The sequence below is a fragment of the Malaclemys terrapin genome, chromosome 4 (genome assembly GCF_027887155.1).
Source record: "Malaclemys terrapin pileata isolate rMalTer1 chromosome 4, rMalTer1.hap1, whole genome shotgun sequence".
Lineage (NCBI taxonomy): Eukaryota > Metazoa > Chordata > Testudines > Emydidae > Malaclemys > Malaclemys terrapin.
This window is the reverse complement of record NC_071508.1, coordinates 53,950,763-54,076,673: the sequence shown is the minus strand read 5'-3', so window position 1 is coordinate 54,076,673 and position 125,911 is coordinate 53,950,763. Positions and strand designations below refer to the sequence as shown.

The 125,911-nt window shown below is 41.1% G+C and overlaps 1 protein-coding gene across 8 annotated transcripts; it reads left to right on the top strand.

The window, feature by feature from the left end:
• Positions 1-11,605: 11,605 nt before the first annotated feature.
• LMO1 (LIM domain only 1) lies at positions 11,606-87,412 on the top strand. 8 transcript variants are annotated; one of them, XM_054028415.1, is made up of 5 exons: positions 18,511-19,045; positions 52,412-52,472; positions 67,600-67,813; positions 82,112-82,237; positions 86,957-87,412. In XM_054028415.1, the coding sequence occupies exons 3-5, from the start codon at positions 67,608-67,610 to the stop codon at positions 87,060-87,062; spliced, it is 438 nt and encodes a 145-aa protein (XP_053884390.1). In that variant the 5' UTR covers positions 18,511-19,045; positions 52,412-52,472; positions 67,600-67,607; the 3' UTR covers positions 87,063-87,412. The 8 variants fall into 8 exon arrangements, with proteins under 8 accessions (XP_053884389.1, XP_053884390.1, XP_053884388.1 ...); XM_054028411.1 differs by lacking the exon at positions 18,511-19,045 and adding an exon at positions 19,831-19,854; XM_054028414.1 differs by lacking the exons at positions 18,511-19,045; positions 52,412-52,472 and adding an exon at positions 11,606-11,708.
• Positions 87,413-125,911: the final 38,499 nt, after the last annotated feature.

Below are 125,911 nucleotides of genomic sequence, written 5' to 3'. Positions count from 1 at the left end.
AAGAAAGGGCACATAGTTCACTGGATCATGTTATGACATGATACAAATTAACTTGTCACAGATTTTAAAAAATGATGTTTTTTTTCTTTTTTGGAAATGGAACAAACTCTGTTAATGTTCTTGTGAGTTATTTAGCTGAGACACCTTCATGTGATGCCACCTTCATTATTTTGGACCTAATTGCAACACTTTTGTAATTTTTGTGCTTATTTGGTCTTGGGGGGATGTGTGTTTTCTTTCTTCAAGGCTGCTGTAGTGCTCCTGAAGCAAACTTAACAGAGACTATAGTACTGAAAGCTTTCTGAAATCATTCCTGAAATATGGTGTATAATCTCCTGAGATTAACTCAATGACAAAATTTAAATGTAAGTTTAATTTGACACCTTCCACTTAACTGATTCCTAGTATATAAAAAATGCTTCAGTTAAGTATTTAAGATGACATTTAATTGGTCCTGGGTAGGATACCACTCTGTGTAAAATCTTTGTGCTTCTTGAAAACTTTAATCACTGTCTTTCAAGCAGGGCTAAATTTACCGTCACCTGGATTTTGTAGGCATATAAAAGCTTTAAACTGGGACTGACCTAAGAAATTTCCTCCAAATCACACAGCTACCCTTACTGCTTCTTAGGAACTCTTGATTAGTGACTGGATTCTCATTTGGAAAGAGTTCTACAGAACTATCAGGAAGTTCCTCCCCGCTCCCCATCTTTCTATGAAATGGAGGGGGGGGAGGGTTGATCAGTAAATGATCTGTTGGAGGAAACAACAAATTATCCCATTAAAAATATGTGTTGGGTCTATACTGCTTCTTTGGTTCATTGTGCTTAGCTTGCAAAGTTACAGTATTACAGGCTGGAATTGGAGTACCAGACAAAGAGGAGAAAGTTGTCCAAAAATACTGTTTAAAAAATAATATATACATTATTATTAGTCATTCCATGGCAATAGAAGTTATAGCTACATTTCAGTACAGCTCTTTCGCTCTCCTACTGCCTTTTTGGCAGCAACAGTCCTCTTTTAGCAGTGTTTTAGTGCTTAGAGTTGATGGTAAGCTATATTTTATGCATATAATGTTTAATTTAATAAAGCAGAGTGTGATTATTTGAATTAATTAGAGGATGTGTAAGAGCTCTGTGTAATGCACTTATGCTATTCACCTTTTAAATGCACATTTATATTTATTGATCTATATATATTTGAAGTGTATTTATGCAAATTTGATATACTAACAATGTGAGGCATTATAGATAACTTGCAAGGGCGTTGTAGTGTAAATCCACACTTAAAGCATCAAACAACATGAGTTAAAGTTCTGTGTTCTAACTAGTATATGCTTTTTTAAAAAAGGCTCGGCTGTTCACTCTGTTGAAAAATACATCAGAGTTGTAGCTCAACCTTTTAAAGTGATAACTTGACTCCATGCTTGGCATGGTAGCCTTAGCAAAAAAAAAAAAAAAAAAAATCTATTTAAAACAGATGTAGTCATTACCAGGCTATCTAAACTCTGCTCTTCACGCTCTTCTTACAGGTCTGACTACCTCCAAAGCATGTTAGGGGGAAGCTGTGTTTGACAGTAACTTCACAGTTGTCACTTTTTGCCACGGTTGCAATGCTAGGTGCCAAGGGTGTAGCCAAAGGCTTACTTATTTAATGTATTGCTTCGTTTTTTATCTATGATCCTCACTGTGCCCTCTGAATGCTATACAAAAATGTAAATTAAAAAATGATTGGGAACATTCATCTAAGAACCTGACCAAATGAGGCCCCTTACTCTAAGGGATGCCCAGCCTGGGTTCAAGTGGACTACCTGATTCATTGTGTTCTATCTACAATAGTCTTCTTCAGTGAGAGCCCTGCCACTCACTCTGGAGATCGGACTGCTAGAAACTAGTAGTACAAGTGTCTAAATTGATCTTAATTACCACAAAATAATGAGAAAAGGGGATTGACAGAAGTGACCTCATTGATTTAGAAAACAAGTGGAAGGATGAGGTGACAGAAATGAGCCAGAATAATTTTCCAAACTTCCCCATTTTTGAATTTTGGTTGAAGAGTGAAAGAGGGAGAAGGTCTCAGATAAGAGAGCTGGATCTGAACCATTGATCATCTAAAACACAAATACTCTCAGATTTACCAATCTCTAATGCCTTTCACCCTGTCAATAGGGCAGCCATCTCTGCTATGCTATGCTAGAACTTTTTAGCTACCTTTATAATATTTTGAGCCTCTAGATGAGCAAGTTTTTCACCTTCTTGAAGAAACTGTGGCAGGCCCAATAAACTTATTCAAAGCTATTTTCTTGTCTTAGGGCACAAGGTACTTGCATACCTTGACCATTCGCTGATGGACCAGAAGAATATAGCTATTGACTGGCATGGTTTGATTACTGTTCAGTTCAGTCAATGTCTCCATCACTGATTTCCACAGAGATGGAATTAGTGGTCTTCTAAGTCTTTACATCTCTCATGTTTCTACGATCCTAGGAAGACTTTATCGAAACTGTGGAGGAATGGCCTTAGGCATGTTGCCAGCCAGGGTGTGAAATGTTTTTGTCACCCCACCACAGAGCACCCAAGGAAAAATACAAACAAACAAAAAAATAGCCCCAGTGGCATGGCAGTATGGTGCCTGACTGCCCTGCTTATCTACCTCAGTACCCTCACCCCAAACTGGCTCTGAAACGACATTGTCAGCTCTTTTCAATGGATGGTACCAAAAAGGAACAGAAGCAACAGGGATGGCTTTGTGATTGTTCATATAGAAAAGTGGGAACTATTCATGAGAGGAGGGGGAGTTACAATCCACTCTGCTATGGACACAGTGATGACGTGCTTGTTCTCTGAAACCGAGGCTAGATACTAGAGTGGAAATTATCTGGGTGTAGAATAAGTGTGAGTTGAGCCATTTTGCATTTCACTAGCTATTTTTCAGTCTCAGACAATGTTACTGATCTGGTAAAATGTTGCCCCCTGTTAACTGAGTGAAGCATGTGACATGCCTTGATGTCAAAGATACCATTGAGTAGAGTGAGCATGGTTAGTCTCTCTGGGTTGTGTCTATTGAGCTGAAACTGGAGGGATCTGGTAGCACAATTCTGGGTTAAGTGCTGCCCTTGTACACCAGCAGAGTGAGTAGGGATCAAATTGGCCAGCTGGATTTCCAGCTGATTTAGTGGGCTTCCCTGGGTAGTACAAGGCCAGTATGGCATTAAAGATTTAAATTTTTTGTGAGGGGGAAAAAAGTCAAAGAATTCTAACAAAAATTAAAATATTCAGTTTTCAGCTGAAACATTTTCTGTTTTCCTATACATTTAAAAAAAATCTAGGAAGGCCGATACTTTCAATTAAACAAAACTTTTCACAGAAAAATCAATTTTCCGTTGGAAAAAAAAAGTGTTGACCAAAAATTTTTGACCATCCCTCCCATCAGGCTCTCTACAGACATTTATCTGCATGCAGTTTCTCAGTTCACAAGTTTTCTTTCAACCTTAACAGTGAAAGATTGACTTTTAAAAAATGAAAGCTGAGATGCTGGAGAATGAGATAACACCTGTATCGTTGTGTACTGGGCCAGTCTGAGCCACCATTGTGACCATACGATTCTATTGGTGGGTTTGTTTAGTACAAGCCTGCAGTGTTGCTAACTCTTCCAGTTTTATTGTGAGTCTTATGATATTTGGTGTTTTCCTCCAAGCTCCAGTTCTTACAGGCATAGTAATATGGAGATATACCTATCTCATAGAGCTGGAAGGGACCCTGAAAGGTCATTGAGTCCAGCCCCCTGCCTTCACTAGCAGGAACAAGTACTTATTTTTGCCCTAGATCCCTAAGTGGCCCCTTCAAGGATTGAACTCATAACGCTGGGTTTAGCAGGCCAATGCTCAAACCACTGAGCTATCCCTCCCCCAATATTAATGAAGAATCCCAGCTGTCATTAAAAACAAATGTCTAGCTCTCATGATTTCAGAAAAAAGCTTAAAAACATAAACCGTAAAAGTTCAAAAACTAGAACACAAATGAAAAGAATTCAAATGGATTACTTATTAAAATCTCATGATTTTCAAGCCGAGCTCATGATTATCATCTAGATTTGTGACTATTGAATTTTTGAGGCTGGCAGTACTAGGCCTGATCACGCTTGCCTGACATGTTAAAGCAACTTCATAGTTGCCAATTAAGGGTGAAATGTAACTAAAATGTAGCAGCTCCTCACTTTCTTTCATCTGAAGATGCCCCAGTGGTTGGACTTGCTCAGAGAGCTTGGGATGTTTAAAAATACCTAATTAGGTGAATGGCCTGTACTTTTCCTTGACTGAGGACAAATTTTAATTGTGACATGACAATCAAAATAAAAATATACCAGACAGGCAAAGAAGCGAGTGGGGTAATTGACTATCTACAAAGAGGTTTTGAGTGAAGGGGAGGGTAAGGGAGATCTTCACTGGAGAGGAGGCATGTCAACTACGTTCCATGTTTGTAATATAGCAACCTGGCCAGTCCTTGCTTAGCTCCGAATCCCGCTCCTAGCCTGCTCTGAAGCCACTAACTTTAGCCTCAGGCTCTGCGGTCCTAGAACCTCCTTTCTTCCCAACTTTGTTGGGGGGAAGGGGATGTTTGATGAATCTGTGCAGTGTTATATCCAACCCTACTCCCCTTATCCATGCCCGGCCATTGATAGTGTGCAGAGTGGTTTATACGCACCCTGGTGGACATCCTCTTGAATTCCTGTTTCCCCAGCACAGAGAAACCATATGAATTCCAGTGTATCTGGGACCCTAAACACCTGCATGGGAGGCAAAACCTGCCCCATGATAAATTACATGGATATGGTTATAAAGTAGGAAGCAGATTTTGAATTCTAGATCTCTTACTTCATTTTTAACGAAATTATTTTTCCTTGTAACTTTGTGTCTCTGCTACCCAGAGAACAGCAGCCAAGGCATCCTGTTACTAATATAATACCTGTAAATTCCCCTAGAAGGTCACCGTAGATGGTGTAGCCTAATGGCTAAAGTGTCAGCCTTATATTACAAGGGTAGAGAGCTCACATTCTCTAGAGGCTGTCCTTTTATGAGATATCCTTCAGTTTTTATTCTCTCAGTATCAGAGGGAATGCTCTATTTTTAACACAGAAATAATTTTAATTGAAAAAGTCTGCATTCAACAAAAATATTTAATTTTTATTTCACGAATCAAAACCTAGTGATACAGATTTTTTACAACATACAGACATTCAAGTACAGTAGATCTTAGTGTAAGCAAAGGAATCTGGATCTGACTCAGAAAGCATTTCTATTCAGGACATACGCATGTGCTATGCGTCAGTAGGACTTAAGCGTGAGCCTAAGTGCTGTCCTGGATCAGGGTCATACTTTGTATGAACTTGAACAATTATTGTAAGAGCTACAAAAAGTTATCCATGTAGGATCATAGAATTGCAATATTACATCAGCCAAGTCTGACATTAGCCAGATACTTCAGAGGAAGGTGCAAGAAACTCCAAAGTGGGCACTAATATGAAGGGAATTGTCTTGCAGCTAATTTAGTTCTAGAGCTGTGGATGGGAACCAGATTTTCTATTTCATGAGAAATTCTGCAGTTTTGATATTTTTCTCTGTTCCAAATCAATGAAATAAAAAAAAACATGACATTTCTTGCAAAACAAAATAAAAAAAAAACATTTCAAGTCAATTGAAACATTTCGTTCTGATTAAAAATATAAATTCTGATTTCATAATATAAAAATATTTTTAAAGTTCTGATTAAAAATATAATTTTATTAAAAAATGAAATGGAAAGACCTTTGGAAATGGAAACGTCCCATCCTACATGTTCTTTGATCTTACTGGACCATTCCATTCTGATTTTGTCTCAATGAAATTTTGTTAAAAGTGACACATTTCTGCAAAACATTTCTCTTTTGATTAATAGGTATTTTCTAATGGGAAAATGTTCTGTTGGAAAATTTTTGACCAGCCCTACTTAGCACCTTAAATTCTATTATTATTGTATGTTGTAATCAATGCCAGTGCATCTGGGACCCTGTCCCCATCTGGGACAGTGTAGTATCATGGACAAAATGCCTGTTTTATATTGCAAAGAGCTATGGCACTCTGCCTCAACTGAGGGTCTGCCACTTGTGTCCTAATGCTGAATTCAATGTGACTGTTCACGTGCGCAAAGTGACTTACATGCACAAGTGTTCGCAAGATCAGGGCCTAAGTTGGAAATTATATTTCAGCTGCATAAATATATCTACAAACACAGCCTTTTATGTTAAAGTACTAAACAGGGCGCTGGAGCGCAGAGCATCTCCGGAGCAGTGGAGCTGCAGGTTTTTGCCTGGAGCTGGAGTGGAGCCGGAGCACAGCTCCAAAGCCCTGGATTAAACAGTAAAATTAAACTAAAAGAAGCCAGACACTGAAGAAGACAAAACAGCAAAAAACAATTCCCTACCTGACCTCCCCCAAAACCACCATGGTACAGTAGAGGAATGGAGGTAGGAAAGAAATGAAGGCTCTGATTCTGCAATTGGCTCCAAATGGGTGGATTCTTGCACCCTCAAGCAGCCCTCCTGAAGTTAATGGCCTTGGTTAATATTTTTATTTGTGGAATAAAGGATGCAAAAATATTCTATAAAATATTCCTTTAATAGGAGTAGTAGTAGCAACCACCATCCCAGGATTGCCTAGCACTTCCCATATAACCCCCAATTTTTGATAGCTTAGAACTTTGCTAAACTTCAACTATTTGGGTTGATTTTTTTATATTTTTGGTCTCTGCCATGAGTAGGTATTGTCATTATTTTCCAGTTTTGATCTAAAATGATTCAACTATATTTAAGGAAGCAGCTTCTGAAAAATAGCTAATTTTACCAAGATTCAAAACCCTCTTGGCTGTTTTTGTAGCTGTTTGTTTTAGTGCCTCCATGATTTGGAGCAGGAACTTGAAGTTTGACAGGGGAAATAGTCCGAGGGTCAGCAAGGCCCCATGAAAATCCATCTAAATTTTTCTGAGTTAGAATTCCCTGGGAAAGCAACTTTTACACATGTGGAGTAGAAGTAGTGAGGTTTCCTTGTTAATTTTCTGAAGACTTCATTTGCACTTTACATGCATCCAGGTCCTAATGAACCTCCAGACAATCAGACAAAGTGGTTCCCTCCTGTTTACACTCACTAAATATGCTTTGACATAGGGAAAGGTGCAATTTGCTGTGAGTCTCTCTACTACTGATCGGTGTTAATTTTGTGCATTTTGTGGCCCCTATGTTCGAGGAAAGCTTCATACACATACTCCATTTTACAGACATAGTCACTGAAAGGTTGCACAAGGTCATTTCTAAGCCCTCGTCTACATTACAAACTTATGTCGGTATAACTACGTCACTCCTGAGCTGACCGAACTCTTGGTGTAGATAGGGTTATGTCAACAGTAGGGCTTCTCCCATCAACATAGCTACCAGTTCTCAGGGAGGTGGAGGAGTACCTACGCTGATGGGAGAAGCTCTCCCATTGTCACAGGTAGTGTCTTCACTAAGCACTACAGCTGTGCCACTGTAATGCTGTAAGTGTAGACAAGCCCTAAGGTAGCTAGGAATAAAACCTGGGTCTCTAATATGGCAGATGCAAGTCTCATTCACTCAGCAATGCTGCTTCAGAAATAATCTGTTAAATCTAACTCAAAGTAGGAGTCTGTGCTGTGCATCTGAAATTTAGGAAATTAAATTAAAAAAAAAAGTTAAAACACCACCATGTAATGTTGCCAACTCAGGCACTCAAACGTTAGCAAATGCCAAAATGAAGATGGCTAATGAAACCCTAATTCTGCCACTTTGAGTATGCATTATGATATGATGGTTAATTGCATGATTGTATACTTTTTTCCTCCACTGGGTCCCCGCCTCATTCAAGCACAGGATAATTTGTGGAGGTCTTTCAGTCCAATTCACCCCTGGCTGGGATACAACACAGGTTCACTGTCTTTACCCTCCAGGAAATCTTCATCTACTATTCTCCATCATTTTTAAGAGGCATTTCATTTTCTCCTACTTGTGGCCAGACCAAAAAAGAAAAGGCAACGTGTGATCTAATAAACAGGGAATCGATTTGGGACTCAGGAAATCTGGGCTGTACTCCTGGCTTCCCACCCAGCTAGTGCGTGATCCTGGGCAAGTCACTGCTCCTTTCTGTACTTCTCTTTTCCCTGGCACTCTTTCTCTCTCTTGTCTGTTTACACTGCAAGCTCTTCACTGAAGGGACTGTTACATGTGGTTTTTATGTAGCCTGCACCACAATGGAGCCCCAATCCTGCCTGGGGCCTTTAGGTACTACTATAATATTAACAATAGTGCATACTCAAAAGCCTTGAATGGCATTTTAACCATGTCTGGTCCTGTTTTGAGCAAGCAGGCAATACAGTCTAGTGCTACAGCATTGGACTAAGAGTCAGGAGACCTGGTTCCTATTCCCAGCTCTTCCACTGACCTGCAGTGTGCCCTTGGGCAAGTCACTTGCACTTCTCTGGGCCTGTTTCCCCTCCCACTCTTTGTCTGTTCTATCTATTTAGAATGAAAATTCTTTGGATAGGAACTCTCTCTAACTGTGCGTTTATATAGCACCTAGTAAACTGGGGCTACTACAATAATAATAATTAATAATAATAATAATAGTATGGGAAAATTCTTAAGGAAGGCCATTCGCATGACATTTCCAGTCTAATATTTTTAGACTCCAGAGGTTCAGATAAGTATTCAAATGTTTCCTTTTCTGAATGGATTGTCTGAATATATTTAATTGCAAAAGGCACACATAGGACAATGGTCCACTATGTTGTAAAAAGCATTTCCCTAAAGTGGAGACTTTTACATGGGGGTTAATCCTACCATCTTTATTAAACCTGCACACCTCAGAGCCCACATAAATGTAAAGGCAGGGATCAGTGCATAACATTTAAACTGTCAAATGTTTGCATGGAGAATTATTTAATGGTTTATGTTTTATAGTAGTTTGGCTTTGGTTGTGTGACCCCACTTCAATTTGTCTGTTGCCTCTTCTTCTCTTTCTCATCCCCAGTGACCACAATCTTTCTGAATTCAACTGTGAACATCACTTCTAGAGAGGCGATACCAAAATCAATATTCCTTTCACAGTTTAGACCCTTTACTCAGTTTCTCGCTGCTTCTCCCTTTGCATCCTCCATAGTGTCCTTCAGCTTAGCGTATCCAAACAAATGCCTCTTTGTTAAGAGCATCCTTAGACAAAACTCTAGCACCTCCATAACAAGCTCAGAATAAAATGGAATTGCTGCATAGTAAGTTCTTGATTCTTCTGACATTGCAGTTAAAAATCCAATTGATTACAGTGAAAGCACAATTGGGCCCTTAAAATTTAACATATTTTAGACGTGTGGGAATGCTATAGGTTTCTCCAGGTTTGGGATTTCTTGAGCTGTGCTGTGTTCTTTCCAAAAAGATTCATTGAGTTAGACAGGTCAAGTTCCTGTGGGTGCAGTATATGCCATGCACTGGAAATTAAAGACCAGAAAATTAGCAGGGTTTGTTGTGTTACAAAGCTGTAAGCTTTTTTTATCATTATACTCATGGAAAAATGTGCTGCACTAATGGAACACAACATTATGTTCCAAGTTGTATTTATGCTTGCAAGTAATGAGTATACTTCAGTTAAGCTTGGTTGGCAACAAACTTACCAGTTTTTCACCTTGACTTTATTTGATATGTACAAGGTGTGCTGTAAAGATAATGCCCTAGAATTGCCAAATGAGCGACTTTAGTCATGGCAGTCCTAGCATGGGTAAATGTGATGATGTGCAATTGGGAAATGGGAGGAAATCCCAGGAGACAAATCTTTTGGCATTCCAGATATACCAAAAATTGTCTGTGTCCCACTAATAGAAACCAACAAAAGTTTTTAAAAAAGGCAAGACTGGGAAAAAATTCAATAAAACCTAGTATATGAGCAGAACTAATATTAGTTTCCTGATAGGTGTAGATAGGCAAATGGAGTAATGGATCAGCTCAGGCATTGCCTGGGGAAACAAAAAGAAAATCTTCACTATCCCTGTGCAAATTGAGGACACTAACAATAAGTGTCTTTAGAAAGTAAAAGCCGATTTTGGGGGAATCAATTAATACTTTTTTTTTAATGTAAATTCATATGGAATTAAAATTTGGGTAATCTGCAAACCACAACTCCTATGTCTCTAATGGGCAGTGTAATGATTGTTGATTTCAGTTTGTATTAGTCCTGCCTAGTCTCTTTTGGCGTTCCAGTTTCAGCTAATGGAAATCAAGCCCATTATGGAAAACGTAGGAAGCAAGTACATTAATAGTGGCATTGACATTAATTCAGATTGTAAACAATTCAGAACTGTTACCAGTACATGCTATATTGTGCCATCTTATTTGCTGCTTTCATAGGACTGTTCCTTTCAGAGCTTTTTAAAATACAGAACATTGATTGATCCACAGTTTGCTGCGTTGGTAAACAAAACTGTTTGCAAATTCTGTTTTGCTCCCCACATCAACCCTTTACACCTTTTTTATGTGTAGCTGCAAACACGTTTCAAGCCAGCAATGCCACCTACATTCATTGCAATGCAGTTCTGCGCTTTACTTTAAAAAAAGTTTAGCAAGGGGGAGATGTGGGGAAGACTGTAATGTCAGAGGTAGAAAGAAAAATGAGCTTATTTATACAGTAACACGTGTGTTAAATGCCTCCTTTCCTTGGCTATACACTCCCGCATTTTCTCTCTCACACACGTATATACACACACTCTCTTTAACTATGCTTTGTCAGAATTAATGAGAAAAGTTCCCTTGCCCTAGGGGTAATTAGTGTCCTTGGAGTTAAATAAGCTAATACTTAGACACCTCTGGCACAGGCAATTATGTTTGTGTATTGAATAATTGATTCAAAGAGGGGGGGAAGGGGCCGCTAATCAGATCTGAGCATAATGAATTGATTTAATTAACAGGGGAATCTGAGGGTCCCTGGGAAATGTGTGCATTTATTCAGCAGCAAGAGAGAGTGCAAAGCACATAAATTGAGAGAGGAGAGAGGCAGGCAGCAAGTGCTTTTGCGTTCAGTGATAGGTTCGCATTTTTCCTCCCCCCCACCTCCCTGCCTTTGAATGTAATTTTAGATTTAGAGTGAAATAAAGAGAAAAGCACTTTGGAAGCCCGGAAAGCTCTGCAGTAGCGACAGCAAAAGAGGGGGGTTGTGAGCTATCACATGCAATTACATTAAAACAAAATTTTTGACTGTGCTCGTTGGGAAGGCGCTGGAGAACCGGCCCTCGATTTTGCCTCCCTTACCTTTTTAAAATTATTATTTATTTCTCAACTGGCATTTGAGGGGGAGGAGGGGAGATTGCTTTTGCACTAGCAAAGCTCTTCAGTGCGGCTGCTGCATGTAATTCTAGCTCAGTGCAATCTAGGTTAAAAGTCGTGCAACTGTAGCCAGCTAGCTAGCTGGCTGGGGTGGGGGGGAGAAAAACAGGGAGGACGATCCGGGTGCGTTTTTCGCTCGGCAGCGCTTTGCAAACACTCTCCGGTCCTCCGTCCCTTTCCCCTCCCTGGAGCGAAGGAGCAGAGGCGGCGGCTGGAGGGAGAGAGGACGCCAGAGACGGAGCGGCGGACGCAGCTGCTGCCCGCGACCCCCGGGACAATGGTGCTGGACAAGGAGGACGGTAGGTAGGAAGCCGAGATCGTGCCAGAGCGCGCTCGCCCGGCTCCTGTCCTCTCCCTTGGCTGTGGCCGGATAGGCAGCGCGAGCTGCAGGAGGAGGGAGACAGCTGCTCTGTGTGTGTGTGTGTGGAGCAGGGGCATTTCTGCAAGTGCATGTCACTGTTGCTGTACAAATCGGAGCATGCTGGCTCGTGTGTGTGTGTGTGGAGGGGTGTCTAAGGCAGGGCTTGGATGATTGCCTCGCTAAACTCCATCGGATTTGTCGGATATTTACTTCCCCAGCTCTTCTTTAACGAGAACCGATTTCTTCCCCACTCACGTTATTTTTTGCTCTCATTAGCAAGCGGAATGTTCAGTTCACTAGATCTTTCTGGCCTGGATTAGGTTTCCTGCCTCTTTAAATCCATTAGTTTCAGTATTTTCTATTCTCCCAGCATGTCCACTGTCTGTTATCTCCTATTGTCGTGTTTACCCTCTTGCCTATTCCACCCTCACGCACCTCCCTCCCCTCCCCAGCTCCCTCCCCCTTTATGGCTCTAAACCTGCTATTAATGACTAAGAGCTCACAGCTTTGCTAAACTGCTTCACAAAGGGCGCCTTGGCTTATTGTGGGAAAGGATTTACTTTTTAAATGAGGCTGGGAAGAAAAGGGGGTGTGTGTATGTGGAAATGAGAGAGCTGACTGCATGCAAGTTTAGATCAACCATGTGCTTATTGTCAAGACTTGCTAGAAATTCATTTGGACTCACTTGGGAGCGGGGAGGGAGGCAGGGTTGGAGGCAGGATTTAAAGACTATGTAAGCTAATTTAAAGGGAAATTAATTCTGGCGTGTAAAGTATTAAGAAGTGCTGGAGAAAAGAAAGACTGGCGGTAACTCTCCAAAATAGCCTCCTGCATCCTGACGAAGCATAGACAGCGAGAAATAAGGTGCTGTTGGAAGTGGTTTTTGTAATTTGGGGCCCGGGCGAATGGAGAGGATAACTCGGACCTCTGTCATCCACTAGTCTGCAGTCTTAGCTGTCAAATTTGGCAGTCCAGGGTTATTTGCTGCAGAGTGCTGGGGTAATGGTTTTTGTTGAGCTGAAAGCAATCCTTACAGGCTTGATGTAACAACACACTTAAAAACTCTTGCTAGCTTTATCCTAACGAGGCATTTGAATCCCCCACCCCAATCTTTAAAACTTATTTACAAAGCACCAGTGATTACTGAAAGCATGATCACCTGCTGTTATGCATGGCGATTGCGTCTTCCCGTTTTCCCCATAAGAGTTCATCATATTCACTTTTTTTATTCTTTTAAAATCATTCTATTCTAGTGTCATTTTCTCCATAATTGAAAAGACTGTTTCATTGTCAGCATGATTGCCTGTCAGAAATGAACATATATATGCCTGGACACCACTGATTCTGGCAGTATTTTGCTGTCCTTTTTCTGTACAACTGTGTTTTCAAATAGTGGCCTCTGCCTTAGGGATGAGAACATGGGTGGCTACTGGGTCAAGGCAAAGGTAATCTCATACACTCTTCATTGGCATAGGCAACGCCTGGGGAAAGAAGTCCGTGCAGCTCAGAAAATGGTCCTTTCCTCCAAATCCTTATTGGGGAAAATTGCGGTAACACAACACTGATATTTTTAATTGATCTCCTTCATCTGCTGATACCACTTTCCCACCCTTTCATCTCCCGCCAAGCTATGCCAGTCATATTATGTACAGGAATAGGAGCGTTACAGAGGTAACTGTCTTTTGAGGACACAGATGAGGGAATATGCTGTCGGTCATCATGATCAAAGTCCTGTTGCCATTTCAGAACTGCATGACATCTTGGTGCATATAACTGTGTCACTGGCCATGAGGTCAGGTGGCATTAGCTTGTCACCATCATGCCAGCTTCAGTTACATTGCAAACTGAAAAGCCTCACATTGGTAATGTTGCAGTGAATGCTATATGTTATGTGCCTGTATAAATTACCATAAAACTGCTCTCCCTGGTGGATGGGGGGTTTAATTTGGAAAGGTGACTACCAGAATAAAAGAGACAGCGGGAAGTGTCCTTTCCCTCTCAATCTTGGAGTATCTGCCCCTGCAAGGTGAGAGCCTGCTTGACACATACCTTAATGGAATCATTTGGGGAATGAGGGAAAATCCTATGCCTGCTTGTGTGCTCCACCTGTGTGGGAGGGGGTCGAATCTCTAACAGCTAGAAGGTTAAATGCACACTGGGGCTCAGAGGGGTGTGTGGGGAGGGAGCTGAATGCCAAATTCATCTGCGGACTTAGAGGCCTTTATAGTATTCTAGTTTGTCAGAGTCCTCTGAAGTAAACTGATGCAGTGTTAGTAATGGGGTGTATAAAAGTCAAAAGTGTCTGTGTGTGTGTGTGGGGGGGGGTGGCGGGGGGTGGCAGGGGGAGTAAAGGGGAGAGAACTTGATCTAAATGTTAAGTAAAAGGTATGAAATGTTCAGAAAAAAGAAAAATAAACCTCTCACATCTATTGTTCCACACACCATGATACATGGGGCTAAGTAAGAAAGTCAGTACAGTTAAGCAAGATTAATTCTTTTCTGGTAGTGCTCATGTGCGATAGGGTTTGTATTTCCATCTGATTTCATATTTGTGGGTAAGCTACAATGGGCGATCCCTGAAACTTAAATTGTTACAGTGCAAATTTTGTTTGACTAGAAGGAAAAAGGTTGCCTTTTTACTTTCAGCATGAAAGTCCTCCAGTAATAATAATAAACTAGGCAACGTCTTAATCTCCCTTAACTTTTTGCCAAAGGGTGCCTGCCGACCCGTATCTGTTTAAATCTGATTGACGGGTTAACAGCAGGATGCTGCCTCTGCTGCAGAAGTAAGAGAAGCAGGTGAGCTGTGAGGAAAGACTGAGATCTAAAGAGGGTTTGCTAATGGGGGTATTTGGGTTCTTTCAAGTATTGCAGATGGACTCGTTAAACATAAGGAGCTCAGGGCTGGAATGATGGTGGTGTAAGGAAGTGAAACTAGAACCATTGATTATCCAGACAGTTCTCAACAGCCCTCATTCCAGGAGCTCTCGTGAATGACGATATAAAAGGAAATAATAGGGATGGTGGTGAAGGTAAGGAGGAAATTAGAATGAGATGTACTTAAAAAGAAGAATAGTGAGAAACCCCTGATGTGGAGATCAGAGTAACAAACTGTAGTAATGTCTGGGAATCTTCAAAACTGTTGATAGTGTAGTTATGCTAGCGGAGAAATTATGCCTGTTAAAAGTCAGAGGAATTAGGGACAGAAGGCGAGATTAAGAGAGGAAACTATTTTATGAAGAGGTTATTTTATGCTTTCCTTTCTCTTTCTGCCTGACTTGGATGGAGCTCCAGTTGCCTGATCAGGTGTGAATGTTAAAAAGGATGCTGGATCTGCACAGGTTATAAATGGACTAAAATGGAGGCTATCACTAGCTATACCAATTGCTTGTCTTAAAAGACCTTGTTAGTGAAAATGGGTCTGTTCTATTAATGCAAGCAGGTCTCCTTCTGGGGGCAGGTCTGTTTTTGTTTTTGTTTTGTTTTTAGGATTTTTAGAAGGTTAAAAAACAAAGTTGCAGATCAGATACCCAATTGACTTTTTTTTCTTTTTTTGCAGGGTCATTTTTAATCTTAAAAAGCTAGCTCTTCTGCATAAGAAGGCACTGTGATAGTTTAATGAATGCTGCATGCATCCATGAGGGAAACCAGGAATTGTTTAAGTCCCTCATTCCTCCAGCAGTCTTGGGGCATTGCAGAGAGCTCACATCCTCTTAAAAAAACAACCAGGAGTCTGGTGGCACCTTAAAGACTAAAAGATTTATTTGGGCATAAGCTTTCGTGAGTAAAAACCTCACTTCTTCGGATGCATAGAGTGAAAGTTACAGATGCAGGCATTATATACAGACACATGGAGAGCAGACACATTGCTCTCCATGTGTCTGTATATAATGCCTGCATCTGTAACTTTCACTCTATGCATCCGAAGAAGTGAGGTTTTTACTCACGAAAGCTTATGCCCAAATAAATCTGTTAGTCTGTATCTACAAAAACAACAAGGAGTCTGGTGGCACCTTAAAGACTAACACGGCTACCCCCTGATACTTCACATCCTCTTAGGTAGAAGTTGTAATGTGCTCCTTGTTTTTGCATCCCTGAGAGCTAGTTGTCCAGCCGTATTGTTGTTTTGGAGGAGATTGCTCTCCCAGCCTCAGGGTACGGGGTTGCAATGAAGGCTTCAGGGGAGTATGCAAGCCTTAGGGTGACACCGTCACCGTCACACAGGGTCTAATAATCAGTTTGCTGCCTAGTAAGTGGAAAGCTGCCTTGACGCAAACACTTCTTGGTGTCTATATGGGCAGCAGAAAAACAATGCTACATTCCTAAGGGCTCTGCAAATATCATTGTGGGTAAAGGGGGAGAGTACAAAAAAATTGTCAGGTTCCTGACTTGAGGTATTGCGGCACTGTCAAGTTATGTCTGTAAGGTACTATCGGTTCATGTGTCTGAAGTGATACAATATAACCCGACTGATAGAACACAATATAATATTAGAAAATATTTTAAAACGGAAACGTATGCAAGTGTTTTCCCCAAATGAATCTTCAGAGCTGAAGTTAAAGAACATCGCTCTGAGCCAAAATCTGTAGAGACTTGCCCCCATGCAATTCTGGTGTGTTTGCCACCGCCGAATTTGGCCCTGTAGGTCTCTTTCGTTTTGACTTGCACAAACAAACCAGCCCAGTGTCCAGTACGATAATTACATAGCTCAGGATTATTATAGATATTCCTCAAATATATAATTACTGCTAATGCTTTGACAGTGGAGAGCAGAACTTCTGCTAAAAAGAACCCATCAGTAAGCGGATCTCAAATATCATGACCAGTTCAAATGATTGGTTTAATTCTAGCTGATTCTGTTTAAGTGCTAGTAAAGTGTTTTAAGGGATACAGGAGATATATATATATATATATATATATAATTTTTTTTTTACTGGTGTCTGAAATGAGCAAGTGTGTGAGGAATGTTTAATATAAGAATTATTAGTTTGCAAAAGGGAATCCAAGTTATTGGGTATGTAGAAGTAATGCAGGAATGAAATGGATACTGGTACAGCACTCTACATGTTAATGCATAATATTTTTGACAGCTACATAATCAATCTGTAGGTATATTTACCAAAAAAAGGTCAACAGTAATACGCAGCCGCTATTTAATGTAGACAAGAAGCTTAAACGTCATGTAATTTCCAAAGTTGCTACTTTAAATATACTCTTTACAAAGATGAAAAAAGTATTGCCCCAAAGTAGAAGCTGTGGGGTAGAAAAAGAGTGTCAGAAGTAAGGTGTTGTGATCCAAAAAACGTTGGAATATGTTTTCTAATAAAGGTTAGCAATACATTAGAGGAAATATTACAGTATTTACCTATGCTAGATTAGAAATTCCTAATTTTCTATTAGTTAAAATTTTTGAACAAACACAAGCAGGCATTAGTTACCACAACTTTGGCCTGCAGTCCCCTTCCTTTTTATTTTACAGTAGCTAAAATAAATGATCACTTAGCTGTTGCACTCTTACCCTAAAGTACAATTTCAATCCTTGCAAACTATATTAGAAGGAGAAGAATAGAAGTTTTAAGTACTGGATGAAAATGATTCTATGCAAAATGATATATTTAACATCAAATATGTTCAAGGACTGTTAGGATTAAGTATTCAAAATGAAGGGGGAAGGAAAAAGCCATTTGAGCTGAGGATAAGGAATCTAATTAAAAATAGGTATTAAGGATATATAACTTGAGCCTGCTATCATGCTTTAGAAGAGTACTGTTGTATCAGTTGTAAAGGGGAGGGAGAAATATCATTAAAATGAGAATAAAATGTTTTCTGGGATTAAAAAAAAAAAACCCCACGCTTGAAATTGTAGATTGCGCTTTGCATTGAAGGACCTCATCCTGTAATCTTGATTGACACGATTGAAGACAATGGGCTACTTGTGAGAGTAAGGCCTACTCGTTTGAGGAAAGATGGAAGATTGCCCTCCCCCAAGTGTGTCGGTTTATATTCCAGTATTAGTAGAATTAACTGCAACAACGATGTCTCTGAGCAAGTAGAGCAAATGGGCAAGGATTAATATTGCACTCAATTTGTAGAAATTGTTGTACTATCTGAAACGCTGCATGAAGTACTGAAATTCACAAAGTGTATTTTAGAAATTTCTTAAGTGTGCATGGAAAAACAAGGTCAAAATGAGCTTTGAGAAGTGTTACATCAAGTTCTAAACCATGACACATCTGTGAAATAGAGTTAATAATGGAAGAAGGCAGTGTGACAGGGCTATGGTCTTAGAATCTATGCAGGGAATTTTAAGTTTTAGTAGGGAAAGGGAGGGTCCCAAACTCATTAGAAGCTACAGGACAGTTTCAAATGACACTTCAAGTTTTCAATGAGCAAAGCAAGGAAGGGGGGAATGCTTTGGAGACAGCTAGAGAGTGGTGAAAGTAAAACACAGTTGTATAAGATGCAGTACATAAAGATAAATATTGAAAGAGTATGTTGTGTATGAAAATTGACCCGTGATAATGAACAGCATTAAAAAGAGGCAAAGTTAGTAATGTTTGAAACACTAAAGATACTCAGTAGCTATTAAAACTAAATTTACAGATACTGTACTGCAGATGGTGCTGCTGAGCTAGAAAGGCTTAAATTCACCATTAAATCCTGACAGAAGAATAAGAGGGGGTCCCTGGGAAATACGTGCATTTATTCAGGAGCAAGTGGGCAAAGCGCACAAATTGAGAGACAGAGGCAGCAGTAGCCGGGCTTAGATATATTCCCCTCTCTCTGAATATAATTTGAGATTTAGATTCATCTTAAATCCAAGGGAAAACACTTTGTAGGGGTTGAAAGCTGTGTAGTTGCAACAGCCGGGGTTATGAGCTATCAAATGCAATTACATTAAAACAGATTATACTGTGCAAATTGAGCCATTTAGAAGGTGAGAACCAAAGAAACAGCTCTGATCCCCCCCTTTTTTCTAAATTGCAGTTTTAGTTCCTTGCAATTCTGAGGTACAAAAGTAGGTGAGACTGCTTTTGTATCTGCAAAGTGCTTCATTTCTGAATGTAATTCTAACTGAGTGCAATCTAGGTTAAAAGCTGGACAACTGGGTAATTAGAGCTCACTGGCTGCTAAAGGACGATCAGCTGTGCTGTGGCTCATCTGTGCTCCCAGAGACTAGTTCTCTTCTTCCCTGAGTGAAGGCTGCTGGAGACAGAGCATCTGTACCCGGACTCCTCTTGATCCCTGAGATGATGGTGCTGGACAAGGAGGACGGTAGGTGGGCTGAAATTCCTTAAGCTTGTACACAGTGTATGCCTTATGGAGTTACATGTAAGTAAATGGCTCTGACACACATGTACAATGTGCATGTTTGGGTGTTCTGCCTTCACCCTTTGATATTTTTCCCTGTGCCAGTAACAGGGGAAATTCGCTCTTTATCTTAGTTTTCCCCTGGCTTTGCTGAAAAGTCAGCTAGCCCAGAAGGGTTTACTCCAGGCTCTGTTTGCTGGAGGACATGTGGTATAAACAGTTTATTTTTTTTTATTCATTTGGATTTTTCTTCCCAGCAAATGACAATATGACTCTATTTTGCCCATCTTAGCCTGTTTATTTTAGTAGCCTTTATTTTTGCATCTAATTTTGAGGCTTCCTTTCCCACATCTTTTTTAATTTACATGTTTAATATATATATATTACTGCTCTTCTTCATAGCTATAAACCTAATGACAATAAGCTAACAGGCCTGCTAAAATGCTCTGGCAAAGAATCATTGGTTTATTGTGAGAATTTACTCTCTCTAAATGGGAGAGGTAGTGCTACTGTAGGAAGGTAACTTAATGAATGAAGCTGAAGGAGAGAGTGACTGTGTTTAAGTTTGGGTGCTGGCATGTGCTTCCATTATTTTTAAAGCTAGCTGTCCTTACGAAGGAAGGAGCAGTGCAATAATTTAGGGACGAGTCAAGATTACGCTGAGGCACTGTTATATAGTATTAGTGAACCTGTGTCTTCCTCATGTGACTGCCATTTGCCTTTGGGCAAGCAACTTAACTGCTCTGTCACTGGTAGTTTCTAGGATGAATATGGTAAGTTTGACCACAAGTTTTCTGATGAGAAAACAAACATTGCTTTGTGACCTGAGTGACAAACACAGCATTTTGGGGGCGCTACCATAATGTTAATGGCAAAGCTAAATATTGGGGATTGCCATTTCCTTTTAAAAAGGCGATTCTGACCTTTAGATAGGTGTGAGCGCTCGTTATTTTATATTCATTTTCTAAATAGATAACTTAATTGTGTTGTGTCCGCCAATACATGCCGCTGGATAATATGGATTCTGGTAGCTTTTAGCATATCTGTGCATGCGAAAAGGTCTGTAACAGCTGAAAAGTTAGATGTGGGTGTCATTTGGAGGCAGAATGGAGGGACTGAATTTCCATGGGTTTACAGACTGGAGAAAATTTGGAAGGATGTTTAATATGCCTGGAACCCTATGAATTTAAACATGTTGACACCCAGTAATAGCAATATTGCTATGTTAGATGTGTCTCAGTTCTTGACAAAAAGAGGAATTGTTTTCCCCTGTCAAAATTGATGCTAATCACATAACACTAATAGTACTTAAAACTAAGTAATTCAAATATCAGGTTGAAAGGGGAGGATTTCCTCCTATGCTGCTGTTCTAGTATTAAAATGGATTTTGTGTAATGGGAAATATTTGGAATAGGAAGAGCCTGAGTATTAAAAAGTAACCCACATCTGGTGGTTTCTAACCAGTAGGTTTCATAATTGCTACATTGAGGTTTTCCAACATTAAAATAACCATAAGAATTCTGCTCAAATATTATATCAGACCTGTAGCTTTACTTATAGTGGACTTTTTTCAGGTATCTGCAGGACCATCATCAGTAGATATAATGTATTTTACGTGATCAGCGAACTCCAACTTATTTGCAAGTTCAGAGAACCGTAGTCTGGTTTTATGGAGTGGAACACAAGTACTTTGCCTAACCTTGGATTGACCTGCAGGTTGTGGTGAATAAAATTTGGATGGATTTTTTTCCCCACCAAGACTTTTCCTCTTTATTTAAAAAAAAATTACAAAAATCTTATTGCCATTCTCCTCAGTTCTACGAAATTCATAAAGTCTTAACTCTGAATTGACAATCATGGTGTCTTATTTACAAATTTCATGTCTGGAAGGCATAACCAGTCTTACCAATACGGTAGCAGTCAGTTGGGCTCCCTGAAATTTCCAAATAACCTGACCTAGAAGATAGAAATTTTGCTTTCTATTGAGTTGTCTGATTGGTTTCCTTGTCGACATATTAGAGCTTAGAAAATGAAGTAGATAAGAAGCATCTGTTACAAATCTTCTCCAGCAACTTTGCAGATGACTGTACGGTGGCTAAAAAGTATTAAGTGGTTGCATATTGCTTATGCTGGAAAAACAAATGAAGGTCTCTGGATTTCAAAGGCTTTGAGGCAGTTCAGCTCTCAAAGGTGTTCTGTTGCCTTTTTTGGCTGTGTAAGTTGAATCTAGTGAGTTTATTTTATTAGAAGCATAAGGCTTCGCTGTAATCTTCCTCTGAACAAGACATATTTGGCTGGCTGACCTTATTTCCTATTGGGCCACAAGTTGTGTACTGCTTTTTTTTTAAACAAAAACAATTTCTCCCACATTTTAAAATCCTCCTTTGCAGTTCATGCTTGCACTCAGAATTATAATCTGTGATGATGGAACAATATGCACAGAGCCGAACAGCCAAAATTAAATTCTTTTGTTTGAGGAAGTGCTGTTACCTGCGTAAAAGCAAAAATGCATCATGTAGAGATCACATTTTCAAGTGTAATGCGCGAATAACACTCCAAGCAAAACAAAATTCAGTCTTTGTAATAGCAATTAGGAAAATACTGCTGCTTATTCCAGCAGTAATATTTGTTAACAATGAAGCGCAGCCTAGTAAGTAGTATGTATGGCATGAAACACACTAACAGAAATCATAATTCTTTCATTACAAAAAATGCAACATTTTTCACTTGTGCTGTTAACTACTCAGTGTCTTAGACCCAGCTTATTGAAGAGCTTGTTACTGCACTCTTCACATGTACAAAGGCACTGATCAGAATGTGTTTATACCCCAAAGCTGGTACTGCCAACAGGGCATACAAACATGGATCTTGTGTGTTAAAAATAGAACTTGAATCAATTAAATGTGGCAAAAGAATAGGCAATGTGAATACCAGGTGGGAGAGTTCCAGCAAATGTGATGGGCATCTTGGATGAAGACTTGATATTTAGAGGGTGACCCCAAAATATGGGTACCAAGGACGGACGTGGGTGTGAGTTTGCGAAAAGAAGCCGCGCATCAGTATGAAGTATTTAGGGCAATGAATATCGGAGAATCTGAAACAAGATCAGTGGTAAACAATGGAGACGTCTGAAAAAGGAGGTAATATTGCGGCACCAGAAAAAAAACAAGCGGTTTGGAAGATGGTTGGAATAATTTAACTTGGAGAGAACCAGTGTGCGCTCCAGGGCTGCGGTCTTCTATTCAGTTAATCCATGCATTTCTGAAAGGTTGTTTAGCAAATGGATTTGTATTAACTGATTTGATGTGAGTTGAAACAGCAGGTAATAATCAAACACTTGCATGCATCGGTCTGTGGGGGAAGGAATAATACGGGGAGAATTAACCTTAAAATACAGGACTCCATGAAATAGGGCCACAAAACAGCATTTCTCTCATCTATATTTAATAGCAGGAGGTTCTCACTTATCCACTTAAAAGTATCACTTACGCAACATGGTAAATGAAGGCAAAGCCACTTGGAGAAAAAGAAAGAAGGACCAGATCTAGATAAAGATGGATTAAATACCATAGATGTTGATCGCTAGGTGGTTATAAAGTGTGAATAAAAGCAATGGGTCCAAACAGAATCCTGTGTCATGGTAAGTCAGGAGAACAAAGATATTTTTTCTCTTCTTCCAACCACAAACCCAGTGACAAGAATGATCAGTGAGATAGGACTTCAGCCATGAGATCGGGGTCCAGGCATTCGTCTTATAAATGAACATGTTAGATGCCACTGACAAATCCAGCAAGATGAAGATATGACATTTTACTCAATGTATAGAACCATTTACATTCAAGATCATTATAGACCTCTAATAAGGTAGTTATTGAATGAACACAACCTAAACATGAACTAGTGCTACCTTTGGAAGAAAGAATATCCAGTGGCTAGGTTTGTCAGAGATATGTGAGATTTTTATTTTTAAACATTTTTTTTAGTTTTAAATTTTCACAGTTCTACAAAATTATGGGGGGTGTCAGACAGAGTTAGACAGCAATTACTGAATGGCAGCAGACATTGATTTCAAAAAGTTAGAATTTTATAAACATTCAAACACATTGTCAACAGCACATGTCAAAACATACAAATATCTTGAAATCATACTGAGTTCTCAAGCAACGTTTTTCTTACTTTGCCTATCTGTCAACTTAGGTTATTATCAATAGAAATATTTTTCATTGGTTTTTGTGTTTGTATGGTGAAATCAACATTTACCAATAAAAATATAATCTTTCCAAGACCACCTATATGTTGCTGACATTAAAAATAGGGTGACCAGATGTCCCGATTTTATAGGGACAGTCCCGATTTTTGGATCTTTTTCTTATACAGGTTCCTATTACCCCCCATCCCCATCTCGATTTTTCACGCTTGCTGTCTGGTCACCCTACATTAAAAAAGGCAATGGCAAATTGATCAGACACGTGCTGAAGAGCCAAGCGAGGAGTGATGGGGAAAATAGATGATACCTGGCGAGGACAGAGAGTCACTTTCTTCTAACACTGAATATGGAACTTTATTAGAAATCAGGAAAGCTGTTTTATTCTGAAAGCTGTTTCTTTCTTCCTCTGCTTTTGCTGAGAACCTTCTCCAAGACTGTCCCTGTCTGGCTTCCTGTTTCTGTTCTAAAGAAACACTGCACGTCCTCCTAGAAGTCACCTTATTCAAAGAATGAAAAACTTCTGTTGCTGAGAACTGGTTATATAACCCAACCAATTAAGGAAATGTATATAGTTAGGGGCCAATCATGCAACCTGCTGCATAAGAGTAATTGCTGTGGATTCTGTTTTGGAGTCACAAAAGGGAAATGTTTGAGATTGTACCTGGTACAGGAAGTGTGAAATTGGTGGTACAGCTAAAAGTGCAATGGCAGGATGAACAAAAATGAGAGGTGATAGCTTAAAAACATGTATGAAGAGGGAAGTGGAGGGCAGAAAAGCAAGGTTCTAGGTAAAAATAGAATAGGATTTGAGATGGATAAATCATCAGATTAGGTAAACACCCTAAAGCAGCGATTCTCAACCAGGGATCTGGGGCCCCTTGGGGGGGCTGCGAGCAGGTTTCAGGGGAACCGCCAAAATAAACCAGAGAGCAGAGCCAGTGTTAGACTCACTGGGGCCCAGGGCAGGAAGCTGGAGCCCGAGCCCCCTGCTGCCTGGGGCTGAAGCCGAAGCCTGAGCAACTTAACTTGGCAGGGCCCCCTGTGGCATGGTGCCCTGGGTACATGCCCTGCTTGCTCCCCCTAACGCTGGCCCTGGCTTTTAATCTACTGGATATGCAGAAAAAAACGTTGTTGTGGCACAGGTGGGCTATGGAGGTTTTATAGCATGCTGAGGGGTGGGGGCTCAGAAAAAAACTGAGAACCCCTGCCCTAAAGCTTAGCTGCTTCAAATCTTGTGGGATTGCACATATAGGAGAACAGTCATTCTTGGGGCGCTTGGCTGAAAAGATGACTCTAAAATATTATCCTTCAATACTGCAGAAAGGGTCAGGCTGAACATTTAGATGAGTTCTTAGTTGAATGAAATTGGTTTTGCCCATCCCGAAAGGAAATGGAGAAGTTAACATTTCTAATAGCAGTGAGTTGTATTTTCTGGATATATATACTCCTGTGTAGTACAGTCAAGGTCATTTTGTAGTCTGCAGGGATACAGTATTGAGGCTGGACTCCTCTTCCAGGCGTCAATGTTTTTAAGTTCCGAGGTGCTGCCGATACGTTGCAGTTGTCTTCTGGGCATATTATGTGATTTAAACAATTAGGAAACACTTTCAACTTTGGGGGTGGGTTTGGGAGGGAGGGATAAAAGAAGAGACTGAATCATGGAAATTATTTAGGTTTTATTTTGGATTTAAATGCAATAAGAAGACTGCTCAACAGTTAGTAAGATGAAAATCTGTTGCACTGCCTGTGGGTTGGTGTTCCATTTTCATGTGGTATTTGTGAAAGCTGTGTATTTTATCTGTTTGATGTAGCATCTCTTAAGAGCATCATCAAAGTATAGAATCTTCCAAAAAAAAAAAGTCCTTGTACAAGCAGTGCATTATTAATAAAGTAATCCATTAGATCTGGTGATAAAGGGTCACGGCACAGTCTGAAATATCTGTTTTTAAATGGTTAAGAAGTTATCATGGTTGGAGGATTAATTGATTCCACTTGAGAGGCTTTTTTTAGGTTTTTAGAGTTCACCTTTAGAAACACATTTCACTATTTGTAAATGTCTGTTTCCTATTCAAAGTTTTTTGTTTAACCTAGGTCAAATAATGAAGCTTATAACAACATTAGGCTTTCATCAAAAGTAACTGAACAGCTACGAAAGGAAAATATGCTGGCAGCACTAGTGTTAAGTGCATCTTTAAACCATTTTATCTTAGGTTAAGAATATGAAAGTTCATGGCAAATAAAATATTTGAAATCCATCCAAATCATAGTAATGGTATCAAAAAACATTAAGCGTGGTATTCTAAGAATAGAAAATACATTGCAGATATTGCTAACTGCTGAACTCTAAAACTCTAATGGGGCTATGTGTTTTTAAAATTATGCTGAATTGTCATCGTTTAGTGTATTGTGAAGTTTTAAACAGTATAAAAATCACTGCCCCCAACTCCAGTAATGTGGGTGAACTGTCCACAGGGAATGACTTTTTCAGTGATTGTAGCACCTATTCACCAATAATTTGGGGGGCGGCTGGAAGGACTTGTCTATTTTTTTGTTATCTTGTTTACTATTAGATTAGCATATTTCAGCTATAGATGGTTTGTGAACAATCCACTGCAGCTGTTTTGATAGTTCTCCAATTTGTGGGTTATTTTCCTGTTCCCTGACAGGATGACCCCCCCCAAGCCAATAGAGTTTTCAAGACTGTTTGTTGACTACTGCTTCACAAATAGATGGTACGCTCTTTGGGGTAGAGATGGTCTTTTTGTTCTGTTTGTACAGCATCTAGCACAATGAAGTTCTGGGCCATGACCAGGGCTCCAATACACTACGATAATACAATTAATAATAATAATAAATATATTTACACAGGTAGACACACAAATTCCTTCTGCTATAAATGTTCTTGCAAAAAAAAATCATAGTGGGCATCAGAGAGGATCACAGTAGTGGTGAATGAATTTACAATTTTTGTTTAAATGACCATTTGTGTATTTTCTACTGCAGTGTTCAAAATTCTACACTCACTGATCAAATTCCCAGTATGTGTTTACAAAACTAGGGGAATACTTGGTTGATGCAACTACTGGTTTTAACAGTTCTGCTCTTTCTAAAAAAAAAAAAAAAAAAAAAAAACATTTAGGGTTATTCATGAGTTAAGAGAACTTGAACCAAAACTAAACCATAAAAAAAACCCCTCACTAATATAAACATATATTTGGGTCAAGGCCAGAGATGCTCCTTGGTGGTTCATTATGGATATGAGATAGAAATGTATTCCAGAGGACTGTATTTCTAATAAATAAAAAAGCATAATGAGACTGTAACTGGGAAGGAAGACAAAAGCAGCCATGCTTTAAATTGTTAATGATGGTGCCAGTGGCTGCAGCTTTACCACAGCTGTTTAAATTGATCTGCTAGTGAAAATGTTTTGTTTTGGCACTTTCCCTTCATGTGCAACCCTTTCAAAGGGACCCCTGGAAGCTTTTCAAAGGGGAATTGTGATCTCTTCCTAAATGGGGTTTAGAGCACCAGAGTTCCAATATTTTGGATTATTTAAACATACAAGTGTGTGTTCTCTTTTTGTAATACTTTTGACAGGTACACAGTTGTTTTCCCTTCATTCCTCTTCTCCCCCCACCCCATTTACAAATTATTAATGCCTTATTCTAAAGGAAGAACAGGAGTACTTGTGGCACCTTAGAGACTACACGGCTGCTACTCTGAAACCTGTCATTATTCTAAAGGGTATTTCTTTGGCTTCAGCATCACCCTGCTATCTAGTCTCTCCTTTTTCTGACACTGTCATGCGTAATAAGAAAAGCAAAATAGTACTGCTTAAACTTGAGACATAAAGGACTACCAGTAATTTCTGTCAAGTGCCTCGTTAGAGATTGTACTGTAAAATGTGTGCCTTTATATTATTTTATTATGTATTTTTTGCCAAGACCCCCTTGTGCTAGGTGGTGCACCAACAGAGAACAAAAAGAGATGTTTGGGGTTTACCAGTTTATTTCTAGATTTGGGGCTACCTTTTAGCTGATTAATCCACTTCAGCACCTTTTCATATTTAGACCATGCATTCGCATTCAGAAGTAACAAGTACAGTCTCCAGATGATAAAATCCCGCTAACAAGTTGAGACGAATGTGTTGCTTTTATTTATTTTATTTTTACCAATGTGTTGTCTGAAGCAAATCGTGTGTGTTCAAGTAGTTTCGAAAAGGTAGCCCACTCAGGACTGTTTTATCCACTGCCTGCAAAGTTACAGTCCCCACCTCAAGGAACTTGCACTCTGTGCACCAAACTATTTGGAAACGTATAGAAAGACTGCTGTGTGGGCCCATGATGGCACTGTAGATATTGAAGACACTTACTAGATGTCTCCGTAGATAGGCTGGGTCTGGTGTGCTTTAGGTGATCTTGGCAACTCAGTTTCTGTATCATGTTTATACCTGAGGATATTTAACATTGTTCAGAATCCATTATATATTCATATTTATTCTCCTTTGTGGAAAATGATTTCTGTAAGTACCCTGCTATGGATATGAAAGGCTGTACTAGGCATCATCTCAAACCCTTTGACCTGTCTGCATAGACTGGAGCTCTGTTTTTGAAAGGACTCCTTTATATCTGTTTTTACTCCATGCCCTTCCATTCATTTGCCTATACAAAGCAATAAAGGGTAAAACTAAAGTAACATAAATTGGTCTGTCTTCCTGAATCCATGTCTCACTAATGTACCCAGATTAACTCAACTGTAAATTGTCTCCTTTGGATGTCGTGTCTTGCTAAAAGTTTCCTATATGATTCATGATTTGGATTGCTTTTAACAGCTATTGGCTAAGCAATATGGTAAATGTACAAGGTGATGCAATTGGCATTAGTGAGAGGATGCACAGGAGCATGTAATGCAGTCAATACTACATTAACTACTGATGCCCAATTACAGAAACTGGAAGAGTGGCTTTTAGGAGCATTAGGACTTGCAGAAGAGCTGAGATCACCTGCCGCTCCTTGCCTAAAAGCTTCACCCTTTATGCGCTGGGATCAAAGCAAACATTCAGTTGCTGCTTTATCATGTATAGTAACGAAGGTGGGTTTTTTTCAAAGAAGTGTCACACTGATGCTTTTAACACATGTAAATTCAAATTTCCATATTTCAAGATTCTCTTTCCATCTCCTGAGGCAAGACTTTATTTGAATAAAAACTCTCTAACCACCTCTGTACTTACTGGTTCTGTTTTTCTACATCCTACTACTTTAGCCATTTTCGTTTAAAGAAACACTTTAAGTGCAGTTTAGAGTGTCCTATTTCAGTGAGTCAGACAGAACACGACTCTATTTTTCCCCCCCAGTCTCCTGTCCTTTCTCTAATCTGTACATGATTGAGACCTCAGCTGGCTTACACTCTCGAAAAATGTTCTAAAATACAGCCAGACACTCTATAAAACAGGATATTTGAGTGTGACCTCTTAGCAGTCCATGTTCAAATTAAGCATATATTGTTTCCACCACTGCTTTTGAAACCCAATTGCAATAGTTTGATTATAGGGTCACATAATGCTTTAAATGCAGCGTGCGCTTCTCCTATACTAAGTTTTTAGTATTGCTGCAGTTTCTATTTTAAAATGAGCAATCTTACTGCTGTATCACAGTATTAGCAAGCCACAGAGTTCTTCTTAACTTTGAGACAGGATTGTGGGAGGGAAAGCTGTAAGGACACTTAAATATTTTAATATAAAAGAAAGCTACTAGGTGGCTTAACACTTTTTTCATTGATTCTCATCTTCCAGTTAGGATACTTCGCATATCCCTAGTGCTTTTCTTCCTCAAAACACTTTAAGAATATTAAATAATTCCTCCCAACATGCTATGTGTTAGACCCTTTTACAGTTGTAAAACCAGGGCATACCGAGGTTTGGTGACTTGCCGAAGCCCCGAGAGGGGGAGTTGGTTTTACAAATGCTACTAGAGTGCCTGTGCTAATTTGTTCCTAACTTGGTTGGCCTGATCTCTCCTTGCACAGCCCTTGTCTCCCATACTCAGTTGAGTGAGGGCTGCTCAGACAGTATCTCCAGCCTTGGTTGGGGAGAGTAGAGGCTGTTGACCTGATACTCTTGTGAGCAAAAATGGTTGAGCTGAACAGAGGTGGGAAGTGGGAGCAGTGCTGGCTGCACCCTCCCACTCACTGGCTCGATTCACTGGGGGGGGGGGAGGGAGGCACCACTCCAGGAAAGAGTGGAAGAACCTTGCTAGCCCAGGCAGGAGAGGAATAACTATTGTCACAACAATCGTGGGCATCTGGTGAGGGCCATGCAGCTTCATGCTGACTGCCCCTTTCTCTGGGCTGACTGCAGAGTAGCATCTGAACCCTGTGTGCTTAAGCAGGTGCTCCTCAGTTTGCTTTCTGTGGCCTAATGGGATATGTCAACACTGTATTCTAAATGTGAGCTTACAGTTGCTGGACCTAGGTCTCACTGCCATAGTAACGAGGCCATACTGCACTATGCAGACCTTTTGACTTGGCTTTGCAGCCTGAGTTGTGTCCACACTGCAAAATGACAGTGCTGGGCCCTGAATTGCAGAGGAACTCTGGCTCTGACCCACTCCCTAGCAGGGTCCTAGGACCCGGTCCTATCGGCTTGCTGACCTGAGTCAGGCTGATTTGTGTATAGACGGAAGGGGAGGTTGGGCTCAAACCTGAGTCAGTGCCTCAGCTTAATGTGCAGTGTAGACATACCTATAGAAGTTAGATCCAACTGATGATGAAAGCACTCCTTTCAGCAAAGAGAAAAAAATCTCTGCCAGCACATTGTTCTCTGGCACAGTTGGGGTGCAACGCTCTAACATGTTGATTCTTGCTTTTGCAGACAGAAAAACTGTTATGACCATCTTAGAAAGCCATGTGGAATCCTAAGGCAGCTCCCCCAACACCATTTTGTTTGTAGATGGAGCCTGAAACTTCTTGAGCATTAGTGCCTTAGTTATCAAAGTAAAACTATTACAAGGTCACAACCAACATAGCCCCTGCCTTGTTTAATGCCTCTGCATATTCAGCTAGCTGGAAGAGTTTGTTCTGCTGTAAGAGCAAGGGGAAAAAGCATTGCTGTTTTTAAGAGGATTGTCGCTTTCAGTTCCTGATCGATGCTCTTTTGAACAGCTGAGGGGGAGGGAGCAGAAGGTAACCTGCTGGCTTGCCACCTTTTAAGTACATTAGTACAAGGAGTACAAGCATTGGAGACGTGAAGGAACGTAACTGAGCTTTGCATTTAGCCTGGCCTCAATGTGTAGTACAGACTAGTATCCTACCCTTGATGCATTTTCCTGTATTGGTACAAACTGTGGTTTAAGTCTCTATGTATCCAGTAGGGCAAGTCAAAACATCCTTGAGTGACTTTTTCTTGAGTTGGTGTTTTCTCTTATTTGTTTTTCATAAGAGAACAGATGTGTAACCTTCCCTATACAAAATTAAAATAAATAGTGGTGGTATTGTCCTTGAGATTACTAGAACACTTAGGGTATGTTGCTGTACTCCTCAGAGCTTTGGAGTCCTGGGAATCAAAGGGCTGGAATTTACAGAGGTTAAGTTAAACAAGCACTAACTTCCTTTTTTTATTTTGTTCCCTTATCTCTCTCTCATTCGGATTAAGCGAAAATGTAACAACCGCCTTTAAAAATTGGTAAAAACGATTCATTGGCTAGCCTGTTCAGTTTTTTAAACTTGCACTGTTTAAGTGGGCTGCTCAGTGAAACTTGTACATTCATGAAATAGCTGATTGAAAAGCAATATTTCAGATAAATACAAGCCAGCGATCTATCAGCAGTTGTAATAAAAGCTGGGCTTCAGGCTGTGATTTTATTTTGAAATAATAAGAATTGCTTTATTCTTTTTACTTGAGTTACCATGGTAATTCTGTCGTGTAGCAGTGTTATATTGATTTAGAAAGTGGACAGTAATATTTCTTTTGTGTTATTCTGTTTCTAGGGGTTGATTTCTAATTTCCACTTGGAGATTACTTTTCTTAAGTCCCTTCCCCTTTTTTTTTTCTCTAGCAGTGTAATTTTCCTCTCACACATTGCTATTTTCTGAGCTTATTGGTTTGCTCTTATTTTAAATTAAACTTGCTGGTTTCAAATATTGAAATGACATCTTTGTCTGTGTCTGTACTTTGGTTTAGCAAAATATTACAGTCTGCTGTTTTATGCTTAATAATTTAAGGGAGGCTTTATGTCTGCCATCAATGGTTGTTGGTAACTAATGCCTAAACCAACACAAAGCTTAAACCTCTGACATTTTAATATTGTATAATGGTGCTTCCACCTTGCATATGATTTTTTTTTAAAAGAAAAATCTGCAGTGTACATCTGAGTATTCTTACCAATTAAATTCTAAGGAGATTTGTATACACTTACAACTGGAACTAGCTGTGGTTACATTGGGGTTCCATAGTAGCTAAGACACCCATCTGCTTTGTGTTTTGAAAACTCATTTATCATTTCTCAACCATCCCCCTTTAATCAAATACCTAAACGCTTTTTGAAAGCTAAACTTTATTTTTAATAGTAGTCTGCAATTATGTATAATATAGTAAATGGCAAGCTCTGAAAAATCACTAATAGAGACAGGTGCAGCCCTATAAGTATATGTTAATAGTAAATATTGTATCTATCAAGAGCTGAGTATGAGTGTTTCTTCTTTAAGAGATGACCTCTTAAAGCTGAGCTGCTTCTCCTTTTGGAGTTTCAGGTTGTCATCTCTTGCACGAGGAGTAGACCCTCAGCTTGGGAATGAGGGGGATGAGGAAATGAACATCTACTATCTCATTTTAAGATACATGTGTTTAAAACTTAAGTCTAGCTGTGTAGTCTGTTTTACTGTTGAACTTATTAACCGTTTCACTCTGTGCTTAAAAAGCAGTTTTCCCACCCCCACTACTGAAAGGTAAAGTTTTTCCTTATGCCTGAAAAGTTTCCATTAAAGGGTTTTGAGGGGCAAATAACTGGGCAGACCAGGACATAATTTGCTTTGTGGCTCTTAATTTTCATCCTTCTCACAAGACTGAGAAACAGTCCTAAGAGTGCTGACTGGTCTAGCTGTTCTAATGGGGGAATTTATGCCACAACGTATGAGGCTCTGTCAGTGTTTCCATATAAAACTCCTCCCTTCATGAAAATTCACTTTGGGTAGAAAGTCTGCACATAAGCTCCTTGCTTGAGGATACCTTTTTCTTTCATATTTAATTTTGATAATCCCTCCATTTGAGCTCTCTGAAAAATAAAAAGGGAGGCGGGACAGGAGAAAAAAGAACTTCTTGATGGTCTTTCTAAATGACATTTACTAAAATTACTTGGCAACTGAATTACACTACAGTAGTATTGCAAACTATTTTTGTAGGCCTGAACTCCTATTTATTTTAGTCCAAGTGTTACAATGCATAAGCAGCAGTCTTTCCACAGAAAACTTCACAGCCTTTTTGCATGCAACTTGCTGTGCAAGTGTTGCCTGCAGTGGTCTCTTTAGGGTCAGTGATCCACAACCTCTAAAACCTTCAAGTAGGTCTTGACCCTTGAGGTTATAATGGCCCTTGGAGCCATTATGAACCATCCAGTGATGTCTGTTACACATTAGTCTATAATAGCTCCAGACAAAATAACAGATTTTTTTTTAAGTTTGTAATTCTAGCTCTCCACAGCAGATTGCAATGGCTTTGAATGCTAAAATGAATTTTTAAAGTAATGCAGCAAGTGACTGTTAGGCTAAGATTTGGGATTCAACTCGCTAACATTCTTCTTCTTTCCTTCCCTGCTTTGTCCCCTGTCCCTTAACATTTTTTCTTCTGTTTCTCCCCTCCCCTCCCCCAAGGCCAGTTCATAATGCATCTGTTAACAGAATTGGTCTACTCTGCCCTCTCCTGCTGAATTTGCAGTGATGTGATAAAATGGTATCTGACATCACAGGTCGCTACAAGGAGTAAGGTTCTCTTGATCTTTAAGTATCCCATGTGCTTTTCACAAATGTGCTTGAACTGATTTTAGGCACCATTTTTAACATGCACACAATTTTGCATGACACATTATTACATGTTAGAGTGAGCCATCCAGGAGAAGGGTCTAGATGACATCAAAGGCATTTTCCAATGTACATTTCTATAAGCCTGATCTATTTTAGGGGATATAATCCTGCCTGCAAATATCTGAGTCAAGGTTTGAGGTTGCCATCACCTGCTTTAAAATGTAATTTCCTTCCACAGTTCATTCCATTATGACTGTATGATGCATCTTCAGGGATTGAGTAATTGGCTAGCTCAGAAGTAATTTTTGTTTCCACTAGAGAGATGTTTACAAACTGATGTTGTAGTATCGCTTTAAGACCCACTGAGAATCTGATTAAAGGCCTGAGGATCTTCCGCAAAGATTGCATGCTCCCGGTTGACATGAAAGGGTCAGCACGCTGTCAGTTTCAGCTATTAAGAATTAAGTTAACACTGATTCAAATGCTACTGTGTATGTACAGCGTTCATTGGACTGCTGTCGGATGGCAGTAAGTAACTTTATACCATAGCGTGTCTGAACTCCATTTAGTTACATTGTAAAGCCGAATGAATATGGTCACTTATGACCGGTATCAGAGGTATGCATTAAATAGTTCAGGTAGGGTGGAAGAGAAACATAATCAATATGACCTCATATACACATAGACTGCAGAAAACGTTACCATTGATTGGTGCAGCTTCTCTTCAGCAGGTGTGGGTCAAAAGTTTACCTAACATGGGTGGTTTTTACTTGTAGGTTTGAATATGAGTGATATTGTATTGCTGGTTTCCTGGTGCTGATAGTACTAAAACACTAGCTCCATGGAAGAATTAGTTCAGGTGAAGTGGGTACTACCCAAAATAACCATTGTCCTTTTAGGGGATGATGAGGGTAAAAGCCCTAAACTTTTAGCCTAGGCAAACCTGCTGCCTTGAATATTACTCAAACTTCAAACTCCAGTAGTCATCCACTTACAATTAGCACATGAGTTACGGTAGATTATGATGTTGTTATCCTGCCTGAGGCTTTGGGGCTTGCTGTGCCATGTTTCCATTTACTGGTGTTTAAATAACCTTAAAACAAGCACTGCCATATGGAGCACTCTGGTCTCCTGACTGCATTCACACTTCCATTGTGGTCAGCAGCGCTGCTGTCGGACCTGAAGAATTCTCATGCTGCCAGTGCTTGCATCAAAGCTTCAGCTACATGGCAGGAAAAGTTGAAGTTCCACAAGAACCTCGTGGAAAGAAAAAAATTGGCTGAGCTAAGATTAAATATGCTCCTGAGGGAACACTTCTTCCTATATTTCCTTTTACATTCCTGCTGAGCCCAGAGTCTTGTGCTTTAACTGTTTGAAGAAAGCAGGAAAAATGCACTAGCACCAAAATACTGGTGGTGACTCTGAGGGTCTTGCTACTAGGCCAGTTCAGCTTTATTGTAAGTGTGGTTGCACCAAGGGTAAATCTGGACCAGAATTTCAAAGCAAAGCTGAGATTTCAAATTCTTTTTTTACGCCTAGATCTTACAGGGGTCTTTAACAGTGTATTGCCATAACACCTAGGCACGATCTGCCTTGGGGGTTTACAGGTGTCTGTCCTCTTGGTATCCAAGTGCTGCCCAACAGAGAGCAGTGGACGAAGCAGTCTCTGCGTGTTTTATGCATTTAAGTTAACTTAGCGTTTGGGTTCCCTCCTCCACCTCAACAGGAAGATCCCCAAAGGGAATGAGGGGAGGAGAGGAAGGAAAAAATTTTGGGCTGAGACCCTAGGCCAGACTAAAGCCTGAGGCAGTTTTTTTTTTTTTTTTTTTTTTTATGACCATTATAACAACCCCTGCTTTGGAGTAGGAGGTGTTGGAAATGCTGACAAACTCAGAATTAGAGCAACCAGAGAGGCAATGCTATAACATACTACACAGCTTAAATTGTGCCCAGTATGATTTCTGTGTTCCCTTTGAACAGCGTTACCGTGCAGCACGCAAAAGATTCTTGTGCCAAGGCAATGGCAATGCACGTGGGTCCACCACATCCAGAGCTACAAACCATGTGTGGCCACGCTAAGGAGCATAACTGGCTCATGCAGCATTCTGAGCAACTTCGAGAGCACAAAACTGTGTGTGGAATTAGGCAGAGAGGAGAGAATGGCGAATGAGTCTAAAAATCTACTGATGGCAATGAATGCTGAGTCAGACTGAGCAGTTCATTCTGAAGTTCACTTCCCCTCTACCTGCGGAGCTTGAAAAATATAGTTTACACTTACTAGTCCTCAGAGTAGTAGTTCTCTCCCTCCCCCCCCCCCCCAGGAAGAAAAATACCTGTCTTGCCATGCTCATAGGAATTTAAAGGAATAAAACAATTTTATGTTTTTATTGTAACATGCTGACAATCCATTTTCTATGTAATAAATAGAACCCCAATTCTGCCCCTTGTGCCTGACATGTGGTCTGTTTTTATCTAGTGATACAATGTAAAATAAACTGCAATGTCATGAACAGTTTACACCAACTCTGATGTCACTCTTGTCTTAGTCTCACTTTCAATTTTGTGCTTCCTTTCATCCTCTCTCTTGCTTGGAATTCCCTGCCCCCATGCCAGATTTCCAAGCCAGCTCCATAGGCTCATTCAGGTCCCTAGCAATGACTTCGTTGTTTGCTCATGAGGAACAAGCTCAACATTTTGACTTAAATAATAATAATTATTAATAATAAAAACTTAAAGTAAATCTGTCTTCAAGGTTTCTCAGTGCATCCTGTGTGTTGGTCCCCTTCTCCTCCATTCTCTCTCTCTCTAGCTCTCTCTCTCCCCCTTCCCCCCCCCCCCCCCCCCCAAGATTGGAAACTCCAGGCAAGGCCTTCCTCAGTGTGAGTCATTTACAGGTGCCTAATAAATGAAAATGCACAGTTCTCAGACTTTGCTTGTTTTAAGTTTCTATCAGATCTTCAGAAGCTGGCTTGCTTAATAGATAATGTTGCTCTGATATTTGTTCTTATATTAGTTCACAGCTAGAGTGGCTTAGAATAACATTTAATTTTTTCCATTTAAATGTACGTGTTCGTACACTTAAAATGTAATCTAACTTTTGTTCAAACTGGGCTTGTTTTATAGATCTCATTGTGACTTAAACAAACCAAGACAGTACGTAAACTTACTGTATGGGTTTGTATTGGAACTGATAAACTTAGATACCATAGTAAGTCATAAGCACAAAGGGGAGAGTTAAGGTTGAGTTAACTTTGCATTTTGTGACTTTGAGCAGTCTTGATAGTGTCTGTACTCATTTCACCCTCTCAATGCTCAATTCACTGTTTTTTGTTCTGTATTTTGAGGAGCATTCTTCCCTGTGTAGCAATATGTCTTAAAATGTTTGTAGCTATTGGAAAAACAAATGTTTTGATGAAATGAAAATCCAGGATATTATGTGTGCCCGGAAAGACATTATTGGGACTTTATATGGAAAAAGCAGGTTCTATGGTAATTTCGTTATTTTGTATTTCTTTAGCACCTAGAGGCCCGAACTAAGATTGGGGCCTAGTGTGTTAGGTGCTGTACATACACATAACAGTCCCTTGCCCAAAAACTTAAAATTTAAACAGATAAGATTTACAAAGGGTTGGAAGAGAAACAGAACTGAACATAGAACCTTAGTTTCCTGAGTCCCAGTCCAGTGCCCTGTTCACTGGATGACAGTACTTCTGAACTATTAAGTTCAAGTGATTCTCACATTAATACTAGTACCAATCCACGTGGATGTTCATGTCCAATCGCTTTTGAATTGGTTTTGAGAGCCCATGATAAATTGTATGACTCTGACCAGGCTTTCATTTAAAAAAAAAAAAAGTTACATGTTTTCTAAACACCAGTGTCTTGTCTTGGTTACTGAGTTTGGCATGCTCTACCATGTGTTCCATTGTACATTTTCCTAGAGCACAGATGATTATGATTATTTGTATTGCCATGGAGCCAAGGAGCTCTAATCATGGACCAGGATCCCATTGGGCTAGGCATTTTACAAACACAGGGGGAAAAAATGCTCCCTGCCCCAATGACTGTGGCTTTAAAGACACCATGAGAGCCAAATGAAATCCACATTGTGCTGGATGATGTTAACAATGATACTTTAAAATGTAACTCAGAGATGTGTAATGGAGTCGATGAGTATCCTTGAAAATGAGAATGTAATGTAAACCTGACTCTAATTGGGATGGTGCTTATAAAGGTGGTTCTGCTATACCCTCTTTTCCTACAGTTAGCAGCTGAAAAAAGGGAAGCGAATTGGAGGGGAAGGGAAGATGTACCACCAGTTTCCTCTCTATCACTGGGTATAAATAACTGAGCTAGATGTAAGTAGAAGATTCTGGCTCTGGAGTCGGTTTTAAACCTACTTAAAAAAGTAATTTCAACTAAGCAAAGTTCAGAAAAGTTTTAAATAGTTTGTGTAATGAGCTTTTTTAAAATCAGATTCATAATCATTTAACTTTCCTGAGTCTCCTAAACATAAACACTAAATACAAGTTAGACTTGAGGGATAGAAAATGAAGAGTTGTAATGGTCATGCATCTATCCTCAGTTCCTGTTTTACTTGGTGTGAAGTACAACTTTCCTAAGGAAAGTACTTCGTCTCAGAATGGAATAGGCTTCCTATGTCTAAACTACAAGTTGTTGGAGTGTGTGATTCCAGAGACTTGTGCTCTCATCAAGCTAGTGAGTATAAACAGCAGTGTAGCTACAGGAGCACAGTTTGCCACAGTGGAGGCATGACCTAGTTGTGCCAAATACAAACCTGCCTCAGACCGGTGGGTCCATGCTTGGCACAGCCAAGCCATCTGCTGCCACTACCATGGCTACACTGCTGTTTATACTCTCACTACCTCAATGAGAGCTAGTGCGTATCTGGGCAAAGGAATCACACCCCTGAGCTCACAGCATAGACGTCGCCTAAAACAACTTTGGTCGGCTCTGTGGCGCTTTCATCCAAGGATTAGAATTCATGCCAGATGCTTAACCCCTGGATTGACATGGACTAGGAGCACTTTAGAGGCAAAAGACTCTGCTTTGGGAGGGGGAGGGGGGGAAGGAGTCCCGGAGATCAACAGTTAAAAATCCACTCAAAGGTTGTGTCTTAGCTTAACACAATTGGAAAGCCCATTAAAGGCACAGACCAACATGCTTGAAGCTGACTGGTTCTCCCTAGTGCTTGCTGGCTGGCAAGGGGGCCATGACTAGCCTCTTCTGGAGGGAGCACTGCTAAAAGAAAGGGTTTGATGGGTGGGAAGGGAAGGTATGAATGGAAGGACTAATGGAGAGCTCCATGTGCACCCCAACAAAACTCTTTTAAGCTTTCCCTATGGCCGTCCTAGGCAGCAAATTACATTAAACTGTACTTAAAAAGAACCAACCAGTTCTGTAGTGCTGTGCTGGCTTCCCCATGTTCCTGCAGCTGATGACCACATGCTGCTTTGTAGCATCTATCCTCCCTATTCTTTTCTAAATTCTGTGTGGCTCACTGGTGATCCTGGCCTTTCGAAGAATACAAACCTTTGTCTCCCACTCTTTCTGAATAACTACGGTTCTTGAGTTCTTGTATCATTTGACTTGCCCTCTGCCATGCTTTCTTAGCCATATTCTTTTTGTGTGATCAGAACTGCTCCGAATATTCAATACATTGCCTTAGGAATCCCAGTAAAAATAAGTTGCTATAATACTTGAGTTGCATCCCCAAATTTTCAAAACTATGGCAAAGGCGTTAATGCTCTTCACATTTAAGGGGAACAGATGGATTTCCCCCCCCCCCATTTTAGGAAAGTTCACTCCTGCTTTCTCACCCCTCAATTTCATTTTCTCTCTAATATTCCTAGGTAGTAGTAATAATAAAAAAAAATGTGAGCTTTCAGGCACCTGAGCATAAACTGGGACCTAAACCGGATTTGAACCTAGATCTCCACCTAACCTATGGTAGCTGGTAGCATCAATAGAAGATCTAGAGAATAGTTCATTTTTAGTTATAGTTCAAAACAGTAGAGAGTCTATTCTTTCCCACCGTGCTCTTTCAAAGTTGCTCTAAGGAAGCTCACAAAGAGCCATTTTGAGATTGAAGTGGGAACAAAGTGTTAATTGTTAGATTTTTGAGGGCAAAAAAAAAATTTAAGGGAAATCCATCTGAAAGATGTTAGTTGCATACAGAGTATTTCTGTCTCTATCCAGTGTTAAGTAATCTGTTTTAGAAATCCTTTATATGCTGTCCTTGGCAGTTCTCAATAGGCTTTTACACTCAAACAATATGGACTCTAGCAGGTGGTATTTTTGGCAAATGACCTCCTCTCAATACAAAGATATTCAGAAGTTGGCCTTTCTCGTCCTTTTTTTTTTTTTAAGTAGTATTAAAATAGGAGGTTGAGGGCAAATGTACTAATACGGCAGAGATGCACTGACAAGCTAGACTAGAGGAAAATCAAAATATCGGTTACCAAAGAATTCAAATCCCAGTTAAAGAATTTAGTGGAATAGCTGAAGATGTTAACTATCAGCAGATCTCACTGTGGAAACAAAAGCTGCAGACTTGCAACTGCAGGCCTGTTTCTGTGGCAGAGTTTAGTTACACCGATGATTCTGCAACTTGCAGGCTTTATCTTCTGTGTTCTAGTCACATTGCTTTTCTGACATGAACTGCAAGTAACATGCCCAATTTATGTGTCTCTCTCTTATTTTGGTTAATTGTAGTAGTAATTACTAATTTCCAACTCCTGACCTGTTTTTAATCACATTTTTTAAAATGGGCTTTTTGTGCCATTTTAAAATTTGGTGCTTGTTTTTAATTTAGATAGATTATGCTAAAGTGTTCAAGAGGGCTGCAAAGCAAGGTCAAAAGCTTTATCTGTGCAGTGCCCATTTTCTTTAACACATTTTAATAATTGTAGATGCTTTCTCTAATAGAGGCTTTTGTTTGAGCTATGTTAAATCTGCCCTTTGTAGGCCACGCTGCTGCACCATTAGCACAGTGTGCTGTCAAATGGGTGATTGGGGTCCAAGACCAACCTCTGCGCTAGTGGAGATATGGGGCCAGATTATTTTTTTCCAAATACTCCAAACCCCCCAGACTTTCAAAAGAACTTTGCTCTCACATAGGAATTTAAACAAGGATCAGATGCTCAAGAATGCTCCGTTTCCGTGATACCTATAGCCAGCTTTTTCAAGAGCTCAGCCCTCAACCTGTTGAGAATCTGGCCACTTACTTTAGTGCCACAGTGAGAGCTGAGCTCTTCTGAAAACCTGTCCTGCCTTCCCCATTGTGGGCACTGAGCCTCTTTTGAAAATATTGGCCAAAGAGTATGTTGTATAGAGCTCCAAATGTGGTTGGCTTCTACCAGGTATCCCAAGCTTATAGCCACTGCCTGTCCTGGTGCCTATACCCCAAATGTACATGGACTATGTATGACCCTTTCAGGGAGGTCAGTGGAATCAGCAGCCAAAAAGCCGCCTTGCATTATAAAATGTGGTGCTCTTTCAGTTGAGAAGTTCTTAAGATGTCATGGTACTTAGTTTTTCAAAAGAGCATTTTCCAGATGTCTTTGCATTTTAAATTGACTCATGGCCAGCCGCCTTACATTAGAGCTCTAAAACACTTTTTAAAAAAAAATAATTCAGAATTGGATATAAAAGCCACTCTTTCTTGTGCATTTCTACAGTAAGTTACAATAAGCTTCCACAAAGTGTCTTTTCTCCTCCTCCCCCCCCCCCCCCCCGAAGTGGAAAAGTTTTTAACAGAGTTTGATGCTTTCAGACTTGGAAACAGTATTAAACAACAATTAGCTGACCAGCTTCTCTGGGTACAATTGAAAATGCTTGCCAAAAAACTTGTGGTATTTAAACCTTTTGTACAGTCTCTTGTCAAATATAGAAATGATTGCCTTTTTTTTTCTTTCCCCAACCATTTTCAGTCCTGCATCTGGTTTAATATAATGGGTGTTTGCATGAATGGCTTAGTTAGCCAGAGTGGTAATAAAACACTTTAAATTTATTGTGACATTTGGATTTAATTAAAAAGTACACACTTAGAAAAGTAAAACATAATGTGGAGAGAGAGTCAGGAAGGTTTTTCTCCGTTTCTTCCAAAAAACTAATTAGAGTTGTATTTTAAATTGTTTATGTGCTGCTAATCATTGTAATAAATCATTTATACTGAAAAAGACACACTCTAAGAGCTTGTGTAACTGTTTATGCTCTCAAGTTTCTATCATGAACAAATTGATCTGGAAGTGAATTTATTAACCACTAGGGAAGAAATCATTAGTGCTTTCTCTAAATATTCCCCAGGTACATTTTTATTATAGTAGTTTACTGCTTTAACTAAAAGCAACGTTACACAGCCCTGGTTGTAATTATGATGCAAATTGACTTTCCATCACTTACAAGAGAGAGAGAGCTGCCTTTTCCCTGCTTATATTTCCATTTTATTTTCATCAGAGAAAGGCATGTCTTCCAAAATTCTTATATAAATTGAAGCCTATGTTCTCAGTAGAATGACTGGGAAGACTTGAAAAAAAAAATACAAGGTCGCTTGAGTTCTCTGTAATCTATCGGTTCTCATTAAACACATTTAAAACCAGGTTAGCTCATCATATGATTTAAGCCTCTCACGTTCTGTAATAACAGTTAGTGCTTTGTAATCTTCAAAGCACTGCGCAACACCTCTGGTAGGGAGCCAAATATCCAAACACTTCAGCAGGGGTTTTTTAAGGTGACTGAAGAGTCTGACACCTCTGGAAGACTTGCTTGTCTTGCAAACTTGTTGCACTGTATGTGAAGGCGCAAGGAATACTCCAGTCAATAAAGACTCATCCTTCCCTCTATAACCCAAAGAAAAGAATAATGGCATAAGTGTTCAAATCTGGGTGCTTTGAATTAGTCTGCCAAATCTATATTTAGGTACCTAAATAAATGGGCCTGATTTTCAAAGTACTGAGCACCTGCAGCTCCAGTCAATGTCAATGGGATTTGTGGGTGTTTGAAAGCATGTCACTTTTATTTGGCTGCCTAAATATGGCACCCAATAAAGGCTTAGCTTGAGGCACCCAGGATGGAACAGTTTGGCCCAGCGTGAATCGCTGAAAAGAAATTAGCTGCAGTAGTAGTTCATTTCTAGAACTGGGCAGGTGGTCTGGAGTGTCTTGGTTTTTGTATGTTTTTTCATTTGGACACTGCAAATCCATAAATTGTGTGAAACACAAGGTAATTGATAGGAAGGCTTAATTTGCAATGAAAAATCTTAATTCAAAAACCATGGTCAAGGTTCTGTTTAAAGCAAACAATACTGTAAAAAGAACAGGAGTACTTGTGGCACCTTAGAGACTAACAAATTTATTAGAGCATAAGCTTTCGTGGACTACAGCCCACTTCTTCGGGTGCATATAGAATGGAACATATATTGAGGAGATATATATACACACATACAGAGAGCATAAACAGGTGGGAGTTGTCTTACCAACTCTGAGAGGCCAATTAATTAAGAGAAAAAAAAACTTTTGAAGTGATAATCAAGCTAGCCCAGTACAGACAGTTTGATAATAAGTGTGAGAGTACTTACAAGGGGAGATAGAGTCAATGTTTGTAATGGCTCAGCCATTCCCAGTCCTTATGCAAACCGGAGTTGATTGTGTCTAGTTTGCATATCCATTCTAGCTCAGCAGTCTCTCGTTGGAGTCTGTTTTTGAAGTTTTTGATACAGACTAACACGGCTGTTACTCTGAAACCTGTCATTAAACAATACTGTGTCCTTTCTAGATGGGCTATCATAAGAGAATATGAATGAAAGTGCTGCTTTTTCTATATCCATGATCAGATCGCTAACTTAGAGAGAGATTATGCTGTATGTATAATAAGAGGGGAGAGGTGGGAGGGTGCATATGGCATGCTTGAGGGCAGGCACAAGAGTGCAACGGGATGTTAAGAAAAATAGAGGGGAGACATAAATTCTGAGTGGAAGCAAGGATCACTTGAGTATCAACCTTGTATATACTTGAAACCGTTCACTGCACTTTGTAACCTGCCATTCATAACACAGAGTGGCATCTAGATGTCAGCTAGTCCTGTCCACCATGGCCTAGACACCACTGTCATTTCCCCACTGTGCATTTAAACTTCTAAAATCCCTCTCCCTTCTGCCTTCGGTGGGCTCTGTAGAAGTGTGTTGACTATTAGCAATTCATTTCAGCCGTTCTGAAACTTTGAGTATTTGAAGAATTTGTGTGGGAGGTGAGAACTAGAACAAGCCATTAACTCAATAAAGTGTCAAGATTAAAAGGTTGCTGGTTTTGCCACTTTTGTGTGTGTGTGTTTCCCTAATGATCACAAATACTGTACCTTTGGAGGATAGTTTGCCTGTATCTTTCTTTTCTTTATACTATCAGGTGAGTTCTGGAACCTCCAAGAATTAAGGGGCAGGAGGAGAGGGTATGCTAACATTTTTCTTAACCTGTTCAAACTTTTCTCATTGTTCTTGTGGTTTTAAACTCTTGATGTAAATCAGAGTTGTTCATGCTTGAGTCTGTTTACATTCTTTCCCTCTGCCCTTATGGGTGGTTCAAGAGTGACAAAATCTGAAATTATCAGAGGGGTAGCCGTGTTAGTCTGAATCTGTAAAAAGCAACAGGGGGTCCTCATTTCTTCAGCTGCAAGTAAGATTCATGGGTAAGAAGTGAGGTTCTTACCCACGAAAGCTTATGCTCCCAATGCTTCTGTTAGTCTTAAAGGTGCCATAGGACCCTCTGTTGCTTTTTACAAAATCTGAAATGTTCATTTTTGCCTCGTATACCAAGTTGGTAATAAGTAGACTTACTCACACTATAGGCCTTTAAGCTACATAAATATGTTTGCCACACTTAGGTTCTGTTCAAAGGAAATAGTTCTCATTAGGACAAAGGATATAAATTCTTATTTTGTCACTCCTTTTTTATAATATGCCAAAAAATCTAAAATCCATTATGCTTGTCACATTATGCTTGTAAAGTAAGTGTGTTTTTAAGACTTGTAGCTATTCGTTTTTCCAGACACCTACTGTATTATGTTCTGCCACATTAAGTTTGCCTAATAATCTATGGGAGGACGTGATCAAGGCCTGATATGATAGACTGTGAACATCACTGAATTTTGTAAAAAAGCTATCATGGAGACTGACTCTGCAGACGTTTTAATCTGCACTTTCAGAGACGCACTACATTTTCCTTACCATTGTGAAACAAGATACAAAAGGTTGTCTGATGTTAGGTGTGTACCTTCTACAAATGTGGCTTACTTTGAACCATACTGTCAAATATTACGCTTGTAATTCTTGTATAGTTTCTTTGTAGCCAAAAAGGGAGGCCTTCAGCCATTACATACTTTGCTAAATCTGATACTCAGGAATTATTTAAACGTATCTACAAAGATGCCATTAATTGAGAATAATAAATGCCCTTTACGTGCAATGTCTTTTTATAGGGACGTGACTCTTTATGCTGTTTCTGAAGGCTTTTATTCCTTTAAAGCATAAAAATTTCAGCACTTACAGCAGCATTTGATATACTGTTGCAACTCCCTCAGTCTGAGTTCTGTATTGCCACAGCCTATTTCTTTTCTTACAACATTGTACAGAGTGTGGTATCTAAATAGGGACCTTCTCTGCCAAAGTGTGATGTCCATGAACTAATGGGAGTTGAAAAGGAGCTAAGTGGCAGTTTAACAGAGAGCATTAGAATCCAAGACCAGCATGTGTGTTGAGTAAGGAAAAGGGGAGTGTGACTCAGTTGCTTAGAAGGCACAAGTGGAATCTAAGTTGTTGATACAGACTAACACAGCTACCACTCTGGAATTTGGAACTTAGTGGAGCAGACACCCTCTAGACTAGAGAAAGTGTTTCTCTGAAGGCAGAAGAGAGATCTGGTTTATGGACAAGAAATCTAATGACATGTTTGCAGAGCTGGAGGACGAGAGGAGAAAAAACATACTAAACTAAGCAAACCAAATCTGTTCGCTGCTTGGATGACAAATGGGGAATCCCACAATGCTACTTTCTTAAGCACTTTTAAAAAAAAAAAAAAAAGTTGAACTGTATTTTAATATTCAGACTCAATACGTCCTTGACAATTAGGGTGATCTTATTTTGTGTTAAGCCTTATATATTATTAAACCTGCATTTGTGTGTTCTCACTGGAATTTCAATGCTGGGCAGGAAATGGTTATCCCGTCCTGGGAAAAGTTTTTGAAATTTTAAAGCAGTTTTACCAGCCCAAACTGGGATGAAAAGTCTAAATCTCAGACATACACAAACAATCCAAAAGTTTTATTTTGTTTTGGGTCAATAAAAATATATTGGTTTGATTATTTGCAGAATGTGTTTTATTTTCGACCTCTTTTATTTTTAAGTTGTTTACTGTAATTTAGCTTGGTTAGTTATATTGAACTGAAAAAATGAAATTTCCATTTTGAAAAGGTCAAAAGGGGACACTTTGACAATTTCAAAACTTTTTCCAAAAAATGTGGTGAAACTGAGTCTTTGCCACAGAGTTTCAGCTTCAAAGACTTTGCTTTTTCTGATGAAAAGTTAGTTGCAATGTTGTTGTCCAGCTGTAGAACTCATCAGTGCACTGAAGGCTCAGACTATCTCAATGACCTTTGGGACAGTTTCTCTGAGTCACAAACGTTCTACGACAAAAAGACCGACGTTGTGTGCTGCGACGTCCTCTAAGCCTCTAAGATCTGTTCATGGCTAGTCCTCCTATAAGCTTTGGAAGGCATAAGGTCAAAGCACGCTTCCTGCAAGACCGTTGTATGTTGTGCATTTTTTATTTTTATTGCCTCACACAACTGCGGGATAACCTCTTAATGGATTTTTTTTCCCCATGCTTCTTTCCCCCCCATTATCCTTGTTTGAGTGGAAGTGGAAGGAGTGGTATGTGTATGTGTGAGAGGAGGAAGAGCATCTAGCAGTGGCACTGCTGTTTCAGTGGGCAAGCATAGCACGTGAGAAGCAACTTGAAAAGTAGCTTTGATTTTTTTTTTATTTTTTTTTTTTGTGTGGCTATATGAGCAGAGAAAGAGGATAGATGAACAGCCTGGATCAGGAAATATGGAGTTAGAACCCTGCAAGAAAGTGAGAGACAGTCAAATTAGCTGTAGAAGTGAGCAAAAGAAGGCAGTAGTAAGAGGCAAAGGGGAAGTAGTACAAGAGCAGGCACTATAGGAAAGTCTCCTTGAAGATGTGACTGGAGGAGAATGATCTGATTTCTTTCTTTCAATGCGGCCAGGATTTCACCCTGTGTTGTGTGTACTCTTTTGCACCAGTGCAATTCCCCAGGGTATATGCCTACATAGGTGTAAAATGGATTTGCATCACTTTTATCCCAGTAACTTACTTCCCCCTGTTGCACCATGAACTAGATGTTCATGCCCTAGTTTAGAAGAGACTTAAAACCACTCAATACACACAGCCTTTAATTGCGAATGTGTTGTCCGGTATGTCTGAAACTATCTCTATTGTAGCTACTACTTTACATGTGGTATTTGGTAAGGTTGTAAGAATACCTGAACCTAGGTCGCTGTTATGGTGATGTGAGAGAAGTGTGCCCTGTGAACAAAAGGAGAAGATCTCCTTGCCAATACAAATACTTACCACTAAGTCAGTCTTAGCTCAGGATCCAAAAGGAGAATACTGCTAGACACTGGTGCCTGAGGATATTGGTAGGAGTTAAGACTTCAGAATAGCCTATAGGAGTGAAAATATAGAGTGGTGCCTTTTACTGAACAGGAGGAATGAATTTATACTAACTGCGGATTAGTCTAAGGCTCTGGAAGAGGTGGAAGTTTGGTGATCACTTCATGGACTGGGACAAAAAGGGTTTAATAAAAAAAAAGTTGTGTATTCTTGTCTATGTCTATACACCCATTACCACAATCATTAATGGACTTATCCTCACAACATTCCTCCAGGGAAGGGCAGTGTTGTTTCCCCCACTTCACAGATGGAGAACTGAGACCCAGAAGACTAATCTGCCCAAAATTACCCAGAAAGTCTGTGATGGAGCAAGGAATTGAACCCAGGCCTCCCAGGCTAGCAGCTTAACCACTGGACCCTCCTTCCTCTCAGAAAAACATGTTTTGTTCTAATTGCCAGTCTCTGTGAAAGATGTACTTTTTTAATGATTCGGGTGGGCACAACTCTATATAGGAATCTGTTACTACATAGTTTCCATACAGTGTATGGATAAAGACTTGCTTATAAGATCTCTTCCTGACGTTCCAGAATTTCTTCATTTGACTTTTAGGAACTAACTTTCAAAAATGCTTCTGTGTACTCATGTTGATGTAATATTAACAATTAGGCTGAGATTCGCCATATTCTTATGCTATATGATAAGACTAGGAGCTCCAGAGATGCTTTAACATGATTATATTTTAATATGAAAATATTTTTCTCCATGAAGATCAGTTGGTCTCTCTCTCCCTCCCTCCCCATAGAGAAGTTGGTATTGGGATGTCTGTGCAAATTGTGTTATAGTCCAAATGCATTTTGATACTGGAAAATAAAGAAAATTGAAAACTAGATATTGGGACGGGGGCATGTTTGATATTCACAGGCTGTGGAACCAATAGTTAAAATCCTGTTGACTGAAATCTTCCATTTCTTTTTGCAGTAGATAAATTGTCTTTGTGTGTGTGTGTGTGTGTGTATATATATATTTATTTATTTATTTATTTGGAGATCTTAATGTTCTGCATGGTTACTGGAGATCCTGTGGCTCTCTTCAGAGACGGAGACAGGGTTTTCCTGATATCCCTTGGATATCAGTGCTATGTGCCACCTGTCCGCATTTCAGTCCTGCTATCTGCATAAAGCTTCTGAAGTGTTTTGGGATTCTTCAGCCTGAAAGAAATGTAAAATGTTTTCATAGTGGAGGCAAGCATATTAAAAATGAAGTTGTTTTTAGTTTCAGATTGGCCAGCATCTAGAAATAGTGCCGACCCAAGTAACCTCACTGAAGCAAATGAGTATTTTCTGTGGTACTACACTCATTTCCTTGGCACCATCATATGAAATTGCCAGTTTTTCATTTTCAGGAGATCAGTCTGTCAGTTTTAAAATAGCTATGGGCTGTAACCTTTGAACACGATGAAAGTTGCTTCCACCTACAAACGCTTGTGTAGCCTGTGTGTGTTTATATTACAGTAGCTCCCAGAGGCTTCAGCTGAGGTTGGGATGCTAGGCACCCTGCAAATGCTTTATAAGAGACCGTGCCTGCTCAGAGTCCTTGCAATCTAAGTAGACAAGAGACGGGGAGAGAAGGGAAACCGACATTGGAGGTGAAGTGACTCGCCCAAGGTCCTACTGCAGGGCTCTGGCAGAGCTGGGTATAGCGCCTAGTTCTCCTGACTCCAAGTTCTAGGCTCTATGTGCTGGGCCATGCTGATTTGCCATGTGGAGACATTGTTTGCTAGACGCGGACTCAAGCTTGTGCTTGAGATCCAGGTTAGACTCAAACTCTGGTTTGGGTTTGAGACTGGATCTGGGATGAGGTTCAGGCTGGGGTAGAGTTTGCATTTAAAGGTGGAAAAATATTCTCCTGAGAGGTTCTTGTGATATTTTACCCCCAAAGAGGGCAGAAATCACCCAATTAGCAGTTCTTGCGAGTTTTCCTCCATCTTTGGTCAAAAGTGGGATGGTTTTCTGCTGGTGATTTGACTCCTGCTCCCTTGAAATTCAAATGGGTTACAGAATTCAAGGTCCTTATTTGTACCTGTCTCTGCTGGTCACTAACAGGGAGTGGTGAGGCCCCAGAGTACCAAAATAGAAGTTGTTAGCCTTTCAATCAACAAGGGATCCTTAAATTGGGAAATATTTGGCTTAATGTATTGATCAGCTCTTGGATCTTGAGCAAATGTCCTTTTCCTTTCTGAATACTCCTAATACAAACTGAGATTAGGTGCAATAGTGGCAGATAAAGAGGAAGTTAAATACATTAAGATTTCCATACGCTCATTAGCACCTAAAATATGGTTGGTAGTTTAAAAAACACTACAGCACTAAAAGTAACAAACTGCTTATCATAAGCTTTGCTGTAGTAGCTCCAGGCTTGCTCTAGAGTAACATTTTATTCCAGTGCTGCAGGTAATTTAAACACTCCTCTGAAACGAGGGACCGCACAGAGTACTGCTGAGTTGAGGTGGATTGGCAAAGGGCATTATGTTTTGCAGGTGGAAGCATTGAATGTTGGCTATAGATGAATGGGGTAGGTTTGGAGAGATGACTGGACCGCAGCTTGAGTTTCAGAGACAGGTTGTCTTCTCTTTCAAAGATCTGCTGCACTCCTGACTGACTGTACAGCATTTGCCCATGGGACTTGTGCCTTCTTCCCTCTAGCCCAGTGGTTCCCAAACTTTAACAACCCGTGAACCCCTTTCACTAAAATGTCAAGTCTAGCGAAACCGCTCGTAATAATGAATATTTCTAGGGATTTTCTCCTTTACTGGAGTATAAATTATAAAAGCAGTGATCTTGGAAATATAAAATTTGTTATGACATGCTTATTACACACTATTTATCATTACAGCATTTTTATTACATTATGAAAATGGCAACACACTTCCAAGATCTCACTTTCATAGCATGTAACACTTTGAATAAGCCTGTTTATAAGACAAGGGTCCTATGTTTCATCAAGGAGTATCAGATGTGAAACAGCATGAATGTATTTAAGAAGCCAACTCAGAGTTCCTCCTACACAAGCATTCAGGTCTTGAGCAGTCCAGGCAAACAATGCACGTTACAACAAAGCTTAAACTTGTTCTTCATAATTTTAAAAACAATACTAGCTGCCTATTTAATTTTAAAAACAGCAAAAAAATCTCCACCTCCCTTTCCATTTCTTATAAGGAATTTTGAAGTTTAAATCTCCTCAGTGTGATAGATATGCTTGCTTTGATCTGCTTAGCACTTGGAAGTCCAGGGGGTCCGGGCTGCTGGCCCCATGCTGCCCGGGGTTCCCAGAGACAGCTCTGTCCACCATTAGGGAATTTTTTCCTGTGAACCCCGGTTTGGGAACAACTGCTCTAGCAGTTTGTCACCCCATTCCCATTCAAACATGATTCTAGGATCACCTATTTTTCTTGATGAATGCATCCAGCAGTGGTAACGGAACTGAAAGACAGAATGCTACTTTCATTTCCAGTACTGAAATCCTGTGGTGGATTTGCCATATACATATGAACATTTGTTTCATAGCTTTTAAAACCTAGAATTGCAATAAGGTTAACAGTCTTAGGCAGTTCTGAACCTCTTAATTTAATACGCAAATGTATGTTTGTGGTTTAGAAAAGTTGTGCTTACTTGCCAAAAGATGAATTGCTTTCTCACCCTGCAAAATAAGTTTGGGGCGGGTGTTACGCTGTTGGGAGTGAGTCTGGGAAACCAAGATTGCTGTTGTAATGTTTCCAATAGGAGCACATTCCCAAGCACCAAATGCACTTTATTAAAGGTGGGGAGGGAACATCTAATGTGATTTGTAAGTAATAAACCTTGTCCTTGAGACTATTTCTGTGTTCTCAAACCTGGTTTCCCGATTATATAATCCATTAACTTTTCTTGAAATCTCAAAATATCTGTGGCTGATCTTTTCTATGGGTTAACAAATTGCCTGATTAGTTCAGGGAGCCATTCAACATTTGGTGGATAAATTCCTTTTTATAGAGTAAAGAGCCAGGTTGCTTTTTTTTTTTTTTTTTTTTTTTTTTTTTTTTTTTATTCTTATGGGCCCTTTAATTCATGGGAGGAGTATGTGTGACAGGAAAGCGTTGGAATTAATCTGAATAGCTGGCATAGGGTAAGCACTATATACCCTACTCTAATCAGCCTGGGATTCTAAAAGCTTGCTAGCTGCCTGTTAGAGTAACTGTCCGGCTTCTAGTGGCAGATAGGGGGAATTATGTCAATCTCTAGGGAGCATAGTAGAGTACTCCCTGATGTACTCATAATTCTGAAGGGAAATTGGGCCTTTTTATAGGCTTTCTGAAGTGCTCAAGTTCATACAAAGAATTGTGGGTTGTTTAATGTTTTTAAAAGGTTTTTCTAATTGCCATACTTCTCCACCTCCCCTCCCTCCACCCCTTAAGTGGCTTCAGACTTCCATAGAACTTTTTGATTTTTAAACCAGTCTAATCTCTCAAACTATCTAGTTAGGAAAAAACTATTGTAACTGAAAATGTCTCTGATACTACTTCCATTTTAAGAGAGACATTTAGTCTGGTTTAAAAGCTTTCTGGGGCACTTGTTATAAATGACTGATTTAAGCTTGACAGGTTTTAATTATAATGTCTTTATACGCAAGTTAAGATGCTTAATGCTAGTGAAAAGTTCTGAATACAAAGGAAACCTGTGTCAAGTTGTGGAGCCCTCTTACCCATCTTAATTGCTTTTGGTTTGAACTTTGACATTAACTTTCCCATATGTGTCTTGCTAATTGTTTTGCCTCCTCACAAGAACTTTTTTAGGTGGACTTCATAGAACTCTTGTAATTTTTAAAAAGTTTTTTAGTCTTCCAGGTGATCTTCCAAAGGCCAAAATTTACCCATTTTGCTCACCCTCTAACACTACAACATGATTACTTTCCTTGGGGTCACATTACACCACCTTTGACCACGCTGAATAGTACCTTGCTCCATGAGTAAAAATGGAACTACTTGTGCAGTAAAGTACTATTGTACAAGTGTAAAGATGGCTGGGTCTGGACCTAAGTGTCTTGGCAGCTTAAAAGTTCAGTTAAAACAGTGATTTTTCAAACTTTTGTACTGGTGACCCCTTTCACATAGCAAGTCTCTGAGTACAACCCCCCCCCCAACTAAAAACACTTTTTTAATATATTTAACACCGTTATAAATGTGGAGGCAAAGCGGGGTTTGGGGTGGAGGCTGACAGCTCACAACCCCCCATGTAATAACCTCACGACCCCCTGAGGGGTCCCGACCTCCAGTTTGAAAACCCCGGAGTTAAACAAGCTTCCAGTGAATCTCTGCGGTACATTTTTGTATGTAACTTTTATAAGTAATGCCTTAAGTATATTGTTCCTTTTTAGGATTGTTGGTGTCTGCATAATTTTCCCCATGTGATCCAGCTTCGGTACTTCAGTAACAAAGGTTAGTTGTATCCTTTTCCTTAGAGAAGTGTGAGTTGCACCCAAGCAGTAGAAAATTAGCCATGAAAATATCCACTGAGAGCAAATTCTTTCACTGTGTTCTGGAGAGTGCATTTAAAAGTTTGAATCCAAAATTGATTTGGAAAAACTCTAATCTAAAATAACCCTGATGTTAGCAATGTGTATCTAACTCCTGCTAGACACTACTGTTCTGGTTCAATGCATTGGCACACAATTCCCTGATGCTGTGAAATTGAAACTCATCTGAAGATTCAAACTTTTCTAAAGAGATTGCAGGGCACTTAAGGCTTTCTATTTCATTAGTAAGGTGAGAGTAGTTCTTTTCAGCGGTCAGGAATTTTACGATGAGGTGTCCACTCAAAACACAGACTACATCAAGCAGTTGGGACTTGACTGTCGAAATGGAAGGAAGGTAAAGTACACTAATTGGAATTTCTTGTCCTGCGTTGTCAAAAGTTTGGAGGTGAAGCTCGACGTTTACTACCCATTTGAAGCATGTTTGGGAATCCACTGAACCACTGCAATAAACAGAAGAGCCATTAAGCACAAATTGATGTGGACTCAATCCAGGTTCCAGAACATCCCAAATTTCAGAGGCTTTCAGATCTGGGTTTTTGGTTTGTGATCAACTCTTTTAATAATAATAATAATAATAATAATTAAAAAAAAAAAAAGAAAAAAAAAACCTGCTAGTTTTACACTTAATTTTTTTTATTGTGTCAGTGAGAATTAAATGGAGCATAAGTAACTGGTCTTCAGAGCAGACTTCCTCTTAAAGAGGATCTGTTGCTGTATAGAGCATTTGTAATGGTGAACTATATCCAGTGTGTAGGCAGCAAGTTGTATGTTTTTGTGCTGGTGGTGGTCTGAGGTCCAAGGAATAGGATTAGAAAGGTATTATCGGTTAATGAAAATGGTTCCCTTGGGATCAGCTTGAATGCAGCCCAGTGGTCAGCCGTAAAATGAGGAGAGTCTCATGTGATCCTGTCTCCCCATATTCTGAGTACCGTGGTACTAGTAAATGCTGTATATAGTAGAATAGACTGTATTTGCACTCTATTTTCGTGCTTTCGTGGGTGCAGTAAACTAAATGTCAGAATAGTTTGTCCCAGACCCTGAGTGTTCGTTCCACTCTGGAATATTGAGCACATTGCCACATAAGTATTTTCAAACTTTCTGTGCAATGCACAAAAAATGTCTTGCAGTTCCCCCCCGCCACTTTGTTGCCCTTTGTCTGTGTAGCACTCGAGTTAAAGCCACGCATGATTTACCCTAAAAAAAAAAAAAAAGGTGGTATTGAAGGAATGTAAAGAAAGTTGGTACCAACTAATTACTCTGATAGTTACTAATTTTTGTCGCTCCTTTTCAAGGTGTTTACATGTTAGACTTATAGCATAAGGGGCCAATTGTGTATTGCTAAGCCCTGATTTAGCAATATAAATAAAAATGGATTAAAAAAAACCACTCTGATCTATGCTATATGACTAGTTACTGGCTAATTCCAGGTCTAACAGATATTAACAAGCTTTTCCTGTGCATTAAAGGGGAAGGGTAGTGGCCCATGCTAATGTCAGTTTTCTCAGCCACCATCCTCAGAGAAGACTTCAACTGGTTAAGGCTGCATGGAAATGAAGTTGTGGGTTGGGTCATGGGCCTGCCTAAGTAAAGACAGGACCAGATCAGGAGAGTAAACAGGTGAGTGGAAGCAGTGCTGCGACCTGGCACATGTTTTTTCTGCCCATCCTCCGCTACGTTCAGATACTAATAGATTTTGAAGGCATCAGGGAGCATTACGATCATCCAGTCTGACCTCCTGCATAATGCTGGATGTAGAATTTCACCAAACACTTCCTGCATCAAACCCATAACTCTGAGCTAGTACATTTGAAAAAATACATTCTGCCTTCTAATTAATATCAGAAGGTTACAGTAAAGGAAACCATGCTAAACTTTCCACAGGGCAGGAGCATTGGGGAACTTTCTTGGGAATTGGGGTGCTATTTCAAGGTTGTGGTGGTAAGGAGTGGTAAGGAGGCCTTTTCAGTATAATCCTTTACTTTGGGTCTGGTATGTGTTTCGCAGGTCCAGTGTTGCTTCAGGATTGTTGATTGTAGCTCAAGGCTCATTACAGCAAAATGTTCTCACTGCTTACTAAACTTCCCCCCCCCTCCCCAAATATAGAATTCTTTCCTTCTTTACTCTGACCTACACACTAACAAATTGGTTTCTTAAGCATGTGTGTACACAAACAAGTAGTTTTATCTTCTCGGTTGCCCGTAGGTTTCCTCAGGAGTGTCTACGCTATGAGCTCTACAGAGGCACAGCTGCAACGTGTGGCTATGCCACTGCAGTGCTGTAGTGTAGACTTTTCCTATGTTGATAAAGGGGTTTTCCATTGATGTAGGTGGTCTGCTACCTCTGCTTCTCCCTGAACAGTGGTAGCTAGGTCTATGGAAGAGTTCTTCTCTGTTTAAGCTTGAAAGCTTGCTATTCTCACCAGTAGAAGTTGGTCCAATAAAAGATGGTACCTCACCCATCTTGTCAGTTTAAAAATGTAGCACTTGCGAACAGTGAAAGCATAGTTCTATCGGAGATACCACAGTTTCCCCTATTAAACTGAGGAAAAATTGGTAACTGTTATCTGTTGGTAATTCTTTACATTTTTTTAATGGTGACCACTGTACATACAGCTGTCTCCTGACTATCTTCAACTGGAGACTTGAAACAAATTTGAGGGAGTCCCGGGGACACAAACTTCTATACACACTAGAGCAATGTGTCATTCTGGAATATTGGCTAGGCAGAAATTTTTTTACCTTTGGTAACCTTGGTTTTCTGCCACTACTTTCATGAGACAGAATTCCAGCCTGCTTTATTTTTAAGTCAGCAAACTGATTATGTATTGTAAAAGATCAGTGTTTTCATGGGTGAATAGTAATTACTGAGTAATGGCTTAAAACATTTCCTGAAGGAACATAAAGCTGTTTTTAAAAGTCAAGAGTACATTAAAAGGATTACCATGTAGATTTGATTTTTAGATAACGCTAAAATGGATCCCAAATGGACTTATGAAAGGGGATGCTATCTCTTTAATGGAAAGTGCATGGTCTGACAGTTAAGCATGCAAATGGTTTGTACTTATTGCTGCAAAGAAGTGGGTTGGGTTTTTTTTTTCTTCTTTCAACAAAGGAGGAGGAAATGGCTCCCCCCAGCCCCCTTCCAACTTTTGATAGCAAATAGGCTTGTCTGGTAGTTGCTTGGGAAGGTAAAAAGACTAGGTTTTTCAGGATAACTGCATCTTTATGAATCATTAGAGAGGTATGTTTCATGACACTAGAAGGTCAATAGCAATTGTATCTGTTACATGGATTGAATTAAGTGGAAAGACTCTGTCTGCACTCTTTAAAAGTGGATTCTTGCTCATCTTTTGAAAAACCCAGGGGAAGTGCAATTAGATCCTTGGAGGTAAAGGTGAAGAGTTGACTGTGAAATACACTAATTCTGTGCAGGGGGTGTATTTCAGAGTGTGAATCTGTTGTAAGCTTTTTGGGGGTCTTCCTGCTTACATATTGTGATGACCTGTGATGGCTGTAGCTTTTGATGTGGCTTTTTTTCAATGACTTTCTAGCTATTGATGGCTTCAAATATTGCCTCTGGCTTCAATATTATTCCCTTTAAAAACATTTGAAAAGCATATATCCATATTTCATTAGGCTTTGGTTGGTTTCAGATTATTTTGTGGTAGTGCACAAATTTGTATTGTCTCCAAAATTCTTGAGAAACTTCTGTAGGCCTGTGAAAGCTTTGGATTAGAGAGTTATTATTGCCTGAATTAGGGTTTGTGACAGATTGGTTCATCTGTGTACACAGAGCAGAACATCAAATGGCCATTTGGCAGTGGGCACTGAAATTCTATTAAGGTTGCCGAAAGCTTAAGCTGACAATGTGTATGTCTGCAAAAAGGAAAAAGAAATGATGATCTTACAATGATACAGCTCTGTTCACCTGAAAGTACTCACTAATTTAAAATAAATAAATAAAAGAGCCTACATTAAAGCAGTGGTATAGACTCACTGTTAAAACTGAGTTCAGACCTGTTCTGTATCCTTTTTTAATATATGTGTACTTCTTGCAATCTAAACAGTAATATATTCAGCCAGACACTTAACAGAAAATTAGGATATTAATAATAATAATAATAACAAAATATTACTTGTGCATTTAGAGTTGACTTCAACTTTTATTCCCCCAGTTTTGGGGGGGATTTTAATCCTATAGACTTAATTTAAGGTTTTTACATTTAATTTCTTTTCTTTTTAAAAATAAAGAGAAAAGATGTTGGCTTTGTTGCAATATTGGTATTTTAGTTACCCTAAGTGAAGGGTGAGTTCTCACCTTTGTTGCTATTTGTCCTGGAGACGGATCTGTTTTTCTATTTGCTTTGGTAGTTAAATGTTCTGCATAGGAGAACCAAAGAACTTAATTTTTGTTTTAATGGTAACTTAAAAATGTGTAGAATATGGAAAGAATTCCAGCCAAATGTGAAATGACTGAATCTGCAATATTTTCCCACCAGCGAGTTTCTCATGTCTCTACTAAGGTGCTTTAGGTTGTTCTTTCACTTGTAACTTTTTATTTATTTCTACTTTCCCTGTCCCCAAACAACTAAACAAAGTACTAATAATCCTCTTAAAATGGCAGCCCATGCCAAATTTCAACTCAACTGATTTTGCTTTAGCAGTGTCTTTAAGAGATTCGAATATTCTGACACTGGGGAGACCGGAGGTGAGAAATGTGGTTTTAGTTAATTCTCCCAGAACTCAGAACTGTTGCATGGATTTTGTGAACATGCTCAAACCCCGTCCCCCCCCCAAAACCCCAACAAAATCTGTAGATACTCTGTGTCGATATATCTTTGGAAAGATGCAAAACCTGGAAAACTTAAGTCCACAACTAGAATATTTTTATGAGCATATAAAAATGTTACGTATGGAAGCTGTTTTGCAACCTCCACCATTGTGGATTCCATCTAGTGCCTGGCGTGTTTTTATTTTACACCCACACCCAACCAACCAACCACAAGTTGTTCACTTGTATGCACTAGTACGTAATGGAGATTGGCCTAAACTAGGCATCTGAACACCCCAAAGGAAGGGAGTTTGGATTCTGAGCCTTAATCCAAATTTTGTGGTTTAGGTCCATCTGTATGCAGTTCTTGGATAAGAAATGAAGAGGAGTGACTTTGGATATCTGTGTCTGGGTGGCTCAGTCGGGGATCCGGGGGGGGGAGGGGGCGGGGATCTGGATGCACAGGGGCTTGTTGGGGGGTTCTGAGTGCAACACACACAGAGCAAACCTTGGGATATCTAACTATGAATTGTTCTGAACCTCAGTTTTACATCTCTTCTTAGAAACTGTCCCCTGCAACAACAGTGTTCCTTATTATGCTTGAGGAATTTGTTCAATAATGACTCAGAGGAAAGAATGCCACCATATGAATTCCCAAAGCCATACTGAAATCACCCACTGCATATCACAGCACAACACTAGAATTGTGAAATGATCATGGGTTTTCTGTAATACATTCATTTTTGAAATTATTCATTGAATAATTTTGATGAATATGACTTGGTCTATAGCTCGTTCATAAGCAATTTGGTGCATATATTGAATATTTTGGTTGTACATGCATCACATGGTAATGTTCAGCTCATTCATTGGATGCCCTAACTCATTAAATCAGGTTCTGAAGCAAATATTCAAGGTTGCAAATACTGAAAATGTCCTGTTTGGCTTGATAGTTTCTTGTTTAGCAAACAAGTTTGCTAGAATATTCACAGAAGAAAAACACAGTAGTAGTACGAGCACAGTCAAAGTGTTTTTGTTTTAAAAATAAGACTGAAAATTCTCTAAATCCTCTTCTTGCCCAGCTCTGCTTATGTTGATGTTGAGACTATAAAGCTTAGAAATGTCAGATCCTCTGATGAAAGACACCAGAAGAGTGCTGCTTATTTACTGTGTTGACAAAAGTTAATAAGATTACTTTACTCTTCAGTTGCCATTTTGTCTTTTGCAGCCAAATGCTAGTTTGTTACTGGAAGGTCAGTTTTTTAAATTAAGCTATTAGATGTTGGAAATAAGATTTCTTTAAGTACTCTGAAATACCAGGTTAAATTGCCTGTGTATCTCCCAACTTCCCAAAGTGCGATCTCTAAGCACAAATTGCTTTAAGCCCTTATTACTTTAGGAATTCAATGTTCCATCTACCCCCTTCTTATATTTGTTTTTGCAATTAATGTAGCATATGCACTGAGAAGAATTGTAGCCTCTGGTTTCCAACCTGAAACATGTTGGTTAATTATGTTTGGAAGCACCGAGCAGCCATTTAAGCAATAGTTCATGGCTGAACAAAACATTATCTCAGTGGTCCCCAGATGCCTGTGTGCTAGGTGTTGTACAAACCTATATGGAGATGTAGTCCTTGCCCTGCAGAGTGGCAGTCTGCTAGTATGTTTTGGGGGAGGGGAGGGAGGTTACCCAGTCTGTTGTTGTGAGAAGTTATTATGATGGTAAAAGCGCTAATCTGTGGAAAAGTTTAAAAAGAAGTTGCTGAAGGAAAGAGTTAAAGCCATCTGCCTGAAAGCATTGTGTAAAACATACACACAATGTTGGGGAAATAAGCCAATTATGTGTGCTTCACAGGAGGTGGGGGAGTGACCTTTGTGTATAATTAGTTCTTTTATTTAAAGCAAAGATTTTGAATAGAATAACTAATTAGCTGTCATAAATGGCAAATTGAAGATTTTGGCCAGATTCCTTAGGGAATGTGGGAGGACTTCCCTCCTCCCAGCCCATACTGTACGCTCACACACTTTCCTCATTAGGGTTGTTTTTAGTTCTTTGCAGTGGTAATGAGAAGTGCAGTTGCTGCTCTTAACTGAGCCCCCTCTAACAAGGCATGAAATGCAGGTGGAACAGAACTGCCTTCAGCTACTGCTGCTTTAATATGAAGCATTTTAGATGTATTGGTAGGTTTGAGGGCTGTTGGGGGAAGGAGGGGAGGGCTCGAAAAGTCACGGTGATCTCAGCTGCGTATTATGCTCTGGACTTGATTGTATAAAACACAAGAAAGCCAGGAAGCCTTGAGGCATATATCATTAGCCAGCAGTCCACATTACTCTTTCAGACCAATTAACCTTTAGAGTTGCATTAAAGAAATTAGGTGGTGAACTTCCATGCTTTCAGACAGGACCAGGAGCCCTCTTGCAGAACAGAGCACTGTAGAGATGTACATCACAGCACCCTTTCAGGTAACTATTTATTTAAATGTGTGGCCCACCTTTTATAAAAGTTTTCCAGTCTCTTGAAAATGAAGATATACAAGCGGTGCCCATAGAGGTATAGTTACAAATTGCCACATGAATAAAATATCTGGAAAATGATTTAGAAATGTTTGGGGTGTATTTAGTTGATACTTGTGGTATAACCCCACTGAATAATTTTCTTGAAAGACCCTTGACAGAGAAGATATAGGCTGATTAAAGCCCATTTGTCAGCCCTGGAGTAGAGGTAAAGTTTAGCTTACCCAGTACAATAACATCCTCTTTAGACACAGTCGTAAATTTCAGTATGACCAGAGGGTGGTGTCTATAATTTTTTTTTAATGTGTGTTGGAGCTGTGAGCGCTAAGTATAGCTTTTATTTTGTATTTACCAGCAGCAAGTCTATTAAGTTGTAAAGGGCAAGGAAGGGAATATAGGTTGCCAAAAATAGAAAGTCTTCATCTACTGTTTCTAAGAAAAGGTACCATGGATGGTGAGCAATGGGAGTGCAGTGGGGGGGGGGGAGAGAATGGAATTTGATATCATTTGCAAAATTTCCCATTTAGTACTCTATCAAAATTCCTTTGTAATACATCTTGATTATGTATTTAAACAGGTAAGCATCGGCATGTTACTTTTCCCAGCTCCACAGATTTATGCTACTTTATAACGTTAGCTTGACTAGTGCGCGTGGGACTGTGCCTGAGGTGGTCTGTTAACTCTTGGGGGAATTCTGCGCCACTGCACATGTGCAGAATTTCTATCCCCTGCAGATTTCTTTGCTTCCCCTCAGAAAAATGACTTTCTGACAGGGAAGCAAAGGGAAGCCACAAGAGCAGTCATGCGACCCTCCCCAGCAGTATGTTTTGGGTGCCCAGGGCAGCCGGAAGAGAGGTAAATCACTGTGGGGTGGGGAACAGGACTTGGGAAGACCTGGTTGGTGGTTCAGCTGTTAGTGAACCACCCCGATGAGCCACCCACATCCAGATCCCCACCCCACAAGCCCCGAACATCTGCACCTGGATCCCCACCCCACTGAGCCCCATTTCCCTCAGCATCTGGACCTCCCACTGAGCCCCCTACCCACACACCCCCTGCTTAGCACCAACCACCTTCACCTGGACCCTCCCTGCAGAATCCCATTACAGTTGCACCCAGAACCCCCCAACAAGCCCCTGTGCATCCAGATTCCCCCCTCCTCCCTGGATCCCCCACTGAGTCACCCGCACCCAGATTGCCCCACACAGAACCCTCTCAACCCACACCTGGATCCCCTACACTAAGCCCCTCCACACTTGGATCCTTCCTTGCTGAGCCTGCCTGGTGTACGTGGGGTGTTTCTGGGGCAGACCCAGTACTTGCGCTGTGTCAGGGTTTCGTGTAGCCTCACTGGGGGGATATGACTGCACAGTGATCTCCCACTTCTGGGCAGCCAGTGGCGTGTGCTCCCCAATGTCATGCTGGAGCCTCCACATTTAGTTGACAAATAACATTTGCAGAATTTTAAAATATTGTATGCAGAATTTTAAATTTTTTAGTACTGAATTTTTAAATTTTTGGCGCAGAATGCCCTCAGGAGTATCTGTTTGGGTTTTTTCGTTAGCACCCATTTCAACACCACATTTCACCAGTCCAAATGAACTGTATTTCTTGCTTTAGAGCCTTAGGTTGTGTTGACACTGCCACTTTCAGTGCTAAAACTTCTGTCGTTCCGGGGTGTGAAAAAACACCCCCCAGAGCGACAAAAGTTTTAGCACTGAAAAGCACCAGTATAGACAGCGCTTTATTGCTGGGAGCCACGCTCCCGGTGATAAAAGCTACCACCGCTCATTAGGGGTGGGTTTTTTTTATCGCCGGGAGAGCTCTCCCCGCGGCGATAAAGTATGTCTATGCTGCCCACGTTCCAGTGTTGCCAGGGCCGTGCTCTGATGTGGGTAGTGTAGACATACCTCTAGGTAAGTACTAGAAAATAAATAATACCCCAGTGGTGTTTCATGATGTTAAGGTAAGGAAGTGACTTGCTAATAAAAATTTGAGGCTCTGAATACTGGCTGGCTGGCATTATTCAGCCATGGTTGTTTGTTTTTCGGGGAGGGAGGAGAGTGGGGTTTGGTGTTATACCGGCCCTGTCTTCTGAGATTTCCCTGCAGGGCTCAGGCTGTAAAGTTACAATGCTTTGGAGACTCTGCTCACTCGTTGTTTGGAATGAAATGACAAGTACCCTGTGAATCCAGGCTGATAAACTTTGGCAGTTTTGAAATTTGTTTCACACCTCACCTGCCATGTCAATGTGCCAGCTAATTGCAGTCAAAACTTTGTATAGTTCCATTTGTGCTCCATCCAGATTGGTTAGGGTGTTGGGGGTGGGGAGCCTTCTAGACCAAAATGTAATTTCAAAACGCTGAACCTGACCAGCACAGGTTGACCTTGCTCGTTATTATCTGAGTGGGAATAGCAGCTTTGAACATCATATGATCTCTGAAATGCTGGCTTTTTTCATTAGAAAACCCCCTGCTGAAAACTGACCAAGTGTGTGGCATTTCTTTCCTTCTAAAAAAGATCTTCACTGCTTTTCTGCTAGTTATTAGCAGAAAATTGGAAAGTGTTGCTCTCCTCCTGTTCACATGAGTCTGCCTCTCCTAAGACCATTGTGTGCACAGAATGGAGACTGTAGAGATTTGAGAGAGTCCTCTGCCTACAGGCCACATATGGGACAAGAAACGGTACTGTGGTTCACTAATTATCCTTAACACAGACTACTAGTGACCCCCTTACAATTTAGTTCAAGCCCTGCTTAACTTTTATTAAGCGAAGTTTCCCTCCTGTATTGATTAAACTAACTTTCTGAAATGTTTTAAGAAAGGAAACCGGATTTTCCCTCCATCCCTCACAGCCTCAGCAGATGTCCTGAGCTTACCGCAGTTATTAGGAGCCCAACTTTTTGAGTGAAGGCAAATGTCATTTTTTTTTTTCCCAAAAGGAAACACAAGTCCCATTGAAAGTCTTGTACTCCTAAGTCACTGAGGTGCTTTAGAAAACCCCACCTATATAACTGTTTTCTGTTTGGAGAAATAGAGTCAATTAAACTTAATGTTTAAACCTTGAAACCAGAGGCATCTACTGTTCCTGGGATGGGTCTGATGCAGGATCTCCAGACTTGTTTAAGATCTCACGAATGACATGTGGTTCCATGTAGGGGTGGGGAAGGAGATCTGTAAGTTGCTGAGCTGTTTCAACAGCATATTTATGAATGAAAGTGTGTGTGTTGATAAAGCAAACCACCAGAGGAACATAACCTGGGGTTTGGTATTTTTCGATGCCTGCTAGATTTCCACTGATGTTTTAAACTTGGGTGGATATGCATAGATTTCTTGTAGTATAAAGTTAATAACTACAAGAACAATAACGTTTTGTAGGGGAGTAGAGGCTACTACAGATGAGGCAGACTACTCCAAATTGAGTTGATTTTGTTCTACGATGTACAGAGTTTCTTTCTTGCACTTTCTGTATGAGCTTGGGTAAGTTAAACTCCTCCTTTATTCATGTTGTATTGAAAAATTGAAAACCGAGCCTTACCCATGAAATTTGTCCAAATATGAAACAGTCTTGTATAGATTGTCTGACTGTGTGGCTCAGGAAGCAAACTGAGGCGGGGGGGGGGAGTGGTAGTGAGTTCTTGTCCACAAAACAAGCTCCACCCCTGTGAATATCCAGAATGAGAAGCTGCTCACAGTAGATTGTGGAAATATTCAAAATATGATTGTGTTTTTTGGCTTCCCCCTCTAGGTCTACACTACAGCCTATGTCAGCAAAACTTAAGACGCTCGTGACTATTCCTTCACAGTCCTACCCCTGAGCGACAAAAATTACACTGGCATAAGCACTTGTGTGCACAGCTTCTCCCGCCAACATAGGTTCCGTTGCTCGTGAAGGCAGGGTTTTCTGCCGATGGGAGAGCTCTCTCCCATCGAAGAGCATCTTCACCAAACGTGCTGCAGATGTGCCTCTGTAGCACCATATCTATAGACCTGGCCTTACGTGAAGAGTGAAATAGTAGACACTTAACTCAGATGGCCAGGGATGATGATTTTAACCCTCTGTTGAGATGAATGGGGCAGTTCACGCCTCTCAGAGCTGCTGTTCCAGGCGTTCAGCTTAGGTTTCAGAGCCCATACTGTGAAGTCCAAGTCACAACTTCAAAGTGCTGTTGGTCCTGCTATTTTTAGAGCTCTAATGCAAACCCCATTTGGTGACCCAGTCTGAGAGGTTTGCTCCAAAATAGTATGCAGACATACCCTTAGAGATGGTAGCTTCAGAGAAGTGCCAGTACAACATGTAGGCACCTACTAGCTATTTTTGAGCCCTGATATATGTACAGTAAATGCATATGCGGCTGGCAGAGAATGAAAAAATTAGATACTGACACACAAAGAGCTCCTGTTTAAAATCTTGTTAACATGGCAGCAGCAACTTTATATATAATGTTAGCAGTATATTTTAAGTATCTTGAAGAACTATAAAGGTTTGAACTCAAATTGCTAATGTTTGTCACAGCCGAGCATACCCAGGACCGAAGGGGATAAAGAACTGCTGTCAAGCAGGGGTTTTTCCTACAGCATCCCAGAGTATTGATCGAAACACATGTTGTGAGTTCAGTTTTTCTGGATCCCTTTCACGACTTGGCAGCTGAACAGCTGGCACATGATTTGTGATCACCTGCATCAGAATTGCAATCTCTTGTGATCACCCGAAACTTGATTTTTCTAATGTCAACAACTAGCAACTTGTATTGTGTCTTCTCCCTTGCTTTCCATCCACCGGTGATCGGCAGCATTGACATCGGAGGTTTTTAAGGCAGCCATTTGAAGAGTATCTAGATGAGGTATTGGAAACACAGTTTTGCTATGCAAAAATCAATGTTTCTGTCCACTTTTGAATGACAAATAAGATTATGGTTATTTTTAACAGGCAAGGCTGAAGTTATATAATTTGTGGCCAGACTAACCGCGCTAATACAAAGGAGTGGAAAGCCCTTTGCCCACCCCGGAACCCAAGTACATGATTAGTCAACAAATCCCATCCAGTACTATGTGGTGTTGCACCTCTTTAAGGACCTTGGAGAGTCTTGGATTACATATATCAAGCCAGTTTAGTCCTGTAATCCAAAATGTTGTATTACTGGATAGAGAGCTGTTTTCTCTTCCCTTCTCCAGTGTCTAGAGATACGGTCTTTCAATATGATTCTTACATTTGGGGAAGCCTGGTGCTTGGTTTCAGTAAGCTCAGAAAGTTGTAAAAAAATGTTTACTGTTGCTACTGAAACCTACTTCTACATCCAGTTATTGTTTCCATGCAAAGGTCTCCATTCTGGCAAGGTATTGCAATCCTTTGCCTGTAGAGTTAGTCTGCTGGTGTGGGGTTTGAGCTGGCATGTGATTATCTCTTGATGGGAAATATTCTGAGGGGGAGATCAGCTGGAAAAGTGGAACTCCTTCTCTTTGCTCCCTAAATGCCCAAGTAAAAAGCACAGTGTGTAGAACCCATGAGTCCCAAGTGAGGTTTTTACTCACGAAAGCTTATGCCTGAATAAATCTGTTAGTCTTTAAGGTGCCACCAGACTCCTTGTTGTTTTTGTAGATACAGACTAACACGGCTACCCCCTGATACTTGTCTCTTGTGAGCGTGTCTTGCAATATCATGGCTGCTCAAATTTTACCCCTGTGTTCTAAGATAGGTTCCACTTCTGAATTTTTTCCGGTTCGCGGGGGGTTGTTCCTGGGTTTTCTTTAGAAAACACTTCTGTGCTTGCTCAAAAATCTTTTTCCTTCTTTTGGGCAGCCTGATGGCACCATGTGTTTCGGAGTAGCATTGTTGATTTGTGTGTGGTGTTGGAGCTGAGGCTTAAATTTTCACTTACTATTACATAGTTGTCACCACTGTCTCAAGTTGGAAGATATTTCTCAGCAAGTGGATTTTGAGCCTCTGACAGCCTAGAGCAGGAGGGCTCTTTTAGCCTTAAGAATTTTTGAATGTTACTTGACCTGTCTCCACAGTACCGAGACCACTTTGATAACAAATGGATCAATAGCGCACTGTTTGTGCAGAAGTGTCTTAAGTGCTGTTGTCCTCCACTTGCAGCTCTGACAGAGCAATTATTACTGTAAGAGTGGTGGGTTCTACATGTGCCAAGCGTTAGTCACCCTCAAGCCCCCCTGGCTTTTAAGGAAAGCAGCAAATGTCACTTATTACAGCAGCGCTAAGTAGTGCCACTCAGGTTAAGGGGCTGTTAATAATTCCAATATCAAGCTGCTGCTTCCTAGGATCTATAACTTGCTATAAAAACTGTGTTCTAAAATGTTGCACCAGAGCAGATCCTGTCCCACCCCCCACTGTTGCCAGCACCACCACCTTCTCATCTCCCCAACTTTGTCTAAGCCAATTCAGCCATGTTCTGGAGGCCCAGCTCTCTCATTTCAATGTGGGTGTGATATGGGGTGGGGCCAGCAATAAACACTTTGAAGCTCTAGGTAAAATGGCATTCTGACTCCTTATATAGTCACTTCCCCCATCTAGTTCACTTACAGAGTGCACTTTTTTTGCCCACTCAGCCCCATGAAACCATGTCTGTTTCCTTTGCCCTTGTGCTCCAGAGCAAATCTCTCCCCTTTCCCTGTGAGGAACCTGAGGGGTGGTAGGATACAGGCTCACTCCTTCCAAAGCAACAGGCGAGCAGCTTCTCTCCAAGACATCTGGGCACAGAGCTCAGAGAACAGGAGTCCTGTGGTGAGTGGGTACCCAGAAGGGGTAGGGTCTGTAGGGAAGTTGGAGGCAGGGAGGAGCAGCTTATTGGAAAGTTGGAAGAGGAGCCCATGAGAGTCAGTGTACTAACAGACCTGGGGGCTTTGGTGCCCTGGGGGCTCAGATAGGCTCTTGGTGTCCTATCACCATCCAGGGATTTGGTGGCCAAAGAACTGCTTTCTCCCCAGACTCCCTGATTGAGAACCTAGCCCCTGCTCTGTGCCAACTATTTCCCTGACATGCGTGCACGCATCTCTGCTGTCTGGCAGGGATGTCCGGAATCTGAATGAGGCCCAGAGTTTTTGGTACCTGCTCTAATGGCACAAAGCAAAGGGAAAGCCCAGGTTAGCCAGTTACCTGGAAATACCTCCTAGGTGCTAGTGCAGAGCCCTTGACGTAAGCAGCACTGTTAAAGAATCCTTGTGCTCTGGTTATTCTCAGTTGCCCTCAGAGGCCTGGGGCAGCATAGGTTAGAGCAGCCTGATGCTAGTTTTCATCAGGGTCTTTGTGAGGGAGGAGGGTGCAAAGAGTTACAAGGGTGGAATTTAGTTTTCTTTGCCCCCACTTTCCTCCCCTTCTACCAATCTCAACTCAACACCAGACTAGCATTAAGGCCTTGGTATATGTGCCATTAAAATCTTCATGATTGCCTTTACCTGTCTCATTAATTGTCTGTTAATGCTAATTAAGAAAAAGAAAAATGTTGAAATTGCAACCAATTTATTTGCTGAAGGATTTTAAACTGACAGCTTGGTGCTCAGGTCAGTTTATCATTTGGGAAACAACTATCACATCCTTGCAGGTGAACATCCCTCCCAAGATAAAACCTGTTCCTTTGATCACTGCTGCCGAAAGCTGTTTAGAACATGATCTCCTCCAAACCTGCAGCACTGAAAGTCACCAACAGTGCGGGAAAGCAATTCTGCTTAAAATATTTGTCTGTCTGTAAACGTCTCATGAATTGTAATGGTTTGTTTTTGTTTGTAGGTGTGCCGATGTTATCTGTACAACCAAAAGGGAAACAGAAAGGCTGTGCTGGCTGCAACCGAAAGATCAAGGACCGCTACCTTCTGAAGGCCTTGGATAAATATTGGCATGAAGATTGTCTAAAATGTGCCTGCTGTGACTGCCGCCTTGGAGAGGTTGGATCAACTCTTTACACAAAAGCAAATCTCATTCTCTGCCGCAGAGATTACCTGAGGTAAATACAGGTATATTCTATGGGTTCTTCCTATAAGCTCCCAGTTCACTGCCAGCTGTTTATTTTTTCTAAACTTGTACTGTGTAAATATCCACACGCACAGTTTTTAGCATTGACTAGAAGTTAAATGGAGTACAAGATCCATAGCTTTCTCCTTTTTAAGGATGCCTTTGTTTGCTGTATTATACTTGATGGAACTGTTTGTGTAAGATTTGGTAGTGAGGGGAGGGCATGCTTTATGGTATTTTTTTTTCAATTACGAGCTTACAAAAGAAAGGAATGTTTATTTTTAAAATGTAGGGCCAGATCATGAGCTGGTATAAACTGGCATAGTTCCTCTGACTTCAGTGCTATGTGGATACACAACTGCTGAGGGTCTGTCCCACTTGCCTTTCAATGGCAGCTTTTAAATAGACATTTAACTGTTTTCTGTCAGCCCCCCCCGCCCCTCCCCCCACCACCACAGCAAATGAGGCTCCTTGGTGATACACTGTTTTGTTTTGTTGTATCAAAATAAGAGATCAGTTTTTTTTTTTAAATAGTTTTTCCTCAGGAAATTTTATAGTAACCAGCAGTGACTCTTCCTCCAGGTAGAGCTATCCTCACCCATGTGCATTTGTAGTGAATAAAACCTGTTACTCAAGGACAATTGTGACTTTTTTTTGGATGGATATATGTAAATACGTATATATGGAAGCTTAAATGAGTCTTAATAAGAGGATAGCTATAGTGTACTTTCCCTAATAATGGGGCTTAGTGCAAAAGTGAGGAGAAGTGAAGTCCACTATATAGAATATATAAAATAAATAAAAAAAAGGGGACATTGATAGTAATGACTATCAATCAGAAGTTAGGAATCATAGAAAACTGATAAGGGAAGCAAAGGGACACAAGGAGATATCTATGGCCAGCAGAGTTAAGGACAATAAGGAGTTTTTAAAATATATTTGGAACAACAAGAATCCTGACAATGGTATTGGTCAATAATAATGCAGAAAAGGCAGAAATGTTCAATAAACATTTCTGATCTGTATTCAGGGGTGAAAAAAACAGATGATATACTCTCCTCATGTGGTGGTGGAGACACTTTCCATTCCACTGGTATCTCTGGAGGATGTTAAACAAAAGCTACTACAGTTAGACAGGCTGTCCAGCTAAAGTGCATCTAAGACTTTTAGATTTTTAAAAGAGCTGGCTGAGGAGGCCAGTGGACCATTAATGCTGATTTTCAATAAGTCTTAGAGAATTGGGGAAGTTTAAGAAGATTGGGAGAAAGCTAGACTCATGCCAGTTTTTTTATAAAAGAGTAAACTGGATGACCCAGTTATAAGCCTGTCAGCCTGATGTCGATCCCGGGCAAGATAATGGAGTGGCTGATATGAGAATCGATAAAGAATTAAAGGAGGGTAATGTAATTGATGCAAATCAACGTGGGTTTATGGAAAATAGATCCTGTCAAACTAACTTCATATCTTTTTTGATGACATTACAAGTTTGGTTAATAAAGATAATACTGTTGACATCATATACTTAGATTGCTGTAAGGTGTTTGACTTGATACCATGTGACATTTTTGATTAAAAAGCTAGAGCAATATAGAATTAACCTGGCACACATTAAATGAATTAAAAACTGGCTAACTAATAGGTCTCGGAATGTAGCTAAACAGGGAATCGAGGTCACTGATTCAGAGCGATCTGGGTCACTTGGTAAAGTTGGTGCAAGCAAACAATGTGTTTTAATACAGTTAAATATAAATGTATACATCTAGGAACAAAGAATGTAGGCCATACTTACAGGATGGGGAACTCTGTCCTGGAAGCAGTGACTGAAAAAGAGTTGGGGATCATGGTAGGTAATCAGCTGCAGATGAACCCCCAGTGTGATGCTGTCATCCATCATCCCCTGAATAGATTTTCAGCAATAAACAATAGACTGTTGTTAAGCCATTCAACATTTGTTAACCCTGTGGCTCCCAGAAACCAGCCATATTTGTGACAATAGTTAAAACCTTTCAACTATCTGGAATCAAAGTATTAATGGATTCAGGGTAATATTTTAAGGAATCTATAGTGTTTACATTTTAAAAATCAAATTTTCCTTAAAGTTTTCCTTTAAAAATAAGAAGAAATGGAGTTGAGAAATATTTGATTTTAATTAACTGTTACGGTGTTTAGAACTGGAACCTCACCTTGTAGCCCATCAGTGGAATCAGAGCATCTTTCCTCTAGTTATGAGTTTTGCACTCAAATCTCTCAAGGGCATATATGCAGTGCCTGTGCTATCAAAAGGGTCCATAAAATTTCAGCTGTCTCAGACCCAAGTATAATTGTATAGGTAGGCCACCCCCGAAGTGTAGGTGAGGAGAGGACTGTTTGAAGAGGGAGAAGAGACTGGGGTATGGAGCAGAGTGTTGTGGGATTTGCTTGGGAGGGAAGGACTGAGTACAAGGGTTTTGAAGAAGGCAGAGAGTAGAATAACAGAGGGAGGCTGGACTTTGGGGAAGAGACACCAGGGACAGCAAGGAGCTCTGAGTGCGAGAGATGAGGGAGAGACTGGGGAATTTGGCAGACGGTGACTTGGAAGGACAGATGATTTTAGAAGATAGGAAGAGAGAGGACTTTGAAGATTTGTAACACCGGTCAAAGACTGCTCCTGGCAGAGCATGGACAGTGAATACAGGGCAGCTAGCTGATGCTGTTGGGAGCATGAGGGAGTCCAAAGGAGGATGAAGCTCCGAAGTGCTGGGATACTCATAGGAAGTAGAAGGGAGCGTGTGCTGCTGGGATTTCCTGGTAGGCTGGGGCTTTGTTCTCTCTAACTTCGTTCACAAAACTGAAGGGGAAAAAAGTGTGTACGCCCCTAGGCCGGGTCATAAGGGTAAGAAGTGCCATATAGCCTCCAGGTCAGTCTAGATACTCACATGATCCTCATCACTGTAATATCAGAGTGTCTCTCAATCATCCAGGAGTTTATCCTCACAACACCCCTGTGAGGCAAGAAAGTCTCATCCACATTCTACAGATTCTTGAAACTTGCCCAAGGTCACACAAGAAATCTGTGGCTGAAACAGGAATTGAACACAAGTCTCTCCAGCACCACTCTGAGGAATGTACAGGTAATCCATGCTGTGGGTATTCTTGCAGGCAGTGGTCTGAGCCAGATTTCGAATTCTATTTGTCTTAACCTGGCACCCATCTCAGTGATTACCAAAGCTTTGGCTCTGCCATGGACTAACTCTATAACTTGGGTGCGTCGCATCACTTATCTGCCTCCGTCTATAAGCCAAATATAACTACAGCACTTCTCTCTCCCTCTTTAGGATGTGTGTGGGGTCAGTTAGAATTTGTACATAACTGTGAAAGTGTAAAGCAATGTGTTGGTGGTGAGAATAATGAATAGCTTACTTCACAACAGTTCAGTGGAGGCTTTCTCTGTGCCAAGGAATTTTAGCTACTGCAGGTAGAAGGGACTTTGGATCATCACTATCGGATACAAAATATGAGAGATCCATCTAATCTTTCATTGACTGACTCAAATAATGGCAGTTGCATATGCAGATACATGCAGTCTGTAACTGACTTCACTGATAAATTGTTTCCTCGGTTATCCTAAATTCTTCCTTTCTTAATTTCAGCTTGTGCTCGCTTTGACTACTGGAAAAAACCTCCTAGCTTTTCTTTCTTGTTATTATAAATCTGCTTTCCAAAGCTCCCTTTCCAGAGTGTGCTACTTTAGTTCTCTTAACCTTTAAGTCATTTTCTAATAATCTGATAATTTATGCTAGCCTTTAAATTCGCTAAGAATAATTCAGTTCCACATATTCTACTTCCATTTATACATCCCTGTGTTTCTCTTCTGTTACTGCATGATTTCCATGTTCATGTTCAACTGACTGCGTTTTACTCTGTATAGCCACTCGTCCCTGTGTAAGGGTGTGCAGAAGTCTGATTTGGTAGCATTGTATTGCTATTGCGCACAGATGTAAAATGACTACTATGTACAGGGCAGGAAAAAGTTGGGCCCATTTTCTCATCAAAGATCTCTAGGTAGAACTAGTTCCCAACCAACATTCACCCATTTTGCTACCTTCCTACCATACCACTTTGCATTTATCCTGATTAAACCTAGTTTTGTTTATTATTTTTCCTGTCTAACTCTCCTAGATCCCACCATTTTAATTTTGCCTCCCTTGCTGCTAGGCAGCCTCCTAACTTCATACAATGGGAAAACTTGGTGAACATGCTCTTCATTTGTTCTAGGTCACTTACGAAGACGTTGAGCACATGATCTAAATCCGACTCTTGCTGAGGGGAGGGAAAGGTATCCATTGCGGGGGTTGGCTATTTAATACACTAGCAGCATTACTTTGTTCCCGGTCATCCATCAGTTAGGCATCCATCACATGATATACGTAGCCATGCCTTTGTTCAGACTTCTCTGAGAGCACTGTGTGGCGCAGCATTGAATGCCTTACTGAAGTGCCTAACGCTAACCAAATTCTCTGTTACTGAAATCATTGGGAGCTGCTTGGGTGCTCAGTGCATCTGAAAATCAGTCCACTTACTTAGGTTCCTAAATATGGACTTAGCTTTAGACAACCTTTTTTGAAAATCTTGTCCCTTGTCCACTACTAGTTTTATATGTAACACAGTGCCAGCTTTCCTGCGTAAATTGATATTCCAATTGTCTTGTTCTGTGGCTCTCTCATAGATAACCAAATAAGATTTTTTTCTTGTGATAATGCTGCATTATTCTTGTTAATGTTAATGTCTTTAGCATTTGATTACCTCTGTTCATTTCTATTCGTCCTTGCAGCCATTTCTGGTTTGTTTTCAGCATTGTCCTGCCGGCCATATATTTTGTGTATTCTGCCACCTTTATGTTGTAATGTGTATCCATCATCTCCCTCTTCCCTGTTTAAACCCTTTCCCGTCAACCAGGCCAGCTTTCTACTTAGAAGGTCACTTGCCACATCTGTTCAACTAGAAGCTCTCCACTCCAAATAGTCACTTCTGCCCACAGGATCTCTGAATCCATAACTTTTTTTTTTTCTCTACATCATCTCCTCAATCCTTAATTCACTTCCACTGTTTTTCTGCTTCACTCACAGAGAATTATCTAAGCCCTTCTTATTTGACTCCTTTCTTTAATGGCTTTGGAGCTAATATCCAAACTCTAGTAGGTAAGACAAAAAAGTAACATTTTCTACAGCAATTGGAAATGAATTCATGCTAAACTACAGTGGAATTATACATGTTACAGATATATGTATACTAAATAAGTTCATTGCAGTGACTTAAAGTACAGTATTACAATGACTATCAAAAGAATTAATCACTGGCCGCTTACTGTGATTATGTGGTTCCCAAGAAGAGCAGGGTCAAATAATGGAATTTGGTACACTAAATATGTTACAAAGTCTTTACAAAGCTAAGAAGCAAGCCAGTTTTGAATCTATAAATGTGGACAGAGAAAAGGTAAATGAAACCTGATGGGAATAGTGCATATAATAGTAGGAGCACATAATCTATTGGTGTCCCATAGGCTTTACATAAAGGATAGAGGGCCTTTTTGAATGGATATTGGCCCATGTGGTATGGTAACTGGTGAGATCCACTGAGGAGCTCGAGCTGTTTGAGAATGCGCTGCCTCGTGATTAGTAAACAACTCCCAGCAGTGGACTTAGCTTCCCCCTTCACTTTGTTGGAGCACAAATCTATTCCCTTCCAATGGGGATTGTTGCTGTAGGTGGCACTTAGCATTCTGGCCAACTAGTGTGAAACAAACGGTGTATTTTCTGTGGTCATTGGCCGTGGTGCTTATTTGTGCATACATTTAAAGAAATACTAGATGACATGCTGTAAGTTGCTTCAGTTGCATTTTTGCTCGTTCATGAATGGAAACTTTTGAAGGTGCACCTCAGAACTCACCTGTGGCTTCTGGGCTGTTCAGTGCTGTTCTTCTTTGGAGCCCCAGACAGGAATAGACATAATGCATAGATCTTTCCTGGAAGAAATGCTATCCTGTTAACTGGACAGCTGTGACCGGTGCATGGAACTGGCATGAGAACTAGCTCTTTTTAGTGTGAATGTTTTCTCCTCTTCTGAGTGGGGTAGAGCCCAGTGGCAGGAGCCCTACTGGTTCTGTACATTCTTGGCCTGCCTGCATTGCTTTGCAGGCTGCCATCCAATGCGTCAAATAAGGCAGTGGGCTTTCTGCACTGAATACATTTTGTCTGAGTCACTGAGGACATCTTTCAAATGTGCTTCAGAAACTCTTAGCAGACCATATCCTCATCATTTGTTTCAGAAAATAAACTGTCGTCATTGCCTGCGAAGGAACATTTGTTAACCTTCATGTTTCCTAAAGCACTTTCTTCTTCATTTTTAATTCTGAAAGATGAAATCCGATCTTGAGTTGTTTAAATTTGTTATCTTTGCAATCCCACCTCAATCTCCAGCTACATACAGATGTATTTCCAGATACATTATTGTCTAAGTCAATGTATTTACCATTTGGTTAACAGTCGTGATGGCTAGCTTTTTCATCTTTAATTTATCTGTCTCTGTTGAATAGGCAAATTCTGTTGGAAGCTATTATTCCTGGTATAGAAATCCTTACAGTGTGCTTCTTTGTAAATTGCTTGTTTAATACAAAAACCAGTTGTTTTATTGATCCACAGACATACTTGAAGATCCACCAACTTGGAACACACCAGCAGTCTCTGTGAGCCCTGCTCAGAGTTTCTTGGCGGAACTGCCATCTTAATTCAGAATTTTCAGTGGGGTGCTTTTTAAAGATGCATTTGATTCTCTCCTATCTTACACCAGTGCAACTCCATTGTCTTAAATGGAGCTCTTCCTGAGTTACACCCATGTAAATCAGAGGAAAATGAAATTCAGTACGACAGAAACAGACCAAATGACTTCTGCATATTTCATATGTACCAGCACTTGTTAGGTATTTGTCACAATTTGATAAACAAAACAGTTGGTCCTGGTCAGGACTTAAATGAGGGAATCTCCAAAGGAAGCTCAAATATTGCATGAAGAAATGTATGGTAAATCAGAAGAGGGCATGTTTCTCTCTAAGGGTCTGATCCAGCTCCTAGTGGAGTTAATGGGAATCTTTTCACTGGCTTCAGTGTGCTTTTGATTAGGCCCTAAATTGGTATGGAACCAATGCCTCAGCATAGACTAGGGGCGTGTTCTGCTTATCGCGACTTTTTGAATGGGAGCTCAAACTGGGGTTTTCAGCTTATCTGGTTGTTAATGATCCCAAAACCATATTTGCGAGAGAGAGAGAGGTGTTTTTTACTTTGTCTTACCCAAATTCCAATTTAGGTAGCTATAGTGCCTTCTTCCCGCCTAAAAGTTCCTACTTCCAGCTGGATTCAACCTTCACCTTTTCCTGTCTCCAGCTTTTTGGACAGCATTGCTTTGTTCTGCCTCAGTAATAACCACCTACAGTTTATATTTCAGTTTTGTGAGTAAAGAGCTTAGGGATGCCTTTGGATGCAAGTTATTGCTTCCAGTAAATGTACAGTATTTTTATTCGTGATTAAGAAAAGTGAGTCTTTGATTTTCAAAAATATGTGATAGTTTTGTCTGGCTAGAGAGCATGCACAGCAATGCCTCACTTTCAATAGACTTCCATGTGTAAGTAATGATGGTGGCACCAAATCAAATGGCCAAACCACAGTTCCACATTTCAAGCACAAACTTTGAAAGTTCCAGTGTGTGCGCCAAAACTAGCAAAACTTGAGCTAATCTGTCAACGGTGTCATTGAAACTACATTCAGGAGCATTAATCAGCAGAAAGAACTTGATAACTTGGGAAGTCTTCCAAGGAGGGTGCTATTTATTTTTTTCAATAAATATACAGCATATATGGGCATCAGCAGCAGATATATTAGGCAATGATCTGTTATTAAAGGGACACAATCAACCTGCTTATATCCAGAAATGTATTTTCTGTGAAAAAGATGATAGATGCAGCATGGCCAGAAAGGACTGTGTTTTAAAGTTGGGTTTTACTGAAGATCCTAATAATGGTGTAGAGTTTGTTAAACTGACTTTTATTATTCTTAACCACTTTGAGGCATTCTGCATGGGATTTCCCTGCCTCTAAACTGTTTTGTACCTAGACAGATTGACAATGAAAAAGTAAATGTGCACTTTATGTGCAAAAGATGGTGCATTTCAACCACATTGTTACACTTCATATTGTCACAGCAAAGATTATTTCCTATGTGGTTACTGAGATGAGGGCCTTTCACGTATACAAACCAGAACTTTCCAGGATAACAAATTGCAGTTGGGTTTGTTAGTTGATTTTAATTTTATTTTTCAAAACTTTTTTAAGGGGTGGACTAATTCTTGTAGGCTTTGATGTACTGACCTGCCTCTAACACTTTCAAACTTGCAACTTTCCTATTAATATTTCTAAACTCTCCTAAGAAAACTTGTCTCCATATGTGTGTGTTTACACAGCATCTGTGAAAGCCAAGATTGGTTTTAATGTCAATTGGAGCAGTTATACTGTAAGAAGATTGGAGCTTTTGAGGGATATGGTACTTGTATTCTGGCACCGGGTGGGACAGCTTCATACCAAGTGTAAATCTCTTGCTCTCTAAAATGTGGAGGGAGGGACCAAAAGATCCAAAATAAATACCTTCCATATGGATTGTTCAACTGAAGATGTGTGCCTTGAGGAATCCTGAAATTTATGCCCCGTAGTCTCCATGCTAGTTGGCCACCCAAGCAGAGAGCTTTTTATACTATGCTGGTTCAGTTCCTTCTATTTAGCTATCCATGAGTAATAAACTCTCTGGCATAAAATGTACGTTCTCTGGAACTGAACTAGAAATCATCATGAAAGAACAACTTAACCGACTTCATTAATGTCAAAATATGTCTACTTTCTTTCAATTGGCACAACTTTCCACTGTAGCATTGACTCTGCTATATTCAGAAGTGTGCACTCACTGACAGGTATTTACCACATGGCAATCTGATTTTTGCCTTGTCGTTTTTGTGGGAGCCAAGAGAAACCAAACACAGGAGTAGGTTACATCTGTATCCCACACAAAGACCGATTAGAGATGTCCTTCAGCCTTGACTCTACATTTTAGAATTGGTTTTACATTTTTATCATATTAAGTGGCTGTTAAGCTTTTTCTACAGCTATTTGCATACTCAGTATTTTGTCAGCTCACAATAAACACGTGTATTGTTCGAACTGCGTCAGCCGCATGCAGCTGACAAACACTGATGTAAGTTGTTTGAGTCCAACTTGCTGGAAGGTTTTGAACTGGTAGGAACAGGGCTCTTTCTCATGACTATGAATTCAAGGTACGAGAAATGGACATAGGAACTTTCACGCTGGATCAGACCCAGGGTGTATCTAAACCAGTATCCAGTCTCAGACAGCAGCAGCATGAGATACTTTGGAGGAAGGTGCAAGAATTTTATTATAACGATTATCACCACTTGTATTGTAGAAGTGCCAAGGCGCCCTCATCATAGACCCTGTTGTGCTAGGCGCTGTACAAGCAAGAACAAAGACGGTCTCTGCCCCAAAGAGATGACAATCTAAATATAACATAATAGCAGATGGTTACAGAGCAGCTAGAGGAGTACAAGTTAAAAATGAGACCATATTGGTTAGCATGGTAGGCAATGGTCTCCTCATACTGAAACCACTTAATCCCTAGTAATTAGTGATTGGTTTAAGTATGAGGTTTACTCTCTTCTAAAATCTGCTTGTGTTAACTATTATAACTTTCTGGATATTCTTGGTATCCATATAAATGTCCAGTCCCTTCTTGAATGTTGCTAAATTTGTGGCCTCAACAGTCCTGTGACAATAATTATCACCATCTGATTATGTTTTGTGTGGAAAAAGTGTCCTTGAACTTGCTGCCTCTTTAACTTCACTGAATGTCCTCCTTGTTTCTCATATTATACAGCAGGGAGAATGAAAGCTCCCAATGTACCTTCTCTATCCCATTCTGTGCTTTATATATACTTATATCCCCTCTTAACCATCTCTTTTCTAAAGTGAGCTGCCCCCAATCTTTTCAGTCCCTTTTCATAGGAGAATTTTCTGGCCCCCGACTGACTTGCTGCCGGTTTGCAGATACCAGGATGGAGGGCAATCTTGGTATTGCTAGGTATTTAGAAATCCATTTGTAGATATTGTTTGTAGGTTTAGAGATAATGAAACAGATGTGCAGATTATCATATAGCTTAGACCATAAATGAATGTGAGTGGGGCGAGAAGGAAGATTCATGGAAAGGGTACAAATCTAATGTTCATTCATGAGTGATGAATGTAAGTTGGAAATATAGAATGTGTTTAAAATGATGGGGAAGATGGTCACTTTTAGACAAGTCCCTCCCTTTCACATACTCGCCAGTATAAGCCCCTCACTCATACCCTAAAGAAAAGGTAAACTCTGGGTAATTATGCCCCTACTGTACATTTAGTCAGTTTAAAGTACCTTCACAGCATTGCTGAATTCCAAAATGTTGTACAGAAGATTACTGTTACAAGCAGCTAAGTCTTTAAATAAAAAGAAGCCTCCCAACAGTTACATAGCACTTCCACAGAGTGCTACCCGCTTGCCCCTCAATTCATTCGTATTCACTGCTGCTCCTATGTGCCAATTAGCTTTAATTTTTACTATACACAATGACATCAACAGCTAATCGGAATATAGAATAGCTGGATTTTAGTGTGCCTATAAACTACAGAAAATTGTCCTTGGCTAAATTCCTGCTTTCAGATTGGCTGACGACAATAGACATGGTTAAGTTCAGAGTAAGAGCCATTAAGCATAATTACTACCACAGGGTAAAAGTTTAATTGTGTTAAATTTTAAATCTGCATAGTCTAAGCTTATTTACAAGCTGGTGAGGTCCTTCTGTTACATGAGAGAATAAATCTGTACATAAAAATTGCTGTCTTCTAACTTTTAAGAGAGTTTTAAAAAGAGGTTAAAAACCTTCCTTGTCTCATTTCCTCCCCTCCCCACCCCACCCCACCCCCACTGGCGTCATGCCAGTGAGAATATTGAGGATCTTATGGTATATTTCCCTGGTATGCTTGAGCTTTGGGGGGGGGGGGGGGGGGAGGGTGACAGACAAGATGGGATTTGCTATGGAGAATGCATCCAGAGGATGGAGTATGTGTTTCCTTTTTTTTTTGTGTGTGGCTTCTTTTTAAACTAAACCATGGGATGTATTGATGATGAAAGGGAGTTCTCCCCCAAAATTAAAAAAACAAAAACCCAAACTGCTCCTCGTGTGATCTCCAAGTGAGGAGGTATGGAGCATGACAGCTGGACATGCCAAAAAACAAAGACCAAATTCTTAATTGAAGAATGTCTCTTCTTTGCCTCAATCTGCACTTCCTCCAACAGCAAAAAGCCTGTGAACTTTGAGCTACAAGTCAGGCATACTCGAGAATTTTAGTGACTATATAGAGCTTTAAATCGTTCCCTGAGAAGTGATTAAAATTAGAAAGTGCTATAATGTGTGTGAAATGTTCATATGTTAGGGAAGGGAGGTGGGGGCTGTCTGAAACTTAATGGAAGAAAACAAGATTAGCACAGTGAAAAACTGGGAGCTACATTTATGTAGACATTAAAAGGCAACATAATTTCAGCTGGACAAAACATAAACTGCAGCTCTTATGCAAACATTCAAAGCTATTTAACACTTGGTTTACCCCCCCCCCCCCCAACCCCTGAAAAGACAGGTGAATCCAGTGCCAAATACAATCTTCATGTTTCTTTAACTGTTTAAATAGTTAAGTGAACATCTGTCCAAACTTCCCCATCATTTCCATGTAGAGAAGTATCCTATTTGAAGGGTGAAGAAAACTGCCTGTTTAACAATGCAAATAACTCTGTCTGGGGCCGCTTTATTTTATTTAATCTAGATTGAGCTCCACACAACTGTGATGCTAATGAATAATGGATATTTTACGCTCACAAGAATAGTGGCATCGTGCACAGAACAAATTTACGATTAACTTCCACTGTTCTCCTTACCTAATGTATTGGGCTGCTTTGCTTGGGTTTTATTTGTATTTTTTATTTTTAAGTGATTTTTTTTAATGTTCGCTGTGATTTGGATATTCTAAAAATGCAGACATCATTGTTCTCCTAATCTGCTAGTTCTCTATCAAATAGAGAAATTGAAACTAATGACGGCTGCTACTGTACTAAGGGTGTTCTAGTTATATGATGGAAGACGGTTACACCAAGGAGTGATAGAGACACTTCTGTTTTGCCAAGTAAAATGACTATGAATCAGAAAATACAAATTTGGGGCTATATTATAAATTGGCACCCCATCCAGAACGAGGGGCATTGTAGCTTTGCTGGCCCAGGAGCATTCCAGGGAGGGAACTGTGAGCTTCTGCCGCCACTGCTGGCACCACCACCCTTGCTCCGGTCTGCTACTGGTCCATAATAAGACATGCCCTTTCTTGCAGTGTCCCTTACCACCTGTGTAGGACTGGGAGCAGCAGTCCTCTGAAGGCTACTCTCTCTCCTGCACTAATCCATGATGCAGGGAGCCCGTGAAGGGCTGGCTCGCCTGCTATCATAAGAGTAGGCCACCATCCTGCCCTTGCTGAATATGTTGCCGTTTGTTTATAAGACTCTTTGCCATTTTGCTCGGTCTATTGCGGTACAGGCTTTCCAGCCCTAATGTGGTGAAGTCTGAGGGCAAGAGTATTTAGATCTTACATTGCTGTGTCTCTGGTACTATTTTTATCTGGCCCATTGTACCGTAGACTTATTTTTTTTTGTAAAGTGTCATACACAAATGTCTAGTCTCCTCCCACCGAAAACAGTCCAGTGGCCTTCAAGCCAAGAATAACAGAAAAGTAAAGGGTGTCTCTTGTAACATCTGACACAAGAAGTAAGACTTTTTATATGCCCCAAACAAGCTAACATGATAGCTCAGGAGCCTGAGAGCGGAAGGGTTATCTTGAGGATCTTATCACACTTCAGTGATTACTGTCCAGTGATCAGTAGCATTGATTTGTTCAGCAAATTGTAGGCTGAGAAATCAGACATAGGTGTTCCTCTGCCAGGCTGCAAGTGGTTCTCTCTATTCTTTTTTCCTTTTTGTATTGGTGGAACCAGTAAGTACTGGCATTAGCAAGATCCAACTCCAAAGAATTGAAACAGACTTTAGGCCCCATATATGTTTAGGGGGATGTACACACGTGTGCATGTTTACATGCACGCCAAACTAACAATCAGCAGGAAGAAGGTGCCTTCCACATAGCTCTGAGAACAATTAAATCACATGCATTCTCTTAAACAGAAAGTAACTAAGTGTATATTGACTATTTGCAGCTTAAGATTGAAATCTTTGGTTCGTTGCATGCATCCCCAACTGGTTCCTATAGCTCTAATTTAGAAGTGCTGTGATGCGTGTCCCCAGGGAGTGGCACTGGCTCATGGGTCTTCAGGGACTTGTCCAAGGGCTGGGGGGGTGATGCCGTAGCTCTTGGTTAGTCTCCCTGTGGGAGCTGTAAGAGCAGCAGACATCTGGGAAGAGAGATAGCAAAAGCCATGACAAAAGTGGCAAAGCTTCCAGTGCAGAAGGGCTGTCCTCAAGGACTGGGGAGCTGAAGTGAACTGTTGAATGTACTGTTTGTGCCTTGGTGTAAAAAGCCTCCCAGGAAGGTCGAGGAGGGTGGAGGTCTTAGCAAAATTTATAAAGTGGCTTTGTAAAACATTATTGCCAAGTGTCTTTAGATAAGTGTGTGTTCCTTTAAAACAGGAGGTAAGTTAGACTTTTCTCCAGTGGCAGCTTTGCCTGCCGGAATTGGCAAAGTTAGTGAGTCGTCTGCATTTCACTCATTGTCATCAGCTTGGATTCCTCCATTAGGCAACAATGAAGAGCAAATGGGTGCTGAGTGGGGTGGGGAAGGAAGCAAGATGTTCAGAGAAAAAACCCTGCAAATAGTTTTGTTTTGACTGAAATTGTGTGAGCCCCAAAATAGCACTGAAAGTATCTTTAATGCTTTTCTCCATTAGATAGTAAATTAGCCCAAGGCTCACAAGCCAAGTGAAGTTTCATCTCGACAATCGGCATTTGCTCACCAGGCAGTTTTATCCCAAGTTCCTGCACACTGGTTGGTCAGCGAAATGGATACTGCAACTCCTATTTATTGGTGCAATACAGTATTTGATACTGCTAATTACACTTAATTAGTGCTTCCACCATTTAATTAAAATGGCTTCTAATGATTGTGCTTCTTTGGCAGGCTCTTTGGTACCACCGGGAATTGCGCTGCCTGCAGTAAACTGATCCCTGCCTTTGAGATGGTGATGAGGGCCAGAGATAATGTTTACCATTTGGACTGCTTTGCCTGCCAACTCTGCAACCAGAGGTGAGGACACAGTTATTACAGGAGAAAAAAAAAAAAAAAAAAACACAAACTATTTTTTATTTTTGCCCACGAACCAAGGAAATCCGCTTGATCTTTGCCACCTCTCTGGGGCCGAGAAACTGCTAGCACTGGCTGGATTGTCTTATTTGTAGTTGCCTACATAGACTGGGTCTGTCCTGCAACCTTTTCGAGGATGTGGGCCTGGTGGAGCCAAGGGGAGTTGGAGGGGTGTGTGCAAGGACTGCAGATCCAGGCACAGTAGGCACCAGACAGCTGTTCTGAAATAGTTGTAATGCAACTGAATGAACAGCTTCTGAGATCTTTCAGCATCTAGCCTGTTTGCTGAACACCCATAGATGGAGATAGGACCCTCTCTTGCACAAATACTTCTAACTCAGAGTGACTTAAATCAGACTTCTGACAGGCTCAGAAGTGAGGAGGGTACGAAGGAGAAATATATTCTAGGTAAGCCCTTTTGGAGAGTACGAAGTGCTCTCTTCAGTTTGCTGCATAAGCAATAGGGCCTGCTTGTGGGGTAGTTTTAAATGGGGCTGTACCACACCTGACTGGAAGATGCAGAGAGAAATACATATCAACGTATACAATGAAAGGACATATGGGTTCAGCCTGACTCATTTGGTATCTATAAAAGACTAAATGCGGGGGGGAGGGTGCGCGCGTGCAAAGACTTTAGGACATGCTTTTCTCTTGATTTTGGTGCACTTGTCAGAAGATAGAGTTCTCCTCTTGGAAGCTGAGTGCATTAAATGGAGCATAGTCTCCCTTTTTGAAGCATGCATTCTTAAAACTTCCCCCTCCTTGCTTAGGCTGCCCGTTGAACCACAAATTATTATTTATGAAGGGACATGTGGTAAAAGAGGAGGAAAAGAGTGAGTAAGCTCAATGGGAGAAAAGCACGTTACTTCAAAGCCAAGTTAACATACCTGATATTTCACTTAAAAATAAGATGCATCACATTCAATTACTCTGGAATTTCAGTCAATATGGAGTTGTGTGTGTGATATTTACACACACACACATATGCTCACACCTTTCTAGCTTTCATGTTAGATTTGTGAGAACATATCAAAATACAGGGACGGACTTTCCTCTCACACTTGTTTTATATCCGTATAACTTGGTTGAAGTCTGAGGAGTTGCACCTGACTCCCAGCAGTTCATGTATGAGGAGAATCAGACACACGGTATGTAGTTTGGGTGGCTTTAATTGAAGGCACTGTATCAAACACAAAGCTGGTATTATTTGTTTGGGGGAAGAATGCCTTCCTATTAATACTGACAGCTGCAATAAATCAAGCTGTCCCCAGTTTAATAGGGTTATTCCACTGAGGTTATAGTGACATCTAGTGGTTGGTGTGCTGGACAGGGAGCGTACTTTCTTGCAGACAAACTGTATTTCCCAGGGTTTTGGTGCATAGTCCTATTTTTAATTCTGTCTTTGATATTCTTCTGATATACCTTACTGCTATCCAGAAAGCATTGGCAGACCTATCCATTTTGTGACTGCGCTGGCAGGAATTCAGCACCTCCCTCCCCAGAGATGAAACTCAATAGTGAGCAGCCTCTCACAAGCAAAGTCCTCAGTTAGGTTTTTTGGGATCCATTGGTATTACCGTTTTTTTTCAGTCCCAAGCTCCAGTCTTAGCATAGTGGGTTTTTTTTAAAAAGGCAAAATAATACTTTATTTAATAGTGTTAGGTACGAAATATTTCCATCAGCCATCGTCTCCAACGCACATCAAAAACACTGATTCCTAAAATGTATCTTGGGCCTAACTCATGTTGCATTTTTTAAGGGTAAGTAGCTGTTGTCTATCTACTAAATCTTCTTTTTACCACAGTAATCTGCTGACACATCAGTATCCTAAGATGTTTCAAGCAGTTCACCTGCCTTTTTCTCGTGTTGAGTTCTATTCTGAAAGTCACTTTATAAAAATGGCATCCTGGGTTCAATGTTCATGTCTCACTGATTCCTGATGAAACTCGCTCAGTAAGATAAATTTTTCTAACAGTTCGGCACTCACGGTGTGTATGAAGGCTGGGTTCCCTTTTCCTCACACATCAACCTCCAGAAAACTGCTGGGTTTGCACAGGCGTAAAACGCTTTGGGTGTGACACCAGCATGCTAAATCTTGATTGGTAGTTGTGCATGAGAAAGAAAGAACTCCACTTCCTGCTGGGTCCATGCTGAGTTTTCAGAGCTGGCAGCTGGAAAAAAACATCTTTGTTTTGTAAATTGAGCACATTGTGAGAGATAAACATGGGACCCCACGATGCCTGGTTTTCACCTGATTTTAAAAGAACTACACTCAACCACACCCTACGAATCACTTTTCAGCTCTCCCATGGCTGCTCTAGACCCCAGCTAGATTTGGCAAGAGGCGGCTGTTGACTGTGCTGATTTGTGCTTGTGGCGTGACATTGTTTTGTACTCCTGCTCCTTGGGTTTTATGGTCACAGTTTAAGTAACATTAAGTAGCAGAAAGTCAGCAGCTGTCTTAAGTTGCAGTCTGGAAAATGTTGGCTAATAGACTTCGTATATTCAGCAAATCCATTGGTGAGGCTGTAACTTTCAGGAGAATATGTGCAATGTTGCTTTAACTGGAGTCTCCTCTTAAAGAAGCAGCTTTTGTTTCTTTTCTGGAATACAACGTTAAAAGTTAGCTAGCTGAATTTCAGACTATTATAAAGAGGGTTTCAGGTGCAGGCTAGGAGAGGAGACTCTGGGTGCTGAGCTAAATCACACAATGAACCATACTAATTAAGCGCACTGTGGAAGCCACAGGTTTTCGCTATACCCACTTGCCAAATTAAGCAAGGCATCAGCTGACTTATAGGCATCCATTAGGGGAAAACTTGTATGAGGTGCTGGAGAGGCTTGGATGTGGTAGGTCCCATACAAATGAACACTCCTCGTATAATTCAGACTGTCCAGTCTGATAGCAGGCTTTCAGTCTCTAGCTACCCACTGACTATCACAGGCCGAGAACATATTCCAGATCAGGACTAGAGAATTTCCCTTGTACAACCATGCATAGTAGTATGGTGACCAGACAGCAAATGTGAAAAATCAGAATCGCAGGGGAGGGGGTTAATAGGAGAAATATATATAAGAAAAAGACCAAAAAATCGGGACTGTCCCTATAAAATTGGGACATCTGGTCACCCTACATAGTAGGGGCACATTTTCAAGGCTTCATGACTCTGCTGAGGAAAAAGTTGTCCTCTTTCCCTGGGCTTCATGTTGTGTAGGGCCTATATTTCTCCTCCGAACTCCTAGCTAATGTTTTTGCCTCTTTAAAGTTCATATCTGCCAGTTCCTAGCTGGCTGGACATGTGTGCACCAGCTATATCTGTCTTTCAGAACTGGCCGTCTGCATCACTATCAGCTGTACCTGCCCTGAAGTAGTGGGACTGGCTTAGGACACTGAGGCTGTCTTGCCTATATCCTGCCTTGTTGTCAAGCACTTAGCATGTGCTAAGTCAGACTCTGCCCTTGAGTGGGAGATCAGTGAAGAGCACTGTGTGTATTATCCTAAAATTCTAGATTAACTTTTACATCTATAGCAAACAGGAGGTGTGAGGAGCCAAGTGGCAGTCAAACTGCACCTTGCAGGTATTGTGTGCAACCTTTTTGACCTTAATGATCAAATAAAATTGTTAAATATCACAAGTCTCTCTCTGTCAACTTTAATACAAACAGAACAATTTACATGGTAGACAGAGAACTTCACGCTCCATTCCAAGAAGATAAAGGTTAACCGAGTCTAGCCATCCATCAAGAAACTTCTATTTATTGTTCAGCACTGTACATAAGGGGGTGAGGAAGGACTTAATAGCCATTTAGTGCCTGTAAATTAGTGTAAACACTGCCTCACCTGGAAATTTGAATACCATAGAACATTTCAAACATTTTGTGTAACATAACCGGTTTGCTTCCCGGTTTCAGTGAATTCTGAAAGCTCATGTCTATTTGGGGAATCTATTCCATCACTTTTCATGTTGGATTATTACAGTAGTATCTATAGCAGGGGTAGGCAACCTATGGCACACGTGCCGAAGGCGGCACGCAAGCTGATTTTCAGTGGCACTCACAGTGCCCGGGTCCTGGCCATCAGTCTTGGGGGGCTCTGCAATTTAATTTAATTTTAAATGAAGCTTCTTAAACATTTTAAAAACCTTATTTACTTTATATACAACAATAGTTTAGTTATATATTATAGACTTACAGAAAGAGACCTTCTAAAAACGTTAAAATGTATTACTGGCACGCGGAACCTTAGAGTGAATAAATGAAGACTTGGCAAACCACTTCTGAAAGGTTGCTGACCCCTGATCTATAGGCTTCAACAGAGATCAGGGCCCCTTGTGCTAGGCACTGTTCAAATGCATAGTATGAGAGGGCCTCTGTGCCAGAGAGCTTACAGTCTAAATAGACAACACAAACAAAAGGTCGGAGAGGGAAACAAGGTGGTGAAGTGACTTGAGTCTCTTAGAGATCAGTGGCAGGGCCAGAAATAGAACTCAGGTCGCCTGGTTCCTAGTCGAGTGCCCTATCCACTGTATCCTGCCTCCCTAAATTCCAATCCAGTAAGTATAGTTCATAATGTACTGCCACCTGGTTAATGCCAACTAACATTTGGACATGCCTGACTTTATTTATTTATTTATTTATTTGTTTATTTATTTTACATTTCAGATTTTGTGTGGGAGACAAATTTTTCCTGAAGAACAACATGATCTTGTGTCAGATGGACTATGAGGAAGGGCAGCTGAACGGAAGTTTTGAGTCCCAAGTTCAATAACGATCCCTGCTTTGCTGAAGCACTGTGGGATGGACGTTCAGCCACACAAGCAGTGAGGGGCGTCTGTCAGCTTGCCTGCAATATTTTTTTAATTCTTGGTCCAGAAAGGACTATATACATTGTAGTACTTTTTTCCCGCCCCCAACACAAAGCAGTTACAAATTTAGATGTACAGTTGTGCCTGCTTAGCTGAGCACTGCATTGCCTGTATGTTTGTGAGTTTTTTGGGGTCTGGGGGAGGGCTCTGTACAGTCTGATTTCTGTATATAAACTGGAACATTTATTTTATGAAAAATGTAATGCAATTTTATTACTGGTGTGAATTAAAAATTATGAATGTTTCCTGGTCATTTTAAGTTGTGGTTTATTCGTAATACAGTTGGGGCTTGTGTTTCCTGCATTTGATGCTGACCAGATATTTTTTTTAAAAAACAATACACAGATCCCTGGAACGCTCATGAAATAAAATAACGGGCAAGAGTTTAAACTACTACACAAACAGACGAGTTGGGGGAGGAAGTGCTGCTCTGAAATTCAACCTCTCAGTTTCACACACATCACGTTTCGTCTCCACAATTGCTGTCGTGTAGAAAAGGCATAAATGAGCTCTGTGTGGGTGATAGCTGGGGAATCTTTACTGCATCACTAGTCAATTCCCATGAGGACTGTGGTAAACAACTTCAATTGTTCACCATGAATGGTATCTGTGGCCACAGGCCTCTTTTAAGTGAAAGCACCTCAGTCCAGACAGAGCAATGTTATGACCAAGAACCCTATTGACCAGCTAATACAATATCTCTTCAGTATGAACCCTAATGAATAGAATCTATCTAGCCTTGTCAACAGGTGGCCAGTTACTGATCAGAATATTCATTTCAGGGCTTTGGTATGGCTTACTTCTCTTATACAGGGCATCAGTTTTCCAAATGTCAGGCACCAAAACAGCTGATGCCAGAGACTTCAAACGAAGCCTGCTATTGAACCCACATCACCTGTTTTACAGATCTTTTTGCTTGTCATTTGCCAGTTGTTGTGACCTCCCACACAACAAGCTGTCAGATTCCAGTTAATCTAGGTCATTTAAAAAGACTCCGCTAAAAAAAAACTCCAAATTCTATTCAGGCTACTCTTTGTGGCAATTATCAGAGGGGTAGCCCTGTTAGTCTGAATCTGTAAAAAGCAACAGAGGGTCCTGTGGCACCTTTAAGACTAACAGAAGTATTGGGAGCATAAGCTTTCGTGGGTAAGAACCTCACTTCTTCAGATGCAAGACAATTTGGGGCAATTGTCAGTGTTACACAATTCACGTGCAGGGTATGGGATCACACCAAACAATTTTACGTACAACCAACACCATTTTTATACATTGCAGCCAGCACTGGTAAACAATTACTTCAGTTCTATGTACTATATCTCCCTGCTTTTCTTTTCTTTGTTTCAGTTTTTTCTCAGCATGAATTAATAACCGGCTACTGATCTTGAATCTCGTATTGCTCGTTTCCTCTGCATTACAAATACTATGTACAGTTTTATCTTGGTCTCTCATATCTATTTTCTTTAACTGTGTTTCACAGTACATCCAGAACTCTAGCTGAGCAAACTAAAAAAAATAACAGAACACCAGAGATGTAAGAGAAGCACTGAGATATGACTAATAAGCTAACATACCTCATAGTGTATCTTGAGCATTCCTTCTCTTGAACACAGAGGTAGATATTTCAGGATCAGGATAGCCATGTGAAACAAGTTGTTTGGTCTCCATTCTGTTTCTGGTTGTCAGGAGTCTTTTCAATAGGTCACTCCTCCAGTTAATACCAATTGGTTCCTTTTAGCAATTTCATTGGGCTGGGGTGGGGGGAGCATGGATTAAATAGCCTTCTTAGCACTAGAGGCTATCAAATAAGCTCATGGTTGAGGCTGCTTGTGACAGTATAGGAAAGTCTTCATTTTTCACTACTCAAACTGTGTTTGTTCTCTTGATTTAAATCGGTTACCATACCCAGTACTGTCGTTTTGCCACCTTTCGTGCTCTAAATTCAAGGAAAAAATTGGCATGTGCATATCCATGATTTCCTTCCATAGTTTAAAATGATTACATTTGTGATGGTAGGGGTATTATCCCATAGTGATGCTAGGAAACCAGCTTTGTTAGCTCCCCTGTCAGGCTTATTTAAAGTTTGAAAGAAGTGTTTTGGTGCCAGTTAAAGAATCTCTTTAGAGAACTGATACTTACTTTTTGATGTCTGAGAAATGCTCTTTCAAGATCATATAACTTAATTTTTATCCTTCTTTTCACTGGAAAAAATTATCTTTAAAAGATTTGCCTAGACACGTTGGCCACCAATCAGTTCTATTATTACTCAGTCATATGCCGTACTGACAATGAAGTTGAAGTATTAGGGCAAAGTATAGAAGGGAGAAATCTATCCAGTAGCTTGTAGAGAAGTGGCTTTTAAGAACCTTGGATTATAAAATGGCTATGTGGTCTGTGTAGGCAGGTTTCTTTTGTGTGATTGAACCACCTGTCTGCTTCCTTTAGGCTGAGAATATCTGAGTCCTCTTTTCTGTAAAGCGCATCTGGGATGGCTCTTGTTTTCATGTAGCCTCAACAATAGGCACACAAACAGAAAGAAGAAAGTTCTCTCTGGAAACACGAGAACATTTTTCTACTGAATCACATGTTCTGACAGAGTGCTCACACAGCCTTAAAATATAGAAGAAACATTACAATTTGCCGTTGCTACTATTCAAAACTGTCTAGGCACAGATTAAATTTTCCTGAAGTTCTTTCCTTAATGTAAAGAAAAAATGGGGTTTCACTTTTATTTTTAAAGTGACTTAGTAAGAGATGTCAGAGGGTAGAAGGAGATGGAGAATGAAGTTGGCATATGTAATATCTCTGATGGATTTTTGGCGTAATCTTGTTCAGTGGCACTGTGTGCGGGGCACAACCAATGGAAATCGGCAGGAATCATGAGAATGGCAGACAGGTTAATGTCAGATAAAGATGAAATCCAAAAGGACCTGGAAAAAATAGGCCACAGACTGATGAATGGTTTAGGGTTGATGTATATTGTAAACCAAAAAACACAGTGAGAGACTTGAACTGCAATATGGACTGGCCTAAATGGTTACAAATTGAAAGATGCTGGCCAGGAGAGTGATCTGGGATAGAAGTAAAGTGGACAGAAACATAAAAACATTTGCCACAATGGTACGTAAAAAAGCTAATAGTCATAAGTAGGATATTTAGGACTAAAAAGAAAAGATTAGACCATCTGTACTTGGGGACTGTCAACAAGTTCTAATAAAAGAATTGAGTTTTCTTGAAGCTTTGAAGCTAAGCATGCAATCTTTTTTGAGTACCTCTTCGCTTCCTGGTTTAAGGGGAAGTGCTGAAATGAGATTGTTTCTCTGCCTTGGTAGGGCACAAAAAATACACCGAATGGGTAAAAACGCATTAGCAGTTTCTCATCTTGCCCGGTTCCTGTAAGCTTTCCAGGTTGGCCAAAAGCAAGAACCAAAGACAATAAGTAGCAGTAGACCTTAGTGGCTCTGATCTTAGTTGTTCTGAAGCAGATTTCTTGAGTCTAGACAATTTGGTGCTGTACAAAAGGTGAGTGCAAATTCATCTGGAGCAGTGTTCAGAATTCCAAGTATCCTATTATGAAAAAATAGTACATAAAGGCGTTTGGAAGGCTTGATTGAAGATAACTGTGTAGCTTTCCTAATGAGGCACTCTTTAATGTGGACATGACTGGGCTGTCTGAAACCAGCTCTACTTGCTAACAAAGCTTAATGCCTTTTTTTTTTTTTTTTTTTTTCAGAAATCACTCAAGGTTAATGAAAGAAAACTATTGTCATCATGGATCCACAGCACCCTTCTCTGTTTCTTCTGGCCTCCTTTCTGTTCCCTTCCCTACTTCTAGTCTCCTTGGCACTATCTTCTCCAGTCCCAGTGAGGGAGGAAAATAACTATGGAAACAGAGAAAACCATCTCTGGCAGTCTTGAATAGCATGTTCCATGATGTCCTTGTACCAACAACCCTCCAAAAGAGTGAAGTAGGCTTAGGGAGCAAGAAGTTTCAACCGCTCCTTTTCAGCCTGCCTCTTTTTTTGGACTGTTGGAGAGAGGATACCTCAGTAGAAAGGATCATCTCCAATTACATGAACTGTTATGTGCTGTTGCAAACACTTCTGCAAACATTAGAAAACTTCCACCCAGCGTGGAAATGGCAAAAAAATAAATTCTGGTGGCTTGCTTTCTGCATAGCTTACATTATTTTATTTACTTGTGCAATGGTAGCACCTAGGGTTCCTTTGGAGACCCATTGTAAGCGCTATACAAACACAGGACAGTCCCTGCACAGAGGTGTTTATGATCAAAGTCTAAGACGAGACAACAGGTGGAACAACAATCAGTCAATACCGGGTCTGTCTGTTTAAATAGAGCCCACCAGCTGCTGAACCATTGTCAGGATTTTTGTAGGCATCATTGTAGATAGATGCCTGCCAAAAAATCCCCAAGTAGTTAGTGTTCAATTGGTGGAGAAGGGGGAAACGCTTGTGACCTCATCAAGCCAGCTCCTGGTAGAAGTATGTCAGTTCAGTTTTGGCATGTTGTCTTCAGCCAAGCTTCGCATCTCACCAGGGTATTTTTCCAGGTATCGTATACACCAAAAACACAGGGCTGAACTCTGCTCTATTACACTCTTGATTGCTTTTCCTTGATGGGGTGCTCTTACATCTTCTAATTTTTTTCACAAATCCTTGACCGTGATAGGTCCTAAACTTCAACATTAGTGATGAGGCAAAATACATTTGTGTGTGCATGCCAGATTCTGAAATCCTATCACCTAGTGAAGGAAAGATGTTCTTGTGGTAAAAGCCAGGACTGTGATTCATGAGAGCCAGGTCCTATTCCCAGTGCTGCCTCTGACTTCCTTTAAGAACTTAGGCAAGTCCCCTGTGTCTCACTTTCCGTAGGCCCATCTTAAAACGCAGATAATGGCTACGTCATTAGGGCGCAATGTGGATTAATGCAACAGTGCTAGTGAGGCACTTTGAGATCCTTGGATGGAAGGTGTTATAGTTTGCAAAGTGGTATTAATGTCATTATTAGAAGGCTGGATGCAATTGCATTTAAAAGAGACAATGGGGTTGCAGGAATGGAATTGTAGGTTAAAACATTTCTGATCATCAAGATTTCCAATGACTTACCATACCCTACCATGGGCATAACATTGTATATGTTATCGGGTGTTAGTTGCATTAAAAATTGTGGTTAACCACTCCAGCAAATGTAGGGATAGTTGATTTAATGCTTGATAGTCAGGATTAGTATTGTGCCCCTGCAAAGTGACTGACTGTAAATTTGATTCCGGATGCCTAATGAGACGCTTCCTGGACTGAATGATTTCTATTTTTTTTTTCCTGTATTGCATGCAGAAATTCAGCCTGTGAGTTGCTGGGCAAATGAGAAAGAAGCGCTGCATGCATTGTGGTTTCTCCTTTTGAATACAGTGCAGCAAATGTCCAGCAGTTTCATATAAAATACAGGAGAGAAATTGCTCAGTGCCTGTATAACCACTTTCATATATATGTATTGGATAAGGCCCACCTGCCGTGACCCACATTCTTATGATGGAATAGAATGTGATTTCATAAAAAAAATCCCAGAAGGAAAATGCAATCATGAATTTTTGTCTGAACACTGCAAATTTGCTTAATAGAAACAAGTGCTGAAGCACAGACCTGCTGTTGAATAATCACTGACACTCTGATGAACAGAACATGAAATTCTTTTGATGGTGTGTTAGTCATCACTTGGTATAAATATTCATTTGAGGAATCACACCAGAGTAAATGGCATTTTAGACTCTAATCATTTAGTATTAGCAGCTCGCCTTTTTTACTGCTCAAGATAACCGCTGCTTAATCTGTTTAGTGACCACTGGCATGAAGTTTGACATTTCAGCTTTTGCCTCAATCCCTGCATTCCGAATGCTACTGTCAATGACCCCTCTGCTTGAGTCTTAATGATTCTTACTCAAAGTCTAGCAGAATTACTGCAGCACGGTGCTGCTGAAAAACACATGCAACTTGCTTTAACTTCTGAACTATTTGCCATTTGCCTACTTATTCTTAGATCAATGTGGCATTTAGGCTCTAGATTCCTAATGTAAAAAATCTTGGATGTTTTGTTTTGTTTTTTTTATGGTCTAATGGCTGGTAGTGAAATAAAAACAAGTCAGTGTTGAAAACAAGCAAACTTGAGCGTTCTTTAAATTTATCTTTAACGCTGGTATAATTGTGCTGGTTCTGGCTCTCCCTCCAATCTATTTTTTTTACCTTTGTATTTCAGATGGATGCTCTACTTTCCTGAGCTACATTAGCTTTATTGAACACTTGGCTACCGACAATCCAGCTCTCCTGATTTCATATCTTTCCAAACAAGTTAATCTAATATTAACAGCAATTTGTTACCTTGTTGTTAGCTTAATTTACTTTACAAGAAATGCTGTATTTGCATCTCAACCCTGTTCCATTCAGTTATAAGATGTATCCCCCTCCCTTGTGCCATAACGATCATTAACTTTGCTGAGAACAGTGCATAGAATGCATCTTCTCCCGGGCGGTAGCAAGTTCCATATAGACAGAGTGATCCTAATGAGGCATATTCACTAATTGGCTGGGAGGTGAAACACAGATTGGAGGAGTCTTTCAAAGATAAGAGCTATAAAATGCGGATCTGTACATATCCTGGAAATGTAAGATTCAGACACATACAAATACAGTACTGCACTTCCAGTAATATAGCTGAATTGTAGACAGTAGTTTTCCCTTGTGGCAAACATATACAGTAAATGTCTTTAGTATGGAAATAAGTAGACATATGGGCACAACAGCAGACATTTCTAATATCAACAGATTCCTGAAGCATTTATATAGTGCTTTCATGCTATTCAACTTGTGCATCAGGATTTTCTGAGGTTTATCTACGGGCAAAGGAAGTGTCTCTGTCTTTTCACTGCAAATTCTTGTAAGAGAAAAGGGCAAGCAAAGAGCTCAGTCAAACCACATGTTAAAACGCAATTTTCATGGTGACCCAGATTCTGACCATTATAAGAGGCTCAGATGTGAAAATTATTCTCAAACTTTAATGCCATACCACCTTGGGCAGTGATCTCATGAGATCTCATACTAAGCAAGTCAGGTCTGAGGAGTACTTGGATGGGAGACCTCCAAGGGAAAAAAGTGCTGAAGGAAATGTTGTGATTCACTATGTGGCAAGCATCCCCATGAGTTAGTAATAATAATAAACCTGTGCCCCAGCATATTTTAGGAGTAATTGTGTTGCCATCTTTCAGAAGATGTCCTTACTGTGTTGGCTCACGTGAGTATTGGCCTGGGACTAAATTCTGGATTATATACTTAGCTCAGTGGTTTGAGCATTGGCCTGCTAAACCCAGGGTTGTGAGTTCAATCCTTGAGGGGGCCACTTAGGGATCTGGGGCAAAAAATCAGTACTTGGTCCTGCTAGTGAAGGCAGGGGGCTGGACTCGATGACCTTTCAAGGTCCCTTCCAGTTCTAGGAGATAGGATATCTCCATTCTGCAGAACTAAATTTTGGCCCGTCATTTTCCATCTAGACACCATTTTTCTTCCTGTCCTGCACAACAGGGTAGTGTGGCTGTGTGCTGCTAAAGAACTATGGATTTCTATACCATCAGGGGAGAAAATTTGTAGTCATAGGAGAAGAGAGAGATACTGATTTTGTAACACTTCCTTTTGGAAGGAAGTGGATAATTAGTATATAACATAGAATTGCGAAAATATTTTAAAAAATTTCACAGCACGTGAATAAACTGATTCCAGTGTAGCAATGAAAAACACCACCACAACAAATTATGCTCTTAGGTATATTTGTGCAGTTTCTCATTTACTTCTGTCCATGTTGTGCACATGTGCAGTATCTGGGACCAAAATTTAGCCCATTGTCTTTTTACTTAAGTCTCACTGGCACAGTATAGCCTATATTCTAACTAATGTGTAATGTAATATCCTAAAGTCTGTTTAGACAGAACAGTATGACATTGCTACCAGAAACACATACCCAAGATTACAGAGTGTGGGCTGAAAATAATGGAACTCTAGTAGATTGGAGAGGCATGATTTTCATTTACAAGAAGCTGTGCTGGTTTGTCCTTATCATATCTGAGTGTTTGAGAACTCTGTCCTTAATTATAATTTAACCACTCTATTTAGTACAGAAAAAGCTTTTAAAGTAACTACCTCTAAAACCTTTTTTTTAAAGATAGATATAACATTTGCAGTCCTCCAATCTAGTAGGCTATTTTAATGAGGGATTGGATATGTTTTTCAAGTCTACCACAAGGTTCTTAAATTTTTTCAGAACTTCTGGCTATACAATACCTGGTCCGGGTGATGGATTATGCCTTAATTTTCAATTTGTCCCAGTTCTCTCTCTTTTGACATTTCAGTCTCTGGTTGCCTTATCTTTACTGACTTAAAGAGCAAAGGTCTGGAAGCAGGTATCTCCCTAATATCCTTTATGGCAAAGAAATTACTTAGCTTCTATTGTAATCCTCGCTGCTCCAGCAGATCTACTGATTCTCTTGCAGGCTTCCAGTTTCTGCTATATAAAAATAATTTCATTTTCATTCTCACATCTTGGCTCTTGGAAATAAGGTCTTTGATCTTAGCTTTTACCTTCAGTGGCTGTTTCTTTTTCTTGGCATAAATTGGGGTGGATTTCCATTTCTGAAGGACTGTTCTTTGGCTCACATTACCTTTTGCACCTGGCCATAAACCATGTTGTGTTTTTCTTGCATTCCTGCTTCCTTTTTGGTTTGGGATATGTATTTTTCACAGAGATTAGGGCAACTGCACCTCTAGTTCACCACCAGGGACACTGCATCTAGACTTTCAGTTACTCCGCTATCCTCTTTCTTAGGAAGAGACCTGCATCTCTCTCCCTTCTGATCAGAGTTTTTTCAGGCTGCACAGTTTACTGCCTATACTGCGATATCTCCAGCAAGCAAGTCTGCCTAACCAGGCCAGCTTCTGTGCTTTGCTTTCTCTCAGAAAGCTATGAACAGCTATAATTGCCAGCAGTTACAGCTTAACACACGGGTCTTTATAGGAAGCACATTTATTCTTAAAATGAAAGCATTACAGAGAAAATATATTTTAAAAAAACCATACACACATGCTGACAAATTTACCAGAGATCACCCCACAACTCCAACAAAGGCTCTGGGGGGGTGGGGGGAGATCAGTCCTTCAGCTCCACAAAGGGGTTTTTTGTGTGGTTACAAGTTCGGAACAGCCTTAGTTCAGAACTAGCCCACCCATGAATAGATCAGTCAGCTTGGGCCTTTCTTCTTGAGATTCTGAGAACATGTGATCAGCAGACAGTGGTCCCTTCCTCAGGGCATAGCTTCAAAAGCTGGATTTTTGCATAACCACAAGTGGGAATTTGCATTCAGCTCCCCCAATTCCTCAGACAAACCACTTGACATTTTGTTTGTCCCAAAAGTCCATTCTTGTCTGGCACATTGTTCAATACAGTCCTTTGAAGTTCATCGCACTTCCCAAGGTTCACATCACATCTCCTCCTTAGAGAAGTTGCATACAATCCTGGCCCTCAATAATATAAATAACAAACCTTTGCATTTAATACAGTGGACTCCAAAGATACTAAAATTTAAGGTTTTTTTAAGGATTATTGCAGGAAATTGCATATCTGTCACAGTATGCCTTCTGTTTACATAATTTAAATGGTGATTCTAAGGATTTTAATTTCCTCACATTTGACTTTACGTTTTTTACCTGCTTCCTAATTTTTTTTAAGTATCCTTTTTAAGTTAGGAAAAAGAACGAGGAGTACTTGTGGCATCTTAGGCCTGGTCCCCACTAAGCTCCCACTTCGGACTAAGGTACGCAAATTCAGCTACGTTATTAACGTAGCTGAATTCCAAGTACCTTAGTCCGAACTTACCGCGGGTCCAGACGCGGCAGGGAGGCTCCCCCGTCGATGCCGCGTACTCCTCTCGGCGAGCTGGAGTACCGGCGTCGACGGCGAGCACTTAACCAGATGCGATAAATCGATCCCAGAACATCGATTGCCTGCCGCCGGACCCTCCGGTAAGTGAAGACGTACCCTTAGAGACTAACAAATTTATTTCGGTATAAGCTTTCATGGGTTAAAACCCACTTCATCGGATGTATGCAGTGAAAAAATATATACACAGAGAACATGAAAAAATGGGTGTTGCCATACCAACTATAATGGGACTAATCAATTAAGGTGGGCTATTATCAGCAGGAGAAAAAAAAACTTTTGTAGTGATAATCAGGATGGCCCATTTCCAACAGTTGACAAGAAGGTGTGAGTAACAGCAGGGAAAAAATTAGCATGGGGAAATAGTTTTTACTTTGTGTAATGACCCATCCACTCCCAGTCTTTATTCAAGCCTAATATAATAGTGTCCAGTTCGCAAATTAATTCCAATTCTGCGGTTTCTGGTTGAAGTCTGTTTTTTTTGTTGTTGGAGAATTGTGACTTTTTGGTCTGTAATTGAGTGACCAGTGAAGTTGAAGTGTTCTCCGATTGGTTTTTGAATGTTATGATTCTTGATGTCTGATTTGTGTCCATTTATTCTTTTGTGTAGAGACTGTCCGGTTTGGCCAATGTACATGGCAGAGGGGTATTGCTGGCATGTGATGGCATATATCACATTAGTAGATGTGCAGGTGAATGAGCCTCTGATGGTATGGCTGATGTGATTGGGTCCTATGATGGTGTCCCTTGAATAGATATGTGGACAGAGTTGGCAACGGGCTTTGTTGCAAGGATAGGTTCTTGGGTTAGTTTTTTTGTTGTGTGGTTGTTGGTGAGTATTTGCTTCAGGTTGGGGGGCTGTCTGTAAGCAAGGACAGGTCTGTCTCCCAAGATCTGTGAGAGTGAGGGATCATCCTTCAGGATAGGTTATAGATCCTTGATGATGCACTGGAGAGGTTTTAGATCACTTCTCTCAGGATGTTCAACTTAATTACAAAGTGATCACAATAAATTAGTGGCTAAACTATGGTCACTTTTTAGATCAACTTCTTTGGGTTACTTAGGACTGAATGGAGCATAGCCTTTCTGTGTGGTCAAGAACTAGTTGTTTCAAGAAGCAATCATTTGAGGTGTCAAGAAATTGCTTCTATAAAACTTGTCCCGATGTGACATATGACAAGTTTATATGTGGGTAGGTGAATTCACCCGTTATTACTTCTTTATTAAATTCAGTTGCCTCTTTGATTTCACTCAATATATTTTTCTTGACATGGAGGCCAGTGGTGTAACTCTTAGTATCACAGTGACTTGAGATTTGTATCCATGTGGATACAAATACAGACGTGTGGTCCTCTTCACTCTGCAATCTTATCCCATTAGTTTCTATGGAACCTTTTCAGGGCTAATGCTTCTCTCCCACCTTTATGACCTACTCTGTCCTCCCTGTAGAGTGTATACCCAGATAATGCAGTGTTCTATTGACTGTCTTTGTCATTCTACCATGTTTCAGAAATGCCTTTTATGTCGAGGTCCTCTTCTAGTACTAGGGATGTTAGTTTACCTACTTTTGCTTTTAAATTTCTGACAATTGTCTGAGATTTATAGCTTCTATTTTTGATTGTGGGCCTATTTACATTTAATTAATTTGTCCAATACCATATTATTTCTGGAAAGTATCTCTGTGATCTCAGCTTATCACTCCTCCCAATTCAGCTGTAATTTCTATCCTGTTCTTTACTACTGGAAACAGCAATACTTATGTATTAATGACATCCCTGGCAGATGTCTTAGTCTGACCAGAGTGCTTCACGGCATCTGTCAGGCTTTCTTAAAAAGAACACACACACCCCCACATATAAACTAAACTACTGTCTTTTGATCTTATCAGTGCTCTGTACTGTGTTGATTAATTTGTAGTGCCAGATGTGAAAGAACAATAACACCAATTTATTGCAATTATGAAGAAATCAGGCATTGAACAGCTGACTTCAGTCATCCATAGAAGGCTTGACACCTGCTGACAGGTTAAAAAAAAAATAATAATTCAAGTTAGTCAATACAGTAGAACCTCAGAGTTACGAACATGTCAGGAATAGAGATTGTTTGTAACTCCTGAACAAAATATTCTGTTTCAAAAGTTTACAACTGAACATTGATTTAATACAGTTTTGAAACTTTACTATGCAGAAGAAAAATACTGCTTTCCCTTTATTTTTTTAGTAGTTTACATTTAACACAATATTGTACTGTATTGATTTCTCCCCCCCCCCCCCCATTTTTTTGGGTCTCTGCTGCTGCCTGATTGCATACTTCCATTTCCAAATGAAGTGTGTGGTTGACTGGCCAGTTTGTAACTGTGGTGTTGGTAATTCTAAGGTTTACTGTACTTTATATGTTTAACTTTTCTTGCGTATCAGTTTCTATGGTTTGTATGTACAGGTACCTGTTGACTTGGATTTGTAAAGACACCAACAATTTATTTCATTCAAGTTGCCAAATAGCATACACAGACGGTCATCAACCACAGCTCTGGGCTGGGCTTCTACTGGCAATGTACAGGTGAAAGGATCAACATCCCATTATCAGTCTCTTGAAAATGGATGTTCTCTCCCTCTAACGGTTTGAACACTTTCTTGTAATTTCTTTGCTAAGTTTGGTAAGTGTTATTTTTCCTGATAGAGGAAATGTGTTCCGCCTAAAAAGCTGAAGAATTAGAAAAGAATTGCAGTAAATCTGGTATAATAGTAAAAGATTGGGGGGGAGGGTGCATGGAATTTACAATGATAAGCTTTAGAGTGGGATTTTCAAAGCTGCCTAAAGGAGTTAGGTACCCAGCTCCCATTGGAATTAAAGTTGCAGATGACAGAAAAATTGGGGGACTGGAAAATAATGAAGAGGACAGGTCACTGATTCAGAGAGATCTAGATCAGGGGTCGGCAACCTTTCAGAAGTGGTGTGCCGAGTCTTCATTTATTCACTCTAATTTAAGGTTTCGCGTGCCAGTAATACCTTTTAAAGTTTTAGAAGGTCTCTTTATATAAGAGATAACTAAGCTATTGTTGTATGTAAAGTAAATAAGGTTTTTAAAATGTTTAGGAAGATTCATTTAAAATTAAATTAAAATGCAGAGCCCCCCGGACCGGTGGCCAGGACCAGGGCAGTGTGCGTGCCACTGAAAATGAGCTCACGTGCCGCCTTGGGCACGTGTGTCATAGGTTGCCTACCCCTGATCTAGATCATTTGGTAAACTGGACACAACCAAACAAAATGGGTGTTTTAATATGGTTAAGTGTAAATGTATCCAACAAAGAACGTAGGCCATACTTAGAGGATAGGGGACTCTATTCTGGGAAGCAGTGACTCAGAAAAAAGATTTGGGGATCATAATAGATAATCAGCTGCACATGAGTTCCTAGTGTGATGCTGTGGCCAAAAGGAGCTAATGTAATCCTGGGATTCATAAATGGGAATCTCTAGAAGGAGTAGAGGGGTTATTTTACATCTGTATTTGACACTGGTGTGATGACTGCCAAAATACTGTGTCCAGTTCTGGTGCCCACAATTCAAGAAGGATGTTGATAAATTGAAGTGTGTTTGGAAAAGAGCCACAAGAATGATTAAAGGATTAGAAAACATGCCTTAGAGTGATAGACTCAAGGAACTCAATCTATTTTGTTTAACAAAGATAAGGTTAAAGGGTGTGCCTTGATCACTGTCTATAATTTCTGACATGGGGAATATCTAGCAGAGAAAGATATAACACAGTCCAATGGCTGGAAGTTGAAACTGCGCAATTTCAGGCTGGACTTAAGGTGTAAGTTTTTAAAGGTGAGAATAATAACCTAATGGAACAATTTACCAAGGATCATGGTGATTTCTCCATCACTGACTATTTTAAAATCAAGACTGGATATTTTTGAAAATAGTTATTTTGGGAAGTTCTATGGCCTGTGTTAGACAGGAGGTCAGATTGGATGATCACAATGGTCTCTTCTGGCATTAGAATTTATGAATCTGGACTACTCAAGTGTGGACAACTCCCAACAAACAAACATCCAAACTGTACCTTTTGGTTCACCAATAATTTCAGGTGGTGTTAATGTCCAGAACCAATGAAGCTTCATTTCCAAGTCCCACTCAACATATTACAGGCTACAAAAAGAAAAGGGGCCCAAATTCCAGGGCAATATTGTTCAGTCTTTTAATGTATCTAGAATAAATCTATGCTGTGCCATCAGCAACACATGTGTGAGTAATGGGAAAGGGAATCTAGAGACTTGGGGCAACATTTTTAAAGGTATGTAGGAGCCTAGGTGCTTCTGAGAATCCTAGTAGGCACCTATCTGCATCTTTAGGCATTTAGATGCCTTTAGATCCCTTTACAAATCTGGCCCTTGGCATTTTCTGTGCTGAAACATCACTTAGAGAAATCACCAGCCACGGTGGCTAAAGCTCATGAAATGAAAGAGACTGCAAAGAACCATCCTCAGTGTCATCAGAAAGAAAACCTGACATAGCTGATCCTATTCTGGCATTGCAGTGACAATCATTCCCTTCTTTCCATACATCAACTAAGGTACCTGAGTGAGCAAGGTGAAGTGGGAGCAGTGACTTCTTAAGTTGGGAGTTTTGCCAAGGTATAGATTTAAAGTAAGAAACAAGGGATGTGATAGGATCTCCCCTCAGGAACCAGCTAACCCGTTTTTAAACACACTTGCCCTTGTCCACAGTAAGGGCAAAACCATGTTTCACATTGTGCTAAGTTAAAACGTGCTAATTAAGCTGCTTTCTCACATGCTGCATTTTCCAGTATAGATAAGGCTTGCAATACGACAGGTTCTAATTTGCACGTTTGTGGAATATTAAAGGTTGAGAATACTGAAATTAGCTTCCAAATTTCCATGAGCATGTGTGTGCTCCTTTGAGCTCATCACATATACACAGTGCAATAATACCTTTACACAATTATTCTTTCCTTGCCAAACCCTTATGTCTGACTCTTACAGTATCAAAGCCAGCTATCTGTACGTTTGTGCTATGACTTGATGAGCAGACCTCTATAGGGATATAGGTGCATCGAGACAGTACAGTGAAGCCCCTTGTTTCTCTATAGATAGTGTGACAAAGTTCCTCCTCTATCTTGGTGGGTCCTACGCTTATTGGCGGATTTTCTTGCCTTAGAGATTCAACATGTGGGTTGGGGAACAGCCCAGAGACCTTCCCCTCTGGAAGAACCCACAGTCCAGGTCAAGTGGGAGGTTTGGGGGGAACCTGGGCCCACCCACTACTCCGGGTTCCAGCCCAGGGCCCTGTGGATTGCAGCTGTCTATAATGTCTCCTGTAACAGCTGCATGACAGCTACAACTCCCTGGGCTACTTCCCCATGGCCTCCTCCAAACACCTTCCTTATTCTCACCACAGGACCTTCCTCCTGGTGTCTGATAACACTTGTTCTTCTCAATCCTCCAGCAGTACTCCCTCTCCCTCTCAGCTCCTTGCGTCTCTTGCTCCCAGCTCCTCACACTCACACCACAAACTGAAGTGAGCTCCTTTTAAAACCCAAGTGCCCTGATTAGTCTGCCTTAATTGATTCTAGCAGCTTCTTAATTGGCTCCAGGTGTCCTAATTAGCCTACCTGCCTTAACTGGTTCTAGCAGGTTCCTGATTACTCTAGTGCAGCCTCTGCTCTGGTCAAACCGGCAGCTCCTTTGTCTCCATCCGAGAGGTCTTCCGTGAGGCCTCTCCGAGCTGCCGGTCTTCTACCAGGACCTCCTCCGGACCTGGAGACTGTTCTCAGTGACCAGGTCCATGGCGGCCACCGTGGGGGCAGATCTCGCGGAGCCCCTGCTACACAACCCCCAGCTTCGTGTGCAGGTGGCGGAGTCCCCTACGGTGCGCCAGAGGTTGGTCCTAGCAGAAGTCACCAAAGTCGGAGACCTCCTGGACTACGACTGGGGAGACTGGCTGGATCCCCTGACGCTCGCTCAGCGCATGGGGCTTTCCAGACCTCGTACTCCCCGGCGCGTACTTCAGGAGGTGAGGGCTGCTTTGCCGCCCAGTGCTTGGGACTATCTTGACCGGGTCCTGCGAGAGGGCACGCTCCGCCCACCCTCCACTCCGAGCCCTCCAGACTTTTTCATCGGACCCCTGCCCCGTGGACCCAACCAGCCCCCTCCCCATTCATTCGCCATGAGCCGGCTGCACCATTTGCAGCCGGTTCTGTTCCGGACCGCGCCAAGGAAACAGCTATACACGCTCGTGCTCCATGTTCTTCATGTCCTCACCCTCGCGTCCCGCCCTGATACGAAGGGGCGGGACCTTCTGCCACCTCTGGAGGGTGAGGAGCCCCGGTGGGCCAGCCTTTATTCTCCTCTGATCCCGAAGCCCACTGGGGACATCAGTTGGCGGCTCCTTCACGGAGCCGTGAGCACGGGCGTGTACTTGGCGCGGTTTACCCCTATTCCAGACACCTGTCCCTTTTGCGGCGTGAGGGAGACCCTGGCGCATGTTTACCTGGAGTGCGCCAGGCTGCAGCCCCTATTCCGGCTCCTCACAGATATTTTGTTAAGATTTTGGTTGCACTTTTCTCCTCACCTTTTTATTTATGCACTCCCTATCCGTCGTCCCACAAAGTCGCGGGACCTCCTGGTCAACCTCCTTCTGGCCCTAGCGAAACTGGCCATCTATAAAACCAGAGTGAGGAGGTTGGCCGATGGAGTTTCCTGTGACTGTGGGGTGTATTTCAGGTCCTCCATTCTTTCACGTATCCGGGCAGAGTTCCTCTGGGCGGCGTCCACTGGCTCCCTCGACACCTTCGAGGAGCAGTAGGCGCTGTCCGAGGTTCTCTGCTCGGTGTCCCCGTCTGGTTCGCTTCGTTTGACCCTTTGACCTCACTCCTGTCCCTGTTCTTTTATTAGTTGTCCCCTGTAATTTTTTGGTCTCCAGGTCCTGTGGACCCTTCCTTAGGCTGGGGGGGATCCTTTAGCAGTGGGCGGGCTTTGCCCGCCCACTTCCTGGATCCCAATAGGTCTGGTCACTCAGGGAACAGAAAACTACTCATCCAGTGACCAGTATATTTGCCCTCTACCAGACTCCTGTACCCCACGGATCTGGGTCTGTCACAATAGCCAATAAGGTGCAATCCTTGGCCCCCTTTCACCTCTGCATTATGGTAATGGACAATCAGTGCAACGGTGTACTGGGGAAATTCCCCCTAGAAGGTGCATTTTGTTTCATTGCGTGAGCAACATAAAGTTTTTTGAAGCCCTAATGTGACTGGGCAAGCTTAGTCCAAGGCAAACAAAACAGCATGGAATTTTGGCCATGGAAATGAAGCCCACAGTGAATGAACCATCTGTACATTTGCAGTAAGAACGTTAAAGAGGAAATCTGTGGACTGATGTTGCCATTCGATATGTTGTCCAGCAAACCATTCAAAAAACTGATGGCTGCAGCTGGCTCTGTTACCATGTTCCTTCTTGGATTTTCTTCTTTTTAAAAAAATGACGTTCCACAGACTTACATTGCTGTGCACAGAGTCTAATGCATCAGTAAAAATGAGCTGAGAAGAGGATTAGGTTCATCTCATCATGAGTATGTGGCCCAGTGGTCTCCTATTTGAGTTATGTAAGTACATTGGGGAATGTTTCAGTGTAACGTGTTTGTCCAGACCCTCCCATTCAAATGCCATCAGGTTACAAAGAAGTATTTTGGAGAAGACCATAGACATCGACATGCACCAGGAGATGCAGTACAAACTTGAAGTGGGGCTCATGCACAAGTTTCTGTATACTGGATTCGTTATACCTAACAGGATTGCAGGTTCTAGGACTTGGCATAATGGTTGGCTCTTCTACTGTCACCAGGGCCGTCTCTAGGTTTTTTGCCACCCCAAGCAAAAAAATTTTTAGCTGCCCCCCACTCCAGCCCTGGACTCTCGCCTCCCACCCGCACCCCCTGTTGCCCCAGCACTGGGCTCTCTCCCCCACCCCACCCACACCCCCTGCCGCCCCAACCCTGGGCTCTCCCCCGCACCCTCTGCCGCCCCAACTCTGGGCTCTCCCCCCCACCCCACACCACCCGCACTGTCTGCCGCCCCAGCGCTGGGCTTCCCCCCATCAGCGCTGACTCCTCCCGCTCCCCCCTCACCTCCAGCCGGTCCAGCATTGGCAGGGGCAGGGTAAGCAGTAGGGCTCCCAGGCTGCGCCTCAGCCTAGGGTCCCTCCAGCCAGAGCTCCCGCCTCCAAGACTGGCTGGGACTGGGGAGGACAGAGCCAGGGGACTGCCCTGGCAGGGGGCTGAGGGGCAGGGCAGCCCCAGTGGGAGCAGAGCCTCGGAGAGCGGGACATGGGCCCCGCATGGCAGCGCCCTGCACTCTATGGCCCTGCTCCTGGCCACGCTGCCGCAGTCCCTGGACGGCTCTGGCTGCTTCGCCCAGCCCCGGCTGTGGCACTGGGGGGCAGCTGCCCTGCAGCACCTGCAGGTGGCTCTATGTGCCCCGAGGGGTGGCCCGCAGCCCGAGTGGCCCACTCACGGAGCCCGCCTGGCCATAAGCCTCCCCGACGTGAACCGCAGCAGCCCCAGGGCGTCCCCGGTGCAGGACGCGCTGCTGCTGCCTGGGCTGGCTCTAGGTTTTTGCCGCCCAAGCACTCAAAAAAAAAAAAAAAAAAAAAAAAAAGAGGCTGGCTGGAATGCTGCCCCTGAAAATGTGCCGCCGCAAGCACCTGCTTGGTTTGCTGGTGCCTGGAGCCGGCCCTGACTGTCGCACTAAGATCAAGTGCTAGAATCCTGTATCAAGGCACATAATAATTTCTTCAGACTCATACTGATGGATGGATCTTGTTAGAGCTAGCCAAGCTAAAATAGAGTCTGGAGCATCTAACTGTGGCAGAGGGTAATAAGGACTGGGACAGAGGAGGTCCTAGAGAGAAAACCCAAGCTGGTCCATTCTCAGGGATAAAGCTTTGGCTGAATTTTGTGGTGGTGTCTTTTAAGTTTCCTATGAAGGAAATAAGTTTAAGTAATATACAATATTGATTTGTTTAGAGTAGGGTGGGAACTTCACCTGCTTACAGAAACCCATGCAGATTGTACATCAAAGAATAGTCTACTGCATATAATTTGTGTGAAAATTCTGGTACAGAAAACATAAGTCCAGTGTGTACAATTAGCAGTTTCTACAGCTTTAGGCATACTCCATAGAAGCTAGAAAAATCTTGAGCCCTCGCTAGCAAGAGTGCCCCTTCCTGCATCTGCAACACCTGGACAAATCATAGGAACATTATGTATTTAAGAGGGTTCTGGAAGAACAAAAAAGGTCTATGCTTGTACTGGCAGCATAAGACCGATGTTATCCTCACTACCACTGGTGGGAATTTGGGTGCCTTTAGCTTAGACAGCTAGTTAGCGCATTAGCTTCTTCGCCCATTTGAGCTGGCTACATGGGAGGTCAGCAGTGGTTATGAGCCTGAGCTATTCCATTATTCTTGTGTAGTGTTTTTACCAAAACTGAATGTGAAACAATATTCCATTTACACTAGCAGAAAAACTTGCAGCCTAATTTTGAATTATTTACTCAGGTGGAGACATTTGGGGCCTACTCCTCAGTTTGTGTAAATCCGTGTAATTCCACTGAAATCAATAGAGCTATGCTGATTTACATCAGCTGAGAATCTGGTCCCTTATGCTTGCTTATCAAAAATGCTGAGGAGCACTGAGTTGTGGGTGCTCTGGACCCAGCCAATCAGGCACAAAGTGTCTTAAATTGGTCATCCAAAAACTGAGAGGCACAAAACTAGGGAGTACACTGAAAACTTTGGCCCTAGATTCTGATCTGCCCTTGGGCTCCAGAATCAGTGATCTGCTGGCAAGAGAAGAATGATGGTCACATGGACTGATCTATGTCCCAAAGACCAAAACTGAAGTCATACCTCCAGCTCATTTATACAGTATAACAACATACTTATAGGCTGCAGCGTAGATAATTTCACTAATAAATCATGAGACCTTATGCACGAGATTAAAATACATAAATCACCAGCCATCATCATCCAGTTCTCTAGCTCACAGGCCACCTGATGCAGAATACCTTCCTGGAACATCAGGGAATGAAAATTACACTAATTGAAATAAATTCATTTTGACAAGAACAAAAAGTTGTTGCTTTTCCTTGTCTAATTTTCAGTGCTGGAAAATATACATAATTTGGGCCTTTTGTCATCATCACCGTAGATGAAAGCCGACTACCCATGCAAATTCATTCATCTCGTCTATCAGAGACAGAACAGCTCTATGATGAAAGGCTTACAGATGCCAGAGAGGCCCCTTTGGCATATTAAGCACTGACATGGGCTTTGAATAGGTAAGTCCAACTACACTTGAGTTGCCAACCATCCAGTATATATTCAGAGAATATTTTTCACTATGGCTGGTGGCATTGTTACAAACAGAAGGACCCTGTTTAGTGCCACCAGTGTTGAGCGCCTCACTTTGAGAGATGAATCTGGAAAAGATCCTAAATTATACATCTGTGCCTCCCATACACAAAAGAGGATGGGGCTGGTTAGGAGGACAATTACATCTAGACATAGTTGTGGGGGGAAGCTACTAGCAAACATTTTTCCTGAAACAAGTGGGAATGCCTCACCCCCCATCACTACCCCTCTGTCTGTTGGCTGCTTACCTGTGTAATACAATAACCATGTGTCAGATTCTGTATGTGCAGATGTATGTAGGTTGATGCTTTTTTAAAAATCTTTTAACTCGCCTGCAAATAAACCTTGATAAGGCAATTCCAGCCTTTGTAAGTGAGTAATTTTTACCAAGCAGGTATGCTCTCTGAACACTTGAATTCCTTTAGATAGCATTTCTTGTTGTGTTTTTATGCAGGTGTCCATCTATCTCAATAGAAACCATATAAAAGTACAAGTTTTGATAAATTAACACCTACGCATTTAGAGACTGAATTTCATTCTGCAGTTTATCCTACATAATGTGTAACATGCCAGTCCATTGCTTGAGTCATTGATCAGAAAATCCAGTGAACTCTGAAGCAGTTAAAGAATTTATTCCAAGCAGCGTGCTCCTGTTAGATCACTTCCTTATTTTTTTCTATGCACATTTTGTCACAAGGGTCTAATTCTCTCTTTTCTTCAGGCAGCAGTCACACAAGGAAAGGACCCTCCCCCCAAATAGAGAACCAGAGAAAGCAGTTACCATATCCTGAGCAGAGCCTAAAAGTCTGTGCAGGTGTAACGAACACTAAGCATTGTGGGTCTCTGTTGCCCTCTAGCAGCTGGTTCACATCAGCTGGTTATGAATCGGATACTGCTTTCAGCTAATGGGCTTAGGCCTTTATCTCAAGCAATAGCTGTTCACAGTTTTAGCACTGAAGGCCCCAGCTTCAAACCCTGCTTGGCCCAAGCAGGACTGGTTATACTGAAATGTCATTTTCCCTTTTCTTCCTTCCAGCAGCAACAGCACAAAAGGAAGGATGAAGCTATTGCAAATAAAGCCCCTCTTTAAAAATGAGTGTGTGTGTTTATGTATATAATTCTCCCTGAACTAGGAGAAAGCACTCAGCAGATAAAGGAATGTAGTTTTCTCATTCCAGCAGGAAGTAGAGTCCAAATATCAATGGCATCTAAAAACCAATAACATCTTCCCTTTGCACCTTGCCAGGAAATTACACCCCATTGCATCAGGTACCAACCCAGCCATGGTGATACATGCATTTGTGAGCTCCAGGCTTGATTATTTTAACTCATTCTATGTAGGAATAAAACTACATACCCTGACAAAGCTCCAACTGGTATAAAACACAGCAGGCCATAAGCTCAGCATGCTACTGTGAACAGGTCACCCTCGTACTCTGTGTTGGCTCCCCATTGCAGAGTGACAATAGACAGTTCAAAATCTTTGGCCTAAAATTCAAAGCTCTGAATGGGACCTGCCCTGGCTACCCAAGAGTTTGCTTCTCCCTCCATGACCACTAACAGCAATGATAGTCCTCTGAGACAAAAACAAAGCTGCCAATTAGCAGCAGATAGAACTTTCACAAGGGCTGGACCTATCCTATGGAACTCATTGTTGCAGGAGGTAAGATGATCATATTCACTCTCAGAAGTCAATGCAAAACTAATTTATTTGTTAGCTTTGCCTCTATATACACACACAGATACAGACCCAGATGTACAACACTCCCACTCACATGCCAAACAAACAGAGAGAAAAAATACATTAATCCAGCTATTTTCCCTACATGCCAGAAAGGAAACAAGAAAAGAGACTGTTATTTTTCTCTCTCTTTTTATTTACTTGGCAGGTGCTCAGTTCCTATGGTGATGGGCACATATAAGCAGCTAGATAGCCAGGGATAGACCTGTCCTGTAGGCTAATCACCATAAATGTTGGGAAAAAGTTGTGGGATCAGCATAACAATTATAAGCTACGCACATATTTTGCCATGTCTAAGGAACTAACCCAATGAATTCATTTTTGGGAGACATCTCACAACCTCTTGGGGAATTAATTGCTGCCCTAGTTTCCAGAACTACTGCCTTAAAGTTGCAAGGCCTGATTTGGCAATAGGAGCAATACAGATAGATCCTTGCAGCTGTTGGGAGCCTCACTGATGCTAACGGCTGTGGGTGTAAGTGTCATGAATGTGAATCCCTTTCCAATACTGATGCCCTTTGAAGGTGTCTGGCCCTCACCTCTTTTCCTTTACCAGTTTGGCTTCTGTGCTCTGATGGTCCAACAACCAGGTTTCATGGATGCATAAAGCAATGTCATGGTTTCCCATGCTTGTTTTATAGCATCTTATTCCCATAAAGGGCTGGCTACGCTGGCCCAATCCAGCAAAAGGCTTAAGTACGGTCTTAACTTTAAATATGTGAATAGGTCCCTTTAGTACACTGAGACCGCTCATGTGCTTAAATGCTTTGCTGAATGGGAGCCAGAATGCTCAGTATCTTGGAGGTTCAAGCCCTAAGATTTTAGAATCTGTTCCAATGCCTATTGAAGCCAATAGAAAAACTCCCATTGACTTCAGTGGAGTTTGGATCAGGCCCTGCTAACATCCTTCCCATTCCCAAGGACAGTGCTACTAAAGCCACCTTGTCTATTCTTTCACTGTCCACTCTGAACTGTACAGCACATGCCTACACAGGGCCTTTCCCCTGTCAAGGCTATAAGCCACTCACTCACACGAGCACCACAATTCTTTCCATTTTGCTTTATTTAAAGAAAAGAAATCTGATAGCTGGGGGAAAAAAAGCCAGACTTGTTAGTACATAACTGTACATAACAACTCTCTGGTTGTTTCCTGCTTGTTCCTTTGTGTTCCCCTAGCGCCTGTTTTGAAACAGTAATCCTTCCTGGAAAAAGTCTGCCCATTGACAGAGCTTGTCCATAGATTACTATTGTCCACGGGTACAAATAAATATTGTACGAGGAGAATATTATATCAGTTTTTAACATTTCTTTTCAACATCTATTAGTTAACATAAAGAATCCCTTCAAATTAACATTCAAATCTGACTTTAAGTCATGAAAATTGGACTGATGTTGAAGGAGGATTTGTATTTAATTTCTTTGTTGATGTTGTTCAACAGCAGTATAGCTTCATTTGTTATAAAGTGGTTTGGTTTTTGACTAGTCTGGATGTGTTGAAATGATTTGCCTCTGTAACACATACCATAATGTAACGGGAACACACATTAGTGCCACTGGTAATTTTACACCATAATATATTTTATTATCCAATTCCATCATAAAATCACAGTGGGAATTAATAATTTTAAAATACCGTAATTGGATTAGAGTTCTGTTCTTACATTAACTCATCAATATGGGATTTTCTTTGTTACTGTTACATTTTGTGTGTGGTTTCCCTGCCTTTGACATAAATAAATGTTGCTGAAAAGTTTGGACCAGATTGCAATCAAGCTGCGAACCCAGGCTAGATCTTCCAAAGAGCTTAGGGCCCAGCAGCTCCTGAGTGATGACTTTCAACAGGCCGTGTGCTCGTAAATAGAGGTGGGAAATGGTTTTTTTGGCTGAAACTGTTTTTTGGAGAAAAGGCTAGATTTGATAACATAGAAAAGTTTCACAAGTTTGTGTTGGTTTTGCTGAATCATTTCAGCTGGAAAAAAATCAAAGCATTTCATTTTGTTCTGACATTTTTGAAACAAGATGTTTTGATTCAAAACTACTTCTTGTTTCAAAATTTCCATTGTTTATTAGACAGCAATGTTTAAAAATATTCAAAAATCTAAACAAAATGTTTTAGTTTGATCAAACAAAGTTTCGTTCAACCTCAAATTATTTTTTTTTTTGAGTCACAGATTTTTTTTTTTAAATCAGTTTGAGTTTGAACCAAAACTATTGTTTTTTCCTCATTTTGTGGCATTGCCAGTAAACCAAAAAGCTGTTATTCACAGAGCTCTACTCCTAAATCATGTAGGGACTTTGGAAAAAATCCCACCTATTTAGGAGACAGCAGTTACCAATGAACTGCTTCAGCTCTGATGAGCTTATGGGCTGTTTCTGGTCATACACAACTATGTAATTTTATCCTGACATAAAACACTAAGCTTCATAAATAATTCTTCAGTGCAATGGCAATGTTGTAAAACATGAATATTTAGTGCATTCATAATAGTTGTTTATTCATACTTAAATGTCAGCTGATAAAAACATATTTAGAAGGCTTCTGTCTGTCAGAAGAACAAGCCATCTGAAAAGATAGGCTGCAAATGTGATTTTGAAAAATAAAACTGTTTCTTGGAATTAGTGAAAAAAGATATGTTGTAACATAATGCTACGTTTTACTGTCCTAACTGTAGGTGCTGTTGCCACATTAACTGGAGAATGGATCATTGGTGGACTAATTGACCCAGGTATTAGCAGATGCATCTCCCACTGAAGTCCATCAGTGTTTCTCCCATTTACATCAGGGCTAACTTTGGCCCTAATGTCTTTAGTTTGTCTTTTGCATTTACATTGATTAACCTTCAAACAAAAATTTGTGGGGGACCTGCTTCCAGGAATATTTGATGGAGGCTTAGATTCAAATCTGCTTTGGGAACTCAGGTCTAGGTGCTCCTCTTTGCTGCCAGGCACACAGGAGAAAGTACAGGAATAATTTGCAGTGGAGGTGACAGGCGCTGCTGAAGATGGAGAGAGCTGGTTGTGCAGCACATTTCCTTTGCCACCAGAGACTGCCTAAGCACCTTGCTCCACACAACGAGGCTCTGAAGGATTTCAGGGATGGAGCTGTAGTGTGATGAGTGAAACTGGAGAAAGAGGGAGAGGTCCCTTCTGGGACCTAGTTCGATGCGTTGCCAGTTGCTCAAGAGTTAAGCTGGGCTAGGCACGTAACTCTGGCCTCTGTGCATGCTCAGTGCATGTTCAGTTTCCTACAGTTGAACCACAGCACAAACATTCTCCATTTCATGCTCCCCTCAAGCCTCCACAGATTTTGCACTGGAAATGCTTGACAAGTGAATGTGACTCAATCAATATCAGCTTCCATTCTATCTGCACAACCTTCAGGAGTGTTTTATCCACAAATGGGTGAGGAGCCCCACAGGAGCATGGCTCCTTTAAGCAGTTGTTCTTATTACTTATTACAGAGGCAGGCCAGATAGCACGCATGAAGGGGACCTACAGATCCTCGTGTTCTTTAAAGGCCTTGCCCCCGTCCTATCAACAAGGCTACAAAGCACTCAAACTATAGGGACTCGTTCAGCAGGAAACTCCTATGGGCTGACTTTGCAGAGTTTTCCATTGGCATTTCCCCCTTGTGTGATGTATTTTTTTTTTCTGTTTGCTGGAGGGGAGTGTTGTGCAATCAGTGAAGGGAATTTAGTGAGCTATACCCTTACCCCCACCACAAAACTATGCCATAATCTGGCATGCTAAGCACTTTCTCTACAGGATCGGCTTAGTACTATGATTAATATGGATGCTACAGATTAGGGTTTAGTTGCATTGGCAGAGCTATGTGGAAAAGCCTGTTTACCACCTGCCTGCTCTATGCCTTATTCTAGCCACTCGGCCAGTCTCATCAGCATAAATGTTCACCAAATTAAAAAAAAAAGAGAAATAAGTTAATGGCACCAAATTAAAGGAACATTAAACTTATGAAGGACAATTTTTTGCTGTCAAAACAGACAAAGCAGCAGAATTTGGAAGCTTTTGAGGAAAAAAATTGCGTCTGAACTTCTGAGAAAATGAGAAACTATTGAAAAGCCCTATATTTCTGAGCTCCTCTGAGGTAACTTCTGTGCTCTGAGAGAATATTTCAGAAGACATTTTATTCTTTAGAAGATGCCAAAAATGCAAGACTTGGCACTTTAACAAAACAGAAAAACACATAATCTTCTTAACTAGTAAGTCTTTGAGCCCAGCATCACATTGTTGCCATATAATAAAAAGGAATGTTATGCAGTAATTTGGGCAGTTAAGAATTCTGTGCATACTCAAAATCATGACATTTCAAGGACAATAAAGTTGGCTGGCGATTGGCCATTGGCCATACAAAGAGAAAACAGAAAACTGGGTTGTCAGCTGGTTATTCATACTGCATTACAAAACAAGCCTCCCATTAGGCTAACGTTCTTTTATTGCTGGTGCTTTGCTGCAGAACTATATTTTTAATTTAAAAAATTGTTCTTACACATGTTAACCCCCCCTACAAGACAATTCTGACATCCTTTACTAGTGGCTTTTCTTCTTTATATATGGTCAACAGACCATTGGAAACCAGGGATAAAAAATATCTAGTCCACTGGGCAAAATTATATCTGTTTATTTCTTTTAACAGTACAAAACATTTTAAAACCATGGTCTATATCAGGGATAGGCAACCTATGGCACGCGTGCCAAAGGCAGCATGCAAGCTGATTTTCAGTGGCACTCACACTGCCCGGTCCTGGGTCCTGGCCACCAGTCCAGGGGGCTCTGCATTTTAATTTAATTTTAAAGGAAGCTTCTTAAACATTTTAAAAACCTTGTTTACTTTACATACAACAATAGTTTAGTTATATATTATAGACTTATAGAAAGAGCCCTTCTAAAAATGTTAACATGTATTACTGACACACGAAACCTTAAATTAGAGTGAATAAATGAAGACTCGGCACACCACTTCTGAAAGATTGACGACCCCTGGCCTACATTTTCAAATGACTAATGATTTAGGGCACTTTGTGTTTTGGGTACCCAACTTGAGCCCCCATAAAGGGCCCTGATTTTCTGAAAGTGCTGAGCACCCACCCTCTGAAAATCAGGCCCCTTTTCTGTGTCTCCAGTCAGGCAGCCAAGCCAGTCACTTTTGAAAATGTAGGCCCGTGTTCTGCTCCTTTTTGGATCCATTTACTAATGCCTCCTAACTATCTCGACCTCAGTCCCACACAAATGTGCTGTTATCTAACTGATAATGGGCTCAGTCCTGAAGTCGTTAGGCCCTGCTCAGGCAAAGCTCTCATTCAGTTCAGGGACAATGAGGATTGTGTTCCAATGACAGTAAATTGTTGACACTGGAAATGTGAAACCTTGAAACTGATGTTATAGAAAGATTTACATACATTAATGAAAAGCATCCCACGTTGTTTTCTCTCTCCTCATTACAAAACATGGTCCAGTGGCTAGGAAATCAGAAGACCTGATATTCCCAACACTGCCGCTGACCTGTTGTGTGATCTAGGGTAAATCACTTCACCTGTCGTTTTGTCTGTCCTATCTATTTAGATTGCAGACTCTTCAGCACAGAGACTGTCTTTACTGTGGCTATACAGTGCCTCACACATGGGACCCCTGTTTTGGTCGGGGCTTCTAAATGCTACCATAATACAAATAAATTATTATTATTCATTTATTATTGTTTGTTACATTATATAACTTTAATATTATGTCATTCACCTCAATAATATAGTCTCCTCTGCTTTGTATTCTTTTGTCAGTTTGGGTCTTTGTAAGCTGTAATATGTGTAATACGTAAGACTGACTTTTTCCCAGATGATTTACGCAACTCCAGGGCAGCGTAACTTGCTTGCTGTGGTGCTTTTGCTTTTTGGAAGCTCTACTCTGACTTTAACGCTGAGAAGGTAAGGAGTGGTTTTTGGCTCACACACTTTTTAAGTCCATATTTCAGCCTCTCAGGAGTCTTGACTTCCAGAATTTTAATTCCCCCTAAAAGCACTCTATTCTAGCTTTTGAATAGAGAATGAGCTTGCTAATAGTGTGTTTTCCTGCAGTAGCATTGTCCATCTTGCAAACAGAATTACACTCAAAATAATCAATAAGCAGCTGAAACTCCATAGTCATAATTGCTAATACTAAAAAAAAAAGAATTAGGTGGAAAATATTTGGAATTAATGAACAACTTTGGAAAAAGGAAAAATCTTGTCCACAATTTGCCATTGAGTATTATTCTATCCCGAATGCAGTGCAAAACGTAGAAGATGCTGTGCCTGCTCTGAGAAACTTACAAGTTAGTTGTACAAAATTTAGCACAACTATCATCCCATAGTATCTTTGGGTTTTGTACTGCAGCTCTTAACTGCAGTGCCAGTGCTAAGCTTAGGTGGAGGGTCAAAACTTCATACAATGCAAATAACTAGATTAAGTTCTGTTTGATTGTGCCTTTCGGTCCAGGCGCGTGTCAGATGCTGCACCTGGTTCTTCCAGCCCAGCAGGAGTCCCAGGAAGGAAGACTAACTCCGTTCTTCCTCTCCTGCTCACTCCTTGTTTCTGATGGGGAAATATATTTGCTCCGGCTCCTTATCAGCTATTGCACATAAACTGGTTCAGCACTATGGCCGCTGCATTGGAAAGGCGGGCAAGGCTCTGCCCACTTTTGTCCGTCTCCTTCCCACTCACTTGCTATGGGGAAGACATACAGAGTGTGCTCTCACGTTGCACCTAGAACAGAGCCATACAGAAGCTGAATACTGAAGGAGAGCTTTACTCCCTCTTATTACCCTTCATGACTGCATAGAACCAGGACACGGTTTTGCCCTTAATCAAATCTCTAACTGTATGACTGAAATCAATGAGTCTGGATTAAATGGAAGCTACTAAGGATAACATGCCCCATACAGTAAGCTGTTAAATATGGATCCAGGCTCAGTACCATACTATTGTTAATTGCAATCTCTCTCTCTCATGTTGACATTTTCATGTATTGCCAGGTAATAAGCAGGGCGGGGAGGCCAATAAATGCAGGTGAGTGAATTTGGCCAAAAAGTACTTGGCCTTTCTCTAGCGTGAAGGTTAATAGTTTAGAAAAGTCTGCTGCAAGAAATGAAGCCTGTTGGGAGACTTGTTTTGTCTTTCACTGCAAATAGTCAACTGACAGTCATTTCCTCTGTTTTCATTTCAAATAGCCGACCGACCTCATTGACTTGATTTTCCACATACTGTTGATCCCTTATGGTTCTTGTTGACTAGGTTTTATAAAAATGAAAGTTATCAGCAGTAAACTTGACCCTGATGATCCTTGAAATTTATTTATTTATTTATTTGTGGAGGGGCAGACAGTCAAGGGAAATTAAATTGAAGCAGCTGATGTTTTGTCTAATAATATGGCACCAATAAAAAAAAAAAGAATCTGAAGGGCACACTAACAGCTAAGTTCCAATCCTCGGTAAGGCCACATACTTTATTAGGAAAGACCTTCAAGATGCCAGGGAAAAAGAAGATGTTCAGCCATTCAAGAAAAAAAAAGTAACTTTACACAAGTCGGTTTTATTTCCTTGTCTTATTCAGATACTGTGTGGGAGAATTTGGTTCCTGTTATGCATTTCTTTTTTATATTATCTTACTAATTATGGCCATGTTTTTAACTTGGTGTCTTGAATAAGGATTTAATTTTGCAATAATAAGATAACTAACTATCTCAAGTATTTTGAAGGTGCCTGTCATTGTGGGATCTAGCAAGATAACTTGCCTATTTGTCAACATACTTATAATTTCTCTCTTACATATTTTGCAGCAACTTAGTTTCCTCTCCAGTATTTTCACTTTACGTCCCGTTCATGCTAAGTGATTGCAGTGTGCTTTCATTAACACCACTTTGATGCTGTACAGTTTAAAAAATTGTAAATAGTGGTGTTGTCCAGATAAGCAAATTAGCATGTTAGGCATTCAAAATCGCACTCTGATTCAATGAAACATGAGAACTAAAAATTTGCCCTTTCTAGTCCACTTAGTTACAAGCAGGTGTAGCTCCACAGAAGGTGGATTTTTGGCCCTTGGTCTTTAGCCTTGAGCTCTAAGTCTGAGTCTCCATGGCCCTGCACCTTATGTAGATTTTACACTTGTGCAAAGTTGAATTCTAAGCAGGTGAAAGTGTGGCCATTTTGATTTAGTAGCGTTCGACAGCTACTTTGCTCTCACTTTGCAAAGCTGTATTAAATGACTACACAGATAAAGAGCAGTGGAAAATCAACCCCCTAAATGGTAACAGTATGTGCAATTTTTAGTTACTTGGCATTCACTGTGAATTGTGAAGCAGTGGTGACTTACATGCTGAGAAGACAGAAGTGGGTGCAGCAGCTAACAGAAAAGGTTGGACAAAGCAGGTCAGCTCTCTAATTAGCACAATTATGTTTTCATTTGGATTGAAGAAAGTGGCATTCTGTACAAAAAGCATGTGTGTGTTCCCAAATACTCCCACCATGGCTCTCGGTGTGATTTAAAGGCTTCTAAGGACCCTACACGTGTGACTGAGCCAATCAGAAGGTGGGAATATCACACACACACCTCGAGAACGACCGAAAAATCTCTTATGAAACTAGAATTCTGAGGGATGTGCAGTACGTGAAAAAAAGAAAGAGCTGAACAGCAGTGAAGTCTTCTTGGATCTGAGGCAAGTCTTTTTATTATTATATTTCTGCTGTCCTGAGAGACAAGATGGCTCATCATTTTCATCACTCCTCCTGACCAAGTTCCCTGGCAGAGTTCACTGGAGTATTGGGCACTGTTGCAATCCTAGTTGGGTCTGACCTGTCAAGCTGCTCCTTTGTTTTTGTGACTAACAAGGGACATTCTTCTACAACTTACATTTTTTCCATTGTGGCACAGTGGGGATGGGGGGAACAACTGCATAGGAGAGGAGAGTGAGGCAGTGATATGATGCCAATATTTTAACAAGGGGTTCCCACAAAAATTCCCCCATTTGTCTGTATCCCAAGGGTGCGTGTGCTGCAGAAAGACTGAGGAATGTATTCATCTGTTTTCCTATTTCAACAGAAATACTTTCTCATAACCACAGCCCAGGGGAGAGACAGCACCATTTGGCAAACAAACTTGTATTAAGTCCTTTTGCTGGGATTGTTTACAGTTCATTCTGGAAAAAATATATCTGGACAGATCCTAAGCTGGTGTAAATCATCATAGCTCCATTGAAGTCATTGCATTATTCTCGGCCTCCACATTCGTGACTGGCTCCCTGTTAACTCCGGGATTCAGTAGAAAATTCTCCTCCACTTCTGATGTCCTTTCTTCCTCTTCTCCAGGGCATTTCTGACACATCCCAGATGTCACATTTTTCTCTGTCACCCCATTCTCTTCACAGCACGCAGTAGAAACTTGTTCCACATTTTCCTAACCATCTTGATTAGCCCCACTTGATCTAACTGCCTAGTTCCCTTAAAATCCCATATGAAGAACCATCTCTTCCCCTGGATCTATAATTCCTGACCTTCTCTAATAAATCAATTAAATTGTAGGACTGGTTTCTCAGCTGATGTAAATCAACATAGCTACATTGATTTCAACGCTGATTTACACCAGCTGAGGATATGGCCTGTGCTCCCTATGCCTTCCAACTTCCACATGCTCCATTGTTCTCTCTAAACTGTTCTTTGCATTTCTCCCTCCCTGCCAAAACAAAGCTCTCACTCTTCACTCACAACAGAATTTGATGCCCATTCCTTTTATTTGTTGTAACCCAGGCCTCTGCTGTGACCTGTTATCATTTCCCAGTGTGGTGGGAAGACTAAAGGAATAATGAAGCAGTAATGGGCCAAAAAGGCCCTACCCCTCAGCAGCAGCAAACCAAACGGAGGGCCTGCCTAAAAGGAGACGCTGACAGACAAGCAGGGGGAGAGTGAAGGAGAGACTGGCTGCTATGGGATAGTGGGCTCTGTAGGGGAAGAGTCTTGATTGTGGGTAAGACCTAACCCGGCCGGAGGCCAAGGGCCTGAGCGCCTTTTTATTTGCCCCTCCTTCTCACTGACAAGGGGGAGAAAGTGGATGCTGGAAAGTGAGTTGGGAACACCCAGCTGACTGTCTGAATTATTGAGATTGTGGGATCGATCCTCACTGAGAGGGAAGCTGAGCACCATGACCGTGCCCCAAACTGAAGAGAGAATAGGGGGAGATAGGAAGTGGCCCAGGGGAGGACGGTCTGTTGTACCAGCTAGAGGGGACCGAGAATCTCCTCACTCTCCCCCCCCCACCTCCCCGCAGGCCAGGATCTGGTAGAGAGGGAGGGTCTAGGTCTCCCTCCCCTTTTTCTCCCTTCTCTGCCCTACTGGGGGAACCTGGGGAGCACCCAGGGACAGTAGACTGTAAATCAGCTGCCAGGCCTTCAGACTGCATGGCAAAGCCAACTCAAGACTCTAAGAGGCTGTTGAACCATGGCCTGCCCACTAGGCCTGCTGGCCCCAAGTGAGCCCTGCTAGATCCATGTTTGCCTCATTTTGTTTGTAAACTCTTTGGGGCAAGGGCCATGTTTTATTTCTTTAAATCACTATTATGGCACTTTATAAATATTAAATAATTTCACCCCACTGCACCTTAACAAAGGGGGACAGCACAGCTCTGTGTTATCTACTGAATGCACACTACTTGGATTTGTATGTAGAGACTGTAATTGGTTGTGAATCATTTTGTCGTCATTTACATGAAAGATGCTGTTTAAAAATAACTTGTATTGTATTAGACAAATGGAAGACAATAAATTCAGTTGACCCTTTTAATTTAGAATTCATCAATGTCTGGAACTGGTGCACAGGAAGGAATTGGAGAACACTGAGCAAAGGACCAATTAATGGTTAAACTCTTACCAATTGCCAAGATTGCCAAAATGGCTTTGGTGAGGTCCGTGTTGGCTCTACTATGAAGGTAGAATGAGCATTAAAGCTCTACAGCAACTATTAATAACATTGTTACTTAACCTCTCTTGAAATGCTGATAGCTGCTCTAAGTTACACTGTGTGCCAACAACCCCAAGGGGCCAATACAACCGCCAGGAATCTTTAGGCAATCAGCCATCCTAGCCACACGGCTTTTCCTCTGGCTATGTCTTATTTCCTTGGCTGTGGCCCTACACAACTACAGGAAGGAGAATGGTGCAGTACCCACATTTCTGGCTTTATGCCACCAGAGGATCCCCCTAAACTGGGGTGATCCATCCAGGGCTGGATACATTGGCTCTATGCCTAGATTTGGCCAGCAATGGCAGCTACACCATCCATCAAGATCTGGCCCAAAGTTCAAGCACATTTTAATTATATAGTTCTCAAAAGGTAACCTGAGTTTCTACTATTGTTTCCAGCGGAGTTACCATACCGTATTCCATGAAATAACATGTCATTTTGCAGGAATCATGTAATTAACTTGTCTCATCACCGTAGGAATCACAACAATTAATTCATTTACAATGAGAGCAACTCAGTCAGATTTCCAGACTTTGAAACCCCCGAATAAATAGCACAGGCTTTAAAGTTAGCTTTATCTTTATTTACGTGTTTAGAAATTCAGCCACCTACTCTTGGCAGAATTTTCCAAAGCAATAATAATATTCTCACTTATTCTATAGCTATAGCCCACATATGTTCTTTTTTTGGTTTTAAACTATCAAAGGTACTATCATGTCTGAGCTACAGATCACAGCACCAGGTGGTTCACATTTTACTCTTTGAGGACATTTGATTTACAGCTCACACAAGCCTGATTGCATGCTGCTTCTTTAATAATGTGTGAGATCTTCAAAGTAACCATCTGAATGACACTGGGTCCCTGGTCACGATCAAATCTTTTCTGGTCCCTTCTTAGCCTTTATTTGGTCTTGCACAGTCAGGGTGATTTTCAACTTGAACTCTCTCTGAAAGGCTTTGTAAAATTCAGTAGGTCCTGGGAAATGAATGAATGGGGCCAGAGTCTCCATGAGTATGTGGCACTTAGTGAACAATTGCATGTTGCGAGGCACTTTTAAAAAATAGTTCATGTCAACCTTACAAATCTAAGCTGCTTCTGTGAGTATTTATTTGCAAGAACCTTTTACATAAACAATGTGCAAAATAGACAAAATGATTGGATATTACTGTATAATAGTCTCTTGTCATCATATTTTTCCAGCCCTAAAACAAGGGAGCTGATTTCTCCTCTCACTTACAGTGGTGTAAAATTGCAGCGACTCCATTAACTTCAATGGAGTGAGTCCTGATTTATACCCTTGAAAGTGAGAGGAGAGACAGGCCCAGGATGCATAATCACATTATCTATCTTGGTATATAAGGGAAGCAGCTTATTAGCAGAGCAAATAATTCAGAGTGAATAATTTCCTTGACAAATATAACCTTTTTTCCTCCTAGCAAAATGTCCACAAAAAGATCATGATTCCTTGAATTTGTTCAGTATTCAAATTTACTGGACAGTTTTTTTCTTCTTCTGCATCTTGGACAGCTCATAGTGAGTATTTGAAATTTGAGCTGTGTTGGTTACTTGTGTTTGGCCACATAAGTTACGTGATACTATTTCTACCACTGATTATAAGAATTACATTCATTCAATTAGGGAGAGGATTTGTGGGAGCCACTCAGGCAGAGTTACCAGATGAGCAGGATTAGGGTGGTTTAGAAAATGCCATATCTTTTCCTTTCAGGGTCACACAGGCTTTCCCAAGGCATTATTCCTAGGGAAATTAGCCCATGATGAAATTCAAATTTATCATGTCACCTTTACACAAAATAATTGCATGCTTGTGTGAAAGGCCCAAGTTGTGAAAGTTGCACTCAGATCCCTGTCTAGATCACATTAATTGTCCCTATGCAAGGACACTGGCAACACTGTCCCATTGCTGTGTCAAATGGCATCCTGTGCCACGTAAAATATACCTATTGTTGTGCATTTACAGGTCTATAATGTTCTGTCACCACTGCAATCTTTGACACAAAGTAATTGTGTAGGCATGCTTAATCGTATTTGCAAACATGCTGTCACATTGGAGTCTGACTCATTTAATTGTCTCTGTGCCAAGACTCGGACAAAGGTGTCACAAAGTGTCATATTCCACTGAAAATACAGCAAGTGAAAATACTCGTGTGTGCAAGCTTAAAATTCATGTTCCACAAGCATTTGTGCAAGTAAAACTTGATTGCACAAATGTTCATGGAAGGTGAACACAAAGTAGATGTAAGCAGGGCTACAGCAACTTTTTAAAATGAATAAGTGGCGGTATTTACCCAATAATCAGGGTGAATGATTCATCTAATAATATGTTAGATCTATCAGATTTTACAGCAATGGTCATGTTTTCATTTGCATTTCTATCTATGGTTAATGGGGAGAGTCAAAAAAGTAATTTACTAAAAGAAAAGTTACAAAAAGACATCTTGTCCTCAATAAAGTACATTCACAATGTAAGTGAACACTTGCTGCAGTGTCCTTCACAATTGACTTCATCTACTGGCTTCATGTCCAGGTTCTTCCACAAACCCACTCAGAGCGGAAAAAGATATTCTAAAAAATGCACAACTTACATAAGATATGAACTCACAACTTCTCAATAATAATGGCCTTATCTACCAGCCTACACAGAGTCCAGATCCTCCACTAGTGTAAATTGGTGTAACTCCAGTGAAATCAATGAAGCCACACTGAGTTACACCAGTTTAGGATATGGCCCGGGGAGTTTAGTTGAGAATAAATTTAATCTTTTAATATATATTCAATTCTACACTAGAGGGAGTCCTGTTAATGTAATATATTGATAATGCCAAAGAAAAGCAAACTCTCTCTCTCTCTCTCTCTATATATATATATAAAATATCAAATCTATCCCCTAGTTCATACACTGATCTTGATGAATACAAAATAGCCCTGAGGGAGGATAGCTCAGTGGTTTGAGTATTGGCCTGCTAAACCTAGTGTTGTGAATTCAGTCCTTGAGAGGGCTGCTTAGGGATCTGGGGCAAAATCAGTACTTGGTCCTGCTAGTGGAGGCAGGGGGCTGGACTCGATGACCTTTCAGGGTCCCTTCCAGTTCTAGGAGATAGGTATATCTCCATTTATAAAAGGGGAGGGATAGCTCAGTGGTTTGAGCATTGGCCTACTAACCCCAGGGTTGTGAGATCAATCCTTGAGGGGGCCAGTGAGGGATCTGGGGCAAAAATCTGTCTGGGAATTGGGCCTGCTTTAAGCAGGGGATTGGACTAGATGACCTCCTGAGGTCCCTTCCAACTCTGATCTTCTATGATCTAATCCACCATGACCCTTGATAACTTGTTCCAATAGTTAATTACCCTCACTATTAAAAATTTGACTTATTTCCAGTCTGACATTGTCTAGCTTCAGCTTCCAGCCACTAGGTCATGTTATGCCTTTCTCTGCTAGCTTGAAAAGCCACAGCATCACATTGGGGAACTCCACTGAGCACATTTAGGGAAGGCTCCTATAGACCCTTTACCGAGATATGTTTGCCCTCAACTGACTAAACAGGAGCATGAAATCCTGACCGCATTGAGGGCAATAAGAATGTTGCCATTCAATGGGCCATGATTTCACTTCTGGTATTTTCACCAGTGATGCACCCCGAAGCTATCAGGAAGAAAAAGTAAACATGAGGTTATGAGATTTGATTTTCAAAAAATTCAGATCACAAACTGAGAGATAGGCAAGCACCTGCTACTATCCATAATTGTGTGTCTATTGAGCAGTGCAGGCAGTGATTAAAGAGGCCCCTGCAGCACTCTCTCTAGAGACAAGGGTGGGAAGATCCAATGACTTTGAGCTTGTCTATACTTACGCGCTGGTTCGGCAGCAGGCAATCGAACTTCTGGGTTCGATTTATCGCGTCTTGTCTGGACACGATAAATCGAACCCAGAAGTGCTCCCCGTCAACTCCAGTAATCCTGCTCGGTGCGAGGAGTACGCGGAGTCGACAGGGGAGCCTGCCTGCCGCGTCTGGACCGCGGTAAGTTCGAACTAAGGTATGTCGACTTCAGCTACGTTATTCACGTAGCTGAAGTTGCGTACCTTAGTTCAAATTGGGGGGTTAGTGTAGACCAGGCCTTAGTTTATTATTGTTTGTCTTTTGCTAAAGTAATAACCCAAGCCCAGGGCTGGCTCTAGGTTTTTTGCCATCCCAAGCAAAAAATGTTTTAGCTCCCCCCACCCCAGCCCTGGGCTCTCCCCCCCCACCCGCACCCCCTGCTGCCCCAACGCTGGGCTCTCCCCACCAACCCCACCCGCACCCCCTGCCGCCCCAACCCTGGGCTCTCCCCTACACCCTCTGCCGCCCCAACTCTGGGCTCTGCCCTCCACCCCACACCACCCACACTGCCTGCCGCCCCAGCGCTGGGCTTCCCCCCATCAGCGCTGACTCCTCCCGCTCCCCCCTCGTCTCCAGCCGGTCCAGCGCTGGCAGGGGCGGGGTAAGCAGCAGGGCTCCCAGGCCGCGCCTCAGCCTAGGGTCCCTCCAGCCAGAGCTCCCGCCTCCAAGACCGGCTGGGACTGGGGAGGACAGAGCCGGGGGACCGCCCTGGCAGGGGGCTGAGGAGCCGGGGCAGGGCAGCCCCAGAGGGAGCGGAGCCCCAGAGAGCGGGACGCGGGACACGGGCCCCGCACGGCAGCGCCTCAACCTCTATGGCCCTGCTCCTGGCCGCCCTGCCGCAGTCCCTGGGCGGCTCTGGCTGCTTCGCCCAGCCCTGGCTGCGGCACTGGGGGGCAGCTGCCCTGCGGCACCTGCAGGCGGCTCCGTGTGCCCCGAGGGGCGGCCCCCAGCCCGAGTGGCCCGCACTCGGAGCCCGCCCGCCCATAAGGTGCAGGCGCTGCTGCTGCCTGGGCCGGCTCAGGACTTTTGCCCCCCAAGCGCCAAAAAAAACCCAAACAAACAAAAAAAAAAGAGGCTGGCTGGAATGCCGCCCCTGAAAATGTGCCGTCCCAAGCACCTGCTTGGTTTGCTGGTGCCTGGAGCTGGCCCTGCCCAAGCCCTGAGTCCTTGATTCCCACATCTTGCAGGCAAACTACTTCAGCCTGGATCTTGTGACTGGATATCCCAGCAATCCAAAGGCATGGCGGCTATCTGAGAAGCCAACTTCTTTCCATGCTTTAGAACATCTCCTGTAAGTTAAAAACACAGCTGCATAGATTTTGTTTTCTAAATCAGTTTCATCCCAAAGCCCATTTTAAACTCCCCTAGAAACCCCTAAAAAGAATGATTTCTACCAAAGGTGGCTAACGTGACCTAACTTCTACAGCATGAGTGGCTCAGCTATTAAACATATGCCAAAAATTAAGCGAGATAATTGGGAAGAAGAGGAACACTTCCTTGTTCTTGTAATATGTTGTTTGTGTGCAGAGAGACCAGCTCTGTGTGTGTGTGTGGGGTGGGGGGGAAGATTTGGGAATTTTGTGCCGTATTGTACAGTTGATAAATCTGTACCTTGCACAGTATGAAGAGGTGGAAATATCTCTATGCTGGTAAATCATTCTGCTCAGGAGTTAAATAGATTGACTCTCCCGTCAT

What these genes read in the sequence shown, in the direction of transcription:
- LMO1 (XM_054028411.1), top strand. An exon ending in TCGGTACTTCAGTAACAAAG is followed by an intron (nt 52,473 to 67,599) that starts GTTAGTTGTATC and finishes TTTTGTTTGTAG; the next exon opens with GTGTGCCGATGTTATCTGTA. An exon ending in TGCCGCAGAGATTACCTGAG is followed by an intron (nt 67,814 to 82,111) that starts GTAAATACAGGT and finishes CTTCTTTGGCAG; the next exon opens with GCTCTTTGGTACCACCGGGA.